General features: G+C 43.3%; 3 protein-coding genes across 4 annotated transcripts in view; 2 read left to right on the top strand and 1 right to left on the bottom strand.

Moving 5' to 3' along the window:
- The first annotated feature begins 31,455 nt into the window (after nt 1-31,455).
- Nucleotides 31,456-101,893, top strand: LOC309957465 (uncharacterized protein). The gene is made up of 3 exons (XM_082832724.1): nt 31,456-31,726; nt 97,163-97,254; nt 101,635-101,893. The coding sequence occupies exon 3, from the start codon at nt 101,647-101,649 to the stop codon at nt 101,851-101,853; it is 207 nt and encodes a 68-aa protein (XP_082688850.1). The 5' UTR covers nt 31,456-31,726; nt 97,163-97,254; nt 101,635-101,646; the 3' UTR covers nt 101,854-101,893.
- Nucleotides 101,888-115,629, top strand: BCL9 (BCL9 transcription coactivator). The gene is made up of 7 exons (XM_082832725.1): nt 101,888-101,947; nt 102,914-103,230; nt 104,420-104,609; nt 105,539-105,638; nt 109,381-111,622; nt 112,805-113,065; nt 114,397-115,629. The coding sequence occupies exons 1-7, from the start codon at nt 101,895-101,897 to the stop codon at nt 115,506-115,508; spliced, it is 4,275 nt and encodes a 1,424-aa protein (XP_082688851.1). The 5' UTR covers nt 101,888-101,894; the 3' UTR covers nt 115,509-115,629.
- A 22,676-nt stretch (nt 115,630-138,305) lies between these two features.
- The window catches only part of ACP6 (acid phosphatase 6, lysophosphatidic), an 18,747-nt gene continuing 12,873 nt past the window's right edge, over nt 138,306-144,179 (bottom strand). Inside the window, exons 7-10 of one of the 2 annotated variants that reach the window (XM_082861666.1) lie at nt 143,016-143,116; nt 140,807-140,902; nt 139,138-139,303; nt 138,306-138,498 (exon numbers count right to left, since the gene is read on the bottom strand). In XM_082861666.1, coding sequence (XP_082717792.1) covers nt 138,355-138,498; nt 139,138-139,303; nt 140,807-140,902; nt 143,016-143,116 — 507 coding nt within the window. In that variant the 3' untranslated portion in view covers nt 138,306-138,354. The remainder of the gene's footprint in view (nt 138,499-139,137; nt 139,304-140,806; nt 140,903-143,015; nt 143,117-144,179) is intronic. The other variant, XM_082861667.1, reaches the window with a different exon arrangement.

The raw sequence follows: 144,179 nt of genomic DNA, 5'->3' as shown, positions 1-144,179 counted from the left end.
GTTTTCCATTGTACTTCTAACTGCAATATTTTCCATCCCTTGCCCCTCATCTAGCTCAACCTTACTTACCTACCATTCAGTTCTCATCTTCAATGTCACTTCTTTTGAGAATACTTCCCTAGACCAGATTAAATCTTCCTGCTGGCACTCTTATTCTCCCCAAACATAATCTATCACACTTCACTCACTGCAATTACTTTTCAACTGTACATGTAGTCTTGTCTGTTGTAGTATCTTGAATATCTAGTACAGCGCCTTGTGGATAAAAGTCTCTCCAAGTATACTGAATGAATGAATGAACCGCAAAATAGAGTTAATTATAACTACTTCTCAGTTATATTGGGTAATTGTGGAAATTGCATGAGACAGTATTTGTGATTATACTTTGTAAGCTGTGAAATTGTAGAACAAACCCCCACAAGAATAAAAAAATTATGCATGGTTGATCTCCCCTACTTTTCCAGATTCCTTGTCCTCTTTCTGGACCCACCATCTCCTCAACAGTTGAGAGGTCATGATGTATCAGAGTCCCATCAGCTGAGACTTGTCCTGTGCTTTCTCACTGGGGGGTTCCTTTCTGATCCAGGAGCTGCTCAGGTTGTCTTCCATATCATCTCTGTCAGTTCCATCCCCAGCTTGGTTCAATCAGCAGCTGCGTCAAAACCTTACACTCACCCCTGCATACCTACAGCTCCATGCTAGTCTAATCCAATTCAGTTCTTTAGGCTGATCCTCCCTACCCTTGGGAGTCTTAGTGATTGCCTTTGCACTAAGGATAAGTATCTCTGTTCCTAACCACTCTAAATCCCTCTTGCTTTCACTCACTCCAGAAACTGTTAGAAAGGGGATATTAAAACCTGAGGTCATCCTGGCCATTGGAGAAGTTGATGTGGAGAGGAACAGAATGCTTGAAAGAGTTTTAAAGCACACTCTCAATCCATGGATTACAGGGGAGAGAGATTGGAAATGATATGAGAAAAGGGAGAAAGAGAAACAAGGAGTATATGTGAGGGTAGAAGAGTTGTTGGGTGAACAGCATAGTAAATCCATCCTCCCTGGTCATACACTGTTTCCTTGACAACAGCCCATCTCACCAAAGCAGGATAATGTCTCTGGCTAGCTCCAAACAGAGGCGGGTGTCCCATTCTCATCTAGTGCTACCCAACACAGGACGTACATTTGATCTCTTATGATTTAGTCTGGAAGCAGAGTTGCTTATTCAGAACCATTCCTGAGCTTAGAGGCCAAAAATCAGAGATAATGTCAAGTGATTTTTTTTTTAATCACCACCAGGTGTATGTTGTGGGAAAGTCAATCACTGTATCAGTTGGCAGTTTCAAATAAAAACAATCACAATAGCCAAAACCCTATTGTTTCATTCACATAAGAAGAGGTTATAGAAGCAAGTGCCTTCTTCTCCACGTCAACACCCCCTCCTTAGATTAACACCCTTTGTGACATCTTGAAAACTACCCTGGATATTGATTAACCTGACTTTGCCTGTAGAAATGTGTGAGGAGAAAGCAGTTCACATGATCTCCCTGGACCATCCATATCAGGAATGGACAAGCTTTTGCTACCACAGATGATTGTTTCTCTGGCAGTCTAAACACTGGAAGCATCCAAACACTGTACATATGCTAAACGTCTTTTTTTAAAATGTTATATTCATTTGAAATTAACAAACCTAAACTCTACACACAGTACCAGTTGGATGCTCCAGGTGAACAATCCTCTCCTATATTCACAGGAATGCAGGCACCTTCCCTCAGTCCCTTTACGTCTCTCTTCCTCCACTTCCCTCTGGCTTCCCTGCGCAGAGCCTCTGTCCACCCCCGAACCCCATCCTGGGCCCAGAAGCAGCATGGCTTGTATAACACTCAGAGTGCTAAGCTTACCTGCACCTTTTTCTGTTTTTTACCCTGTAATTTGGGGAAGTGACAGAACTGTCATAATGTGTATGTTTAAGTCTCTGAGTTTTAAATTCAACAGAGAAGAAAAGGAGGGGGCTCGTGAAGATGAGAAGGGGAGCAGATGCATTTTACAATTTTTCAAGATATTCGTCCCAGAGCCTCATTTTTTCACCCCCGCCCCCCAAAATCCCTGCATAACAACTAGATAGAATGATAAGCAGTGACAACTTGGAAGGCAGCCAGTCTAACAGTATTAAAGAGATAATATAATTTTAGAACTGAAGCGGGCCTCAGACCTGATTTAGTCCGATGCTCTCATGTTAAGATGAGGACAGTGAGACCCAGGGAGGTGTTGTGACTTGCTCAAGGTCACATAGGGAGTTTGGTCTATTACCAGCTCTCTGGACAGCCAAGGCCGCACTATCCACACTCAGGAGGGACTTGAGTAGCAACAGCAGCGTCTGTGCAGAGGGCTGGAAGGAGGCAATGGTAAAAGAAGTGAGGGTGCAGGGTGCTGGAAGAAAAGAAGCCAGGAAATGTTGCAGGGGAAGACGCCAGAGCAGCACAATTTCAAACCGAATGGTCAAGCTTGAGACATCTGGGCATGAGAGGTACCGGATGGGCCTGGAATGGGCAGCAATCAGGCACTGGGAGATTCACTGGGAGTCAAGGCAACCGGAAGAAGCTGAGTCAAAGGGGCTGATTTGCAAACAGCATAGGGCTCTGCATACAGAAGCTGCAGCTGCAACTCAAGGACAGCATTTAGATTTATGGAGTGTGGATAGGACTTTTGGTCAGCATCAGTCACCTCAGCCAGTCCTGTGAATCACAGCCAAATCTAGATGAGTTGTATAATTGACCATGATAATGGGAGGATGAATGGTGGCTGTGATTGCCTGTTCAGCAATCAACCCTTAAGATGGCTAGAAATTTTGTTCTGGCAGCCCTTGGCCCAGATAATGATGTCCTAGAGACACAATGATCACTGTGAATGGAAGCAGCTTCGAAGACAAAGGCCACGATGCACAGCCCTGTGATGGAGGATCCCACTTTGTCATGGGTCAGAGACCAGATTAACACAGACCTTAGTTGGGGAGGGGTAGGCAGAATGAGGAGAGCAAAGACCTGGAGAATGAAGAGAACTGAAGTGACTGTTTTCATCTCACGGATGCAGAAGCTATCAGTAGGGCAGTAGCAAAACATTGGTGCTACAGATACTAAAACGGCAAACCTCTAAACAATTTTACTGCCAGTATATGCAGAAGATTTCGTCACAGGTCTTGAGAAAGTCACTTAACTTTGCTATGTGTCAGGCTAAATCAACACAATGCAAAAACATCTGGATGAAAATGAAATGCCTCTGTCAGTTGTCTGGGTGTTTTGTCTACCTGACGTCAAAAACAGCTGGATTATTGTAAACGTTTGGATGACGCACTGAATTTTTCATTTTTCATTCAGATCACAAAATCATAGACTCTCTAGCTTGGCAGGAACTTAAAGGTCATCTAATCCCTGATATTTGGCATAGCCTCAAATGACCTGTTTTGTATTACTGTGCACATCAAACACTAAGATATGGGGACTTGTTATGTCTAATTATACATATTGTATTTTATTTAAACACATGTTTATTTTAACATTTTGTTCTCCTTGGCTGTTCAATTGAATTGCAGATGAATCATTTACAGAGTAAACTAGATTATTATATGTATGAAAATACAATGAAATTCTGTAATTAGCCCAGACTTGATTTAAAAAAAAAAAAGCTGCAGGTGTGCGTAAATGTGCGTGAACCTTGGCTCCACGCTCAGCACAGAGCCAGGAGGCTGCCTGAGTTACCTTCACTCCTAGAGCTCCCTGCTTAGTTTCAGAAGGAGAGTGGTTTGCAGAGAAGTTTGCCTCAACTCTGTGTCACTTCCTTACTTATTCCTGCCACTTAACGAGCTCAAACCAGGTGTCTGTTCCTAGACTGAGACTGAAAGCAAAGTAAGGGCAAAGGACTGTGAAATTCATTAACTCCAGAGATCTGTTTCAGCATCTGAATCTTTCTCATCCAGATGGCCAAGGCTTCATCCCACCCCACCCCCCTCCATATTCAGAACATTCCTTTGAAAACATTCACCCAAATACAGCTTCACAGAAGAGCTAAGGAAGCTTTCCCTCTCATAGATTCAGCTTATGGTCTAAAGTATGTGTTTAATTTCCCTGACAGTCTGCATGGAGCTTTTCATTTTTTACAAGTGGCTCTTGGAGCCATTGTCTCATTTACACAGCTAGGCTCCATAGAAATGGGTACAGCCAAATTAAGACACAGGAGCAAATGGGAAACATTTTCCACAATAATGTGTTCGTTGACTTAAAATGATAGTCTGGGGAGAAAAACGAAGTTAGAAGGTCCAGGAAAAGGAAGAAAGGGTGAAATGAGATGGTGAGTCAATGAGGCAGGGAAATCTAGGAAGACTGTTTTGGATGGCAGGAGATGTAGATAAGGAGGTTCTTATATTTGCAGTGATGAAAGCTTATAATGGGCTGGAGGGGAGGTGACAGCAAATCATTCAGTCAGCCCGCCAGCAGCCTTTGCTGGGTACCCACTGTGCACAGAGCATTCTTGGTACTAATAAGTGCAGGGAGTTAACCAGACTGTAAAAGACCTTCTAAGATGAGCTTGAAAACTGGTGGAAGAGACCACCACAGAAAAACAACAGCTCTGTGAATGTGAGAGCAGAATCATATTGAATAGTGAAGATAGCTGTAACCTAAGCAGGCAGCAATACAACCACATGCACAAGAAATAACTCAAGCAATCTAGATAGTATAGGTTTAATATATATGTATGCCAGAGTTAACGTATATTGAGTGTTTGCTATGTGGCAGATATAGCATTAAGCACTTTATACACGTTACGTCTTATATATGAGAAATACCGACAAGCCAAAGAAATCTAAACATCAAGTAATACGCCTGTTCATTTGGTATGAAATGAAGTAAATGCAAGGATATGGATTTGAGGTATAAGAACTTCAGCATTCAAGGATTTGACATAACCAGTTGTGACTATTCATGAGCAGCCCTTAAAGTGGAGGACATGGATTAATGTGTAATTTACTCAGATACCAGAATGACTTATGCTGGGCAATGATTCTCAGCTTTTGAGAGAAAATTGTTCACTGCCTACTGTCTACATCTCAGTACAACTTGGTTGTTCTATATGTTTCATTGAGTTTGTCATCATTCTTCTGAAATGATGCTTTACTGCATTTTATGGGGGATAGTATAAACTATTGTTTTAACTGAGAGCTTGAAGACTTGCAAAGATCTTAAGAAGTACACTTCACAAAGGCAAAGGGTTTCCTGATTTTAGAGAGATGTGGAAATACCCCACAAGTATAGGTAAATTCTCCAAAGCCTTTTTATTATCTAGTGCTAGGGTAGGATAGTGGTGGAGTCAGAAGGGCCTGTATCTGCAGTTATTTTAGAGCTGCTGCTGTGACAGCTTTGCCCTTCTTAAGTCTCTGGTGGGAGTAATATCTCAGTATTATTCAGAGTTTGGAATGGAGAATGACAGAATGTATTTTGGATGGGTCAATTTTTTCTTCAAAGGACAACTGGCTTCATCCTTCCATTCCTGGCTGTGCTGAAGGAAGAGGCCCTGGCTGTGCCTTGAATGAGGATGGCCGTGTTCTCTACCACGAGAGCCTTCTCTCTGCCCTCTGATCGAATGCATAGTTGACTCCTGATATAAAGTCAGGCAATCTGAATTTTGTCAAGTAACCCCAGTAGTACACGAAGTTCTGCAGCAACAGGAGTGATGATTAAATAGGGCAGTAAAGTTCTTTCAGGAATTTGAACTGGGAAACTCCCCCCAAAATCAATCAGTACCATGAGATGCATCAGATGAACACAGAATGAACACAGAAGAGCAGCTGGAGAGAACAGCCTGGTCATGCTTGTGGTGAACAGTACAGAGATGAAGGACCACCTCTGGGGTTAGTCCGCCCAGTGCTCATATGGCATTTCACTCACTGTTGCCAGATGCTCCTATGATGTGTCTCTCTTCTTATTGCCACAGGTATGCCTCAATAATCTCCCACTGACTGAGGTATGCTAAGGAGTGCTGGTTCCTGGAAAACAAAAAATCCCAAGACTGTCAGAGCTGGTTAGGAATCACCTCGTCAGTGCTACTCAAAGTGTGGTCCAAGGACCCGTGGAATCCACCACCATTCCAGTGTGTGGGAAATAGGAATAGAAACTGAGTAAGCATTTGAAAACTTTAATAGCAATTTGACCTTGCCCCAACATCCAATTTTATGTCTGTTGAATCTCATAAAAATTTGAGCTTGCGTTTTGTAAATCTGTGGGGAGTTTCCAGTTCATTTTTCTAGTAATTTATTTTTATTGTGTTTTACGAAATTATCAGTACAATTGACCTTTGAGCAACAGGAGTTTGAACTGCATGGATCCACTTATATGCTGATTTTTTTCAGTAAATACGATGACAGTACTACACGATTTGGTTGGTTGAATCCTCAGATGCAGAACCACAGGTAGGGTGGGCCGGCTATAAATTTATACCTGGATTTCAACTGCGCTGAGTTGGCACCTTTAACCTGGACATTGTTCAAGGGTCAACTGTATATGAAGGACTGGAAATTGTAAAAAGAAAAAAATTCAAAAGGGGTTCTTCATAACAGATAGTTTGAGGAGCACTGATCTAGTCCCCTGTTTTCAAACCGTGAATCTTTGATTCATGACTGGGTAGCAACGCACTGATGAGTCATGAAATTAATTTGTGTAGGTACCAGCATTAACATGAGAATAGAAAATATCAGGATGCATTGCATGTAGTAAGGCTAAGTACTTAAACGTTCTGTGAAACTTTTATTTATATGTAAACACACGTGCACGTGTGTGTATATATATGTATGTGTATATATATATATATATATATATATGTATACATATATGTGCAACAGGGAAAGGAACCTGGGATTCCCCATGTTTGTTTGTGAAATGTGTCTCTGCTTTCCTCATAGGTGTAGGAGAAAATTTTCGCATCACTGGAAAACTATGTGTTGTCTATAGCACACCATTTTTTTTTTTTTTTTTTTTTTTTTTTGCGGTACACGGGCCTCTCACTGTCGTGGCCTCTCCCGTTGCGGAGCACAGGCTCCGGACGCGCAGGCTCAGCGGCCTTGGCTCACGGGCCTAGCCGCTCCGCGGCATGTGGGATCCTCCCGGACCGGGGCACGAACCTGTGTCCCCTGCATCGGCAGGCGGACTCTCAACAACTGCGCCACCAGGGAAGCCCTATAGCACACCATTTTGTATTATCTGATTTTGATTCAATGGGAGCTGTACGTTATACAACTCTGTACATTATAGATAACTGATAGCATTGCAAATATAATTCTTGTCTATAGACGTGCAAATTTCCATCGCTTCTGGTAGAGGTTCAAATGACTCCCAGACCCCCCTGAGGAAGAAGCTAGTTTTGCTTCTTTTTACACATTCATGTCAATATGCCTGATCTAGAGATGGGTCTGTTCCCTTTCAGATTCCTTTTTGAACCAGTTGTAACATCTACCTAGTTCCCTCACTGATTGAATTAAATAAAATTTCTAATGAGTGTTCATTCTAAATCTGTTAAGTCATGATTCTACCTTTCCTTGAGAATGATGTTTTAAACAGAGGTCATAGTAGACCTTTCATACCACCATCAGGCTGTGGTATTTGTTCAAATTTAGGTCATTTCTAATGAAATGGAATCCCTTGACAGGAAGGAATGTCTGGGTCCTAAGCAAGGCTGAGGGCCTTCCACCTGGGTTAAGTTTCTGCTGCTGCCCTGATAGGAATCGAAAGGGGTTTCAGCTGTGAAATGTCTTTCACTGTGAACGACCATGTGCCATAAATGATTTTGATTGCTACTCCACAAGAATATTCCTCCCATGCGTTATTCCTGTGATTTAAAGTACACACCTCTTTTACTACAGTTCAGAAAAATCTGAAGGTGCAGTTTGATGTGGACGGGGCACATTAGAAGTACAAGATTTCAGATACAGCAAGAAAGAACACTAGCTTGAGAATCGCAAACTAGATTCTAAGCCCAGCTTGACCCCTAATTAGCTGTATGATCTTAAGCAAATTCATCTCTCTGGCCTCGGATTCCTTATCTGTACATTGACTTATTAAGTCAATAGCTTTTTGCTTTGTTTGTTTGATACAACAGCTTTTTCCAAAGAAAGTTTGCACACGATGTCCCAATTTCCAAAACAATGACAGACACTCTGTTCAATAGGGGGTGTCTGCTTGGTTTCAGCTCCCCACACTGTGGTGGCCTCTATTTACGGGGGCCCCTCAGAACCCTGAGGAGGCCTGGAACTTTGAGAGGCATGGAACTCAAGGGCACTAAAACTCTTTCTGATGTTGTGACGATGTTACAGTCAATGATTTCGTCTCTGAGTTAAGTGTATTAAAAAATACTTTCCAAGCTGTCCCACCATTTCCTTCCTTGCCTCACCTCCAACCCCTTGACTGTCTCCAGTTTTAGTTCTGACCTTTGGAGTCATCTCTCATCCTCAGTTCCTTCATCCCCTGGGATCCACCCCATAGCTTCAGTTCAAAAATATATCCATTGTATTGTAATAACGTTTAATTATCTGCTTCCCCCACCAGACTGTGAGTTCCCTGAGCTGCAAGTCATGTCTCCTCACCTTTGTTCTTGGGTCCAGCACAGTGCCTGACCCTCTCTTCTGTCCTCAGTACACACTCCACCCACCACTGCATCTCCTGTTCAGAGTTCTCTCCTGAACTAGACAACTACTCGCCAGACATTTCCACTTTGGGTATCTCACAGACTCTTCAAAATCAACACGCCCAGAACTAGCCATGGCTTCCATTCAGAATCCTCACCTGCTCCTGAAAAGTCTCATCTCTATGAGGGGTGCTGCAGTCTGCTGCCCAAACCAGAAATCCTCAACACCTTTCTTTACTTGATTTCCACATTCAAACAGTCACATGTCCCTTCAATTCCTCCTCCTCCCACAATTTTTAACTCCATCTACTTCTCTCCATTCCCACTTCTTCTGCCCTAGGTCAGACCACACGGATAATAAGAGATAGTTTTGATGGTGTTTTCATGGTGCCAAGCGTTATAAAATAAAATAAAATCCTCTTCATACATTAGATTCCTCAATGTTCATGCCCATTCTGAAAGTTTAGTACTGTTAATAGTCCCATTTTACAGTTAAGGAGATTGAAGCTCAGGGAGAATAAGTAACTTGCCCAAGCTGGGAAGTTTTGGTACTGGAATTTAAACCCCTACCTCTCTAATGCTAATGCTCTAGCCCTTAACCATTACGTTAAAACTGCAATATTGACTGGTGTTGTGTCCCTACAATTAGCCCGGCCCTTTTAAGTTCTTTCTCCATTCTACAGCCCAGGATTTTTTTTTACAAATGGAAGTCTTATCATGGTGTATCCTCTGCTTAAAACACCTCATTGTTTTTCCTTTGCCTGGGTACAGTACTACAGACTTGTTAGTAGCTCACTAGGCGCTTCATAATCTGGACCCCCTTAACCTCTTGGGTCTCTTTTCTTGCCTCGGCTTCAGTCATGCTGAATCCTTTGCAATCGTGAGGCTGAACCTTGCAGTGTCTCCCATTTGTACCTCCATGCCGCCTTTTTCTTTTCCCTGGCAAATTCTTTTTCCCACCTCTGTACCCAGCCAGCTCGGAGTCGCACTCCAGTTCTCAGCTTAGAAATGTTCAACTCTAAGAAGCCCTCTGTGGGCACCCGTATTCCCAGAGCACCGTGTGTTTTCTGACAATATCACCGTTACTCTACACTGGAAGTACCTTTGTCGGTATCCTCTAGCGAAACAAGCTCCCAGAGCGTGGAGACTGCTGCCGATCTGTTCAGTGTTGCTCTTCGCCTTCAGTTGGGTTCCTTAGAAGCACAGCCTGGGATGAAGATTCTTATGCCAGTGATTTATTGAGGGAGTACTTTCAGGTGAGACCGTGGAATGAGGGAAACAGAATAGGGCAAGGGGAGATCAGCTGTGGGCTCAGCTGAAGTCTAGCTTAAGTCTAATGGAGGGAGGGGGGAGGGGGCTCTGGGTCTTGAATAACAACACAGAGTTGTCCCACCTTGAGGCAAGGGGGTGAGTTTTCACTACTCCCCCCCCAAACATCAGTCATCTCATCATCTGCAGGCTGCCCCCTGAGTATGTGTAGGTGGGGGTGGGAATGAGGGGGCATAAGCTCCCAGGTATCACTGCTGGGAGTTCTTTCCACCTACAGTCTCCAGTAAAGGGTGCAGCTGTGGGTCCTCAGTGGCTGGCAGATGGGTACACCCTCCAGGTGACGAGGATCTGCTACCCACCCCAGCAGCTAGAACATATCCTGCCCCATCACACTCAATAAATGTCAAAGCAGTAAATGATGTGACTTTTTCATTCATCTCTCCATTTTTTCATTTATTCCTGGCTTCATGATTTTTCTAATGAATTAAATCCCCTAATCTTCCCAGTCTTGATTTTTTTAAAGGTCTCCATTTTTTTGGTCAAACTTCTCTGAACTCTAATTATTTTACAGGGTTCCCAAATTTGGATAACTCTAGTTTCTCACTTAATAAGTTTTGTTACAATATTAGCCAAACATGTTCATGACTGCATATTTCTACAACTTAATTAGTTGTAAAAGGTCTGACTGGTCCCCAGTCAGAATGTACATATCTTCTCAAATCAAGTAGAATTTGTGGGGAGAAGGTTTCAGTCATATCAGCAAATTTGATTTCTAAACCATTTGTCTAGAACAGTTTGCTCCAAAATATCTACATATATCCTACTTGGGGGTCTACCCAAATATATCTGTCAGTTCTGCATAAGTTGTATACACATTATCGAGGTTTGGGGCCCCTCACCTAGTGGTTAGCTGCTGCCCATTCAGATGGGCTAACATGGGCAGCCCCCTCCCTGCCTAGGAAGCTAGAGAGACCTCCCCATGGAGGGAAGAAGAATTATTCCCACAAGAAGGTTTGTCTTCTGCTCAAGTGGGCTGGGGCCCTGACTTTATTCCTCAAGGACATTTTTCTCTCTGGGAGAAATTTAGCCCCATCGGGCTCAGCCAAAAATTTAAGAGCCTTAAAGTTAGAGACTGGGTCTTCCCAGGTGGCGCAGTGGTTGAGAATCTGCCTGCCATGCAGGGGACACGGGTTCGAGCCCTGGTCTGGGAAGATCCCACATGCCACGGAGCAACTGGGTCCGTGCGCCACAACTACTGAGCCTTCGCTCTAGAGCCTGTGAGCCACAGCTACTGAGACCATGAGCCACAACTACTGAGACCATGAGCCACAACTACTGAGCCCGTGAGCCACAACTACTGAAGCCCGCACACCACAACTACTGAAGCCTGCACACCTAGAGCCCGTGCTCCGCAGGAAGAGTAGTCCCTGCTCGCCACAACTAGAGAAAGCCCGTGCACAGCAACAAAGACCCAACACAGCCAAAAATAATAAATAAATTAAATAATTTAAAAAAAAAAGATAGAGACTGGGTCTTGTTCATCTTTACATAAAAACGAATAATACTTCAGACTGAACTGTTTAAAAACACTTTCACATATAATACCTCACAAAAATCCCAGTGAACAAAAAATTATTGTCCCCATTTTACCCACGAGAAAACTAAGACATTTGGAGATCAAATGAGTCCCCTAAGGGCATGTAGATATTAAGTGGCAGAGCCACCATTCAAACCCAGGAATTCTGATACCAAATATGATGGTCTTTTCACAGCACCTTCCTGTATAACACAAGGCCTGGCATGCCATACGGCCTCATTAGCTGCTTGTTGAGTTGAATTACCTATGACTTCTATTATTCATGTCCAGGGCTCCCCTTCTTTAGTGTAGATAACAAGGAGTGCGTGATGGGCTAGCCTGTGTCAACTAAAGCATTGTGCCAATGAGGTCAAGGTCATTGGTTCAATTCTCAGCAAGACCAGTTACCTTTGTCTTAAGACAGTAGCAATCTTAGTTCCAGTGATACAGGCCACTCCCCTAATCTGCTATTTTGCCCACTACTGCCTTGGCCAACAGCAAGGAATGGGCAAAAGAATTTGAGTAGAGCAGAGCAAATCCTTCACTATTCTAGGAAGCATGGGGAAGAAAATCTTGTTATTTTTATTTTTTTTCCCAGGAGAGGGGACAGAGAATCCATGGAGTTACCTATAGAAGGCTCTGGGTCAATATTCAGTGACTTGAGTAGATCTAGCCCCAAAAGGCTTTACGAAGGAGAGAGGGAGGCAGCCATGCTGAAGTGATAGCAAGGGCACAGGAAGAAATGACCGGCTGGGACATTCAGTCCAGCACATGTCATGTCTTCAAAGAGGAGGTCACAGGGTACATTTTCTGCTAGAGATAACTTAAAGACTTTGAGGAGTAGGAAAGTGTCCTGGTTCCAGTGGCTAAGTTTATAATCTAGAGCCCTAAACAAAACCTTCACCCACATTCACCTCCTCCATCCCTACAGCTTAGTCTATGATGCCAACAAAAAGCAAACGCTTCCAAACAGATGCTTGAAAACTGCAGAGCTCTTATTGCTAATAATGTTTATACCATTCAATTCAATGAACACTGATTGACAGGCCTGTTTTACATCTACTACTCTAAAGGCCCTAGGAGTGGGATGAATTGTCTCTGCCTTCAAGTTATAATCCAAGGAGTGAAAACTTTATAGTATATAACATAAATCAAGCAAAAAATATATATATACTAATTAAGTGACTGTGCTCTGGGAGATTAAGGAGAAAAGTTGGCTATGATGAGATTCCTTTGGAAAATCTTCATGGGAGAGGACTGAACTGAACTTTGAAGGATTTGGGGGATCTGAATCTGAAGGCAGAGGGAGTGGAAAGAGAATTCCTCCTCTGAATTCAGTGCCGCACCTACATTTCTGGGCCCACCTTACTATTTCAGCCATTGCTGTGGCAACCAGCTGCAGGCCAGAGAAACCTGGCAGCAGTGTAGCTTCAGGTGCCCTGACCAGCACTGGCTTTCTCTTCCCAGCTTCTCTGCTCTCGCTGCCCGCAGGAACCTGCTCAGCCATTCTGATACACAGGCAAACCTGGAAGTGTGTGGATGTTAACACCAAAAGAACAACACTTGATCAACAGGGAGCAGAAGCTTGTGGACTAATACTTCCTTCTTCCACCCTGCAGGTTGCCAACTCTTAGAGGCTCTGTACAAGGGCTCTTCAGAGGGTCCTATGTAGGACTGAGCTCTGGTTGCCCACAGTGATGATCAGATAACAAAAGTCATCATGGATTGGCTTCTCTTTCTTCCCTGTTTCGATCTTCACAGACCTCCCTATCCTATTCCTTAGCATAACTTCCCCTAATTAATCTTCAGTACACAAGCCCCAGCCTTGGAGGGAATCTGGATTAAGACTAAGAGTGAACTTGGTGCATTTTCTGTATATCCCTGAAAAGTAGCTGTTTCAGAGACAGGAGTAAGTCACACAATATGACACAGGGAGGGGGTGTGGATTCTCTCTACGACACCTATCAGGCCTCTGACCAACTCCCTCTTTTGCATTAGTCCTACGGGAACTTGACTTAGAGTCACCAGGGACCTTCAGAGAGCTCCCTGAGTAATGGGGAATACCACATCTGTGGCATACAGGACGCTTTACTGAGGGCAAAGCAGCCAAGCCCTGTTCCCTCCCCTCTCCCCAGATGTCTGTGAAAGCTGAAAGGGGTTCTTGTATTCCCAGGCCCAGGATTGCAGGGAGGAGTAAAGCTGAACTTCAGCCTGCCTGCAATACACTTTGTGGGACTCCTGTACATCCCTCCTTCCCTCTCCAAGTCTCCAGATCTCAGCGCTCAGGAAGGAAGGCTGAGATCACTCCAGGACCTTCAGCCCATCCTCAGATAAGCACTTGCTCGGGCTACAGACAGCCAGGCTCCCCAGACCACTCAGCCCTATAGCATCCTCACCAGAAAGTGTGCTCAGAAGGGCCATCAGACTGGCTTCCTCTGCTCTTGGCAATAGGCCTGCTTCTTCCTGAATGCAGACCATGTTGAGTTTTGTGCCTCACAAGTGAAGCATGATAATAGGAACTTAGAGCAGATGTCACAGGGATGTGAGTTTGAGAAACAGATCTAGGCTGAATGCCTAGAGGAGCAGGAGTGATTCAACGTAGTGAAAAGGAAAGATGCGCAGGGACACCAACTGTCCCGGTGACTCAGGCAGGCTGACTTAGACCAGAGGAATGGGACAGTGTATGAGAGATTGAGGTCGGATGGAACTTCTGCCTTGTAAGGAACATGAAGGTCTTGAATTTGCTGGGGAGGTGGGAGTGGGAAGATTATCAGGAAGACTGAAGAGAGGAAGATTACTAAATAGTGTTTCTGGTCATATTAAAAGAGAAAAGATAGTTTAAAGGTGAGAAAAGCAATGCCCAGAGTCAGCAGTGGTGCTGAGCTTCTCTTCCTCAGCAATCTGGCCCTGAATGCCTCCGTCAGAGGTAAATTCTACCTTTGTGCACTTGAAGGTGCAGGAAAGTGATAAGGAGAGGCGGAAGGAGAGAGGACAGTGGGAAAGGAAAGGTGAAAGAGATCGCTGTCGGTACAGCTCAGAGTCACCACCCATTGCCACCTCCAGTAATCCTTACAAGGTCCTCCGGGCCCTTTGATATGGACTCTGTTCAGAAAAGCAGTGTTGTCTAAGGTTAAGATCATTGGCCTTAGAGTCAGACCTGAGGGTCCCAGCACTGTTGTATTCAGCCTGAACAGCAGTACTCGCTCGGCAAGTACTTCCCAGCCTCAGTTTCCTCATCTAGAATGGAAGCCCCACGAAGACAGGGACTTGACTTCATTCACTGTAATATTCCTAGAGCCTGTTAGGACACCTAGGAATATTATTTGCTGAATGAATAAATAAACCTATAAAATGAGAATAATATTAGCACTACTCCATAGGCAATAAACATAGTAATGAAGAACATGGACAGTAGAGCCAGACTCCCTTAACCTGAATTCAAACTCAGCCACTTCCACCACTGTAACTTCAGCAGGCTAGTAAATCTCTCTATGCCTCTCTGTACCAGTTTCCTCACCTGTAAAGTGAGGATAATAATAGGACATCTACCTCAACAGATTATGGTGTGGCTTAAAATAAGTTAATATATGTGAAATGTACAAAATAGTGCCTGGCTATTTATCAGTTAGCTATTATGATTGTTAGGAGAATTACTTGATAAAACCCAGAAAAAATGCTCAGCATTTGATCTTTTATTTAATTAAAAAAATTTTTTTTAATTGAAGTATAGTTGATTTACAATGTTGTATTAGTTTCTGGTGTACAGCAAAGTGATTCAGTTATACATATAAATGTATATATTCTTTTTTAGATTCTTTTCCATTATAGTTTATTACAAGATATCGAATATAGTTCCCTGTGCTATACAGAAAGACCTTGTTGTTTAGCATTTGATGTTTTATTCTCTATACTCCTAAACGATGCAACTCTGTTATGATGAAATAGAATCAGATATTGTTATTAAATATTTTTAAATATAAAAATATTTTCAGCAGTTAGCTCATCACCTGTCATATCGCAAGCTCTCACTAAATGGTAGCTATTATTATTGTTGTTGCTGCTGTTTTTGTTATAAGAAAATCATTCTGATCTCACCAGGCCTGCAGGCTGATGATAAGCCCACAGGTTCATCTTCAGGGTTGACTTTGAATAGGAGCAGGCAATGGCAAGCATTAACTGAGGAAGGATCTCCAGGAAAACTGCTGTCGGTATTGAATAGGGTGAGAGTAGTAGGAACCAAGCTGGTTGTAATGTTTAGCCGCAGGCTAGAGAAACAGACTTGAACAAGAGTGGAACAGGAGAAAAACAGTGACGTGAAGAAGCAGGACACTGGGTAGAACGTGTTGTAATACACCAGACCAATTTCTCCTTCTGTACATTCTGTTACTTCCATTACTAGTCAGAGGGGCTGATTCATTTCCTCCAGAAGTATTTATGAAATTTGTACCATTTTTTTTTTCAGCACAGTGATCAGGGTTACGGGAAACAGAAAAGCAGTGTAAAGCAGTATGAGTCCTGGGCTTACAATCTCTTGCAGAGAGAATACATGAGATCATGTATGAATATATCCCCAGATGTGTCAAAACAGGCAACTGCTACAATAAGTTAAGACAGGGGAGACATTAATTCATTTGTTCCTCCTTGCATACATTCATTTACTGACTCATTATTTCATGGACACTGAACACCCCTTGTGCTGAAGGCCATAAAGGATAAGGAGTTCAGGAAGCTAAATGCTGCCCTCAAAGAACCGATACTTTAATAAAGAATTGGTGGTGATCTGTATGAGAATGGCTCCAATACAGGGCAGAACAGGGTCATGCCCAAGAGGCCTGCTTGGTGTTAACCAAGGGGTCTAGTTGAATAGTCTCATGTGGCTTTCTGAGGATGGTGAGACTTGATTTGATTTGAAGGCTTGGTATCATCTAAACAGATGGGGGTACGGGGTGGCGTGCCAAGCAGGAAGTCGCTAGGAGGAAACTCACGTTAGCAGGGATGAACACGGCTTTTATTTTGTTGATTCATCAATGCACGGAACAAAATTTTTTGGAAATATCCGTTATGGGTCTGAAAGATGAATAGGACATTATTCCTTCCCTCAAGCAGTTTCTGGTGTAATGGGGGAGGCACACACATGAAGAACAAAAGTATATCAGAGTGTGATGAGTATAACAATAGAGGCCTGTGTAAAGTAGGTGCAGAAGGGTGTCATCCTCCTGGGCAATGAGGTGGGGCCTCAGTGGCTCACAGGGGAGCCAAGGCCCTGCAGCCACGGGGGACAGCACGTAAAGGCTCTTTAGGAAGGACATTGGAGGCCAGGGTGGAGGGTGGATAATGACTGATGGGAAACGAGGTATTTAGATGGGTAGAGATCAGATCTTGAGGCATTTAGAGGACATTCTATGGAATTTGGGCTTTATTCAGGGGATGAGGCAATCAGTGAAAGATTTCAGAGGAGATGACATACCACATTTGCATTTTGGAAAGATAATGAGAACAATGTCTCACATTATTTAGGGCCAACTGCGGTTTATAAACCTCAACCTCACGATGACCTTTATCAACTCCAGAGAGAGGTACAAACTTGCTCAAGGTCACTCAAGCAGTAGGAGCAGTAAGAAGATTTTTGGTTTCCAAGACCAAACTCTTAACCCCTACGCTCTGCTACCTCTCTGTCTGCTCCGCTATCTCTCTGTCTGTGGTGTGGGAGGGCTGGGGAGGGGAGGGGGGAGGGGGGAGGGGGGAGGAGCCAGAGCCATAGTCAGAATAAAAGAGAATGAGGCCAGAGCTAAAGCGGTGGGAGTGGGAATGAAGAGAAAGAAACAGAGTCCAAAACCATTTAGGAAATAGGTTTTACTGGGTGTTGTGATTAATTTGATGCATACATAGATTAAAGACGAGAGAGAACTAGCGTGACTCCCAGAGCTCGGCTCCTATAGCTGTATTCCTTGTGGGGCCATCAGCAGTGACAGGAACCAGAAGAAGTAAAGGAAGAGTGTGTGAGATGATGCATTGAGGACATTGGGGTGGAGACCCTAGTGGGTAGTGGGCTAGACTCAGCAGGAGCTCAGGAGCCAGGTCTGAGCTGGAGGAAGTCTGATGGACTGGCTAGGATGTGTAAAGGGCTGATTAGACAGTAGAGAGCCTAGATGACAGGATGACATATGGACCTGAGTGTGAAGACAGTAAGAAGTCACTGAGGCCCTTTGATGAGGGAAACAACATGGTCAGCAACAGCTTTTTAAATGTCAAGCATCAAACTAAAATATCCAAGAACCAAAACAGAACTTTATTTCCAGCCCCCGTTCCACCCTGTGGTGAAAATAACACCTCAGCAAGGATGGGCCAGCACGGCCATGCGCAGGGTGGAGACCAAGTTCTGTGAGGCTTAGCAAGCCCTGGGGACAGCAGCTGATCCTTGGCTGTTGTTACTTTCCATGCTGGGGCCCCTGAGACATCTCCATTCCTGAGGCTTGCAGGCCAGCTCCATGATGCGCCCAGCCACATGCTCCTTGTCAAGGCTGTGATGTGTCTCCGGGTTTGGAGGTGGTGAACGGCTGGAGGAGTCCCAGCTTGTCTCTGTTTTTCTTGTTCCTTATACCACTTAGTGACTGAAAGGTAAAGGATGAAAAGAAATATTGGTAGATGAAATGGAGTAGGAGAGATAATATCTTGGAATATTATCCTGCCACATAATAAAAATCACATTTTGGGAAAACCAGTTCACTACAGTGGACAAGCTCTAAAGGAGTGCGGAGAAGATGGAAGAACAGGGGACCGATTCAGAGGCCACCACAGCACTGGGGTGTCATACGGGCTGGTGTCATTTACAATGCACTCTTACCTCTCATTTGATCTGCACAGTGACTCTGTCAGGTGGTATTCATTCTCCCCATTTTACAGATAAGGCAACCAAGAGAAGATAATTGCATTAGACCAAATCACCTGGCTAGCAGACAGAAGAGCTCAAACTTAAAACCTCAGTCTTCTGGGAATTCCCTGTCGGTCCAGTGGTCAGGACTCTGCGCTTTCACTGCCGAGGGCCCAGGTTCAATCCCTGGTGGGGGAACTAAGATCCCACAAGGCTGGAAGCCAAAAACAAACAAGCAAACAAAACCTTGGCCTTCTGATGAAAGCTTCTAAGACAGAAGGAATCCCTTGCGCATTCATCACCCACTGCCCATCGCATAACGTCAAGTTGCCTCTCCGGGAATAAGGTGCTCTAAACATCAGAGCCTAAAGGTGCGTTTGGAGGGTCTGCCTTGAGAGAAGGTCCCGCTGGGAAACAAGGACACACGGCCTTACAGCATTCCTCGGGGCTTCGGGAGGGACTTCCCACAGAGAGCTGCTTCCAACCGCACCGTCAGCCTTCCGCGGGGCCCTGTGGAACTTAACCGTGAGGCTCAGTGAAAAGCCGGCTCCGACGACCATCCTCTGATTCATGCTGAATGAATCCCTGGTACGCACTGTCAAAATCTAAGAGGCAGGTGTAGCTCCCCTGACGCTTTCAATAGGAACTTGTTCAAATCATGGAGCCTCTTTAGGAACATTTTTTCAAAGGAGTGGTTTATAATTTCTCATCTGTAGCAGGAGTGAGGGGGCGGATTCGGAGGAGGAAGGAGGAAGTACTGATGGGGAGGCAGGGAAAGAGACCATTCTGGATCAGAGCAGCGAAGATCAAAGGAGGGGGGCGAGCCTCGCTTCTGGAGATGAGAGGCTGGGAGAGAATGCCTGTGAAGGTACAGGGGAGAAAGAAATGGGATGTGGGAGGTGGCGCCCTGTCTATAGAGAGAGCCAGAAGAGGTTTCTATTTCCCCACCGGAGAGCTGCGTTTAAGGCTCCCTGGCCCCGCCCTCATCCTCTGCAGGGACCTCCCCTTCGGCCCGGCTGCAGCTCCTGGTTCCCCACCTTCCTCATCCACCATACCGTCTCCCGCCAGCCTTTATGTAGTTTATGTATTCCAACCCCTATACTTTCACTGACCCGGTTCATCCTTCCTGGGTCACCCTCTACCCTTCGCTCTATCTCATTGAATCAGATTTAAGTACCCAATGTCCCATGAGTCTGACCTGATCGTCCAGCCCCAGGGGTCCCTGTTGCCTACACCACTGGGTCTCTAGACTCTGCATCAGGATCTCCTGGAGGGCATTTTATTAATTAGTAATTAATTAATTAATTAATCTCTAACCTGTTGGTTCCATTTGGCTTAAACTCAGGTCCAACTTATTACTGGACAAAATTCGGGCTATTGCAGAGTGGCAGCTCCTGTTCCCACACCAGTCATCGTGTACCCGTGTCACACACTAGTTTATGAGTATTGTTAACAATCAAGTTCCCAATTCAATTCAGATCCTTCCTGCTCTTCCACCAGCAGAGAAGTACAACTAAGTTTGGAAATGATCTGAAATTGTCTACTGGTTTACCGGAGAACATTTTTTTTTTTTGCGGTACTCTGGCCTCTCACCGTTGTGGCCTCTCCCGTTGCGGAGCACAGGCTCCGGACGCGCAGGCTCAGCGGCCATGGCTCACGGGCCCAGCCACTCCGCGGCATGTGGGATCCTCCCGGACTGGGGCACGAACCCGTGTCCCCTGCAGCGGCAGGCGGACTCTCAACCACTGCGCCACCAGGGAAGCCCTGGAGAGCATTTTAAAACACAGATTGCTGGGATCCCCAGTCTCTGACTCAGTAGGCCTGGAGTGGAGCCTGAGAATTTACCTTGCTAACAAATTCCAAAGTGATGCTGATGCTGTGGTCTGAGGACCACGAATTTATACCATTCATTTAACCTTAATCACGCACTTCTGGTATTGATATCTTCATTGAGTGTGTATGTCCTGCCTCCCAGATGAAACTGTGAACAATTCAAAGGCAGTGATGTGGTAAGTATTACTAGACGGCATCCCCCATTGAACCTAGGTGGCATAGTCAGAAAAGTCACCCAAACCAGGATAACTTGTTTGTTGCTCTGAAGGGTTAGTATTGATTTTAGGTAAAAGTATGGAATAGGCAGTTTGTCCACAGGGACCTCCCACTTTCCTCTCCTCCTTTCCTCAGCCTCTTTCTGTGCCACTTACTCTTCCTCCTCCAGGATGAACCAGGTCCCCCAAAACATATGCCTGCCCTAAAAACCTGGAGTTCTGTGGTCTGCCCCTTAGAGTTTCTAGGCAATTCTCGTAAGAAGTTTGGCTGAGAAGGAAAGAAGTGAGGTAGGGCAGTAGTAGTTAAGAGGGGTATAAGCCCCAGGAGGCTTTTTATTTTATTTTATTTTTTAAAATGAGGGAGACCTGAGCTTATTTAAATACTGATGGAAAGAAGCCAGCGGAGGGGGAGGGGTGGTGGTGCGGAAAGGGAAGGTATAATGGATAAAGGGAGGTCTTTGAGAAGGAGGGGGTGTGGGATTCAGAGTACAAGGAGAAGGATTAGCTCAGACAGGAGCAGGGACACCTCTCCCATTGTAGAGGGAGAAAGAAAAGAATGGGTTTAGAGGTAGGAACAATGAGGCTTTAGACTCTACGAGGCTCCTAGCTCTAACATCTTATGATTCCATGAAATTAAATCGCTACGGTGTCAGTGGCTTAATGTGTCACCTCTCCTTGGCAAAGCTTTAACCCAAAGGAATGAATCTTTCATGAGAGATTCTCAGGCTATGGGAGGCCTGCCAGTAGGGCAGCAGGGCCTTCCCCAGCGGCCTCGAACACCTACCGCCCTGCTACACAAGGGGGAATTGGAGAAACAGGACAAATATGCCCAACTGTGACAATGTAAGGCCTGGAACAAGATCACAGAGCTGAAAAGTAGAGGCTGGAATCAGACTAGAACCCTTCTTCACTGGACCCCAGCAGCCATTTGGTCCACCTGTATATACCTGTTCATTCCCAGGCCACTTAAAATGGCAAGGAAGTGGGAGAAGTATTAAGAACAGCTTCTCCCTAGCCCTTGGAATGGAGACTTGTGACGTCACGCTCCATCCCAGACCCACACAGCCCCAGCCCATCTCTGGAGCTCTGAGAAACACCTGACGGTGACAGGAATAACAAGTTATCCAATACCTCCTCAATTAAACTAGCATACAAAGTGCCTGGTACATTGTACCAGAACCTGGATCATAGGAAGAGGTCAATACATGTAAGTTGTCATCATCATCTTCCTCTTTATCATCATCATCGTCGTCAACAATCACCATGTGCCTAGGCACCATGCTATGTATTTACATATTTATTTATAAAGTATGTGTTTTTCCTAATTACAAAAGTAATAGATGGTCAGTGTTAAAAATATCTAACAAGAGATACATAGCAAAAGAAGTGCGAGTGTGGTGTGCTGGAAAGAGGGAAAGCACTGGATTCAGACTGCCTGTGTTTACGTTATGGCTCTACTAATACTAACTGGGTGATCTTGGACATGTTACTTAACTCTTCTGTGCCTCAGTTTCCTCATTTGTTAAATGAGGGCAATAATACTTCTCATAACCTAGGGCTCCTGGGAAATTTAAATAAGATATTATATACATAAAGCACTGAGCACGGTGCTAGGCACACAGTAAGCAGTCACTAAAGGTGATTATTATTGATATTATGAACATTGCTGTGTTATAAATAAAGTTCTCCATAATTCACATCTCAGAAGTAATCAATATCGATAGCTCTTTGCATATTTTTTTCAGTTTTTTTCCTATCTGTACCGATATCTCTATATCTGTGTCTGTATATAATATGGGATCCAAAATATGTAAACTATTTCACATCTCTTTATTCACTTCACAGGTATTATGGACGATTCTCAAAACAACCCTACAAAGTACATACTGATACACCGTTTTGTCTATAAATGGATATTTGATGTACCCTCTCTGGAGGCTACAACTTCACATCCCAGATGTTCAAAGGAAACCTCTGGAGGCTGAAGTATAGGACATGGATCCACAGCCTTTTTCTGCAAAGGGCCAGATAGAAATAGTTTAGGCTTTGCAGACCATATGATTTCTCTCGCAACTACTTAACTCCATGATTTCAGTGTGAAAGCAACTGTACACCACATGTGGAGGAATAAGGGTGGCTGTGTTCCAATAAAACTTTATTAACGGAGAACAAAATTTGAATTTCATATGATTTTCACATGTCATGACCATTATTCTTCATTTGATTTTTTCCCAACCATTAGTTTAAAAATGTAAAAATCATCCTTAGATTGCAGGCTGTACTGTACAACAATGCAACAGGCTGGATTTGGTCCACAGGTCATAGGGAGCAAACTAGCTTGCCATTCTGGAGCCTGGTTGAAAATTAGAGAGGCAGTGAAGCGTAGAAGTAATATCTTAATATAACCTTCCTGCTTTCTCAGTAGGAAGCACCCTTTCCTCTGCTTGAAATGCATTATTCCACCAAATCCACTAAAATCCTACTCAAGGTTCAGATCACATGCGCATCCTCTGTGAAGGCTTCCCAAAATTCCCTTGAAGAAATGAATGCTGTTCCCCTCTCAGATTCTTTTAGCCCTTCTTTTATAGCACTACATAGTGTACTTTTCCCCACTACCAGAATCCCTACTAGGCCTCAAAGTCTTGTGAGTTCAATTTATTTGGTGTGCATCTGGAACTCGTACAGTGCTTGCCAACTGAGAAGGATTGAACCGAATTACTGAGCTTCACTCTCACTCTATTGGGTACAAGAAAAAGGAACTCATTAGCTCTAGTCTAGGAGGAGGGAGGGAGGGGGGTGATTTAGAATCAGGAACATCTTAAGGAACCTAAATTCAGGAAGCCACCACCAGAGCTAAAGCCATGGTTTCCAAAGCTGACAACCAGGGATCTTCTTTCTCTCTCAGGCCACATGGACTCCCATCTCTACCGTTCTGACTAGGCTGATTTCATTACTTTTCTTTTCTCAGCAGTCCTCTCAGTTCAAGAGCTCACAGATCAACTCACTTCTGAGAGTCCTAATTTTAAATTTCTGGGAGAGAGGATCTTTTGGCTGGGGGCACTGGTTGCATAGTATAAAGATAAGTGCTGAAGCTTATCTGAGTGGGTAGTCCAGGAGCTACTTGCCAAGAACGGAGGGAATGTGTTGGGCAGACGCCTCAAAATGCCTGTGATACTTGCTGGCTTCATTTATCACATGATGGCTTGTGGTTACTTGTGTGTGTCTCTCTTTTCCATTGTCTAGACAGCATGCTCCTTTAGAACAGGGACAGAGCCTCACTCATTTTGGTGTCCCCAGTTCCAGTACAGTGTTTTGCACACAACAGGTCATAGCAACTGCTATTGAATTGAATTGAAAACATCACCTTCTATTCAGTCTTTAAGCATCTTTCATCTTTATGAAAGGTACACATTCCATTGCTAGGCAAAAGACTTGTGGCGTAAAAGATAAATTTTCTTTTCCTGGCTTCTGTGTTTTTTTTAATTAAATTGTCTTTAGCTCAGGTAATTGCATTATTTCCATTCCAGGTTTTCAGAGGTCAAACAACCTCAGGTCCAGATGTACTATGAATGCAACTATAATAGTTTCAGAGCAATTATCTCCTTCCAGCTCTGCAGGGCAGAACAACTTGAGCTCTGGAGCCAGGCTAGTAAGAAATCCTTTTATATGTATCCCTCTCAGAGTCAGCCCAAAGTGAACTCAAGGCCAGTTTGAGCAGAGAATTACTTAGCTGTGGCTAGTGGCCTAGGTAGCTGCTGCCTATGCTGGCTTCTAAGCAGGCCTGGGAGCAGCTGAGTGCCCCAGATCATACCTGAATCCCTCTGCCCTTTTACCGAGGCCAGGGAATCTCAGCTGCTGCAGCCACCAAGGTCAATCAGGAGAGGTGGCCCTTTCCTGGCTGACTTGTAACTGCTGGAGAGCTTCTCTCCACCGTTTATTATTTCTCCTCTGATCTGCTCCCTTGGGGGAGAAGTTGGCTCATTGTTTACCAAAACCAGTTGCTTCTACCCGTAGCTCTGCTGCCTCTTTCTGCTCTGATGAGCTGCAAGCTTCACGCAGAAGCTGATCTCAGGGAAGAGGCGTTACAGACACAGCCCAAGGCAAATGCACCATGTTCTAGTTTGTGCCTTCCTTGCCTTGGCTGACATTGATTCTTGAGGCCCTTCTCAGGCTCTTCTAAGCTCCCTTCTACATCCTGATCAGACGGGAGAGGAGACAAGACAAAATGGATTTTCCATCCCACTAAAATGCCAGTTGTATTATTACATATATACTTTGTTCATAATAGACAATTTAAGACTTTCTATGTTGGGGTACTTAATGTAGTTCAAGGCTGAACTTTCTCCCAAGAGGACTGTGTGTGGGTGTGCACATACATATGTGCCACATCTCATGAACTGCATAGAACTCAATTTATCATTAGTTACCCCACCTAAATAACAATTATAAATAAAATGAAATACATATGAACTCAAGCAGATCTCTGACTATCCTTGATCACCTAATCAGACTCCTTTAAAAGCACCCATAGGTCTTTGGCAACAATTAAAGCTTTTTCAGAAAGTTGCCTGGAGAAAAATAAAATAAAATAAAATAACTGTACTTTAAAAAAATGGTGTTAACATCCTGATCTGATTCACAGGCCAGTTCTCATGTCTGCCCTACCACAGCCAGAGTCCTCTGAGAATGGCATAGATAATTTCTTCTGTGATTCATAGTTATTCTGAAAGGTAGTGTTTTCACAAATGCTTATATACAACCTTTGGTAACTATAGCAAATAGCATGTAAATTACATTGTACTTTTCGGCGTGCAACATCCTTTTTATAGTCTCAAGTATAAAATCTGGTTGTATTACTCTCTTGATGCTGACAATTAAAGTTTCTAATTCATTTAGAAGGACAAAAAAAAAATGTTGTTAAGACCTTGGGGCATTTCATCTGTTGGTCACTTTCAGAATGGTTATCCTCTCAGTGTACCCACATGTGAGTCCATTCTTCTGATTTATTGTTGTTTAAAAAGAATGAAGAAGCTATATTCATTTATTCTGAAGGAGGGGGGAATTTCTATTTCCCACTACAATGATGGTCTATTTTTACCTGCTATCTCTCTTCAGAGTTCAATAATGTGTATCTCTTGTTAATATGTGATTTCAACTTAGTTGTGTTCCTTTAAACTTTTTTTTTTTTTGGCCTGTAAAAATTGTAGTTCTCAATTTTCTACCCATCTCTTAAAGTTTGGGGTGAGGCATATTACAGTTTGTGGATTACCCGGATACCTTATTCTTCTTTCTTCTATACTGTAGCTTTTGGTCACTAAATGCTCTTTATTGACCTGAAGCTTAGCTAAGAAAAGAAGATGAGGGAATTCCCTGGCAGTCCAGTGGTTAGGACTGCGCACATTCACTGCCAAGGGCCCAGGTTAAATCTCTGGTCAGGGAACTAAGATCCAGCAGGCTGGGCGGCACAGCAAAAAAAAAAAAAAAAAAAGAAAGAAAATTTTAAACTAATAATTTTTAATTTCTAAAACATGAGTTTGTCACAGTACTTTTCTGAGATGCTTGAACTCCACTCCGGATTACTTTGAGGGATCTTTTCAAGTAGTATTTTTAAATGATAACATTATTTCTCTAAGATGCTCTGTATGGAAAATATATTCCCTGACTGCTTATGTTTGCAGACAAATAGTTCAAGCGGGAAGCTCATAAAGGTAAAACAAATGATGATGCAATTAGTATGTCCTTTCAATTATCTGTGGTTCAAAAACGTCGATGGTGAGATAGACAATATAAAAATCAGTAAAGAGCAGGAGCTTTGGATCAAACAGAACCACGTTTTGGGACCCTTATATTTATGAGCTGTGTGACCTTGGGCAAAGCACTTAATCTCAGCAAGTCTGTAAAATGAGAACTAATATAACATCTCACATTTGTTGATTACTTGTTATGTGCTGGGCACTGTGCTAATTATGTCACATGCACTCATTATCTCATTTCATCCTCAAAATAATCCTATGAGGAAGGTACTATTAATATCCTCATTTACAAATGAAGAAATTGAAACTGAAAAAGGTTGAGTAATTTGTCCGAAATCACAGAGTAGCAGAGTCTGTAACTCAATGCCATGTCTGGCTCTAGAGACCAAGTATGTAAACACCACACTATATTGTGTCCCTGTGGTAGTACTCTACTCATAAAGTGAGTTCTGAGGATTAAATGCGATAACGCAGGAAAAGAGCATGCTAGGCACGTAGTTAGCGCTCTTATTCTTATTACATGTCATTACATATTACCAGCTAAAATTTGTGTAGCACTTTACTCTTTATAAAGCTCATTGACATAGTAGATCATTACTTCATGATATCATGTGAAGTATCATAAAACTGCGGCTCAGAAAGGTTAAAAGACTTGGCCAACGTCATTTAGCTTATAAGCACACTGATATGGGAACTCGGCTCTTTTAATTCCAGAGCACAGAAACGTCACTGCTTTCTAATGGGGGGGGGGGTATATTTTTATATAATTTATTAAAATTATGATTAGAAGAGGTGGCTCTTTCTAGATTGAGTTCTAAACCTTCCTGCCTCTAAACTGCTGCCTTATCTTAGGAAATCTTGAAACTTGTTTCTTGATTTTCTGCTTGATTCCCTCCTTTATGTCACACAATTCACCTTTGAGAAATGTGGAGAGAAAAGCCTCTTTTTCCTGACTCCCACATTTTTCTCCCCACAGTTAAATGTATTGATAGATATCCTGTAGATATCTATTATGAATCATATACATGTAGATAGATATCAAATTATGAATGGGCTGGGTTTTTTAGGGTGAATTTGTAAGTTGGATGTTTGGAAAGCTGAGCATTTTTCCTTCATAAAAACCGTCTTTTAGATGGAACTTAAGCCCCACAATGACCCCAGAGGAACCTATCATACGTATGTGCCAGCTGCAGGGAAAGGGGGGGAAAGAGGGGGAAAGGGGTGTGGAGGGAGATAAAGCAAAGGCCTTCTCCCTGCTTTAACTCCAGGCTTGCCCCAGAAGTAATTTTGAAACAGACTATTTGCTTTTAGTGTTTCCTCTCTTTCTCATAGTTTATGCCTTCTTTTAGTGCCCCTTTATCTTCTCTTGCTCTGAGCAACCTCCAGATCAGGCCTTCCTTACACCAAGGAGTCCTCTAAATTCTAAAACTACCTACCTGCTCCTCCCCTGGTCTTTCCACTTCACCCTCCAATCTAAATGACTGTTGGATACGAACTAGGTGTTTGGAGGAAAGCAGACTAATGAAATAATTCACACTGAAGTATAAGAGGATGATTTTCCTTATTCCCTCTAGAGTTTTGCTTTTTAAAAAGATTATTAATTTTAGACTCACAGACATAGAGATCAGACTTGCCGTTGCCAAGGGGGAGGGGTGGAGGGAGAGGAATGAACTGGGAATTTGGGGTTGGTAGATGCAAACTATTACATTTAGAATGGATAAACAACAAGGTCTTACAGTATAGCACAGGGAACTATATCCAATCTCCTGGGATAAACCATAATGGAAAAGAATATTAAAAGAAGAACGTATATCTGGATAAAATCGAGTCACTCTGCTGTACAGCAGAGATCGGAACAACACTGTAAATCAACTATACTTCAATTAAAAAGATTATTAGTTTTGCATGTACATTTGTAGTTGGTGGAAATTCTAGCAATGAAACAAAACAAAGTGAAAATAGCTACTATGTAGAAGGTATTTTGGAAGGGATGCGCCATTATGTGGGGAGACCAGCCCAACAGGGGTCTTTCTTGCCCTATCCTTTTATGCCACCAACATCTCCAGTACACATATGCACACATGCACACAAACACACATCTCATCAGCTACCTTGGCTGCTAATCCTTTCCTCATCAACTGGACAGTTATTAGAATGATGGCATTTCAGCGCTGGAGAGAGTTCTAGAGCTAATGTCATTAGCTCATTTTATAATTGAGGAAACAAAGCTCAGGGACAAGGGCTTGGTGAGTGGTAGAATTGGCACGAGGTCTTCTGCCCAAGAATCTAGGGTAATTTCTTCTACACTCCATGCTTAACATTCAGAAGTCTTGCAGAGTAAACTTAGAAACACTCATGATTGACCTTGTTCACGTATCCACTTGGATTCTCTTTTCTCTCTTTAGAGGTGGCAGGTAGAAGCCATCACTGCTGGGGGCAAGACAGTCTGACCTGCTCTTCCTACCAACATGTCTGACCCAGAGGCTGGAGATTCTCTGTCCTCTGCCACGTGGGACTGTGGAGGAATTAGAAAACTGGGGCTGTCTGGGGGCCCTGGTACATGCTTTCTTCTTCATTAGCTACTCATGGAGAACATGTGAAAATATGAAGATTATTATTGCCTCTCTCCTCTTTCTCTCACTGAGCACTTAGATTTTCACTCTAATAATTGGAACTACTCTTTTCACTCCCTCAGCAGTACAGCAGAGTGGGGGAGAGCACAGTCTCTGGGGAGGCAGGCTGCCTGGGACCATAGCTCAGCTAGCACTTCCTGACTGAGTGAACGTAGCATGTTACGGAACCTCTGTGCCTCAGCTTCTTCTTCTGGAAAATGGGAGCAATAATAGTTTATACTTTACAGGGTTGTTTAATATAGATACGTGCTTAATACATGTTAGCTCTTGTCATCATCATCATTACCATCAACACCTTGTGGGTGTTCTTAGTTTGCTTTGTAAATTTTTTTAAGGAAGGAAAGCCTTTCTGGTCTTAGCTGCCTTTCTCCATTGCCTGGCAATCTGTAAATCATACAGTCATTAAAGGTCAAGTTGACCCTTTATGCAATTCTTGACTAGGAGGCCTCATTGTATATAGTGAGTCACCACCATGAATCAGTAGCCCATTAAGGAGAGGTCAGAAGGTCCCCTGGCTCAAAGTGAGAGGATCCAAACCTAGCCATGGGGTGCAGAAAGAAACCGTGCACTTATATGGCTGAGTGGACTTGGGGTGCCCTGGAGAACCTGTGCTACTCAGGTCAGAGGACATAAAATGGTGGGTAAATGCTGGAGCGTTAGAATCACACAGACCTGAGTCTGATTTCAGCTCCATCTTTACCTTGCTGTGGGACCTCAGACAAGTTATTTAACCTCTCTGTGCCTCACTTTTTATCATCTGTAGATAGAGGTGGTCTTAATAGAAACGACTTCATGGTAAAAAATGCTTGGAAAATGCTGAGAATCAAGTAAATACTCAATCAAAAGGAACTATTTTCATTATCATCACCATTATTATCATGAATATGGGTCGGAACAGACAGTTCTAGGGATCAGCCATAATGGAGAAGCAAACTAAGGGGAAAAGGTAGCAGGAACAAGGATGTGTCTGATGCGGTGAGTTTTAGGAAGTGACGAGCCATTTAGCTAGCATTAAATGTAAAAAGTCATAATTTATTCTTTATTGTACCCCAACGAAGGAATGAGTGTTGTGTGTTCACATAATTTGCATTTTGTAGAGGAAGAGTCAGAGGACTAGAATATAAATAACCTTCCTGCAAAACACAGATCTGGTGGCTCCAGTTAGGAGCTGAGCTTCCATTCAGGTCTTGCTTGTAGAAGGGTAACCATCCCGGCCCAGGCAAAGAAGACGTTGTCAGGTTTATAACTCCACAACTGGCTAAAAATATGAACGTCACGTAATCATCCCGTCCTTCTTCTTGATCTCGACTGGCCCTCCTGACTTCATGCCATCTGCAAATTTGCGCATCCTTTGTGCTCCTTGTTGCTCACGTTTTATGCCTTCTTTTGCCATCTCATTTACTCCGCATGTTTCAATCTCTGGGCTTCCATTTTTCTTCTTCGTTTTTAATGCGGTGGTTTTTCTCCTCCTCTCTTTCTCTTCCCTCCTTTACACCCCCACCTTCCTCCTCCCTCCACACCAATCAAATTCCTGCTTGCTTCTTGCCATGTTCATTATCCTACCTCATTCCCCCCTCATTCCTCGAAAACAGCTCACAGAGACTCACCCTTCCCCCCTCCAACTCTCAGTGCCCACCCTCCATAAATTCCAGCAGCTTGGCAATCAGTAACTTTAGCATCACACTTCACAGCTCCCAGAGTTTATACTACTTGTTACTACTCTCCTTGCTACCACTCTCTAGGGTTTCTGCTAAAAAAAAAAAATTATTTTTAATTCCACTTAAAAATATCTTGGGTACAAGTTGAACCCACAGTTAAGTTTACTCACACATTTACCACATTTCCTGGTTTTATTTTAATTAGTAGCTCAGTTCTAGACTCCATTATGCAGTGAAGAAAGACTAGATCCTTAGGGAACACATTTTTTTTTCTACTGTGAAGAAGAAAACCACCTAAACATTCAACAGAAACCCCAGCCCTGGGTCCACCCACTCTCTTATCTCCCCACTCCCCCAAGCTGCAGCTGACGGGACAAGGCTTTTTCCTTTGTGGAGTCATTGATTTCACTCTTCCTGGAGCTCAGACTGCCTCCCAGTGTGTGTCTGTGTGCACACGTGAGTGGCCGCTGCTGTTTTTGCAGAGGGCTCACCTCTCTTCTGCCATTTTACCAGGACACAGGAGGCTGCTCTCCCGCTCTCCCTCTCCCTCTCGTTTTCTCTCCCTGCCCCCAACTCAGCCTAGGCTTTTTCCTGTCTCTTAACTCCACCAGTGCAGCAGCAACTAGCTGAGCTGCTTGCGAGAGAGAGAGAGAGAGAGAGAGAGAGAGAGAGAGAGAGAGAGAGAGAGAGAGAGAGAGAGAGAGAGAGAGAGAGAGAGAGAGAGAGAGAGAGAGAGAGAGAGAGAGTGTGTATGTGTGTGTGTGTGTGTGTGTGTGTGTGTGTGTGTGTGTGTGTGTGTCTGCGTGCGCAGCTAGGCCAAGCCTGCGAGCCTGCCTGTCACTGGAGAGTTTTAGTTTGCATTCAGAAGAAAGGAGGAGGGGAGACGGTGGGGGGGGGGGGGGGAGGAAAAGGTGGAGGGGGGAGGAGGGGGGCGCGGAGAAGGGAGGGAGAATGTCTTGTTTGTGGCTTGTCAGCAATTGCTTGAGACAAGCTTCCATGTGTGAAAGCTACTTGGCATGAATGCCTGGGCCGTACCAAGTGTCACCGCAGCAAGAGGGGGAGTCAGAAGAAAAACAGATCAGACCAGAGCAGACAATAGGCCCCTAAAGTGTTCCCCCTAAGTTGCTTTGATGTTGTCCTAGTGTCTTGATACCAGGAGGCCAGGGATTGCAGGAAAAGGGTCTTTTTTGTCTTCATTCACTTTCCCCCCTCAGTTTCTGAAATGATTCTCCAGAATTTCTCCTCATAAAAAAGGTAAGAGCCCTAACAATTCCTTCTTCTGTGGCAGGCTGGTTCGCCCGTGCCTGGAAGTCGGGGTCTCATTCCTGCGCTGCTCAGGACGAGCGCTGGGGTCCTGCAATTGGAGCTCTAGCCTTGCCCCTGGAAGTCTTTGCAGGCGCTCAGAGCTGGGGATGGCCCCTCTTTCTAGGGAACCCCAGTAACACGATCTGTGCCTCTGGGTTGCTGGGGGAGAAGGGGTGGATGGAGAGGGATGGGAGGAGGGTGTGAGGGTGGAGGGTGTGAGGGGGGAAAAAAGAGAGAGAGAGAGCAGCCTGAAAGAGAGCGAGAGAAGGGCAGAGCCCTCGTTCGGAGCAGCCCCAGCCCGGAGCCCAAGGAGGCCTCCTTGCAAGCTTGAGGGGTGCCTTCTCAGGCTGAGTAAGGGCCGTCTGACGCTCTGCCGAGTGCCTGCAGAGATTGCACAGAGCTTTGTGTGTGCGAGTGTGCCTGTGTGCGTGTGCGTGTGTGGACTTCCCACACCCTGCCCTGGCGTGGCTCGTCGTGAAGGGGAGGTACCCCAATCCTTACCACCCGAGCCCAGACGCTCCGAGGAAGAGCGGCATGGCAGGCTAGGAGGGAGGGCGAGAGAACTCTGCCGCCAGACGATCCAGAAACTTTTCCCGTCTCAGGGATTTCTCTGGTGGTAGGGACCGTGAAGCAGTTGTGGGCTGCCCCGTGCCTCAGTTTCCCCGGCTGTAAAATCCAGAGAGCCGACCGGGGATGCTGCATGCCTCCCTGGGATTTGGTAAAACGGAACACATACCATTCTGTCTCAAACGCGTGGAGAAAGCTTCGAGCTAGAAATGCTGTGGAATCACAAAGTAGAAGTGTTATCATTGTTCTTGATCATCATCATCACGATAATAAAACCATCATTAAGACACCCTGAGACAAATAGACCGGGGAACACAGATCAAGTGTCTGAGCATTTCTAAGGAAACAAAAAGCCTTTTTCCACCTGTTGGCTTCTGTCCTTTTCTCTTGTGTCTTTTCGTTAGATTTATTGGCCGATTTGTACAGAGAATGGGGTGGGAGGGGTTGGGTTTTCCCCTTTCCTCCTCCTCGGTACATATTTTTTTAAAAAAGAAGGTCAATGTAAGATGCTTGAGACAGAAAATACGCCTCCCGTTATAGGAGTTTATTCAAGACCTTGTGTTTTCTGGCGCTGGCAGGGCGTGCAGGCACATCTATAAACTCTACCTTGGAGGTTAAAGATTTTTATTTTGGCTTTTAGAGATTAAACAAGGTTTATTTACAATTGCTGTTTATCAGAGAGTAAATATCTTACTGTGTGTGTGAGGGCAAGAATGAGAAGGCTGTTTACTCGCTGGTGGTTTTGTGGATAAAACCTTAGCTTTTTAAAGTGACATCTTGAGAGATGCGAGTAAAGGACTAAAATCGGTGCCTAATAGTCAGATAAAAAAATTTTTTTGAGAAAAAAAAAGGTCTGCTTATTTTCTTGAATTGTGTGTTTCCCTTCCTCTGTTCTTATAACAGTGATTGTTTCAAGGCCCTCAGTTGTAGCTGTCTTTGAATTCTCTGAAGGAATTTTGCTTTCTTACCTAATTCTAGGTTTTCTGTGACTCTGCCACTTGTCCAAAAAAAAAAAAAAAAAAAAAAAAAAAATCGGTAAAAGTCTGGGAGTCTGTGCTTCCTTCCATTCGAACTGCAAATGTTTATCAGACTGACTCCCTGTGATGGCTAGAGATTGAAGCAAAGCACCAGCCCTGGGTGAGAATATTTATGCTCTTCCCATTGAGGCCTAGAGAACCTGACTTCTGGGTGTGGGAAAGGATGAAGGGAAGGTATTAACTGGCTGGGATCTGGCAAGAAGCCACCCCTACCCCCCAATATGTTTCACTGAACTAGAACGGAACTTCATAGTTTAGAAATTAATTGTTTTCTACTTTGTAAGCAGAAGGTCTTACCATGGTTTGTCTCTGGCAAGATTTCAGGGTCCAGATATCTTCCTAAATGGTTAGAATTTCAGAACTGCAAGGGAAAAGAAAGGTTATTGCTCAAGTTTTAAATGAGGACACTAAAGCCCAGCAACGATCTGAGGGGGCTCAATGCAGCTGTGGTTGCATCTGGATCACACCCTGGGGTTCAGAGTGCCCTGCGTGTCAGTCGTTATGCCAGCCACCCTTACCTGGCCTCCGCAGTTGACTTTGCCCACCCCAGCATTGGGCCAGCCAAAGAGAGGCGCCTTTTGGAGTTCTTTTTGCTGTGCTCTGTTATAACGGCACGCTCAGCCCTGCTCAAGGCACAAACGTGGCAAACATGTGTCACAACATGAATTTGCATGAATTCATTCGTGCATTCACTTGTTTATTCAACTAGTATTTTAGGAGCACTTGCTACGTATCAGGCACCTTGCTGAGCACTGAGGATGTAGGAAAGAACAAGGCAGATGCACCCTTGCTCTCAGGGAGCTTGCAGTCTTGGTGGTAGAATCAACGTTAACTGCATAAACAAATTAGTAATTAAAAGATTGATAATATACATTGAACAGCATGCAGATACGATAATGCAGGGCATAAAGTTGTATAAGTCATTGACCTGAAGTTTGTAACTAAGCATAAGCTCACTGTCTTTTTGCCTTTGTGGTTGAGCACTTCTTGCCCTGGCCAACTTGCATTCCGCTGGTGGCATTCCTACTCACATGGAGTCCAGTGTTTCCAAAGACAGCAGAAAATTCCCTCTCTCTCTTTCCCCCCACCCTCCTCTGCACAATACAACAGAGACACAAATAATGTCTGCTAACCCTTTTACACTTGTACTATTAAACAAATTCACGCTCATTGTGAGCCAGCCTATATAACTGTCATTATCTGGGTGATTCACGTTAGCTATAGCCTCTGTGCACTGTTAAACCAGATGCGCATGGGCGGGGGACATGTGGTTAGTGAGGCTCTTGTCTCACTGTACTTGTTCCATAGTTCTTCCAGTTGATACTAAACACTTAGCTGCAGGCCACTCCTCCGTTATCACTGTCATCTTGGAATTGCAAAGATAGTAGTGTAATGAAATGGCTTTGCCCATCCCTACCAACAAGGACACGTATCTATAAAGGGAGAACATTTTTAAAATCTCTTCCATGGGTCGCCTTTTGGTTGGGTTATTAAAATCCTACTGGTTTTATGAGGTCAAAGGTAGGAGCACCCCGACACCCCACTTACATTCTTGTTTGGAGAGAATATTTGATTGAAATGCCAGTTATTTCCTTGCAGGCAGATTTGTGTTAACGCTTGTATCACTATTTTCTACATCGCGTCTTTCTCAGTACTCAGAGGTGTTGTCTTCAATGTTGTCAATCCATTGTTTTTTAGATTAATTTCGTAGTTTAAAAGGAGGACAGATATGCCCCCCACCCCCACATAAATCATAGGTCTGGCGCCTATACTTTGAGACTCCACACAGGTTGTATGGTCAAGTCGTGTGAAAAAGAGTCATTTCTACGCACCCAACATTGTTACTCAGTGAGGTTGCTGACCCACATTGTCGCAACCGCCCTATGCGGCGCTTGGGTAGTCGCCTGCATTTGGCACCTGTGGCCACTGCCTTCTCCCGTGAGCTGTATGACTTCATCTGCATGTATTTGATCACTTCCGAGACACTCCCCCCAACCCCCCTTGTTACTCACTGGGGAGCTGCCTTTGGGGAAGGAGCTCCAGTTGCCTTGGAAGAGTAATCCAAAGAGAGGGGTAATCTGAGTGGGGAGTTAAGAAGTGAAGAAAACAAGAATCTGGTTGGGGAAAAGATTGAACAGAACTGGGGAGCCAGGCAGCAGTGATCCCAGTCATCCTTAACTCTGGGGGAATAAGAATGAAGACTGTGATGATATTTTAAAAGGTACAGTGTGTGGATACTTGTATAAATAAAAGTGCTAGAGCCTCTAGTCCTACTGAAGTTAAAACCAGTACAACATGGAAGACAGTACCGAAACTCCTTGGTTACAAGCATTGCTTTTGCATGTAGTTTTACCGAAGGAAATTTTGTGGCCCCACCCACTCCCAAAGAGACATACATATAAGATGTAAAATGGAAATTTTCTACATTTCCTTTAAGTCTTGACATGGTAATCCACTTTAAAATGATATCTGCTTAGTCCTTTCTTGTAATTAAATAATATTGTTTAGTTAGTTATATTGTTATCCTTCTGTTATATTTGAGTAAGGTTATGTGTCTCATCCAAGGACTCACAAGAACATGGGGCAAGATGGCCAACTGCTTAAATCTCCCCATTTAGGTTAAATCTCTTCAAAAGTTGAGAAGCAAAGGGGTGAGGCAGTCAGCAAATCACCAGGATATTCAGGTCAAAAGTACTGTGTTGACATGGCATTAAAATAATTGCTTTAGTTTTGGCCCCCTTTTTAAAGACTAAGATTTAGAATGTTGATCAGAAGAGAGGGATCCCCAATTCTTATTGAATAATTACATGTTTTTTTACAAAGTACATTGGACCAGTTTCCGGTTTGGGATTTGCCAATCTATGACCTAGGACTGACTCCCCGTTCTTCTTCTCCGGACCTCTTTTAGAATGAACGAGTTGGACTAAATCCTCTCTGTTTCCTTCCAGCTGCATTATTGAGTATTTCTCTGACTCTATGCATAGGATCTTCCATGAATCTGGTCTTTTGGTCACCTTATACAAGGCCCAGTTCAAGAACTACGGTTACCAAAGGGGAAATGTGACTTTTGTGGATATATGGGATTAATTCCTCTACACCCAAACTATGTTGACATTTTGAAGTGAAAAGCACAATAGGAAAAAGTGGGATTTTAACTTATGGATTTGAAGAGAATTTGCCAGTCAGCATGTAGGCACATGTGCAAGGAGACTTAAGAACCATTTTCAAAAGAATCGACGATTTTGAATGCATGTCTTCCTGTATAATAAGTATGAATTTAAAATGGACGGGCACTGGGTACATCTCTTAGCTTCACCATTCTCACAGCTTTTTCACAGAAATTGTGCTGTTCCTTTTTGCATTATGCTTACATGCTGTTTTGAGGATGCAAGGGACCAGTTTAAGCAATTATAGTGTTTATGATACATGCTGTATGTTTAATGTTATGCTTTTGGGGATGACAGGACTGTTGATGATCTTTATGATATGCAACTCCTGAAGGATATTGCTGAAGACTTGCTGATATGATAAATAAATAAATAAATAAATGTATGTGTGCATATATATATATATATGATGCCTTTAGGATGTGAGTAATAAATTGCTTCTGAAATGTGGCCAAGAGTGGGACAAAGAGGGTTGAGAGTGAATGACATTTTTATTAAGCATGTTTTCTGTGCGTAATTCCAAGCACTATTCATTTGAAATTGGCTAAAGCTTTGAAAAGATATAATTTAAAAATTTTACATGGTAGCTTTTAATGCAATTTTTAAAACCCCAGAGTAAGTTCTTCTGCCATGTTTTAGAAATATCATCTTCCTTATAGCAAGGGGGACCAGTTCAAGGCTGCTTTGACGATTAGTAAATCACTGACTCTCTTTGAATTGGTCTTATTTCTGTCTGGAAAATAATAGTATATAATATATAATTACTTTCTAACTAGGGAAGGGAATTTTGAAATCCACATATAATAATTTTTTCACTTATATTGTTCTTTTATTCTTCATTGCTTAAAATTTCTGACATTGGATATCTTGCTTAACCTTACATAACAATCCTTGGAAGGAGATACATAAGAGAAAGACATTATTGACTTTACAGATGGGAAACAGGAATAGGTTTGTGAAATAGTATACCGGCACGCTTTTTAGAATGTAAGAATATACTCTCTAGAAATATGTGTAATGTTTGGTTATTGATAAATGATAAACTATGATGGAAAATAATACTGTACATATTATTGCTGTCAATCTAATTTTTAATGATATAAATAATTATCAAAAGCATTTTTATGCTATTCACTTAAAGATTCAGCATGCCTCTAATCTAAAGCTCTGGAGAACTGAAATGATTTCCATGAAAACCAGAATCACTCTTTTTCTTGAAAAATAAATTCACACACTCAAAATTAACAGTAATGGTGGTTGAAAGAAGCCAAGCTATCATTTGTTCAGAAGAGAAACTTGTGAATCTTGAGGTAGCTTTATCTTGCCTAATATTAGATATATTGGACTCTCTATAACCCTTGGGGCTTGTGTAGTTAGTATATGTTTGAGGAGGAAAATTTCACTGAGGGTCTGTGGACAAGGGACTTTTTGAATGCAGGTCAAGGGCACACTTGCTCTGAGGAGTGGTGATTTATTGTACAGAAATCCATGATATACTGGGCTGTTTAAGGCAACCATACTCTAAAGAATGCAGGATTTTAGCTCTTGTGCCGGTGCCCAGGCACCTCTGTCTGCAACATTCTTCTGCCTTGTCTTTTCCAAGCCAACTCCCGCTACTGCTTTAAAACTGATCCTGGGCATTTCTTCTGGAAAGCTCCTTAGACCCAAACCACCCTACCTCTGCTCCACTGTTCCTGGGCTGGGCATTCACTTATGTGGCCCTTATCACGCTGCACTGGAATCGTCTGGCTCCCACTCTGGTCTGTAGCCCCACCGAGGACTGGGGCTGTCTTTGGCTTTTGTACCCCTAATGCCTAGCATCGGGTGAAACAGAGCAGGTGATCAATAAATGTTGTTGAATGAATAAACAGTTTATATTGAAATATAGCTTCTTAATAAATTTAACTAAATACAGAAAGAATGACAGGTAAAAATCTTAAATTATACAATCTTATGTCCCACATTTTAAAAAACGGAAACTTCTTATATTAAGGTATTCATTCTTCTCCCCCCTTGCAAAGAATAAGTTACACATTCATAATGAAGTATTTTTATACCCTTGAATCCCCTTTTTCTTATGTCCAGTTTTTCTCCCCTACAGCTTATTTGTCATGTTTCCCATTCTTGGATTTGTGCTTCCCTTACCTAAGAGTTTATTATTTATTTCAAAGAATCAGGTGATAAATGAGTTGGTGAAATTTGTTTTGATATTTAGGTAGTAGCTGAAGAGAACTTTCTTCTATCTCAGAACGGGGAAAATATAGAGATATTTGGGGAAGTCGGGACAATCAGGATAGTAAGGTGAGTGACTGACTTCCAGGAATCCGCAATTGTGACCCATCTGAAACAAAGAAGGGGAACAGTACAACTTAACTTTCATCTTCTAAAAAAGGTTTTAAGTGCTGAACCCTCTAGAAAAGGCATTCTGGTTGCAAAGAACTGACTCACTGAAATTTCCTCAAGAAAAGGGGCGTTCATTGTGAGCATGCTCACAGATGGAACCTGGAATCAGAATTAGAAACCTTTCAGCTACTGAAGCAGCTCTAGGGACAACTTTCTGTCTTCTATCCATCCCGTCCTCTCACTGTGTGTCTGCTTTACTTGGGCTCCTTTTGCTACCTGCTGGTTTGGTCTTCTAGCTTTATTCTGAGTAACTGCTCTCAATCTCATAGCTTTTGCTGACACGGAATTGTTGCTTCTTTGACTTGCCAAGATCCCCCCCATGTCCAAAACCCTACCATCTCTACCCTACTTCCTTCCTGGCTTCTTCCTCATAGCTTCTGTCCTTATATTCTTCCATTTGTAGTATTCCCTGTTAATTGCTTCATTCTCTCAGAATTCCCTAATTCAGATTCCCAAGAAAGAATCCAACTCATCTTTCCATTGCCCTTCCTTACAGGACTTTAACCAGCCTGTGATTGGAGTTGCCCAAGGGTCAGAACTACACCTCTAGTCTAGGGTGTTATAGCAAAGGGAGGTGGGTGGGAACGGGGGATTGTCGTTCGGTACAAAACTGGATTGCCTTTTAGTAGGAGCTATGGAAGGGCCATCTTCCCTTCCATGTAGCTGGCAACAAATGTACTTGACATGTCTATTATGAGCTCATTATGGAAGTCTAAGAAATTAAGGATAACCAGACTGTTAAAAATTAAAATGTTTCATGGATGATGATTATTATAACTGAGATGAGACTGTGGGAACAAATAACAAATTTATAACCAGGAAAGAAATTGAGAGAGGGAAGTGTATTAGAGTTACTTCTTAATGAGTGACATCATTTCATATATTTATTGAAAACGAAAGTAGGTGAATAGTGAAAGGGAGACTATATTGGTATGGATCCCAGAGGCTAGTTTAAAAAGTAAGCATCAGGACTTCCCTGGCAGTCCAGTGGTTAGGACTCCGTGCTTCCACTGCAGGGGGCACAGTTTCCATCCCTGGTCCAGGAACCAAGATCCCGCATCCCACATGCTGCAAGCCATGGAAAAAAAAAAAAAGCAAGCATCATCCTGGAATTGGGGGCTAGAGGACAAATAAGAATACTAAGGTTAAGGAATTTCTGCCTATATTCTCTTCCTGTATTTTCTTCCTCTACTTCTCTGTTCTGTACTTGATTCCTCTTATCTTTAGCTTCTTCTGGAATAATCTGTCATCAACTAGTGATGGGACCTTGGGCTGGTTATTTATTCTCTCTGAAACTCAATTTACTCATCTGTAAAATAGGGCTAATGATTATTATTTCAATAGCTTATTATATGAATTGAATTAGATGGCATAATATATTTAAAGTGACTGGTACACATTACCTAGAATGTAATAGGTGCTCAGTCGATTGTAGCAATTATTCTAGCATGTAGGAAGGAAGGAAACATTGACTAAACAATGTGCTGGGCAAAATTTTGCTTGTCATATCATTTATTCCTTATAGCAGTCCTGCAGGTCTTGTATTATTGTTTCTATTTTTTATTGAGGTACATGTACAGTATTATATAAGTTTCAGGTGTTATTTCTACTTTATGAATGAGGATACAATAATAATACTTAATGGAGTACTTGCTATGTGTAAAGCACTGAGCTTTACACGTGTTGTCATATTTAAACCAAGATAGGTGCTATTCATGTCTTCATCTCATAGTAGAGGAAACTAAGGTCTAGAGAGTTTAACTTGCCCAAAGTCGTACAACTAGTAAGTGACAACCAGAGCTTGTGTGTAAGTCTATCTGAACTTAGGTCAGTCTGACTCTAAAGTTTTCCAAAATCACAGAGTTGATGAATGTGAGTGTGACTAAGTCAAGATTCAGGTCTGATTTAGGGCAATAATTCTGCAGTTCACTACCAGACAAACATGCTGATTGCTGAATAATAGCGGTAGCCATACACACACTTATGCTGCATCTGAATCTGAGTGCCGTGATTAGACAGCAAGGGCAAATTTTGGAAAGGGTTCAAAGGGAAAATTTTTTAAATTAAAATATGTCAAAATAAGGTCTCTCAGACCTGGTGAAATGATTTAACAAACATGTGTTGAATGTCTATTGTGGGTCAGGCAGTGAAAAATAGGCTTGACACTGTGGAAATGCAAAATGCGTAAGGCTGAATCTCTCTCTCTAAGGTGCTTTCATTCTGGTGGAGGGAGATAGATGCTCACACAACAAATGATAAAGCATATAGCAATGGATCGAAGGACTGTGGAATCAAGAGAGAGAACATTAATTTGGTGGTGAAGGGAATGGTGGTGGAAGGAACTTGGGAAGGCTTCATGATGGAGTTGGTATTTGCAATGGTTTTGAGGGGATGAATATCAAAGTACTAGAAGGCTTCTATAGCTTCCTTTTTCTTCACGTCAAGGGTTTTATAAAGGGTGGTATAAAGTAGCTAACTACTGTGGTAATATATTGCCAGATGATAGAGTTTTCAAAGATTAGGCTCTTTGACTAAAAGTGGAGAAATATTTACTCTGATTAATCATAGAGAATAAACAACAAGGTCCTACTGTATAGCACAGGGAACTATATTCAGTATTTGTGATAAACCATAATAGAAAAGAATATGAAAAAGAATGTATCAATATATATATGTATAACTGAATCACTTTGCTGTACAGCAGAAACACAACATTGTAAATCAACTAAACTTCAATTTAAAAATGTTTTAAAATTTTTAAAAATTAAAGGAAAAAATCATAGAGGCACATTGGCATTTTTCTCGTCTATACTTATCTATATTTTTATTGAAGGAATCATAAAATGGAATCCTCTATTCTGTGCATCCTCAGTTGGGGATCTATAGTTGTCCAGCAAACCAGCAAGGGCCTGCAAATCCCTCCAATGGCCAAATGGTACACAAGTATCAGTTCTCAGCTGTATTGAGTGGTATTAAGTAGTACTAAGGTACCGGCAGATAGGTCATTTATCCATCTACACTTTGATTGGAGATTTTTCTCTGCAATTGGGACTTCCCAATTTTCCTTACATACAATACCAGGATTTCTGAAATTTTTTTGAGACATCCTAATTTAAAACATTCTGTCTTGTCTCCATAAGTATATTCATGACTGGTAGTCTGTGTGTTCTGATTGTTATTTCAGGTTGTTAATTAAATGGAGTTTCCACATATTAATCCTGTTTATAGAGGCCAAGTAGACATCTTCTGCATACGTACCTTATCCACTTGCACTGAGAATGTCCATACTTGTCTTTACGCTGTGAGGTAGAAACCCAGCTAAGATCTATTGTTTTGATTTATTTTGGTTCTTTGCTCAAGTCCCTTTTTCCCAAGCTCTGTCAATGGACTATATGCTCATCTTTTTTTCAAGGCCTGGCTCAAATGTCACCTTCCTCACAAAGTCTTTCTCAATTCCTGGAGCCTGAGAAATCTCTCCAGCTCCATGGTGTCCATGTTACTTGTATTTTTCTTGGAATGATCATAATAGCTATACATACGTGTTCACTATCACAAATCCCTTAACAGATAATAAACAAGAGGACAGGGCCTTAGGTTCTATTCACCGATGTGTCCCTCAAAATACCCAATAGGGTCCCTGCCTTACAAGTGGTTGGTGCTCAGAGGTGTTTATTGAACTGAACTGAGTCGAATTCTTGGCGTCGTTGGATTGGCGTAGGGTATGGTTAACATTGATGTCCGAGCCCCAGTTCCCTTTTAGAAAAGAAACGTTGCTTTAAAAAAAAGTATCATCTTACTGATTTTAGAATGAAAGAAACCATGTAATATAAACAGTTATTGTAATTATTATTAATAAGCATCATTAAAATATCATGAACTGATAGGATTATTTCCTTCAGGCTTGGTAAACAAACTGGTGTTTTCCATCTCCAATATCTGTGATTCCTTGAAATTTTATGTAGACAAGTACACACTAATGTACACTGGAAGGAACAATTGAAACAGCTCACACTCACTGATGGGCTCTGAATTACTCTACTTGTAAGTGCTCAGGAAAAAGATCTCGGATTCATTGTGGATTGCTCAATGGAGACATCTGCTTGCTGTGCAGCCGTAGTCAGAAGAATGAATGAGATATAATAGGCTGTATTAACTTTGAGAATGGGATAAAGAATAATGCAGAAAATAATATAGTGCACATAATTTGGCATTGACTATTTCTGTAATTACAATAAAACACTTTAATGATATACATTGATGTTATGATTTCACCTTAAAATCAGAATTCGGCATTGGGTCCTTTCATTTCAAAGAAAACAAAGCAGAAATACAAAGGATCCAGAGAAAAACAACAGACTGTCTGCAAGACATACAAGGGATTTGCCTGTAATGAGAAACTGAAAAGACAAGGACATTTTAATTTGGATAAAGGGGGGAAAATGACATTGTATAAATTTATTTAAAATTAATGAAAGTTTCAGAAAATTGCTAGAGCTAGCTTCTGATTATCCCTGGTAATGGAGGTCAGAGATAGGCAGGACAATTGAAATCCTTGATAATCTCCAACCCTCATTTTAGCTATTAGTTGCAGCATCCTGTCCTATGAAAAGTTTTAACAGATGAATAAATACAAGACATAGCAGCCCATGGTTTGTCAACTAAATGGCTCATGAGAAAGACAGTCTGGGGTGTTGGGAAGCACACAGAATTTGGAATAAGGTGAGCAGGGTTCTATTTTATCATTTCTGTTTATCATCTGTACAACTTTGAGTGATATGCTTAACTTCTATGAGACCCAGTTAGTTCTCTCATCTGTAAAATGAAGGATCTGTAAAATTACGGGTTTGTTGAAAGAACTAAATAAGCTAGTGGAAGTGGTTGGTGAGAGGTAATGTATGAATTTGAGAGCTGGTTGTCAAGTGCACCTGCCTTCCTACTTGTCTTGCCCATCTCAAGAGCAGACATGCCTCCCAGCACCTGGGGGCTTACACCACACCTTCCCTTCTCTTGAATCTTCTACTGCTTGTGCTAGTGGCAGGAGATTTTAGAAGAGGTATGCAACATTTCCATCATCTCCAGAAGCATCTGAGGCATGCCTATTCCCTTGCTCCCAGAAAGCCTTAAGATAATTTTGCATCTGTTTTTATTAATGCATGATTATTTAAAGGTCATCTCCGGTAATTTTCTCAATAGCCCTTTGAGGTGCATACTGCAATTATCCTCACCTTCCAGATGCAGACGCTGAAGCACAGACAGCTTGCTTAGAGACAGATAGTGATGGCAGAATAAAGAATCAAACCTATGCTAACTTGCCTCTGGGTTGATTTTAAAAGTCTAAAAACAGACTCATGTGACAGTACCTTCCCTGGAAAGTGACTGGCTTTTCCTTATTCCCCTAGGAACTCCTACTCTATCCTCGGGCACACAGTTCAGTACTCACCTCCGTCATAGAGCCCATCCTAAGCCCTCTCCTCCCTTGGAAGAAGTCATCTTGTCTACCTGCACACCCTGTATTAGAGCTCTTAACAGGCTATTATGTTAACAACAGTAGAAACCCTTATACCCTATTCAGTTAATAGTTGGTGACTTAGCTGAACAAGTTAGTTAAAGCAAGAATCATACAAAATGATGGAATCATTCCTTAAGCCTTTATTTCAACTTAAAACATCCCTCAAGTTTTTGATGTAGGCCAAGGCCTGTCTTTTGAGTTTAGGGCCTCCTATTAGTGCTTTGCATCCTGCTTCTCGTATAAGCCACACCTCGGAGGCTTTCACAATCATTTTGTCTCCGTTTCTTTAAAGTGGAGTGAGATCTTAAAGACATTTTGTGAGGCAATCCGATTTTTCCAGATTTAATGATTTTTTAAAAAAAAATAAATTTATTTATTTATTTTTGGCTGCGTTGGGTCTTCGTTGCTGTGCGCAGACTTCCTCTTGTTGCAGAGATCGGGGGCCACTCTTTGTTGCGGTGCACGGGCTTCTCGTTGCGGTGACTTCTCTTATTGCGGTGGCTTCTCTTGTTGTGGAGCATGGGCTTTAGGCTCGCGGGCTTCAGTAGCTGTGGCTCGAAGGCTCTAGAACGCAAGCTCAGTAGTTGTGGCGCACGGGCTTCGTTGCTCCGCGGCATATGGGATCTTCCCAGACCAGGGCTCGAACCCGTGTCTCCTGCATTGGCAGGCAGATTCTTAACCACTGCGCCACCAGGGAAGCCCTAGATTTAATGATGTTTTACAATTGGCTCTCCCACGCCTAAGTTGCCAGTACATTTTCAGTAATTCACCTTTATGTGCCTTTCCCAAACATTCAACTTGGATCTTATAGAAACAACTTATCTCTTTTGCACTCATATTTCATTACTTTAAGTAACTTTAATTAAATTGTGTTATTACGATAATAGGAAGAACTAACATAAACAACTTTGGGAACAAACAGATTGGCTTCTGGTGAGCAGACAACTCCACAGGTGGGAGTAGCAGGGTGCAGGCCTGCTAGAGTAGCCACTACTGGCTGTGATCACTCAGCATGTCGCAGGCCTTGTCTTTACATTTGCAGAGGGAATGGAGACCACAGATTAGTCAGTTAAGTGTCAGCCACTTAAGAGAGCCCTGGCTCAGTATGGCTTCTGTTCCATGTCTGGCCTAGAAGATGAATACCTTGAAGGTCTAGCTTTTATCTTTCTGGTTAGTTCCAGAACCTAGCACAGTGGTGGGTGTATGGTGGGCCCTCAATAAACGTTGATAAACTAGCTAACTGACTATACCAACAAAAACAAAACTCAGCTTTGCCGCTGCACATCTTCTGGTGAGGGTCCTGAGCACCAATCCACTGTGCAGAAGTTGGATTAGAGAGAAAGAGCTAGCAAATGAATTCCTAATATTGCTGTAAGATGAGATGATATATCACCATGAAGTAGTAAAATGGAAGGCAGCTATAAAGAAGTGAATTTTGTGTAATATGTAATTAACCCAGGTAACTCACTAACACAAAATAATAGTGAGACAATACACTTGATAACATCTTTTTTTTTTTTTTTTTTCGGTACGCGGGCCTCTCACTGTTGTGGCCTCTCCCGTTGCGGAGCACAGGCTCCGGACGCGCAGGCTCAGCGGCCATGGCTCACGGGCCCAGCCGCTCCGCGGCATGTGGGATCTTCCCAGACCGGGGCACAAACCCGTGTCCCCTGCATCGGCAGGCGGACTCTCAACCACTGTGCCACCAGGGAAGCCCAGATAATATTTTTGTAGGAGGAAAAATCCACATTTATAACCACAGTATTTGACTACAAAAACATCTCTGATGATTATGTTCTGGACCAGCGGGGTCAAGAAAAAATTTCCCTCACTGATGTATCCTTGCAGCATTGAGTTTATTATATGCTTCTTGTGACAAAGTAAAGCATCTTGAATTGAGCACCAGAAGAGGAAAGAAGTCAGAGCTGAAAGATATTAAACTTGATGGTAGGTTTTGGAGAAGCGGGTAGAGTGTTGGTGATGGCAGGGATATCCTCTTTCCTAAGATAAAGTGGGCAAAAACATTTAGCCTTACGCTCAAAGAATGTGTGAAACAAAATAAACTGAACAAGCACAGTTGGAAAAGTACAGAAAGTTTATATGACAAGGAAATGGGATGAGAAAGAGTGTATATGTACATATATAGTATATGTGTATGTGTGTAGAAATAACCCTCCATAGGATCTGGTGTAAACCTTCTCATTAATTTTTTTAAATTAATTTTTAATTAATTAATTTATTTTTGGCTGTGTTGGGTCTTTGTTGCTGCGCGTGGGCTTTCTTTAGTTGAGGCGAGCAGGGGCTACTCTTCATTTCGGTGCATGGGCTTCTCATTTCAGTGGCTTCTCTTGTTGCGGAGCATGGGCTCTAGGCGCCCGGGCTTCAGTAGTTGTGGCACATGGGCTCAGCAGTCGTGGCTTGCGGGCTGTAGAGCACAGGCTCAGTAGTTGTGGCGCACGGGCTTAGTTGCTCTGTGGCATGTGGGATCTTCCCGGACCAGGGCTCAAACCCGTGTTCCCTGCATTGGCAGGCGGATTCTTAACCCCACTGTGCCACCAGGGAAGTCCCAATGTATATTGTGTGTGTGTGTGTGTGTGTGTGTGTGTGTGTGTGTGTGTGTGTGTGTGTGTAGAGTAGAAATAACCCTCCGTAGGATCTGGTGCGAACCTTCTCATTAATTTTCTGTATTGAGAATCTGTGGGCCAATTCCAATAATTAATTCTTGAGGCCCTCCCTGCTCCTCAAGAGGTTTTGAAGCAGTTGTCTAGAAAAGGAAGAATGGAATTAACACTGTATTGGGCACTCGTATGCCAGTTATTATGCTAAGTGTTTAATATATGTGAGCATATTCCTTTGAATATAAGTTGCAATTGATTTTTGTAAGATCCACATTACTTTATGTGACACTATGAAAGAAAAAAAAAAACTTCTCCCAATTAAACCATGGCATACCATCAATGTTAAAATACATCTTGATTTCAGAACTATTGAACGTTAAAATATGCATCTTAGAATCAGTGAGATGTGGTATCTCATTCAATCCTCCCAACAACCCTTAAATTAAGTATTAATATTGCCGGATGAAGAAAGTGAGGCTAAGAGAGGTCAAGTAATTTGCCTGAAATAAAGTAGCAGATAAGTGTTAGAGCTGGAGTTTAACCCAAATTAGTCTGTCTCCAAATCCAGTGCCCTTTCCATAGTACTATGCCGCTGATGGAAATCAGTGCTTGCCCAGGACTCAGAGATTTTAGAAAATAAATAATAAAAACAATGTATTCTAGTAAAAACAGTTACTTTTGGACTTGTCTCCCCAAAACCTTTTCTCAGGGGAAAACTGAGAGACCCTGGAGTCAAAGAGAGCCATGGATTTCTCAGAGGAGAAGGACAATCTGAGTTCCTCTGGTTCAGTCTCTGTCTGGTGCTTGAACCCCGAAGATGACATTCCCCCAAGGAGGCCTGTGGCCTCTGAGAAGCACCAGCAGGGCAGGGCCGCTTGGGCAGCTCAGTGCACCTTTTGTGAGCTTTGCTTTCATCTACTCACTGGTCCTGGTTCTATGTGTGGAGACATCTAAAGTTAGCCTCACACTGTCTTAGCACCACGTGGCCCTTCCCGTATTTGAAAACCAGTATGAGGGCCCTTCCAAGACTTGTTTTCTCTAAGTTGAACAATCTGAGTTCCTTGTAGGACATGATACAGACATCTCTCTGGCCGCTATTCTGATGCCTGTATCCCTTTTAAAGAGAGGCATTCAGAATTGATCATTTTGTTTCGTATGGAATAGAGAACTATCACCTGCCTTGCTTTAGGTACAATACTTCTCTTGGTACCACCTCTGAGTACATTTGATGTTTCCAGCACCTCATCACGGAAGTATAAACTTCTCCTTCCACAGACCCTTCTTCTTTACTCTCCTTCTCTATTTTTTTTTTTTTAACACCTACTGCTATGTAGGCAACCTGGACTTTAAGCTTTATTTTGTTAGAATTGACTTTCTAAGGATTTTTTACTTTGGGCTTTTGTTTTGTTGGGGTTTGTTTTTTGTTTTTGCATTTGACACTCATCTCTCCCAATTCTGTAACATCCACAAATGAGATTTTTTTAAAAAAGGTTTCTCCGAGCATTAACAAAAGTATTGCTGTACAAATCGAGCCAGACAGAGCCAAAGACAGAGCTGGTTGGGAGGTCGTAGGAAATCTTTTAGTTGTTCGGTACCAATCCACCAAACTCTTCTGTCATACCCTATATTTCTCTATCTTGTTTATAAGACTATCAGGGGCCTTACACATGCCATCCCATTTAACCTGGGCAAAACGTCCATGAACCAGATATTACTGTTCCTGTTTTACAGTTAGGCAAACTGAGCCTGAGACAGGGGAAAGAGCTTGCCCAGGATTGTTCGTTAGCAGAACCAGGATTTGCACCCATGTTTTCACGTCCCTTCTCCTTCACCCATGGATGTACCCCTTGCAAATGACTTTGCTGAAATCCAGAAATGGCATTTTTACTTCATTTTCCTGAACTACAGGAGAGTACTTCCGACCTCAAGGAGCCAAACGTCATAAAAGAAGTGCGCTCTCTTCCTCCTTCCCCCGGCGAACCGCAGCCAGCCAAGCGAGTGCATATCTCATTCCTCTCTAAGGATAGGTGGGACTCACACCGTTTCCTTCCTGTTGATCTCTCTTAGACACAAAAACAGCGTCTGAAAGAAAAGATTCTTGCCTGGACCCTCTGGGCAATTGAACAGTAGTTGGTCCTGAAGGCCAGGAGCTAGGCCCAGAGAACACCGAGATTTTAAGAAGCTGGTAAAAGCTAGCTACCTAAATTCTTGGTAATAAAGTCAATTTCAAGTCCTCAGCACATGATATGAGGACTTCGTATTTCAAAATAAATTACAGTTGTAAAGTTAAAAAAGAAAGGAAAAGAAAACAACAGAAGTGATGCACAGAAGATCCAGGCAACCAACCCTACTGCTCAAATCATGACTGGTATCCAGCTTGTTGGTAGGGAAGAAGGTGTGTGGGCACGGATGGGATTCATAAGGGGGCGCCACTCCAGCGTGAGGTGAGCCATACGCTGAGGAAGTGTTGACTGCCACGTTGCTCTCTCGCTGAGGGAAGATCTTTGGTGGATTCCTTAACCTTCCAGGAGGAGTCTTTTTAACCATTAAATAGTGATAAAAACAAGGCACCATGAGTTCATGGGAGCATCATGATTCTCAGACGTAATTAATAACAGGTGGTTTGCAACTAAACCATGCACTAGCAATATGTATAATTTAAATAACAATGGGGACATCTGATTATCCTCCTTCATAAAGAGAGTCAAGGTCTGTGCATGAAGCAAAAGATAGTGAATGAGGAAACGTTGCCTTGTTGCTTCCCAAGCAAGCCTTGTGCCCACTTTCTACGTAAAGAGAAACCTTTGCTCGGTGAGGAAGTTCATTCAGTACTTTTCTTCCAGAGCAACGTCGCTGAAGATAAATGAACTCACCGACACAGCTGATTGAGGTAAACCCCAACACGCTAATTCAGTCTTTCTGGAATGCTAATATAGTAGAGTGAAGAATTAGGTAATTAGCTGAAACTTTTATCTTTTTTTCTAAAAAGGAACTACTCAACTCAAAATTAATTGCTAAGGGCAATGGTTCTACATTATTTCCCATAAACCGACCTTGGGGATTGAAGGGCTGTGGGTAGTGGGAGCCACAGACACAGAATCTGTGTCCTAGGGCACTGTTAACCCAGTACATGATTTTCAGGCAACTCCCAAGTGACTTTTTCTCACATCCATTCCATGTAGAACAATGGAAACCTATTTCCATGCTTATTTGTGTTTCCCGGGAGCCCTTAAATGCCATGGCAAAGATTAAAGGGCTAGGCCCTTCTTATTCCCTCTAATGATTATTCATAATTTTCTAAAATCATCTTACTGAACGATGCCACCTAAAGATGAATTTTAGGTTTAATTGTCTATTTGTTCATTCATTCATTCAATAAATATTTATCAAGTACCTCCTGTACACTATGTTCTCTGCTAGGGACTAACAAGCATAAAAAATGAATAGGATTCAGTCAACATCCTCCAGGAGCTAATAATTTAGTACAGAGTAAGACATGGACACAGATAACTATAATACAAAGAACAATTTAATAAATGCTTTAAAAAGAGTCAGGCAAAACCCCGTGGGAGGTTCACATCTAGTCAGAAAGCAGAGGAAGCATCGCGAAGATGGTATCATTTGACTCCAGGGATTGAACAGTCTAAGGCATCTCACAGATGTAATTGGAGGAAGCATCCGTTCAGACCCAGGAAACAGCATAAATAAAAGCAAGCCATGTGCTGAGAAAAGTAAATAGACCAGTTTAGCCAAAGCATAGGATGAATGTAGGCACGTATGGAGAGAACAGTAGCTTAGGATACATGGCGAAGGATCTTAGACACTGGGCTAGAGAATTATAATCGAGTTTCTAGGGCAGTGGAGAGCCATTGAAAGTTCTTGAGCAAGAAAAGTGACATAAGCAGACCTTTACTTTTGGAAGATTTATCTGGCAGTAGTATGTGGGGTGGAAGCGTCAGTCAAGAGTCTGGAAGACCAGTTAGAGAGCTACTAGAGTAATGGTGAGAAGTGGTGAGGACTTGAATTAGGATGACGGCCCTGGGAATGCGCCGGTGGGGTTGAACTTCAGAAACACAAGAGGCCGACTTGATAGGATTTGGCAACAGATTAAATAGGGGTGGGGAGAGACTCACGCATGACAGATAACTGGCAAAATGATGATGCTCTTAAGAGAAACTGGATGCATGCACTTATGTACTTACATTTATGTGTTTGGGAGAGGGGATGGCAGGATTAGGAATAATCTTTTTAAAAGGCAAATCAGATCCCATTGCTTCCCTGCTTAATCATATCCAAATGGCCTTCCACTGCATTTAGAATGAAATGCTAACTCCTTACCATGGCCTAGTGTAAGCTCTACATGATCTGGCTCCGGTTCGCTCTAACCTCATCTCTTGGCACCCTCTCCAGTACTACAGCTTTAGCCACACTGGCCTTCTTTCAGTCCCTGAAATGCGCCAACTATATTCCTGCCTCAGGGCCTTTGCATTTGCTGTACCCTATGCCCAGAACACTCTGCCCTCACATAACTGGCCCTTCTTGTCAGTCAGGTCTCAGCTTAGATGTTATCTCCTCAGAGAGGCCTTTCCTAACCAATCAATTACCATACCCTTTGCCCACAGCCACTCTTTATCACGTCATCCTGCTTTTATTCTTCACAGCACTTGCCATAATCTGAAATGATCTTGTTTGTGTACATTGTATCTGTTCCCCTCTAACAAAAATAAGCTCCAAGACTGTGTCCATATCATAACTATATCTCAATTATTAGAATCAAGCCTAGCATATATGAGGTGCTTCATAAATGTTGCCGAGTGAACGAATGAATGAATGGATTCTCTTTGGAGAATGTTGGCTGTTTATTCAGGTGTCACATTCAGGGAGAGATGGGCAACAAAGAATTGGATATGTGGGACTAGAGCTCAAGACAGGCCCAGGTTTGACATCTGTCTTCCAGGAGATGAAAAGTCAGGAAACATATTACAGCTCCAGGGCCTTTTTGAGCAAAGGCATCACTTTAATGTTTCAGCCTCAATCACTGATCCTAAAGCTACAATCTCCGACTCAACCTACATTGTCCAAGTGAGTGTATTCTGTCCTCCAGAGATTGTCTACTTGGTAGACTTTAGCAAAAATGCTACTTTGTCTGAAATAGTTTTGGAATACCTTTTTAGAGTAGACCACAGAGTCTGTAGCACCTTAATAATAATGCAAAATATTAATAATTTCCATTCACTAAGCACTTGTGCCAGGTACTGTACTAAGTATTTTCACATATTATCTCATTTAATCCACCTTAAAACCTTGTAAAGTAGGTAAAAAGGTTCCCCAATTTTGCAGTTGAGGAAACCAAGACTCGGAAGCATTAAAATCCTTGAAAAATGTCAAAATTAAAGTTCAAATTTAGTTTCAGTGACTCCAAAGCCTGCATGCTTAACCGCTTTGCAGCATGCTCTGTGGTGAGGTGTGTGTATGGGGAGAGTTTGTGGGAGGGTGGGAAGGGGGTAGGAATCTTTCTTTTCCTTTGAATGTGAATGTGACTTCTGAAAACAGCCAGGAGCTGTAGAACAGAATCCCGGTTGTACCACTCAATAGGCGTGTGATCTCAGACTAATAACTTTATCAACGATAAAACGCTGCTGAGAATGCTGTCTCATAGAACTTGTTCTGTCACGTACAATCTACAAAACACTTGGCACACAGTGGGACTTAATTTTTCACTCCTTTTTCTCACAAGAGACACAACTAACTTTTGATTCTTTTAGGGTTTGATGGTCTAGTTGGTAGATTATTGAGTCCCTTGCTTTTCCTCATCTTTCCTATTATCATATTTAAGAGTATTGTATAATTTGTTACCACTTCCACAATGAAGTTAGCCAAGAGGTAGGATTGGAGGTTGTACTGTCTGTGAAAGGAACCAGAGAAATGAAGTCTGTATTGATTGATTTAAAGTATTGCTTCATTACTGTTTGAAATCTGTGACCTTAGGCAAGCATCTGGGTCTCAATTTGCTCCTCTGTAAAATGAGATCATATTATTTGTCTTCTACATCACAGGGTTGTTGTGAGGACCAAATTATTGTCACGAAAGAACTTTGGAGAGCATAAAATCATATATAGTTGTAAGATACTATTATTGCCTTCATTACAAAAAATCCTTCTTTTTAGAAGGTCTAAAACAATAATTAGTGCTCTGATTGTAAACTGCCTGAATTAAACTCATGCCTTCTTTTATTCTTCCATTGAAATAATTCTCAAACCACTCTCTTATTCTTTTGTCTTTATAAAGTTCTGGCTTAAATGAAGTTTACATCTGCCCCATCCAGTATGGTAGCCAATATTCACCTGTGGCCATCTACATTTAATTTAATAAAATTAAATTCAGTTCTTCAGTCACACTAGCCTCATTTCAAGCACTCAATAGCCACGTGTAGCTAATGGCTACCAAATTTGACAGTGCAGATGGAGAATATTTCCATCTTTGCAAGAAGTTCCATTGGGTAGCACTGTTGTTGATTTTCTTGAGTTCCATTTTCCATTCTTTCTCATAGCCCTATAGCCATGATAAAACCAAGATAGATGTTCTTCAGATGAGGAAATTGAGACCCAATGTACTTGCAAACAACTATATGATAGAATATCAAGGATGAAAAGAATGTTGGCCGTCATCTATTCCAACTTCCTAATTTTATACAATAGAAAATTTAAGCCCAAGGAAGTGAGATCACTTGCTTGAGCTCATACAACTCTTCAGTGCATTTCCACTGTTCTTTTCACAGTTGAACTGTGGACACATAAGTAATACAGTAGGCTTCTTTTCCTCTTGCAAGGCTGCTAATACCATCCATCTCAGAAGAAAATATGCCTAGACAGAATTTACAAGTTGCTTGCTATTGTCATTCAGCATCCTTCTCCTGCCTGGCCAAATGCTGCTGGTGAGCCCTTCCTATTTCACAGTGAAGATGTGCTGAAAGCTGGGGAGCACACCCTTCCAAGACTGCCTCTGTTAAGTTACAAGGACCCTAGAAAGCTGGCTGCCTTGAGAACCAGAGTATTCTGTGATTGAGAATTTGAATAAATTCCCCAGATCAGCTCAAATTCCATGAGATTGGCCTCACTTCCTCTACAATCATTTAAATCATGATAATATTGGATCTTTAAGCAAAGTGCTAGGGAATTTAAAATGGGGATTGTTGTTCCCAGGGTTATATGCAATATGGTTGTAAAATGGTAAACAGCTCTTGGTATATGGTAGGTGCCCAGTAGACGTTTAATTCCCTTCCCTCCAGCTTCACCCAGCTGCTGGCCCTTTCCTAGATAACCAACGTAACACTTGCAATTTCCAAGCTGCTAGAACCCCAAACTCCTGTTTTGTTTTTTAAATTCTTTTTTTTTTTTTTTCTTTTGCGGTATGCGGGCCTCTCACTGTTGTGGCCTCTCCCGTTGTGGAGCACAGGCTCCGGATGCGCAGGCTCAGCGGCCATGGCTCATGGGCCCAGCCGCTCCGTGGCACGTGGGATGTTCCCGGACCGGGAAACAAATCTGTGTCCCCTGCATCAGCAGGCGGACTCTCAACCACTGCGCCACCAGGGAAGCCCTGTTTTTTAAATTCTTATCCCTTTGATCAACCTTCTTTGAGAGCCTACAATCAAGGGCCCTGTATATGAACAGTTCTAAAGATATGGCGGGGGGGGGGGGAGAGATTTTAAGAATTTATCAAGACAAAGGATGTGGTTGGTATGAAAGCATTTCTAGAGACAAGAGGGTACATTTGAAATAGGAAGCATACCAGAAAATCTGCACTGTGTGGTTGCCCTGCCCCTTCATACATCTGTGTGGATTAAACAACTGTGGGTTCCATTCTTCAGGTGAAATGGCCATTGGGGCCTTATTGGGAAAGGGGTTAGCTGGGTACTTGAGACCCAAATATATGTATAGGCAGAGGTGGGTCCAGGTTTGGGGGAACCTGAAGTTTATTCAATTTGGAGGACCCTCCTGAAGAAAAGAATATTCAAAATTAATTAGGCGCAGGACCCTGGAGGGGAGCTGTGAAGGTGAGGCTAAAGCTTCATTGCCTTTTGTCTTTTGTTTATAGGTTTAAGACCTAGCTATGAGGGTTTCTTTATGTTTATGATATCCCATGGGGGAGGAGGAGGTGTAGTGGGGATGCTGGGAGAAAGCTAATCAGAGAAGGATTCTGGATATGGGAGGTTATTGCATCAGGCGTCTTTTATTAACTAATCTTGTACGGAAGCTAGAAAAAATGGCTGAATTGGACCCTGTGGGAAATAGAGTATGGGTGGTTAGGAAGCTGAAGGGGGGAAAAGAACATCTTCCAATGTGGGAAAGGGACAAATACTAACATTGCCTGTTTGCAGCTGTGTTTGACTCAATGAAGTGATATTGTATTCTTTTTTTCCTCTCTTGTCTTCTAAAAAAAGCAACCCCTTCCTAACCCTCCCTCACCTCACACACACACACACACACACACACAACTCCTCCAACAAGTGGATTTTACAAACCCATTGGCTTAGATAATGAATTCTTGTAAAAGTGAATTCATTGACTGTACAGAAGCTAGGAAATCAGGGTAAGATTTTAAAAATCTCCTTAAAAAAAAAAAAAATCTCCTTAACATGTTACTATTACAATAGCAATTCTACTCTGGCCTGCTTTTCACCATCATAGATAATTTATTTCCAAAATATTCTAATTGAGTTGACATTTCACACATACTTGATATATGTCTAAGGGAAATTTAGGAGGCAAGACCAAAATGGAACCCATTCATTTCTTTTCATTTATTTTTGAGTCCAGTAAGAGCAAGGAGAAAATATATTATTTTAAAAAAACAGATATGTTCAACAATTAGTGGTACAAAAATCAATATTTTTTTAAAGCATCAAACTTGGCTTGTAACTGACACTCAGTAGGGAGTAATGCCTAACTCTGTTGAAGGAAAATATGTGAGGAAATTATGAGAATATAAGAAGTGAAAGCGGGCTTCCCTGGTAGCACAGTGGTTAAGAATCCGCCTGCCAATGCAAGGGACATGGGTTCGGTCCCTGGACCGGGAAGATCCCACATGCCGCAGAGCACCTAAGCCTGTGCACCACAACTACTGTGCCTGTGCTCTAGAGCCCACGAGCCACAACTGCTGAGCCCACGTGCCGCAACTACTGAAGCCCGCTTGCCTAGAGTCCTTGCTCCACAACAAGAGTAGCCCCCACTTGTGGCAACTAGAGAGAGCCCGTGTGCAGCAACGAAGACGCAGTGCAGCCAAAAATAAATAAAATAAATTTATAAAAAAAAAAAAAAGAAGTGAAAGCAAGTAGTGTTCCTGCATAATGAAACCTAAATCCGTTCTTGTCCTACGACCTCCACCCCCACCCCAATCTCAAGAATCAATCTCTTCCTCCTCCTAATGCAGAGATCCCCTTATTTACTTTGAGGGTGGCATTGCTAGTGACCCAGCAGGTCTGACTGCCTTTCTGCTCATGCTGGCTATCTATTTCAAATTTTATGTTTCATTTCAGCTCTAATAATCTCGCACTTTCAAATTGCACGCATACTGCTCTGTAACTCACTTGCGCACACGAACACTGGTAAACCCCATTCACTCTCCTTGATAAAGCACTGTCTCCTTTCTTTTGGAAGGCCTTGTGTATCAAGCTTTTGATATGCTAATGATCCCACTGACCTCTGTAGCCAATGCCTTATCTTTTCAGACTTCCAAGGGACCCACTCATCCCAAGAAAGTTCGAGTCACGTTACTTCTCCCAATAGGGCTCTGTTTTAAGTGCTTTAGGGCAAAAATGTGGCCAAATTATCTCATAAAAGGTGAGTTCCACAGCCTTTAGAGGCTTTATAACCTAACAGAACAAATTCTTCCTAACAAATACCCTGTTGACCATTCAACCTAGAACGCTGGACTTCATGAAATCACAAAATTTCAGAGTTGCAAGGAATCACATTTGGTCCAGCATCTCACTGAATGCTTAAAACCCCTCTCTTATTAAATTTCATACCTGGGCAATGTTGAACCAGAAAGCTTGTTGGGGAAAAAAGGCAAAAACAAGCCAGTCGCTTTGTCATTTTACTTGGTTCCAAACATAACAAAAATTAATAGTTTGTGATTTCTATACACCTATCTGAGTGGGAATCTTTTACTTTTTTTTTTTTTTTTTTTTTTTTGCGGTACGCGGGCTTCTCACTGTTGTGGCCTCTCCTGTTGCGGAGCACAGGCTCCGGACGTGCAGGTTCAGCGGCCATGGCTCACGGGCCCAGCCGCTCCACGGCATGTGGGATCTTCCCGGACCGGGGCACGAACCCGTGTCCCCTGCATTGGCAGGCGGACTCTCAACCACTGCGCCACCAGGGAAGCCCTTTTTTTTCTTTTTTTCAAATATAGAAAGGGATCAGATGAAATGGGAGGGCAAATTCAAGAGGACTTTTAGCAGACTTCTTTTACTTGCTTCCCTCTTTCCCCCTCTTTCTAAAAGACATAGTAAGTGAAATAATTAGACTTGAGGACATCTTTGAAGAAAGGCTACCTTCTATATAGGCCCAGAGCAGAAGGTGTCCAAGAGAAGGTGCATTTCTTTATGTGTATCGTTGTATACATGCTTACATATTTCCCACGGCTTTTTTATACGTGTGTCCCGTTTCCCATCATTCTCGTTCATTCATTCATTTATTCAGTCATTCCCTGAGTACCTACCACTGTTCCAGGTGCTAGGGATCCCTAGGAATCATAGATAAGTTGTCTTCCCTTAAGGGAGCGTACTGTGTAGTGGTGAATAAACAGTCCAATATAAAGTGGCAAAAAATGATAAACAGAATCCTGGAGAAGGGAAGGTGACCACCAGGCAGCCGGGGGAAGCAGGGGAAGAAGAAAACTCTTACAGTGAGCTTTACAGGTCTAGAGGAGCCTTCTGGGTAAACAAATGGGGAAGGGAGGCAAGTGGAGGAAGGGCATCCACTAAGGGGGAACAGAATGTGTGAGGTCATAAAGCCACTCGAGAACCAAGCCTTCTTAGTACATATTTTCTTAAAAAGGATTCTTTTTGGAGAGAGTAGATGGAAATGAGCAAGGGGCCAGGAGAGAAAAGATCTGTCCCACCACAAGGACTTTGAAATTTATCCTGTAAGATCATTCTGACAGCACTTTGGACCAGGGCAAGACTAGAGCCAGAGATATTAAATAGCCGACTCTCACAGTGAAACTGGGGGGGAAGGGGTGAAGGTCATTGGCAGTGAGAATGAGGAGGAAGGGGTGTATTTAAAACATTTTGGAGGTAGAATCTGAAAGACAACATGGTAGTGAGACAGTAGATCCTGGGATGACTCTGGACTCCGGTTTAGGTACCTGGGTATTAAAGGTGCCATTTTCTGAATTTAAAGAAAAGAATAGGGGTTAAAAAAGGAAGATCAGCCACAGGAGAAGATTACTTCTGCTTATGCTGAATCTGAAGACTATGGGACATCCTGATGTCCTAATGCAGCCTGTGGTTGGGAAAAGTCCGGCTAAAGCTCAGTTAGTTTCAACAGACAAATGTTGATTGTATACTTTCTGTATGTCACCTATTGTGTTCAGAGGATGTCTGGGATAGAGATATTGGTTTGAGAACCATCTGTTTGTAAGTGGCAATTGAAGCTGTGGGATATCACCCAGGAGTAGCATGTTGAATGAAAAGAGAAGTCTTGAGATGGAAGTCTGGGGATCCCTGATACTTCATGAAAAGTAGAAGAGGGCCTCCCTGGTGGCGCAGTGGTTGAGAGTCCGCCTGCCGATGCAGGGGACACGGGTTCGTGCCCCGGTCCCGGAGGATCCCACATGCCGCGGAGCGGCTGGGCCCGTGCGCCATGGCCACTGAGCCTGCGCGTCCGGAGCCTGTGCTCCGCAACAGGAGAGGCCACAACAGTGAGAGGCCCGCGTACCGCAAAGAAAAAAAGAAAAAAAAAAAAAAAAGTAGAAGAAAGCTGGGAAAAAATGGGAAGTGAGAGAATTAGAAAGGTGGCATCACAGAAGCTACAGGGAGACAACTGCAAGAGGCCTTGAGGAGTCAATAGTGTGAATCTTGCAAAGTCAGGCAGGAGATAGGGTGGAAAGTGCCTTCTGCAGTTGACAGTTTGAAGTCATTTGTGACCTACATGAAAGCAATGGGGTAGATGGGAACTTTGCATTATCTTCTTAAGGGCAGGGATCATGTTTTCAAATTCTTATATATTTATGCTCTACGTTTGCCTCTCTTCCTCATCTTATCCCTTTGCACCCCCCTCCCCAAATACAACATTATTTTCTGATTTCTCTCCTGAATTCCAGACACATTTACAACCACCCATGGACACCACGAGCCAAACAAAATGCATGCACTTTCATCTAAAAAGCCAGAATCTCTTCCTGTATTCCCTTTCCTACTTAAATAATCCCGCCTTTCATCTGGTCCCCTAAGCTAGAACTCTTGGGCTCATTGAATTCTTTGTCTCCCTCACCTTTTACTTCCAGTCATGAGAATCTACTGACTGTACCTCAAAAATATATCCAAATTCAGCATTTTCTTTCTCCATCTAGCACTGTGTACATATTTCTTCTAGAACTTATTTCATTTCATCATAATGTTGTGTATGTTCGTGTGTCTTCCTCTAAATCCTGGGATCCTTGAGAATAAGGTTGTCCACTTATTTAACCTTATAACTCTGCCCCTAGTGAGGTATCAGGCCCCCGGTAGATGCTCAACACGTGTTTGTTGAATGAATGAATGGCAAGACCTTTTCATATTTGACATTTGCTTTACTGTCCAGAAGCTTATGGAACCCTTCCTCTGCCTGTGGTCTGCCCTTTCTGGTCTCTGATCTGCCTGCCAACCTCCCTCTTCACTTTAGCTCCAATTGCGTGACACGTGACCTTTGCCTGAAGATGATCGGATGCATTAAAGCAACCAGTTAAAATTTGCCCCTCTTCACCCCTCCAACAGAGGAAAACATTTCTCAGATAAGAAGAAGGATAGATAATCTAGTCTTCAGGGGTATAGAGGTATGGGTAATTACCGGAGAGTAATGATCCCTTCATTTCAGGGATTCTGTCTTCCCAAAGTTACCCTATTTTGTGGCTCAGAATAGAAACCCAATAAGTGCCAGATGGATAAATGAATAAAGAACAAAAGCTTGAATGCAGAGAAATGTCAATCAGACCCCCAGCCTCAAAGAAGGACCACTTTCTTTCTACCAGGGAAGACTAACTTCAAGGACTTTTTAGGAAGACCCATTTTAAAGTTAGGCCTCATGGTGAGGTTCTTACTAGGGAGATTCTAGCCCTTCAGCCCTCCAGATGTGTGATCATATTCTTTCAACAGATACTTGAAGCAAGAGTGGATCATATTTTCAGGGACAGTCATAGTCGTTAAAGGGGAATGGATGGACGTACATAGTCCTAAAGATACCAGCCTCATTTGGGGCTTTTCCTGGCTAAATGGGGTGAAAGAATAGACAAGACACGGTCTCACTGACACCTCTGCCTCAGGCGACTTCCCGGTACCTCTGTCATTTGTAGGAACCAGTCTTGGGTTGCTCGGAGGCCCATATTCACTGGGCCATTTCTCTGACGCCTTTAAATGGGAGGCCTTGTTTTTTGGCAACTTCATTGATTTTTTTTTTCCCTTCTGTAGCAACAAATGTAAAACACTTTTGTTTTTCTTTTGCCTCAGATGAGGAAAGCTGGTATGTTTTCTCAGGCAAATATCCCAACATGCTGTCTTCAGAGGGGCATAGTTCTATGGACCTGGGCACATCATGTAACCTTTCTGATCCACAGTTTTCTTTCTTTTTTTTTTTTTTTTATAAATTTATTTTATTTATTTATTTTTGGCTGCATTGGGGCTTTGTTGCTGTGCACGGACTTTCTCTAGTTGCGGCAAGCAGGGGCTACTCTTCGTTGCAGTGCCCGGGCTTCTCATTGCGGTGGCTTCTCTTGTTGCAAAGTACGGGCTCCAGGCACGCGGGCTTCAGTAGTTGTGGCATGTGGGCTCAGTAGTTGTGGCTCACGAGCTCTAGAGCGCGGGCTCAGTAGTTGTGGCTCACGGGCTTAGTTGCACCGCGGCATGTGGGATCTTCCCAGACCAGGGCTCGAACCCGTGTCCCCTGCATTGGCAGGCAGATTCTTAACCACTGCACCACCAGGGAAGCCCCACAGTTTTCTTATCTGTCACATGAAGGGGTTGGCTGACTTACCCAAATTCTCCCTTAGACCTGCTATGCTGTGATTTGGGGATTCAGAATATTTCCCTCACCACCCTAGCCACAGAGGCCCTGGCTCTCTGTCTGGCATGCCCTAGATAGCACTGGAAGCTGAGTTATCTCAGCTGTATTAAGAAAACAAAAATGATACATTGAAACTATATTCACACAAAAGACCAAATGAGAATCAGGAGAATGGCATGATGATTCCTCTTATAAAAGGTTTCTTCGCTTTACCCAAATATTTATTTATTCATTAATATATTCATTTTTCATCCTCAAATTAATCACCTATTATGTCTTAAAGCCTGTGCTAATTTTTGCTCCCTTTCAGGATTCCTTAAAATTGTGCTCTTCTAATATATCACACTGGGGTTCCCTGTGACCAAGGGCCTTTCTCTAAGTCCTTCACTTGCTAGGGTTGCCCATGCTCTTAGGAATGGTAAGGAACCAATCCTTGTGACTGGTAGAAAATAAGGAAGGACTCCTTAGCTCCCATAGGTCTTCAGCCATAGAGATCCATCTCCAGCAAAGTAAGAGATGGAGGCCAAGAAGGCCTTGTGTGTGTCATCTGCTGCTTGAGTGTAAATCTCTGGAAACATCCTGCCAGATGAGCAGCCAAACCAATCTCTGGCAAAGACAGACTCACACTTGGTCTCAGGGAACCTGCCTGCGTATCTCCCATCCACCAGCCATACACCATGGGGGCCCACCCAGGCGTCCCTGAGGACACAGTGGGTCACAGACATTCCCAAGCAGGTACCATTACAATTAGAGACAATTAATTAGTGGGCAAGAGGTAATAACTCACTGTTATGTGACATTTGCAGTGTGTGGTCAGTGGTAGCATTCATTACCCCTTTTGGTCCTTATAACTCTGAGGTGGGGAGGATTGCTTTTATTACCCCCATTTTACACAGGAAGAAAGTTAAGCTACCCAGTCTGAGACTTGAGTTTTCTGCTCCCAACTCCATTGTTTCTTCCTTCTCTTTGTGCTTTCTGACCAACCATAACTAAGGCTCTCACCTTGCAAGTGAGGAACCAACTTGACATTGCCCCTGGGTAGTCTATTTCAGACAGAGGCAAGGGTAGTTAAGTGTTTTTCTATCTCCAAAGAGTTAGCTGCAGACAGAGACCCACTTTTCCGTCAAAGCCAAGCTCCTGGGTTGGGAAATGCTCAGTGTTCTGGGCATTCAGGCAGGGTCTACCCACCAGCCCCTCCGCAGGGTGATGTTGAGGTCCTTGGATTCTTCCTCAACAGGTGAGAAAGCATCCTCTTCCCTCATCCCATGTCATTTTCCTCCACAGAGAGACCCTGGAGTGAGGGAATCAGACCCAGGGACTGCCTTCACCACAGGATGTGGCCGTGGGCAGCCCTGCAGACATAGGAGTCAAAGAACAGCCCAGACTATTTAAGGTTACCTCCTGAGGAGATGCCAGAATCGTGCACCAAAGGGGAGAAAAGATGCACCTTCCCAGAGCTCCACATGTCTGAAAAGGTGTAGAAGCTTCTTTGGTTTTGCCCCAAAGTCCTGCACTGGAACCCAGTGCTCCACATACATTTATTGAACATCTACTATATGCTAGGCTCTGTTCTGGGTACTGGAGATGAAACACGATACAAAACAATTCTGTCCTCCTGGAGTTTACGTTCTAGTGGGGTAAAGACTGGAGGCAGGCTTTTGCTGCAAAGGCCCCTAAGAGTCAGGTGGCTGATGTATTTCCATTCTAGGCTCTTCTGGCAACAACAGAAATCACTTCCAAGATAGGCTGCAGGAAATTCTTGATCTGAACTGACCATAGGTGACCAGCCAGCCTTTGCATTTTGATTGCCTTAACACTTCTCTAGAAGAAAAGGTACATGGTTTGAAGGTTTCAATTCTCTCTATTATTTAAGAACAGAGGTTTGGGCTTTATTTATGGGTTTTGTTTTCCCCAGTAGAACAATCCAGCAAAGAATTTCTGTCTGTGTATAAGTACTCAATATTTATGCAGTCTCTAATTAGACTCTGAGGATAAAAGAGAACCAGAGTCCATGGTTTTACATGAATTTTTTTCTGAGGGAAAAAAACAAAAGCCCCAGTGGTAGAGCCCAAAGAAGATAGCATAAGTGAGGATTTTCCACAAGATGGAAGTTAGTTTCATAGTTGTAAAGAGAGTTAAGATATGTAATTCTGATAGGGACAAACATTTGTCAAAGCACAGGAACTCTAAGGCAGGTAGTCTAATAATGAAGTTCGTCAGGTGTTTGTGTTGGGGAGGGAGCATCTTATTTTCCCTAGAATGCCGCATATATTAGACACACAATAAAGACTTCATAATTGATTAGTATTGCTGGCTAAGAATACGGTTGAGAGGTTCACCCCATAGGACAGAACCACAGATTCTCAGAGAAGCCTTCTCTAGTTGCTTCAGTTACAAATGGGAAAGAAAAAAAAGGCAATTCAGTATAACAGTGATTAAGAGGGGCAGGCTCTGGAGTGAGACACGGGTTCAATTCCTGACCTTGTCATATAACAACAGTGACAGAGTGTTTTTGTTTTTGAAAATTACTTATTTAGGTCTCAGATTCCTAATCTCTAAAATGAGGAGTGTTGCTCTAAAGGTTAAGTCAAAAAATTCACGTGAAACAGTCAATCCTGGCCCTGGCTCAGTACATGCAGCAAAGTGTCGTTATTTTCCAGGAAGGAGAAGTGACTTGCTCAAGTCACACAGCTAGTTAGAGATAAACCTGAAAATAACTAGGTTTCCTAACTCCCTGTCATGTGCTTTTTCCATCACCACTGCACCATGCCAGAAAAGAGCAGCAAGACAGGTAACATGAGGACTTAGACCAGAAGTGAGTATTATGGTGCCTTAAAGAAAAAGAAAGTCCTGTTGCTTATTGAGGGCTACCATGTGCCAAGTACCATCCTGCATTCCGTATGTGTTACCCTATTAATCCTCACAGAAATGCTGCATGGCATTATCATTAGCCCTACACTAGAGCTGTCAAACTGAGACTTAGGTAGAATAAATAATTTACCCAAACCCATGTCATACTGTATGCTCTGAAGACTGCGGTAAGACTGTTGATTGTACATGAAATGTACGTGGAAAGCAAAAGGGACTCTGAACAAGGCTGTGAGTAGTCCCCCTTTCCTACTGTCACTGATCTCAGTGGCTGCCCCTTCATGGGGAGAAGACTGTCATCTGTGGAAGGACACAGCATGCTCTGAGAGGACGGCATTTTTACAGTACTTGTTTCACTGTGTAGGAGAATCTGCATAGACAAATGAAGAACCTGCTGCCATCTGGGACCAGAATTCCAGAGGAGTAAACTGCACACCTTGGTGGCAGGGGATGGTGTTTCATTTCCAGTGTGAAATGCCAAATAGTCCAGGAATGATAAAATCACCCTAGTTTTTCTTATGAACTCCTAGAAGTCATCTTTGTTGGTATAAATGAGATCATTTAGCCTAATTAGTTCCAAGCTTAATTAGCAGTAATTATCCCAACATGGGAGTAATATCCGAGCAGGAAGTGCCGAGTCCTCGATTAGACAGATCTCTAATTGGTGTTACAATATTGTAATTAAAGCGTGTTTGTACGCCTCTGCCGCGGCACGCCATTTGTTTCATGTCTGATTAAACAGGGAGACCCAGCAGCCTTTTAGGGGGCCAGGACTTCAGATCTGACTCATATAACACGTTAGCCCTGTGACAAAGAAGATTTGGGGCCCTGCCTCCATGGTCACGGTGAGTGTGCTGCCCTGAGCCTGAGGGCGTTCCTGCCGAGAGGATGTGTACTTGGCCTGCTTATCCCTTCCCCTCCTGTGTAGCACGTGCAGGAGAACGTAAGTATTCGGCTGAAGGTTCATTTTGTAAGTTTTACACTTTTGAGCACAGCCTCATATATAAACTGGAGAAGGCTGTACAAAATGAACAAATAATAATAGCTGTCGTTTATTGAGCATTTACTATGTGCCAGTTGCTGCACCAAACGCTTTAGATATCAAAACGCATTAAATCTTCAGAGAAAACCTCTGAGATAGCAGTCATAATCCCTGTTTTACAGACAAGGACCTGAAAATGAGGGAGTTGCTTCACCTGATAACTCCAGGTCATCCTTCAGGTCTTACCTTGAACATCACTCCTCCAAAAGGCCAACTCTGACCCCTAGACTAGGTTAGCTCCTTGTCACGTTCCCTCACAAACTTTATTATAATTTAATTGTCCATCTTCCCCACCAAATGATAAACTCATTTCTCCTTTGTTCTCTGCTCTATGCCCAGTGCCCAGCACCCAGCGAAGTGCCTTCACTGTAGCAGGTATTTAACAAATAAGAGCTAAATGAATTGTCAAAGACACCCAACTAATAACTTGGGTGACTCAGACGTAGCTCTGTGTGGTCCTGTAGTCTGTGTGTTTTCCATTGCATCATGCTTCCTTTTTTTATTTTTTAAAATTCCAAGGTTAAGTCTCTAGGTGGTACAAGTACAACACTGGAGGGGAGGGATAGGGGATTTTCTTTCCTCTCATTTTAAAGTGCTGTATTACAATTTTGCAATAAGTCCCTTAACCATTCACCATATTTATCTATTCAATGCTTCAACCTTATCTTACAATTTAGAGATTTTTGCCCATAGTCAAATAATTGGTAATTGAATCTAATAAGCCCAAGAGAATTGGAGTAAACCAGATAAAATTTATGTGCGTTTATATACCACTGGATTCTGCAAAGTTTTAAAAATGTAACTAGCACTCTCAGAATCTGTATTTCATTGATTCCTGACTAGAGTTTTGGCACACTCCAAGAATGTCCAGTTGTTTTGAATAGTGACACACAATTCTTGGGATGTTTTTCTTCAAGTTAACTTTGCTGGATGTTTAAAAGGAAATGTGGCACAAGAAACATTGTGGAGGAATAAGAGGCAAGCTAGATCAGAATGGAGCCAATGCCTTTAAAACTTTGGAAATCAACTGCTAGTTAATCTTGGTCACAGCTGCAACATATTTTGGGATTAAGAAGCTCGACAAAAATATTTGTTTATTCATTAAAAAATTTTAAACATATTTTTTAAATGAATAGATGATACTTATCCAAAGTATAAAATTCACAAAAAGATAAAAATGAAAAGGCCCCCTTCCACCTTGTCCCATCCCCCAGCCACTTCAGAGATAACCAGTTTTCCATGTTTTTCTGGAGATAGTTGATGAATATGCAAATATATACATTTAAAAAGGTATAATTTCTTTTTTTTTAAATTTATTTATTCACTTATTTTTTTTTGGCTGCGTTGGGCCTTTGTGGCTGAGTGCAGGCTTTTCTCTAGTTGCGGCGAGTGGGGGCTACTCTTCGTTGCGGTGCGCGGGCTTCTCATTGCAGTGGTTTCTCTTGTTGCAGAGCACGGGCTCTAGGCACGCGGGCTTCAGTAGTTGTGGCACATGGGTTCAGTAGTTGTCACTCACGGGCTCTAGAGCGTCGGCTCAGTAGTTGTAGCGCACGGGCTTAGTCGCTCCGCGGCATGTGGGATCTTCCCGGACCAGGGCTCGAACCCATGTCACCTGCATTGGCAGGCAGATTCTTAACTACTGCACCACCAGGGAAGTCCTTAAAAGGTATTATTTCTTGATAAAACACCATAGTACACACTGAATCATAAAAGTGAATTAGCTCACTTCCTAGTCAAGGCAAAAACAGGAAGTGAGAGGGAGGAATTCAATATATAGAAACCAAAAGCACAAAGCTCTGTAAGTCTATATTCTTAGAAACTATTACTAAACATCACGGTTATTGAAATTTGAAATATGGTCCTAATGAATGAGAAATGCTGCGTGACTTAGGACAATAATGACATCGTCAAGTGTGAGTCCTGCATTGGCCTGGGTGTTCTGTTCTAACTCTTAGGATGATGTTTCTATACGGCTGTTTATTCCATATCAGCATAATGAGGCAGATGCCATGGGTTCCAGTCACTTAACGTTAGCAACTTAACTTACTGCTGGTCTCTGTCTCTAGAGGAGTTAGGTGAGAAAATGAGTATGAATTCATGCAAATCTATTACCATCGAAAGAGAAATGTCTATATATAGGACATCATCATTATATATTATTTTGCGTGGACAGGGCTTGATGCATATCTTGGATGACTTATTTTAGTGCAAGAATAACCCACAAATCTTCTGGCAGTTATTACACTAATACTGGGGAATTTTTTTTTGTTTTGGCTTTTGAATAATGAGAAATATCTAACCATGATATTCAAATAATTGGATTTGCATTTATACAAGTAACAGATAAACAGGGTTAAAATTGCTGCTGTATGAGTATCTTATGATGCCCAAGGAGTGCCCTGGCCAAGGTCATCATCAGTTTACTTTAGTTTATATTTAGAATTTATTGAGCCCTGCGCATGTTAGGCTTTGCAGAAAATCTGATGCCCTGGGAACTGATACTCTTATGTTATTTATCATCTCATTCTGTTTATGAAGGACTTGCCTGTAGTCCCTCTAGCATTTCTTTTCATCCAGGGCTCACCTTGGGTGGAGACAGACTCTGACGCTTCTCTTATGACTGTGGAAGTCTCTCATGACTCTGAGTAGAGTGTGATTCCCTTCTGAAACATGCCTCTGGCAAACAAGAGGACCAATGCAGTGGAATGTTCTGGAAGCATCATCAAGGACCACAGTAACCTTTTGTTTTTATCTTAAATAGTCTGTTCCATTAGGCCTATAAATGCTCTTCTATTTTGTGTCCCAATTTTTGGCTTAGAAAATATTAGCACTAGAGTTAGAAGAAAGTGGCTCTAGTTTTGGGCCCAACCCTTTCTCGCTTTCCTTAGAGAAAAGGTAAGTTTTTGCTTTGTTTCTCTGGACCTTAATCTTTCCATCTGTAATGAGACATTGGACCAAATGATCTCTAAGTCCTCTTGTCTTTAGCATTTTACTAGTATGAGCTTCGGAGCGGTGCTTCCAAAGTTTTCTACCTATTGTCTCATTGTGGGTTTTTAAAAAAAATGTCTCCATGATATCAATCTCTGAATGAATCTGGCTACGATCATGTGATGAATCAAGACATTATGTCTATAAGGACGAACTCCAAAATTTTTGAAATCTAAGTTAATTGATTGTTTCCGTTTTACCCAGCTTAAATTTAGAAAAATTTGCCTCTCTGTAAAACCTTAATACAATCTGAATTCTCCCTCTCACTGTATATTTCCTCATGGTTCCTGGCCAGCTTTTCTTTGCCATCACAATATTTCCAAGAATCTGCTTTTTCCTCCTGCTGTCTTATAACTGTCTGTGTAACTTACCTCAGTCATTCCCCTTTTGCCATTAATAAATTTAGTTAGTACTGCTGTCTTTTAGGGCACACACTGTGTGATATTCATCTTTTTGGGCTTCTTCCTCTATATGCCAAGTGCTTGGTACACATTAGGCACTCAGAAAATTGTTGTTGAATTAAACTGAATTTCTGGCAATTCCCACCAAACACATCCTTCAGAACTTCCTCCAAAGAAACCTTTCTGGACTAACTCAACTCAGACTTTGCATTCCTTTAATTTGTCTTCCACAGTACTTCTGTACACATGGTTTGTATCATATTAACTTGTGTAGTTATTTGTTCTAGCTGTTCCTTTTGAAGTATCAAAAGTGAACCATAAGGGAATGGTACCCAGACTTGGAGTTAGGAAACATTGGTTCTATCTCTGCTAATTTACTGGTTGAGTGACCAAGGACAGTTAATCAGCCTCCCTAGGTTTCAATGTTATTGTTGTTTAATCTAAAAGATGGAGGGAGGGAAAAGTTGAGAATGGATCAAATGATTCTAGGCTTAGAACTCTGATATTTGGCATACTGGTTCCCTAACAAAATTACAGACTTCTCAAAGGCAAAGAATTTCCTTTTCCTACACTATGGAATAGATATACTGCCTGACATTGATGGTGCTTAATAAATTCTTCCTTAGAAAATGACCGTTATTCTACGCCTTCTGGCAAGAAAGTTAAACCCGAGTGTGCCCCTCTCATATCACAGCCCATGACCTGAAAGGGCTCTCAGATCTGCTCTGGGAATTGCTATTCTGGACTCAGGACATCGGCAGCTAAGACCAGCACACGGTATTAGTCATGAAGTTAAGGGGTACACCTAACAGCTTTGCCTTTTTAAGTAAATGTGTTTATGGTTTGTGCTGCTTTCCTCAGTAAGATCATTTCCTTACAAGTAATGAGAGCTGTGTGTGATATGGTTGAAATCCCGTCCCTCGGCTGAGATGGAGAACTCACGTGATGCTGAGCGGGGCCCATTATCCCACCGGCACTCACAGGAATGCTCAGTCTGGCAAATATTAACTCAGGAGCTACAGCAGCAGTTGGGAGACAGCCGTCCGCCCACCTTCCTGAACCTACCACTTCTGGGGTATTTTTTGATTTTCCTTTACTTGGCTTGAACATTGTGCTTATTTCCCCTTTCATTCATTCTTTCCTCCTTAAAAAAAAAAAAAGCAAAAACAAAACAAGACGTTCGATTTGTCCCCACCTGAAAGCCCTGATGTCCTCATTCATTTCAGAGCAAGGCTTTTCCTCTTTTGCCTGAGTGATGTACAGTACATGTATTCACCCTCTCTGCCTCCAAGCCACAGGCCCGGGCTTTGGAAGAACTCTGGAGTCTTCCAGAGGTCTCTGGGAACAGACCGGCTCTGGATAGAATAGATGGGTTGTGAGAGCAGCTCAAAACCATTTCTGTGTGCTAGAGAAGCTTTCTTTGGAGGGAGAGAAGCATATGCTGTTTTTCCATATGGCAGGGAAGGGAATGACATATTAGGTGGCAGAAAGCTAACACACATCTGAATGTATGTAAAGAAAAGACATAACTAACAGGGAGGAGTTGTGGTTTAGGTTAAAACCACAAAGGAAGTGAAGGACGTTACCACCTTCCTCTTTGTGGGTAGAAGATTCTCCTTTGGCTCATCTCATGGGCTCTGTGAGACTGAGTCTTCCTACAGGAATATGTTTATTGCTTCTACCCTTCTAGAAAAGCACCATGCACCGTAGTTTGTGGTCTTAGAGAGTTTAGACTTGCTTTTGAAGGCATGAACCTGCCATAACGTTCTCCCATTTCCAAACTTCTCCCAAACATGCTTCCCTTATCTTAAATAGAAAAGAATTAAAGCTCTCTGGGAAATGAGGGGAAGGAAAAGCCTTTTCCCAGGTTACCTTAGCAATTTCCCTACTTTGCTTTAACTCTCCTTTGTTTTCCTAGAAGAAACCTTCTGATTAAGCTTTGACTTAGCAAAGGAAATTGGTAGTAGTTGTGTTCTCCTAATAGCAACCATTCATTGAGCACTTACAATGTGCTGGGTATTTTCCTTATATTGTTTCTGAACTTCCAAAAGTTTTGAGAAGTAGGTTTTATTATCCCCCTTTTTATAGGTGAGAAAACTGAGGCTAAGAAAAATCAACTCATACTATGATCTTGAACCTTGAACTCAGGTGTGTTTGATGGTAACACTTGAGCTTTACCCTGCCTTTCCTTAAAATCTGGCTTTAGAAACATTTCAGCCACCAATGTCACAAACTTAGAAGATTTGAAACCAGGTTCTGCCCCTTATTACCTAGATGACCCTGGACAAATTATTTGATTCCTCTAGGCCTTATCTGGTAGGTCTTGACTGGTATGACAATTGCTTAGATAATGTTGGGTAAAGTCCTCCTTACTGGCTTCTTATTAGAACTAAATGAAGCAACCAACATAAAGGGGTAGAATATCAAGTAGCAAACAGTAACCTCCCCCAAAGATAGCCATACACTAATTGTGTGTAGGTCAGGTTCTGGACCAAACTGAAAGAGATGAAGTTTGCTCGGGAACCCTCCATTTCCTGCCCTAACTCCCCACTCTCTTTCCAGCAAAAGATGCATCCAAGTGTAAATGGCTAGTTAACACTTGGAAGAGCAAAAGCCATACCTCTTTAAAAACAAAACGAAAGAGGCAAGCTTTCCTTATAGAATTCTGTCTTTCTAAAGCTTGAGACAGGGGTTGTTTTTTGGTTTATTGTTGGCAATGCGGGGGGGGGGGGCGGCGGGGGGCAGGGCGGTTGTTGGAAGAGGAGGAAAAAGAAGCATCTGAGTGCCCCCATCCACACTGTGCACAAGGACAGGTCCTTTAATCTGTGCTTCTTTTGGGGGATATGTTCAGTGTAGGGTCAGTCATAGATTCCAGGTCTCAGCTGCTTTCGATCAGAACTTTTTTTTTCCTCCTGTGGTGATTTTGCTTGAGTTTTAGACCCAGGCGAATTTCAGTTGCCTGGGTCTGTTTTTCATTGCAGATTTTGTCAAGATTTTACATCTAGGTTGCATTGGAAAGGCTTTTCTCTTTTTTTTTTTTCTTCTCTGACTATTCTGTGTAAACTTCAGATTCTGGATTTTTTTCCCAGTTTATTTTATTTTAAATACAATATTAGTGTCTTCCTAAGTACAAGGGTAATAACTATTTATTGTAGAGAATTACTAGAACAAAAGAATAAAGAAAAATTTAATCTCTCATGAACCCAGCATCCAGGGCACCATTCACATTTTATTGCATTTCCTTCAGTCTTTTCTCTATGTACATATATGTGTATATTTCTATCTATATAAATTGTACGTACGTATGTTTTGCAAAATTAGGATAGGACAATGTATACATTTTATATCCAGCCTTTTTCACATAACTTTATCACGAGCATTTTTCAAATGTCATAAAATACTTTTTGCAAAAGATTTATGGCTGCATATTTCATTGTGAACGTACCAAGGTTTATTTAACCATTTCCAGTCTGCTGGATGTTTAGATACTTCTTTGCATAAATTTCTGTCTGAGTTTCCTCATTTCCTTTTTCCTTATAAATAATTCCTAGAAAGGGAATTACGGGGCAATTAGGGAAAAGAGTACAAACTTTCCACTTTTCATTTTAAAAATTATTTGTACCAGATTATTTTAATACTGGCAAGCCTGTGTATGGCCTCTTTAAAGGCTCTTGATAGATAGTGCCAAACTGATTTCCAGAAGTGTTGCTCTAGGACAGGGCAAACTATGACACATAAGCCAAATCTGGCCCATGGTCTGCTTTTGTACAGTCCATGAGATAAGAATGGTTTTTACATGTTTAAATGATTGGGGGAAAATCCAAAGAAGCATAATATTTCATGACATTAAAATTATTTGGAATTCTCATTTCAGTTTCCATAAATAGCATATTTTTGGAACACAGTCGTGTTCATTCATTTACATACTGTCTCTGGCTGTTTTCATCCTACGATGGCAGAGCCCAATAGTTGCAACAGAGATTGTACGGCTTGCAAACCCCTAAATATTTACTGTCTGCTCTTTACAGAAACAGTCTGCTGACCCCTGCTTTCATATGTAATCCTACAGGTTGCATGTGAGAGCACTCATTTGACCACACACTGAACATTGGGATTTTCTTATTTTTTGTTAATTTGAACGAGTCAACAAATATTTACCACATGTTTATCCTGTGCCAGGCCTGCATAGAAAATATGATTTATTTATTATATTACTTTTTTTTTTTTAAGAAGATGTTGGGGGTAGGAGTTTCTTAATTAATTAATTTATTTTTGCTGTGTTGGGTCTTCGTTTCTGTGCGAGGGCTTTCTCTAGTTGTAGCAAGCGGGGGCCACTCTTCATCACGGTGCGCGGGCCTCTCACTATCGCGGCCTCTCTTGTTGCGGAGCACAGGCTCCAGACGCGCAGGCTCAGTAGTTGTGGCTCACGGGCATAGTTGCTCTGCGGCATGTGGGATCCTCCCAGACCAGGGCTCGAACCCGTGTCCCCTGCATTAGCAGGCAGATTCTCAACCGCTGCGCCACCAGGGAAGCCCTATATTACTTTTTTGAGTACTAGCTAGAATGAATTTTTCGTAAGTTCAAGTGATTTTTTTTCTGTTAATTTTCTGTGTATGTGAAGTGTTAAATTTCAACTCAGGTATTTACATTTTTCATATTGTTTTGTGTGAGTTCTTTATATACTAAGAATATTAACTTCTTTTCAGTCATATCTGTTGAAATCTTACTTGTTGGAAATATTTTGTTTTCATTAGGTTGTTTGACTTTTAGTTTTGTGATTTTTTTTAAATACAGAATTTTACATTTTTATGTAGTCAAATCTACTGAATTATTTATTTTTTTCCCTTGATTTTATTCTAAGAATATCTTTCCCTGTCCCCAAGGTCAGATAAATATTCATCTATGTTTCTTCTAGTTTTTTTTTAAAAAACTAATTCATTTTTATATTTATCTCTTTAATCCCTCTGGAATTTTGTATTATATGATGTGAGATAAGGATCTGAATTTTTTTCCCCAAACAGTAGGACAATTATTTCAACATTATTTCTTGAGCAAGCCTTCCTTTTTCTACTTATCTGTGATATCGCCTCTACTAAATTCTTATGTATCCTGAGATGTGTTTCTGGCCCACATTCTAGTTATCTTTAAGTGTGTGTGTGAGTGTGTGTGTGTGTGTGTGTGTGTGTGTGTGTGTATTCCTTGTGGATGTCCACTTTTGTTGTTCCTGATTAAGTCTGTACAGTACACACATCCTGGCTGGATTTTTGGCTTTATATTTTTTTTTGTTCCTCCAGTGTTTTACTCCTTTACCATTGTAAATTTCAGTAGCATCTCCCCTTCTCGTGGTCAATTTGTCAGGAATGTGGTATAAGCTTATCTCCTAAAAGTACACAAATGGTAAGGAACCTTCCTACCAAACAAGAGATAAAGGCCAAAGCCAGGCCTTGCACCTATGTGACCCCAGAACCGTAGTACTCATTTATAACCACTCCAGGTGACAAATAGCATTTGTAACCTAGGAGGTTGGAGGTTTTCTGGCCGAGTAGTATCAACTGGCATAAAAGGAGCAAATCTCTGGAAGGGGCTCCCAGAAGAGCTGTTACATGACGCACAGCCCCTAACCTTCTGTTAACGGCTCACCCCAACCCGACCTTGGTTCACAGTGGAGTTATTTCATTTACCAGGTGTGAAAATTGGATTTTACGACAGAGGAGGGGAGTTATTACCTATCAGGTCTGCTCTTCAGGGGAGCAGAGATTGTGGTGGGATTTATTAAGAGATTTGCTATGCATGGAACATACAATTAGAGATGTGTTCCTTTAAAATGGATGTCCTATCTTTGTCATTTTAGGAGTACTGTTCTTTTCTGTCTGACAGCCTTCTTTCCTGTGTAGGTTGCGCATATCCTACCTAGGATCTGAATATTTTATACAGCACCCTTCTGCCAAGAGAGGGACCTCAGGGGTGTGACAAAGAGTACAGTGTAGGGGGCTGGTGGGGACTGTCTGTAGTTTGGATGCTAATATTAGTCACATATTGATACTAAGAATGGGAGAGGGGGATGATAAAGTAATTTTCATGTTTATTAATTGCTGTCTGGTCCAGGCCTCAGTTTGATAGAGATATTAGGGTCACTCTGAGACTCTCTGATGAAGGAATTCTTGAAAATCAAGAGTTTAGATTTAATTACCTGTTGTTAGAGACAGCCTCAAATTTAGTATCTGGTTAACCATATCTGCTTTTTAGAAAGACACCTTGTTTACTATCATGACGAGGAAGTGGCTGAATTTATTATTGTTTAGCGTTTCCAGCACACTTTGTTCTTGCCAAGTGCCTTGGACTTATTTATGTATGTATATTGGTTGCTCTCACAGCACTCCCATGAGATGAGTGGGTGATAAGTTTTATTATTATCTGCTTTTCCAACGAGGAGGAAACGGGAGCTCCTGAGAAGAGAAGGGGCTTGCCTGGGTTTACAGCTCAGATTGCCCTTCACCTTGTTAGGGGACCCTCAACAAAATGGTGATAAAGGCAGCCCTTGCAGCCTTCCTCTGCCCCATCCCAGTCTTGGTGTGCGACCTGTGCCTCATTTTGTACACCACTAACCAGCGGCTGCTCCCTTAAAAGAAGTATCACTATTCTTGGCCTGTGACTCTGTGCCGCCACTTTACACCTCAACACCTTGCTTCCTCACCTGCTTTATAGTAAAGGCGTCTTCCTCCCCTCCTTTGCTTTTAAAGGCCTTACTGTTTTCCTCACTGCCCAACTCAAATCCCTGGAATCCTCTGTGACTCAGCCCCTCCATCCACTTCAGTTGCCCAGTGAGCTATGTAGAGTCTGTCATCTGAACGTCTTTCCGTTTGTCCCTTCCCTCCTCTTCCCCCTGCCACTGCCATACTTCATTATACTCCCTACCTGGACGTCTGTAACAGCCCTTACCTCGGTCCCCCGCACTCTCCAACCTCATCTCTCCTGTCTCTAAATCTTCGTAAGTACGGCTTTGATAAATACCACTCTCCCTCTGGGTCCATTCTCCGGACCTCCCCACTGCCTTCCGATTTAAATGCAGATTCTTACCGTGCATTCAAAGCCTACCATCCTTTTAGCCTTCTCTCCTATTAAGTCACGAAACAACTGCGCGTCAAGATATGGGTAACCACGCGCTTGCCGGCAGAGGTCCCGACTAGGCGGGTCTGCGTGGCGGCCGGGAACCTGAATTGTTAACACTCATCCCCCCATCCCCCAACCCCCGTCAGGTGCGCCGAGTGCCGCGCGCTCTGCATCACGCGCGGCTCCATCACCGTTCTTACCAAGCCATATGCTATCGGCCCTGTGCCTGGCTGTGCTGTTCGTTTCTCCTGAAACACTCCCCTCCCTGCCCCATCTCCACCTGTTGAAATTTTTCTCAGGCTTTCAGGCCCAGCTCAAATGTCTCCTCCTTCAAGAAGCCTTTCTGATTGTTCCAGAGGGAGAGGATGCAAACTCCTCCGCATTAAATGTAAGGTCCGTTCACACAGTACAGCCCGGCTATACAATTCCACGTCCCCCACCCCCACCCCCCGTCTCCTGCCGGGTTCCTCCACTATCCCTAAACTCCTACTGAAAATGCATTCTCAGAACAGGCCCTTTTACACATACCTCTGCCAGGAATGCGGTGCCCCTCCCCCTCCTCCTCCCTTCCCCCATCTCTCTCTCTCTCTCTCTCCTCTCCCTTTTTTTAAAACTTATCCTACTAGACTCAGCTCATGTGTCACTTCCTCCGTGCCACATTCATCGCAACCAACAGTCTTTCTAGGCTCTCCCCGCCCCCACCGGCACTGAGTTACTCCCTCCTCTGTGCTTCCCCGGCCTTTTATACCCCATAGAGAACTCAATGCCAGTAGCTTACTTCGTGTTTTACCTGTTTAACTTAACCCTAGGCAGTGACCTTGACTAAGGTTGTATTCTGTGGACCGGGCACCGAGTGAACACTCAGTCACTCCTTCTGGAATGCAAGCATGAGGGAGTCTCTTTCCTCCTGAACCATCCCTCCCCCAGAACGATCTTTGCTCTTTGCACTTTCCCCTTAGCATTTCTCTTTCCCCTGTCTTTTCTGTACTTGTTTTATGCCTCCTACTAGATTGCTGGCACCCTTGAGGGGAGAAACCTTGCAGAGTTTCGCTTGCCATCCCCAAGCCTGGTTCCTTACCGCTTGCAGGAGCTCAATAAATGTTTGCTTAATTGAATTGTAGGGTGTTGTGCTCAGCTAGCTGCTAAACAGCCCCATTTAAGGGGTTAACTAATAACACTTGGAGAAGTTCTTCTCATCTGGGGGCATTTGCGATTTAATGGGAATCTTAAAAACCCAAAGGAAATGTTCACTAATGGTGGGACCGCAGGCGCAGCAGGGAGGCTCATTTTTGGTGGTGCTGGATGAGGACTGGGGAGTTTTTCCAGCCAGGGAGTCCTTCACCTTTTTTGTGACATGGAACCCCTTGGGCAGTCTGGTGAAGCCTATGGACAGAATAATGATTTTAAACACATAAAACAAAAGAAATTGTGAACAAAAATAGTTATAATGAAATATCAAAATATTAAAGGAATCAAATTTGTGATATAGTATTACATGTGTTTCTTTATTAGAGCATCAATAAAAAAGATCTACTGGCAGATCTAATAACTACTGTAATTTTGTCGTAGTGATGAGTGTAAGTGATATTTAGGATATCTGCCACAGCTGTAAGATGATGTGAAAATATCTGTGATTCTATTGGTAAAAAGTCATGAATTGCTCTGCCTTGATCTCTTGCCTACATTCAGAATTGAAGGAAATTATAAATTTCAGTTAGAAGCTAGTGAAAATAAAGGTTTATTTTCCTTTCATCTAAATTCTACCTTGGTGTCCACCTTGCACCCGGGATTGAGAACCCCTGCTGAGCTGACCCCCCCAGCCCTATATGATGTGGGTGGTAGGTGGTCCTGAAGCCAGTGTTGTTCCAACTTTGGGCTTCCATTCCTATCTTGAGCTCCCTGATTTATTTATTTATTTTTTTGCGGTACGCGGGCCTCTCACTGTTGTGGTCCCTCCCGCTTCGGAGCACAGGCTCCGGACGCACAGGCTCAGCGGCCATGGCTCACGGGCCCAGCCGCACCGCGGCACGCGGGATCTCCCCGGACCGGGGCACGAACCCGCGTCCCCTGCATCGGCAGGTGGACTCTCAACCACTGCGCCACCAGGGAAGCCCGAGCTCCCTGATTTTTTGAATCTTTTTTTTTTTAATCCTTTATTTTCACAGCCAAGGTCTGTAGTCTAATTTTGCTTCATTTATACCAGAAATGTGACAGAAGGAGAAACAAAAAGGATTGTCAGGCCTTGGGGGAGGGAAGACATCTTTAGTCCCTAGCCTGGGAGGGTCTCCTCCCCAAAGTTCTAAGCTTTGGGTAGGGATGGGGTGGGGGCAGGAGGAGGAAGGGTCCACTAATTCTGAGGTGAGAAAGCAGTTGTAGAGGTTACCTGAGTCTCTGCTGGTTCCTAAATTCAGAAGTCAATATTGGGGCCAAAGAGTCTGATTCCAGGGGTGGTCCAGCATAATATCGATCCTTCTTGGTTGTTAGTAACTTAGTGAAATATCATTGCTCTTGAAAACTGCACTCCCTAATGCTGATGTTACTTCTAATTTGGGTAAAAGTGTTTGTGCAGTTCTCTCTCTCTCTTTTTTTTTTTTTTTGTGCAGTTCTCTTTTTAACATCAAAATACAGGGAACATATTCAGTCCATTCCCAGTTATCCTTGTGTATCTTAGTCACTTAGAGGCAATTTTCCCCCAAGTAGATTTACCCTACTGTTTGCCATGCTGTGGGGCACATACCTTTGCTCTCAGTGGGTGTATGCTTAGAGAATACAAGTAAATCTGAATATTAGCTATAGATGCGTCGCTACCAGGGTAAATACCACATTAGCCCAGGTAAACCGTCATCCTTGCCCCTAAATGGTAGTGACACCAAACGTTTGCCATTGGCATCTTCCTTTCTTCCTTTTGTCTTGTGTGCTTTTTTTTTTCTTTCGTGATCTTATCCATTTTTATTGCTTTGGCTTTCACCTCTGCACCTCTAGCCTACCCTCTTACCTGGTGGGACATCTCCACTTTAGTGTTTAATGGTCACTTGTGATTCTAAAACTCTCTTTCTGCCTTCACAAATCAGCTTCATGTTTCTAAAGAACATCTTTATTGAGATACAATTTGCATACCGTAATTTCACCCATTTTAAGTGTATGGCTCAATGATTTTTTGGTAAATTTACAGTGTTGTGCAGTCATCACCAAAATCCAGTTTTATAACATATACTTCACCCAAAAAAGATTCCTCATGCTCATTGGCAGTTGATCCTTATTCCCAGTCCCACTAAATGTGCTTTCTGTCTTCATAGATTTGCTTTTTCTGGACATTTCATGTCAATAAACTTATACAATATATAGTCTTTTGTATCCGGCTTCTTTCACTTAGCATAGTGATTTTGAGGGGCATCCATGTTACGGTACGTATCAGTACTTGATTATTTTTTATTGTTGCACGTATTCCATTGTAAGGATATAACAACATTTTATTTATCCATTCATCAGTTGATGGATATTTGGATTGTTTCCATAGTTTGGCTATTGAGAATAATGCCGCTGTAGAGCATTCGCATACAATTCTTTGTGGACATATAGGAGTGGAATTGCTGGGTCATATGGTAAATTATGTTTAACTTTTTAAGAAACTACTGAACTGTTTACAAAGGCGGCTGCACCATTTTCCCTTCCCACAGCAATGTATGAGAGTTACAGCATCTCTCCATTGTCACAACACTTGATATTGTCTGTCTTTTTTAAAATCCATCCTATGTTGGTGTGTAGTGTTATCTTACTGTGGACCAGTACCATTTTTGAACCACTCTCATTTCTGGCCACAATGCCCCTCTTTTCACCAATTTTATGGCTAGAAGCCAAACTTAAGCTATTTTTTCTTCCTCTTATATTTACATGCTGCAGAAGTGAGCTGCTATAACCTTCCTCAGATAGCCCCTGGCCCTGCCACCTCTTCATTCCCCCTCACACTATGCTACCTGGCTCTGCATCATCTCTACACACTAGTCTTCCAGCTGCTCTTCTTGCTGGTTGAAGCTCTCTCTTCAAATTGTCCTTCCTGTAGTTGCAGATTCATTATTAGAATAGTAACATGAAAAGGGCATGTGTGGATGTGGAATCTGGGGATCTGTGCTCTAGTCCAGGAATCACCCTCGTTATCACATGACCTTGAATTAGTTCTGTAACTTATCTGAGCCCAGCCTCCTTCATTAAGTTACGTAACCTCTCTTAACACCAGTTAGGAGAGCCCCAGTTTCCTCATGTGCAAGTAAGGATAATAATAGAGCCTATCTTATAGAGTTGTTATGAACCAACCATACAATCCATGTAAAGGTCTTAGCATAGTGCCAGGTGTATGGGGAACACTCAATCAGTGCTGGCTAATATTATTATTCTAATGATTATTATGACTACTATTATTATTCACTATGCTGGAGGTATCTTCCAAACCTGTCACATGGTTATCATAAGGACCAGCTGTTGCTATGAATATGAAAATGCTTTGAAAAATACCATGTATGTTGCAGTGGTATTATTATTACACAGTTTTTCCCTTGGTCAAAGAGAGAGGCTGTGTAGGATAGCAGCAAGGGCACAGGCGTTGCCGCCAGCCTAGCATTCAAGTCTGGACTGAGCTGTTTAACTATTGTGAGGCTTGGGCAAGCCATTTAACCTCTTCATTTTGGTTTTCTCACCTGTAAAATGGGTGTAATTATAAATCACATGCAGGATGATACTGAAAGGAAGGTCCTGGTTCCACGAGCAGTGTTCAGTAAACTATGACTTTTTCTTATTAGTGGAGATTTAGAATGTTGTTTTAGCTATATAAATGCATATATACACATGCTTTTGGTTCTGTTTTGATAAATATAGGCATCTATTGCAATATTTGCTAGTATTTTCAAATACACGTATCTTTGTTAAATGTCTACCAGTAAATGACATTATAAAAATTATTCATAGAAAAGCTGTAAATTTGTTTTTGTTTTTGTTTTTGAGGCTGTAAATTTTTAAGCACGGTACTTTTCTTTTTACAATATTATTTTATTTAGAATGAACAATCTTTTGGTTGAAAGTTACCAACAGAATAAATCATGAAGAAAAAGTAAGCATGTTACTTATATAATACTAGGGTTTTTGTTACTCTTTTTTTAATTGAAGTATAGTTACTGTATAATATTATATACGTTACAGGTGTACAATATAGTGATTCACAATTATTAAAGGTTATATATACTCCATTTATAATTATTATAAAGTATTGGCTACATTCCACATGTTGTAGAATCTATCCTTATAGCTTATTTTATGTGGCTTTTTTTTAAACTCGCAGTGTATCCTTCTTGCATGCTTTCTCTAAATTATATTTTGTGTCATGAATTCCCAACTTATTTAACCAATTGTATGCCCATTGCATCCTAATACCCGCACTGAAGAGAGGCTGTAGTGTGGGGTGATTGAGAGCTTTCACCTCAGGTTGACTTGGGTTATAATCTCAGCCCCCACTTAGCTGCACGATTTAGGACAGTTACATACTCCTTGAACCATCTGAGCCCTGAACTGTAAAATGAGAAGAACAGATCATACCTCATGACGTTATTATGGGTATTAAGTGAGACAATATAAACATAGTGCTCAGAATAGTGCTTGTTACAGGCACATACTAAATACTCAATAATGGACAGCTGTCATTATGGTTATTGGAAATGACCTTTACTGTTGTAATTTTTGGTCCACACATATGCTATTCTCTTTTCAGTCCCTGGCTTGCTCCTTGTCTCTCTTCCTCTGGGGTCATTGTCCCCTCCTGGAACTGCCTAAATCCTATTCTTCAAGGCCCAGTTCAACTTTTGACCCTTCAAATTATTGCTTGCTACTCCAGACTTTCCTCACTGCTTTTTTTTTTTTTCCTTCAAGTGTAGAGTTTGTGTCATGTCTGTAATACAATTTAGGAATTAATTGCTATTGAAATCTTTTTTTTTTTTTTTTTTTTTGCGGTACGTGGGCCTCTCACTGTTGCGGCCTCTCCCGTTGCGGAGCACAGGCTCCGGATGCGCAGGCTCAGTGGCCATGGCTCACGGGCCCAGCCACTCCGCGGCATGTGGGATCTTCCCGGACCGGGGCACGAACCCGTGTCCCCTGCATCGGCAGGCGGACTCTCAACCACTGCGCCACCAGGGAAGCCCTGAAATCTTTTTGCTTCCTCAATTGGACTGTAAGGTCCCTGAGAGGGACTATTTCTTCAGCCTCTAATGAAATTCTCACTCTACTTAATTTGGCACTAAGACAGATAGTAGGTATTTATTAATTTTTGATCATGAAGAAAGCCAACATGTAAAAGTCATTATGAAATTTTAAAACCAGGGATACTTGGTCACCTGTATAGTCTTCTTCATTAATAAGAATCAAGATGTATCCTGAAAAGAATGATTTATTCCAAAACACAGCACAGAGTGGAGAAAGGAGTGGTGGATGAAGAGTTCCAAAGTCAAGGTCAGCACTGTTTGTTAAGTTAGTAAAGCCTGTCTTTACTGACACAAATGACCTTGTTTTTGTTGTCCTCATTACTTCTTGTCATCTCTCTCCTATCTCACCTCTTTCTCCAATCCCAGAGGACCTACTGCCCTCAGAAAGCCCTCTGAGTATCTCCTTCTAGCTTAAGTTTCTGGGGAAGGTTCTCCAAGCTTCAGAATTAGCCTTTTCTTTCTTCTCCATATTTCCTCAGTACACGTGGCAGTTAAGAAAGATAGAGGTCTGGCCAGATAAATTATTAAAATAAAACAGGGCGAACGCCCTATTATGTTCCTTCCCAAGGGATTGGGGAAGTGACATCTTAAATCCAAAGGTATGAATTTCTTCCTTTCTTTCTTTCTTTCTTTCTTTCTTTCTTTCTTTCTTTCTTTCTTTCTTTGCAGAGCATGGGCTCTAGGCATGCGAGCTTCAGTAGTTTTGGCACGTGGGCTCAGTAGTTGTGGCTCACGGGCTCAGTAGCTGTGGTGCACAGGCTTAGTTGCTCCGCAGCATGTGGGATCTTCCTGGACTAGGGATCAAACCCGTGTCCCCTGCATTGGCAGGCAGATTCTTAACCACTGTGCCATCAGGGAAGTCCCCCAAAGGTATGAATTTCTAATGATAGAATTTAAAGGAGTGTATTCGGAGAGTTGAAGAGATACCAGTGAGTGAGATTTGATGTCAGAATAAGTGAAGTATTGAGGAGATGGCCTTTTTAGTGCTCCAAAAATCTCTCCGAAGGCCAATCCCATTGTGGATAATCCAGAGATGAACAAATGTAATAATAATAACCAACATTTATTGGGCACTTACTGTATGCCAGGCACTATTCCTAGACATCTACATTAGTCATTCATTTGTTCCACATACTACCCTGTGAGGAAATACTATCATTACTCCATTTTATGGAAGAAAAAACTCGACCCTAGAGAAGTTAAGTAATTTTTCTAGAGTCGCACAGCCCTCTAATGGCAGAGCTGGGATTCAAAGCTAGGCAGTCTGATTGAGAGCCCCTCCACCCAGAAATGGCTTTTTTGAATCATGAGTCTCCCCTTGTAAACATTCTGGGAAGAGGGAAGAGGCAACTTCATGAGAAAAACCTAGGTATCACCATCATCATCATAATCATAACCATCATCACAGCAAACAAGGCACTGTGCCATTGTGTACAGGGCACTGCATAGAATGCTGAGAAGGCAAAGAGGCATCTGGCCCCACGGCATGTCTGAACCTGACCCCTGAACCCTTCAGGTTGCTTCAAATGCCTCCACTTCCACAAAGCAGTTTCTGCTCACCTCATAGAACTCCCAATAATGTATCTCCTCTGACAGCCACTTTTTGCCTCTGCTCTGCCACTTATTTATTATATTACTTTCTATCTTGTATTGTGGTTATTTATATACATTGTCACACAGCTGAGCCTTTGCACATTGCTGAGTCCTTTGCCTGGCTGACTCCTACGCATTCTTTAAGATTCCACTCAGGTCTTATTGCATTTCCTGACTCTGCTGTCTGGATTAGATACGCCTCCTCTGTGTGCCCCAAATGCCTGGTATTTATCCATATCACAGCATTTACTATACTTGATTATAAATGTTTACTTGTTAGTATTCCTAACTAGATAGATCCCAGATCCTAACATCAGGGAACATGTCCTCTTATTTGAATCTTCAGTACTTTGCACAATGCCTGGCACAAATTAAGCATTTACTAAACTTTTTTTTTTTCCCAATGAATGAATCTTCCATATAAGTCTAATTATACTTTGAGGACAAAATTGGATATCTGATTCATTTTTTGACCCCCTCAAGATGCCCTGCACCTAGTAGATGCTCAATAAATATAGCAATGACTAAATGACTGCAAAACACAAAGAGGTGTCAGATTCTGCTCTCAGGATATAGGGGAGGATTGGCAACTACAATTGAAGGTAGATGACATTAAAAGTTTGCGTGTCTAGGCTATGTTCTAAAATTGGTGATATAGACATCTACGACTGAAATTAATGATAAAGAAAATAACGTTTTTTCCTATTGAAGTTTGAAGTTATTTGGCCAGTAAAATGCAGTCCAATATTCAAACCCACGTCCAGGTGACTCTAAAGCCAATATTGTTCCTGCTATACGACATTGTTGAGATGTTAGGGTAGAGGGGCCCTAGTTGGGCCCAGAAGAACCAGTAGGGCTAGGGTAATTAGAGACGAATAGGTACTACACAAATGATAATATACATATTATATATATTATGATAATTATATCACATATATAATATCATATATCATTATATATGATGATTATACACACACACACACAGGTCTTTTAGGGAGCTCTATCTGGAAAGAGCATGGAGAATTGACTGATGGGGGAAAAGCTGGAGGCAGGAATGTCTACTTGGAAATTATTACAACAGTCAGTCTCAACTTGGGAACAGAAAACAAGAAATTGATTTAAGTGGAATTTGTGGACATTGGTGATTGAGAAAAATACATAGACAGCTGGAAACTTTGAGTCAGGATTACTCCAAAGTTTTGAGCCTAAGTGAGAGGCAGTGAATTCAGAAGTGAGACAATTTTGAAAGACGGTGAGTTTGTTTTTTGATGTGTTAAACTGACTTCTAGGTGGGCAAGCTGAGTGGATAGAAACGCAGGATTTAAGCTCAAGGGAGCGCTGAGCTGGACTTGAAGTTGTGTTGATCACCTGCAAAGAGGTGATGGCTGAAGTTAGGAGAGTGAGAGAGAGAGAGATCTTGGGGAGAAGTGGAGACAGAAAAGATCAAAGAACCAAGGAGTTTAAGGAACATTCAGGGAATGTTCAGGTCAAGGAAGTATTAAAAGCAAGAAAGAAGACAGGCCTCTGGCTTCCCTGGTGGCGCAGTGGTTAAGAATCCGCCTGCAAATGCAGGGGACACGGGTTCGAGCCCTGGTCCGGGAGGATCCCACATGCCACAGAGCAGCTAAGCCTGTGCGCCACAACTATTGATCCTGCACTCTAGAGCCCGTGGGCCACAACTACTGAGTCCACATGCCACAACTACTGAAGCCCACGCACCTAGAGCCCAGGCTCTGCAATTAGAGAAGCCACCACAATGAGAAGCCCGCGCACCGTAACGAAGAGTAGCCCCCGCTCGCTGCAACTAGAGAAAGACTGTGCGCAGCAACGAAGACCCAGCGCAGCCAAAAATAAATTAAATAAATAAATTTAAAAATTAAAAAAAGAAGACAGACCTCTAATTATCTATTCGAAGGAAGTGAAATTACGATCTTGAAGAGATATCTGCACCCCCATGTTCACTGCAGCATTATTTACAACAGCCAAGACATAGAAACAACCTAAGTGCCCATCAAGAGATGAATGAATAAAGAAAATGTGGCGCATATATATATATACTATATATATATACTATATATACACACTATATATATATATATACACACACAATGAAATATTGTTCAACCATAGAAAAGAAGGAAATGTTGCCATTTGCCGTAACTTGGATGAAACTTGAGGGCATTATCCTAAGTGAAATAAGTCAGAGAAAGGCAAATACTGTGTGATCTCACTTATATGTGAAATCTAAAAAACCCAGACTCACAAAAACAGAGAACAGATTGGTGATTACCAGAGGCAGAGGGTAGAGGGTTGGGGGAAATGTGTGAAGGTATTCAAAAGGTAGAAACTTCCAGTTATAAGATAAATAGGTTCTGGGGATGTAATGTACAGCATGGTGACTATAGCCAACAATACTGTATTGCATATTTGAAAGTTGCTAGGAGAGTAGATCTTAAAAGTGCTCATCACACACACAAAAATTGTAACTATGTGAGATAATGGATGTTAACTAAACTTAGTGTGGTAATCATTTCACGACGTATACATATATCAAATCATTATATGTACATCTTAAACTTATACAATGTTATATGTCAATTATATCTCAATGAAGTTGGGGGGTGGGGAGGGAGAAAAAACCAGAATATCATCGTATCTTGGAATTCAAACTGTAAGAGAGTAAGGAAAGGATATTCATTGGATGGATTTGGTGATTAGGTTTGGCCATACTGGAGAAAGAATTTTGGTAAGTGGTTGGGTTAATTACAGAGGAAGAAAAGGAATTGTGGTAGCAAAGAACGTAGGTTACCCTTTGGATAAGTTGGGAATGAAAAGAAAGGGGAAAAAAAGAGTATTTGTGTACGAAAGATTTTACTGAAGATACTAAAGTAAAGAGAAAGTAAATGGAAGAGAGAGAACTGAGCAAAACCCTTCTGAGGTGAGATGAGATGACAAGGTTGGTCCTGCAATGTAGGAGAAGTAGTGGATAAAATTTGGAATAATTGCTGTGGGAAATGACATAGGAGGCAATGAGGATGCATAAAAGGATTGCCAAGTAAAAACTAATAAAGTTCAATTGAAGTTTCATCACTTGAAATTTGATTGAGATCCATTTTCTTGTTTTCATGGTTTTTTTCTAGTAATGTCTGCCAGCCCAGGAGTGGAAACAAATGTAGGTACATCTCAGCCTTAGGAATTTCCATTGCTGGGATGATGGGTGGTCAAGGATTCCAAAAGGCAACGTGGCTAATAAGAGCAACCTGGATGCAAACCATGGAGGTGAGGTCAAAGCTGCAGTAGTTGGGTACCAATCACAGAGAGGCTGGGAAGAGATTGTGGGAAGTGGGAAGAGTTCAGCAGTGAAGGCAGAACCCAGGAAAAATAACATAAGTGTATCTGAGGGGCAAAATTCCTAGAGAAATGTCTAGCAGAGTAAAATGAAATGAAGTAGTAGAAATACTCTCCCAGAATTATTCTTGGGAAAGAGGTTAATAATAAGAAATGAAATAGTTAATTAGTGGAAACTGAAGAGGAAAGGGGACATGAGACTGTAAGGACAGATGTGAAGAACTGGCCTGAAGACCAAGAAATCGGGGGAGAAATGGTTAGAGCAGATGGAACACATAGGTTGTTAAGCCATGATGGACTATGGCTAAATTGGAAAGCTGGGGAAGGGGGTCAGCATTTAATATATCAATCAATTAGGGCTCAGGAATTTGCGGGCTGAATGTCACAAAGCTTGACTTTTAGAAGGCAGGCAATGAGGGTAGGAGGCACAACCATGAAGGTTTGAGTGTGAATGTGAAGGAGAAACATTGGTGGTACTGTCTAAAGGGATCTGAGTGTCACATCACAGATCTGTCAGAGCTTTTACAGATAGGGTGCCTCTGATTCCCAGGTTGTGGAAAGCAGATATGTGGGGACACAGAACAAGACCCAAGCTCACATCAGAGTGCCAATGGCCCCAGGTGGAGCTGCAGGAAGGCAGGAGGTGGGAATTTTGATTTTTTCCTTACAAAAGAGACACTTAGCCCTCAATTTTCCTGGCAGGGATGAAGCTCTGGGACTCCCCATTGGCTTAAATGGACTGGTGAAAGCTAGGATAGGGAGATTTTTTTGTCCTCCATGGGCAACCTAAAGAAGAAATCCCTTCCTGACTATTTTATTACAGCACTGTGAAAGTCAAGATGCCATTCCATTCTAACCCCTCATTTTCAGTCATAAATGACTATCTTGGTAGTATTCCTTTGGGGTTGAAATTTGCCACTTTTGCTTTAGACGATGAGATAGATGAATTGGTAAGAAACAGTATAAGCAGCAGGAAATCGTGGACAAACTAAGGGCTTTGACCAAGGCAAGGATTTATTAGGGCCTCTTATAAACCTAGCAGCAGCTGCCTGAGTGGGTTCAACCCTTCTGAGTCTTGATCTCATCATTCCTAAGGTAGAATTTCATGTTCTCTCCTACAATAGTAAATATTGTTAGGAATGAATAATCCTTGGAGGTTAGAACAGTGCTGTAGAGTGTTGGACTTAAATTCTAGTCCCCAAAAATGGGCATAATTTTGGCAAGTCATTAAACTTCTATGTCTTAGAATTCTCATCTGTAAAGTAGGAGGTGTTTCTTTCCAACCCTAAAATTTAGGTATACGTTTATCAAGAGCTGAGAGAACAAAAGTGTTTCGAAGGTGGAGTTCACAGGTAGAAAAGACTGGCGGCACACTTAAATAACAGATGCTGTGATTACTTGAAGAACTAAGAAGCCAGACATACAACCCATGTTTGTATCACAGTGAGTGCATATCATCATTATGAGAAGCAAATTTCAGAAAGTAAAAACTCAAACCCAGATCTCTTTAGTGTTGAAAGCTTTTATTTTTAACAATACTACCATTTGGATTTTAAAAAATGATTTACCTTAGAATTTCTAGAGTGACAGAAATAGTTTGAAGCTTTTATTTAGAGGATGCTTTTAACAATGATTTCATCATTATCCATTAGTATTTATGTATATACAGTGTACTAGATCCCTGTACAGCAAAACAGAATTCTTTCTCAAGTGAGATGGAAATGCATGGAAGTTAGAAAATTCAGAGGAAAGAATTCTAGTAAAAATAGATAAACTATTTCATTACAATAAATAATATTTTAAAGTACATTTCTATCCCTTGTGCAAGGTAGCTAAATTAACATGACTTTCAGCTTGCTTAAATTCTCAGTATTATTGCTCTTTTAGCCTAGTGTTGCACATTTAATATTCATTTGCTTTTTTCTTCTGGTTCAATAAATAATTCCCAACTTTGACACATATAAAGTGTCAAAGTTAAGTGAGGGTGTAAGGCCTAGTAAAATGGTTAAGACTTTTTTGCATGTGTGTCATTATTATAATGAGCTTGTTTTTTGAGCTCTCTGAGCAGAGGTGATCTGGTTTATTTTAGTAGTGGTTTTCTCTTACAGATAAGTCTGTGAATCCCTTCTTTCCATCTACCTTAGCAATCCCAAATGCTTCTTGTGTATTTCTGGATTAGTTGTCTTTTCATATGTCCATACCTGACTTTTTCCTCCTGCCTTCTTTTACAGAGGTGCCTACTACGTTTCATCAAATATTCTATCACCAAAATTTGACAAGAAAGCATTTTAATTATTTCGCATTTGGAATTCTTCAATCGATCCTAAATTTATATTGTTTATACCTGCTTTTGTCTTTTTTCTTTATTTATATGCTCAGTTATAACAGAAGACAAAGAGAAAACATCTTGCTATGAAAAAAACAGTTTTTCATAGAATCTAAGCTGGGGAGCCATGGTATAGAAACTTACATGACCAGCTTACAGTTTTAAATGGTTTCTAAAGCTTTATCATTTTGGGCTCTCCTGTACCATCCTTTACAACCAGCACCATTCGTTAAAAGATTGCCCTAAGGAAGGTTTCCTATTTTCTAGACAGGGAAAGTGACATAGAGATAAGTACCTGGTTAAAACCATGGTGATAGAAGCAAAAGCAGAAGAAAATTTATCTACTTCTCTTGGCCATGTTGCCTCCATCTATCTTCGGGGAGAATACGCAGTACATTATAGCATAAGCAGTCTTCGCTTAACTGATTCAGAAAAGCTGCCGGGCCAGTGCATATAGTTGCAGAAACATCTTAGATCAAGACTCTACAAACACAGAGATGTAACACTGTGTTCTGGGGAGGGCTGTGGAGCAGACAGGTCTGTAATAACAGTTGGGCAGGGCAGCAACAAGGGCCACAAAGATAAAACAGGAGTAGTGGGAATCTGAGCTTTATTCAGCAACATGCGCTCACCATGATGCCATCATTTTTCCTTCTAAGAAAAAGTGCAGTCTAATGGGTTACCTTCTCACTTCACAGGGGACAGTGCCGGGATGCCCGGGCTTTGAGCTCTCCAAAGCACAGGCCTCCCAAAAATCAGGGAAGTGATGCTGCGATTAAAAAAGCGGTTGTGAAGCGATTCGAGGATCTAGGTAGAGGTCCTCAATGGGCACTAGGTAGCGATGCGTGAGCGGGGCTGGGCCGGGCCCCATAAGGAAGGGGAAACCCTGCACCAGCCAACGCATCTGCAGGACCTGGCGAGAATGTGCTTTGGAGAAGCTGGAGGAGAGTTCAACCCCAAGAGGGGCCTGCACCCTTGGGAGGGGAGAAAGCCGACAACAGCAAAGGCAGTGCAGAGATTGAGGGGTGAAGACAAGGGACGGGAGAGGGGATGGGGCAGGGTGGAACCGCATCCGGGAGGTGCGCGGGGGGCGCCTTGAAGATTGAGGACTAGGCCGGGACCAGGACGGCAGGGAAGTGTGAGGGAAAGACCCCTTCCTTTGGCAGCTCCCAATGTATTTCTGTCAAAGATGGCCAAATTCCACGCTGCCCTTCCCCCCTCCGCGCCTTTTCCACTGGGTTGCTTCTCAATGCTGCGAGAGGCAGTGGGGAGGTCCGGGTGAGTGTGTGCGCGGGGAGGAAGGTGCGGGAAAGAAGCGACCCTCCCTGGCCGCCCCTCCCACCCCCACCGGCCTTTTGGGAGGTTCTTTTAGTTGAGAAAGGGGGCTCTGCCGCTTTAAGGTGGGGAATAGGCGTCACCTCTGGCCGGGTGACGAACTGGGGCGGGGACCTGGTGGGCGTGTCCATGCAAAGCAGGAGGTGGTGCCGGCGGTGGGCGGCTCCATAGTAAAATATTGGAGGGAGGGGCGGGGTCGAGGAGGCGAGGCTACTTGGTGGGCGGGGCGAAGGGGGCGGTGCCTCTTCGGGAAGGCAGGGGAGGGGGAGGAGGAAGCGGCCGGTTGGTACCATTACGCGCGTTCCGGAAGGGGGACAAGTGACATTCCCTTGGAGGGGGGCGGGCCCTTCCCGGCGGCGGGGCCCTTACTGAGGCGGGGAGGGGCGTTCCCCCTTCCCCCGCCGGGCGGAACGTCGGGGCCGGGGGGAGGGGGCACTCCTTCGCTCGCGTCAGAGGCGGGGCCGGCGGTACCTTTCGTGGCGCGGTGCGGCTGGGGGAGGGCCGAGGGGAGGGGGAAGGGGCGGTACCAGGAGGGGGGTGCCGGAAAGGGGGAGGCGCCGGCGGACAATGGAGCCTATGTGTGCTTGCGGGAGTGGGACGGCGCCGCCGCCGCCGCTGCCGCCGCCGGGGGGAGACGCTGCGCCGCCGCTGCTGCTGGCCCGGGCCCCGGCCCCCCGGGGCTGAGAGCCGCCCCGGACCGAAGCCCCCTCCCCTATTCTGTTCCTCCTCTCCCCTCCCCCACTCCTGCCTCGGGGGTAAGTGGCACCTCAGGGGGAGGGGGAGGGGAAGGACCGAAGCCGGGGGTGGGGGGGCCGGGTCCGCGTCCGCGTGTTTTGAGCGGGTTTGAGGGCAGGGGTAGCGAAAGCCGCGAAGGGCTGGGGGGGTGGGGTGAGGGGAGAGAAGCGGTGGGGGTCGAGGTCGTAGATTTAGAGTTGAGTCTAGAGAAACCTGTAGGGGGAGATGGGGGGGCGTCCTCTGCCCACCGCTCACTGAGTGGTGGGGAGAGACGGAGGCATCTCTCGGTTTATTTTTTAGAGGATGTGTCCCAGGCGGTGCTTGGAGAGACTAAACGATGAGATGGGACGGTCCCAGGGTCCTGGGATGAAGGGGCATTCGAGGGGCGAGATGGAGAGCTAAATGAGGGAATTCGAGCTGAGTCTGGTGGGGTCTGTTAGACCCCGGAGATGGATAGTGAAGTACAGGGGACTTTGCAGGCCAGTGACTTGTTGGAGGGTTGGGGAGAAGTGAAAGCGAAGAAGAATGTTCATGTAGTAAAGGGCTCCAGCAGGTGAGGTGGGGATGTCTAGGTCACTGAGTCATTGTGGGGGTCGTGGACACACCAGTGGTTTCCAAAGTGGAGCTGTAGCCATTAACCTTTGAAAGTTGCAAAGACTATTAAGATGTCACTGGTTAGTGTTGGGCGAGCCTGGTGAAATGGAGATATCCCAAGGAAAAAACAGCAGGGTTGGTTATTATGTTCAGAGGGAAGGGCCAGAGGCCTATAACAGTGTTGCTGGGGGCCTTAGGTGAAGGCTCCCAAGCCTTGAAGGAGGAGGCCTGAAATCTGTCCTCCAGAGCTCTGCCCTGTGATAGAGAGGAGTGACTTAGAGCCTAGATTGCAGACAGTTGGGGACTATTAAAGTTACTAAACAAAGTAGAGAAATGGACATAACTATGTGTTGGTAGCGAGAGACTAAGATGGGGTAGAATTGGTGCAGAGTTAGACTGTGGTTAGGGCAGACATGGACAGATCCCTGGCAATGACTTTAGTGGGAAAATGATTGAGTGGCTGTGTAAAGAGTTACATTTTGATCAATGGTGTGTGATGGAGTATTTGTTAGCATTTGATATATTCAAGAATTAAGTGTTTATTCTTAGGTCAGAGATCTGAACTCTTGTACACTGAGCACAAAGTGATGAATCAGAATTAGCAGGTAGGAAGGATAAGTAGTTGAGAGTAAGGGGTAGGGGGTGCAAATGAATATTGGTAGATAAGACTCCTGTGTGGACAAGAACTTTTCACTCTTCATGGAGATTGTACAACATGGTTGTTCTGTTGATTTTGGTTTTTGACTGGATACTAATGATATGGGAAGGTTTAACAAGGATTTAGTGTGAACAATGTTATGGTCCTAAGTACAAATTTAAGAAAGACCTCCTTACTAACTATTGAAAAAGACCCAATCTGTAAAACACAGAAATGGGTTAATAAAAGCAGTTAGATGGCATAAGGATGCTTTGGGGAATGAGGATTCCATTAATTAGTGGTTTCGATAAGAGAAAATTTAATGCAGAGTTGAGATAGGGATGACCTTTCATAGTTTTAGAATCTAGGATCTAATGGTATTGAACCATTAGAATATTATTTTGTAATAACAGTGTTGAATGTAAGATGATAATAGTTCCTAAACATAACGGTAGATCGATAAGAAGGTCATTGACTAAAAGATGAAGGAACAATTTCCATACTGTTCTCTTTTTATAAGGCAGGTTTTATGTAGTAACTTGGCTCCTGAGCTAAGGATTCCTGACCTGGATTCTTAGATGACTAGTGTAAGTGAAAAAGCACTTACGTACTTTGGAATTTATTCTATGGGATATTTTTCCCATAGCCTTCAAAAGTGTGTCTGTTCCCATGGATCAAAAGAAAATGCTCTCTGGGCTTCCCTGGTGGCGCAGTGATTGAGAGTCCGCCTGCCGATGCAGGGGACACGGGTTCATGCCCCGGTCCGGGAAGATCCCACATGCGGCGGAGCAGCTGGGCCTGTGAGCCACGGCCGCTGAACCTGCGTGTCCCTAGCCTGTGCTCCACAACGGGAGAGGCCACAACAGTGAGAGGCCCGCGTACCGAAGAGAAAAAAAAAAAAAAGAAAATGCTCTCTGGCTTGTAGGGGAAAAAAGTACAGAGGTTTCACAAGCATTATAATCAACTTAATATTTGATCATGGTGAGCTGGTATAGTGGTTAGAGCCTTGAACTTGGAATCAGGAAGCTGGCTTTACCATTGACTTATGTGTGACTTTAAACAAATCTCTCATATTTATTCTCCAGTTTTCCCATTTATGAAGTGGGGATACCACTGCCCTAACCACTCACAATGCATTGCAGCACTTAACAAGTTAATGCTTATCTGCACGGTGCCTTGGACACTTCTGGGAATGAAAGTTTACGTAGCCCAACTTTTTTCTCACTTGTAAAAAACTGCTATCTCTGGAACAGACCAAATTCAGCTTCTGTAACAATTACAGCAGCATGCTTGATCAGGGAAGAAAAAGGAGTACCTTATACATCTACCTTGTTCTGTTGTCCAGGTTTTGGTTTTATATTAGTTTTGAAAGGTGATACCTCTTCCCCATTTAGTGGTAAAACAGGATAGTGATGACAATTGTAGAAATGTAAGCAAAGGTCCCCATGAGAGAGTGGGACTGTACATGCTGTGAGTGTTAACCTAGGCTGATGCTGACTCTAAATTTGTGTGACCTTGGACATGTTACTTGGCTTCCTGGTGGCTTAATTTTCTTCAACTATGAAGTACTGCTAATGGAATGACTTACTTGTCTGTCTGCCTTGGTGACTATGTTAGGGTCTATAGAAACTTTATGTGCTCTAGATCAGAAGTTCTTAATCTTCTACGTCCCATGTTTTCCTTTGGCAATTTAATGAAGCATAGGACCTCTTCTGAGAATCATGTTTTTTAAATATATGACTTAAAATATATAGAATTACAAATGACACGGAAACAGTTATCAAACTGTTAAACAATTGTAATACAGTAGTTTGTATGTTTACAACACATTAAATAACAAAATGTAGCTTCAGACCTAATGATACTATAATTTTGAAGTAGTGATGAGTGTAAATATTATGTTGAGAGATCTGCAACAACTGTAATGTGATGTGAAGTGTTTTGTGGTTCCTCTTGGTGACATAGTCAGGGGATTGCTAATACTACTGTGGGTTGTTACCTACATTCACAGTTAAAGGTGGTGCTAACTTTTACTTGGAGGTTAGTGAGTGTGAAGATCAAAATTTTCGCCAGCCAGGTTCACAGGTGCCACCCCTCCCAAGTCTCTCCAGAGACTCCTTAAGAGGTCGTGGATCCCAGGTTAAGAGGTCCTGCTGTAGACCAGCTGATTTTTGAAAGTTGAATTATCTAATGGCCACTTGCCTTTTAAGCTTTGTAGGTTTTTTTCAGCATCTTCACCATGCTAAGAACAAGGGCATAGAGAAGATATGAAATAAAAGTCTATTTTACAACCTGTGATAACTGTTCTTGGTTGGGGAGAAAGTTAAAAACAGTGATTAGAATGAGGCTTTTGTGCCTGATGGATTTTGCTTTTCTAAACTTCCCAGTCTTCAATAGGATAGAAGTAGGCTATAGTGCTCCAGCTTCTTGCATTTTGAGTTTTAGTGGTTTTGCCTTCCTTCCCCATTTTTGACCTAATTATTTTCTTACTATTCCTTCTTCCAAATATTGTTTTGGTCACAGAGCATTGGGGAATGGGTGGTTTTCTTTGCCGATGGTGTGATGGGCTATGAACTTTTCCATTCTTCTCATTCCTGTAGGACTGAATGTGGGACTAGCTGGTGTTACTCCACTTTGACCTAAAAATTCCTTTCTGTTTGGGAGGCAGAGATCACTCTTGGAAAGTTCCTCTGTGTCCCAATGTTAGAAGAGAGAGCAAATTGGACATCTTGAAAGGTAAAGAGCCCGATGATGAGCACGTAACTTCTGTGATTCAGTCTGTGCATTTTGGATTTTGTTTCTGCTTCTGTAGGGTCTCTTGTAAGTTAAAACTATATTTGTTCATTACTGTAGCAGTTCCCAAGGCAGAGGTCATCAAGTTAAATGCAAGTCATAACTGTAAGTGCAATTACCTTGTACTTTCCTATGAACAGGGACTTCTGCAATAAATTATTTCCTAGGAAAGGCAGATGGTAAGAAGTTAAACAAGTATTTATTGTGTCATCATTGATTTGTATGAATGTGAGGCAAGAGTAGCAATACACAAGCCTCAAGCTCATTATAATACACAAATGAACCAGCATTTATTGAGTTTCTTTTGGGCCCTGAGATGATGACCCTTTCCTCAGGGGGTTCCCTGACTATATATAACAGGGAAACAATTTTTAAAGTGTTCTAACAGTGTCATGAATGTAATGCTGTGGGGCCATGGAGGACATTCCTGGGGATAGTTTGGAATCAAGGAAAATTTCACAAAGAAGGGATATTTGTGCTGACATTTTACTTTGGGTAGCCATTACTCTAAATGATGACAGATGACGTTCGTTTTTGAATGGTTAAATTCTGTCGAAACTCTTGAGCTTGATATAACTTTATTTGCTTGCTTAAAGTTTGTTAGCTTGAAGGACAGTAGGTGAGTTTTTACTCTTTGAATATGAAAACATATATTAGCTTTTTGTTTGCACCAAAGTTTTCTTTTCTCCACATGTTTGGGAAAGATTGGTTCTTCCTATTGTGTGCTTTTTCTGAGAGGAAGCCTTTGAGTAGTTGGCATGCCAGAAGTTAAGAATGAGCTAGGAATGGAATCCTGAGGCCTTTTAGTTCCACATTCTAAGTTTGATACTATGCCTTTTATGGTGTAGTGGTCATAGCATAGAAACGAAATTTGTTAAACATGACATAGTTGTAATAAACTTGACTTCTTAGAGCAGGAGAGTGGAAAAGGATCATTGGAAGAGTTGAAATCGGAATTATAGAGGTGATTCTGACCTAAGTTAGACTAATTTGTGAATTTATTTACAACTTTGTGGTAACCTTATAGAGTTTCCTTTTAAAGATTCCTAAATAATTTGGCCTTAGGACAATCTGGAACTTGGTTCTTCCTTGCCATTTCAAAACTATAAATTCTGGGCAAAGGGGGAGGCTTGGTGTTATAATTCTAGTTTACAAGGACTAATGTTGGAAATTGTTCTGCCTGGTGAGTTACTTAGGGTTTTATTGAATTGTCTAACTCAAGTCAGTATAGCATTTCACGCACAGTAGGCTCTCAAGCAAAGGAAATCATATGGTCCTGTTGTTCAGTCATATGTTCCCACAAAAGTATGTGAAAATAAATTTCCTTGCTGCATGCTTGCCATGTAGAGTTACAGTTGAGAGTAGGGAGGAACTGTGAATGGTGTGCACTTTGTGAATTCAAAAGTGTATCTGGAATTTTGAATCTTTTACCTTTACAGTCACCTCCCAATTCTCTGTACTAATTAGGAATGGGAAGAAGCAAAAATGTGAGGGGTTTTTTTCCTACTAAATGTTCAGAAAAGTAGAAAAATTGATTTTATTTGCTATTAATATTTTTCCAGTTTCTGAAAAGAAAATATGCACTTGGGAAGGAGGGAAAGTCACAAGGCCCTTGAGATATCTACAGATTGGATAATATACCCTGTAATAATTGGAAGGTGGTTCTGTTTACATGGGAGGCGATAACTTCCTCTTAAACTAATACTCTAGAATAAATAGGAAACCTGTTCTTCTCTTAAGATAGTAACAATGATACTATTGATTTTTTTTTTAATCACTTAGAAACTCTTCTTCTTTATTTTATCCTCATGCAGGTGAGGGTCACCTTTGAGACAGGGGTTCCTGGACTCCGCAAGCTCCTCCCCTCCAGGATGAGCACTGCTGTATCGTGACCCTTGGGGTTTTGGTGAGTAGCCTGATGGATGATAGCACTAGAGAGCATGCGTGGCTTAGAAAGATGATCTTGGGGGAAAGCTTCAACTTTTATTCAACAGATATTTTTTGAGCAAATAGCACGTGTCAGACACTATAGTAAGTGCTAGGAATACAAGGATGAACAAATCAGTCTTGATCCCTGCCTTCATGGAGTCTAGCATGAGAGATGAATGTTACGCAAATGATCACATAATCATACAACATGGGAAATGTTGTGAAGGAAAAACACAGGATGCTATGAAAAGAGTGTAATGGAGAATTTCGTCTAGATTAGTGGCTATACAGTATCCTTTCTCTCTGAAGAAGAAACACTGAAGCTGAGATTTTCTTCACTCAGCGAAAATATTCAACTTGATATGGAAGGTTAGGGGTGAGGGAGAGAGGTGTCAAGAATGACTCCAAATTTCTGTCATGAGCAGCTGGGTGGATGAAGGTGCCATTTACTAAAACATAGAAAACTGAAGGGAAAATACTTTTGGGATGGAGGCTATATACAGAAGAAGAATTCATCTTTGTCTTTGTTAGGTTTCAGACATCTAGTGAGATGTCAAGTTGGCAGTTGTGTATACAGGTCAGCAGAGCAGAAGCTGAGCTGGAGATGGAAATTTGGGAGTGGTTGGCATGTAAAGAGCTTATAGAATACGAAGAGAAGACGCCCCAGGGTAGAGTCGTGAGGAACTCAAAATTGTAGAGATTGGATAGAGAAGGGGCCAGCAAAGGAAGCAGGTGAAGAGTGACTTGAGAGGAAGGAGGAAGACTGGGGAGGTGTGGTATTATGGGAACCAAGAGAGGGGAGTTTCAAGAAGGAAGTGATCAACTGGCGGAGTCTACGAGATGGAGTAAGATGAGGTTAGAAAAGTGGTCAGTGGTGACCTTAACAAAAGTCATGGTTTTTGTGATCTGTGGGTAGAAGTTGGTTTAAAATGGTTAAAGGGTGAATGGCAAGTAAGGAACTGAAGACTGTGTCTCATCAACTCTGGTAGAGAATCTTGGCTCCAAAGGGGAATAGAATGCCAGAGCTGGTTTTGTTTTGCTTTAATTTTTTTGTTTTTTTTAATCTGGAAGATACTACAACATGTCTGAAAGCTGATTGGAAATATCCAGGAGATGCAGGACGTAGAGAGGTGGCCACCGGAGAGAGTGAGGGTGCTCAGTAAGCTGGAAGGGATGGGACCTAGACCACCTGTGGTAGGACTGACCTTTGGGGAGAAGTGGGCTTTTTTTTCGGTTTCATTAATAGGGAAGAAAGATGGGATAGGTACTGATAAAAAGAGATTTGCAGATTTGGTGGTGAGGAATCCTGCCTGGTGACTTCTCTTATCCCTGTTAAGTCCTGGGCAAGACCATGCACTAGGAGAGGAGGATGATGGTTGGAGATGGCGAAGGTAAGAAATGCTATTAGGCAGGATAGGTGAGCTTGCTAGAGAATGGCAGTAGTCATGGTTAACCTGAATGTTTATGTTGTGCTGCTAAGCATTTTCTGTGTACTGGCTCACCTTGTCCACCAAGTCCATGCTTAGCCAGGCACTGCAGTGATGAAGAGCATGGCCAGTGTCTGGCTGAATGCCACCTCCACCACTTACTGGGGTGCGACCCAACTTACTTGGGCAAATTACTTACTGTTTCAGAGCCTCAGTTTCCTCATCTCTAAAACAGGGATAGTAGTAGGACCTGCCTTCTGTGGTTGTTGTGAATGAGTTAGTATGTACACATAGTAAAAATTTTAAGTATTATTTAAGAAGAAAAGAGAGAAAAATTATATAAGCAGATCTTAGAGTTAGGAGATTTAGTTATACTGGGGAAATATCTCACTCTGGCTACAATTAACCATTCTGTGGAAGATCTTTTCTAGTCCCTAAAGGTAAACATTTGAGCACTAACCTGAAAATGTAGGAGCTGAAAGAGTCTCATTTTATTCTTTGGTGTTGTATGATAAGATACTTGGCAGATTTCTTGCTTGGTTGTTTTTGGTGTCAGGCTAAAGCTAGGGTGACTTATTTCAACAACTCCCTTGGATTAGGGGTTAAAGCACCTGGATTTTATTCCCATCACTAGGTGAGCCCACAAGCTTGTTTCAGCCTTCTGTGCTGTCTCTCCACCCGTAAAGTAATGGTAAGGAGATGGCTTAGAGGAAAGAGCAGGTCAGAGAGCACTGATGCGAAACCTGGGAGAAGCCCATTCACACCTCCGTCCATTCATCTGTAAAATGCCGTTGATGATTATTATTAGAAATAATCTTTGCTACCAGCTCATCAGAAATGCCTGGCAGATTGAGGTGATTTGATATTTGTAATATGTTTAGAGTTTCTTTGGAAGGAGAGTGCAACACAAGTGCCAGGTGTTTTTGCTCTGAGAGGAACTGGGTACATCACCAAGAGTCCAACCACATTCTTAGTACGTCATGCTGAGTATTATAGAAAAACCAAAGAACTTTAAAACAAGGTTCTTGTCTTCAAAGAGCATAGTCTACATAGGGAGATAAAAAATACACATGGGGGCTTCCCTGGTGGCACAGTGGTTGGGAGTCCACCTGCTGATGCGGGGGACGCGGGTTCGTGTCCCGGTCCAGGAGGGTCCCGCGTGCCGCGGAGCGGCTGGGCCCGTGGGCCATGGCCGCTGGGCCTGCGCGTCCGGAGCCTGTGCTCCGCGGCGGGAGGGGCCGCAGCAGTGAGAGGCCCGCGTACCGCAAAAAAAACACAAAAAACAAAAAACAACACATGGGACTATTCAATTCGACGTATGATTGAGTGCTAGAATGTGTGATGCAGACAGAAAGTACCAGAAGAAGTTACAGAAGGGGACTGTATAGGTGATAACTTCTTTTTTTTCCTGAGGTGAATGTTTTCTGATGGCTTTGTCCATGCAAGATTCATTTACCACTTCTGTTTTACCAGTGATTCCCGATGTTTAGTGGGAGGTTACAATATGGTGTATGATCATATATTATGTTGAACTTGACAGCCACAATCAGTTTTATAGTCTAAACTGGAAAAACAAAAAAAGCTAAAGGTGGTGGGGGATAAACATACAACCTTAAATATAATCAAGACCAAAATATTTTTAGGATGCTTTCTCCCAAGGTCAGCATAGAAACATTCCGTAACATTGTATTCTATTTCTTTTTCCTGACTTCTTCATTTAAAAGAAAAAAACGTGATTGTATGCACTCAGAACTTCCATAAATTCCTTTCATGGTCTCAGGTAAAATCGCTGGGACTGTTGCAAATTTCTAAATGAAGAAATAGACATCTAACACTTGACAATGATCATATTCAGTGCCAAGTCCTAGAATATAATGGATCCGCCCAATTTTAGTCCAGTTTTTGAGCCTCTCAAAGTGTATGTAACACCTAAGCTACTTCTAACTCCCTTTGATTCTTTAGCCACTAATCCTGCATCTAATATCCTCATTCAATCCTATACCCCATGGATAAGATACCAGAAGGTAGAACGGGAGGTGCGGGGGGACAGCGGTTACCAAAAAACCACATTGGAACTGCCCTGGAAGGACCAGTGACTGAAAGTGTATCTTGGTTTTCCCTGTTTAGGCTTCCCTAAATAAAGGGCTTTCTCATTTGTTCTCTGGCTAGGTTTGGGAATATTTTCTTGACCTTTATGCTTCAAATTAGCCTTGCAAATTGGCTCAAAAAATATCTTAGCCTTCAAAGATGTTCTTTTACCTTCCGCATTATGGATCATTCCCATGCTTACCCATGCCTACAGCTCCTGTCATTAAGCAGTGAGAACACAGGACACGTACTCAGCATAATTTAGTAGAAAGATGATAGAAATCAGGGGACAGAACTGATTGTATTGGCTCAATAGTTGATTTCAGAAGTACCTCCTTTAATGTCTCCCCACCCTGAGGCCCTGAGAATATAAACAGAGAGTAATTTGTTTCATGGTTTGAAATTGGGTTGGGTTAGTTACATTTCAGAGCCATCAGAGGTGAAACACCAGATAGTTGCTATGGATTTGGAGTACTCAGTGGTTTCAAAGCATTGTTTTGAAGAAAGAAAAACCCAGGTTTTTGAGGGTTTTGTATTTGGACATTGAGAAATGTAAGGGAGGATATACGGCTAAAGATAAAAATGTCTTTCTCATCTGCTTACAAACGCCTGGTACACGAAGCTTGGGTGGGAGGCTTGTATGCTTGGCAGAAAGTCTTAGTCACCCTTCAGCTGCATTAGCACCAGGGCCTTTTGGCTGGAATATGAACATCTCCCTTTCCTTTAACCCTGATGGAAGCTGAGGAACCATCTAGCTCTGCGCCATCAAGTTGGCGGTGCTTTAGCCTTGGTCCTGCTGTAAGGGTGTTTGATGTCTCTGTTTTTGCTCTTTTTGCTCCCAGTGTGCCCTGGAGATGCGAGATTTTCCTTTGGCAGCAGGAGGCACACACCCAGAGAATGCTGGAGCCGCAAGGGGACAGGACCCACTTCCACAGCGGAGAAAAACAAAGAGGAAAAAGGCGTGCAGGTGGCCAGCGCTAAGGGACTCACCCAACAAGCAGTGGGCCACTGCCGCTGTCCTCAGCAGCTGTTTCTGCTGCAGCCCGAGAGGAACTCGGTGAGCCCGTCCCTGTTTGTGGCTGCAAGCTCAGGATTTCAATCAATGCATTCCAGTAACCCTAAAGTGAGGAACTCTCCGTCAGGAAACACACAGAGGTGAGGGCTAGGGCCTGGCCCAGCTGCCCCTTCGGGATGTCATAGTGAACCATGAATGCTCACTGGTGGAACAACATGTTGAATTAGAAGCGAATGGGGAAAGAAAAAAAGATAAGTAAATAGTGATAGAATAGTGAATCAGAGTTTAGGTTAGAGTTTTCCTCTGTTATTATTTGTCCATTATTACCTGGCCGCTCCTATTTACCACCCCTCTCCTCACCAAAACATAAAGAAAAACACCTTAAAGACCAGCCAGTACAGTGAGCTAAACTTGGCAAATGAGGAAACCGAGACCTGGAATGGTGAGGAGGCTAAGGTCCTAGAACTGAAACACCAGCCCCTGGACTCCCACCGTGAGGCTTTTTCCTCTGTTCCATGGAAGTTAAGCTGACACCCTAAAAGAATCGTTTCCTTCTCCCCTGGTGGCAGTGGTTAGTGTGTCTGCTCTGGTGTGATCCTGCTTGTTCAGGGAGTATGTCCTGGAGGGTTTCCCTAACCTGCCAGTCATGGGCAGGTTTCCTTGCGCTCTCCTGGACCTGCTCGTATTTTCCAGCAGGGAGGCTAGTCTCCTGTTACAGCTGTTCCTTGTCATCAGCCGAGGGGCGGGTGGTATTTTGATCTTAACGATGTCTGTTTGTTTACTCTGAGCTAGTCTTAGTGTGAGAGTCATTTCTCTATGTACATAGAAACCGTTGTCCTTTATTGACAGAAGCCCTAGAGATGGGTCCCCATGTGACTCTAGGGTTCCCAAGGCCTGGCAGGCCGCTCTGCTTGATCGTCCTCTCTGTTGAGAGCTCTGAGATGAGAGCAGGGGAGGAGGGAGCAAGCAAGTGGCTGCGGTGAAAGGTGGGGTGGTTACTTAGTGGTCCAGGTCTCCTTGACCTATGATAAAAATCAGTCCTCCCTAATTTGTGCTGCCCGGTTGCATCCGGTGTCTGATCTCCCTTTGTTATTTGTCTCTTTTAGTAGCCCTAAGTCAAAGCAGGAGGTGATGGTCCGTCCCCCTACAGTGATGTCCCCATCTGGAAACCCCCAGCTGGATTCCAAATTCTCCAATCAGGGTAAACAGGGGGGCTCAGCCAGCCAATCCCAGCCATCCCCCTGTGACTCCAAGAGTGGGGGCCATACCCCTAAAGCACTCCCTGGCCCAGGTGGGAGCATGGGGCTGAAGAATGGGGCTGGAAATGGTGCCAAGGGCAAGGGGAAAAGGGAGCGAAGTATTTCCGCCGACTCCTTTGATCAGAGAGATCCTGGGACTCCAAACGATGACTCTGACATGAAAGGTATGTCTATAAGATATTTGAGACTCAGAGGGAAGTAGGTGTTCCTGAGGAAAGGCCTCTGACATTGGTGGATGCCAGAGAGCCTAATAGCAGCCAAGTGGGGAGAGTAGGCGCGTCAGATTCAGGAGTTCTCGCAGTTTAAGATGGAACTATTTCTGGTCGTTTTCCTGCTAACTAAGAATAGTTTGGAACCACCTTGTTGACTTCTTGCTCTTGAGGATGCAAGCGTTTTAGGATGTTCCACGGCCCTAGCCACGTTCTTGTGGATGTTTCTGGCCTCCATACTCTTGGTACTTAAGTGTCAAGCCGGTAGCTCCAGTTTGTCTATGGCAGGGTCCACCCTGGAGCGGTCTTTCTGACACTCCTCTTCTCCATCAAATCCATCCTTCAAGACTTGGGTTTTGTGCACTCTGGCTGCCATTTGGCCAGAGTTGTAGGCACAAGAGGCAGCCCTGGCACTAGTCCACACTAGTTTCAGTGTGGCAGGAACGAGTGGCTACATGTAGTAGAGATACAGTAGGCACCAAAATGGAGTGAGCCAGAAAGAGTATAGGACCAATGGCTGTGGTTTTAGGCTTTTTCCTCCTAGTATAAAGTAAAAAATCTTAACTATAGGCCAGAACATGAAACTAGTATTCAAGCAGTGGAAGCGTCACTTCCCGACCCAAATTTGAAATGAGAACCTGGGTGATCGTTCCCCTGTCTTTCCTTTCTTCTTTAGGTGTTTGTAGGAGGCCTGTTACGAGTGCCAGCACTATGCTGGGGGCTGGGGGTGCCATGGTCAGCAAAACAGAAACAGTTGCTATCCTCAAGGGTTTGAATGCACCTAGACAGCAGATCATTAAACAATTACAGTAAATTTGATAAATGCTGAAATAAGGGGAGTTCGGGGGCTATGGGTTCAACTAGCAGGGGCAGCCAGTCCAGGAGGATCCAAAAGGGGTTTCCAGGAAGGAGGGACATTTATGCTAATATCTGAAGAATGCATAGTAGAGAAGTAAGGAGGTGGGGGAAGAGTGCTTTGTAATTAGTCATTTAGGGAGAAGTGTTTTTATGAATAGAAGAGGTTTCCTCTTAGCAAGGTACTTCCTCCTTGAAATTCTCAAGGTGTTTGCATTATGATGCTGTAAATGCTGGCAGAAAAAAGAGTTTTATTCTTTCTATGACATGACTCTTTTCATTCTTTTAGAATGTAATTCTGCTGACCACATAAAGTCCCAGGATTCCCAGCACACGCCACACTCGATGACCCCGTCAAATGCTACAGTCCCCAGGTCTTCCACCCCCTCCCATGGCCAGACTACTGCCCCAGAGCCCACACCTGCTCAGAAGACTCCCGCCAAAGTGGTGTATGTGTTTTCTACTGAGATGGCCAATAAGTAAGTTGATGGCTATGTCTTGCTGTTGGCGTGGCTTGCGTGTTTGGGCATCTAAGTTCTTACTCCCTTTGAAGATTGATCCTTTTTTTGCCCACTTGTATTATTTCTTAAAGTTAACGCTACAGAAAGAGGTAAAATAAAATATAAAACCTCCCCACCCCTACTCCCCAGAGGCAACCATTGATGATACTTCCTTGGCTTTCCTTCCAGACATTTTTTGTGCTTGTACAAATATACATATATATACTTTTTTAAGCACAAAAGGGATTGATTGCACAATATACACTCTTCTGCAACTTAGTATTCTGCACAATATAACTTTTCTGCAACTTAGTATTCTTTTTAAAATGACACAAGTAATGTCCATTTTGGAATAATTAGAAAATGTAAACAACTAAAAAAAAATCTCAGGAATTTACAGAGATAACTACTGTGAACATTTTGGTACATACGTCTCTAGTGGATGGATGGGTCAATGGATATTTATTTATTTATTTAAAATGTGAATATACCCTAGTTTTTTTCATTTAAGATTTTAAAAATTAAGATATAGAATGAATCTTGGCAGCCTTTAATTATTATTAGGTGTGAGAATTCATTTTACCCTTCTTGGGTTGGGATTTTGAGCTAGGATGCTCTATAAAACACCTACTAGAGTGGATGGCTTTGCAGGAGAAAATCCTGGGGGTTTTTAGTACCTCTTTTGAGATTTGCTAATGGCTATCTTTTAATTTCAGAAGTTTGATGATAAATGATAGACAAATAATGAAAACCTTTTTCTCTTGATTTCTTCTCATTCAACATTGCTGGTGGTTCTTTATACTTCTCCTTCCTCTCTTATACCAGTTTAATCAGGTTAAAGTGCTTTAAATTTACAGTTAGTGAAATAGGAACAAGTCCTAGTGTGTGCATCTCTTCTGTCTTTGCAGAGCTGCAGAAGCTGTATTGAAGGGCCAGGTTGAAACTATTGTCTCTTTCCACATCCAGAACATCTCTAACAGCAAGACAGAGAGAAGCACAGCCCCTCTGGTATGTCATTTTGGAAACGGAATAATGGTTTAAAGGTTCTGCAGTGACTGTAAAGGTGGGAGATGGTGAATTTCACTGATAGGGAGATAGTCTTTTTTTCTTCTCCCAGTTTTATTGAGATACAACTGACCGACAGCACCGTATAAGTTAAAAGTGTACAGCCTACTGTGCTGTATACTGTATACTTTAACTTACATACGTGACGAAATGATTACCATCATATCATATAGATACAAAATTAAAGACATAGAAAAAATATATATATTTTCCTTGTGGTGAGAACTTTTAGGATGTACTTTCTTAACAGCTTTTATATAGAACATATGGCAGCATTCATTATATTTATCATGTTGTACATTACATTCTTAGTACTTATTTATTCTATAACTGGAAGTTTGTGCCTTTTGACTACCCTCCTCCAATTCTCCCTCCCTGGTAACCACAAATCGGATTTCTTTTTCTATGAGTTTTTTGTTTTTTTGTGGTCATTGACCTACAACACTATGTTAGTTTGTGGTATACACGTAGTGATTTGATACTTCTGTACATTTCAAAATGATCACCATGATAAGTCTAGTTACTGTCTATCACCATACAAAGATATTACATAGTCATTGACTGTATTCCCCACACTGTGCATTTCATACCCGTGACTTATTTATTTTGTAACTGAAAGATTGTACCTTTTAATTTTCCTCACCTATTTCTCTCCTCTTTCAGCTACCTGTTTGTTCTCTGTATCTATGACTCTGTTTCTGTTTAGTTAGGTTTGTTCATTTGCTTTGTTTTTTAGGTTCCACATGTAGGTGAAATGATACAGTATTTGTCTTCCTCTGTCTGACTTATTTCACTTAGCCTAAACCTTCTAGGTCCATCCATGTTTTTGAAAATGGCAAGATTTCATTCTTTTTTATGGCCAAGTAATATTCCATTGTATATATGTACTACATCTTCTTTATCTGTTCATCTATTGATGGGCACTTAGGTTGTGTCCATATCTTGGCTATTGTAAATAATGCTGCAGTGAACATAAGGGTACATGTCTTTTCTAATTGGTGTTTTTGTTTTCTTTGGATAAATACCCAGGACTGAAATTGCTGGATGTATGTTAGTTATATTTTTAATTTTTTGTGGAATCTCCACACTGTTTTCCATATTGGCTACACCAATTTACATTCCCACCAACAGTGTATGAAGGTTCAATGGGAGATAATCTTGATGGTATAAACTACATTCTGAGCATTTAACCTAATTGTGTGGTTTTAGGCATATCACACTGCATTGGCCTTTTCTACTAACACGCTGATATATTGATGAATTACTAGGAGAGAAGAGGTACAACATAAAAAAGGAGATATTTAGATATCTTAGGATTTCCATCATGTAGCCATCTCTGGGAAATTCTGAATTCAGACCCTCTGTAAAGAGCAGGATTTTAAAAAATAGCAAACACTCTTGAGTTACTTGAAGAACAGAGAAAAAGCAGCAACAAAAACTGCAGTACTGGAGTACATGCTGATGATACCATAATTAAGGTCTCAGTGACTTTCAAAATGATGCTTATTTATTTCAAAGTGAGAGAACCATTGAATGCTTTTAATTGCTTGATATTTCCAAAATTATAGTAAGTGTTAGTCTGTTTCCTCTCTGGAACTTAAGCACCTACTATAAATTACATTAGAAAATGCATATAATGGTTGTTTTAATACATGTAGTGTTCCAAATTGAACCAAAAGATATTTCTTGTGTCTTACATTGTCAAGGCATTGCACCAAATGCTGTGGGGACACTAGAGGTTCAAGGTACAGTCCCTGAGTTCAGGAAGCATAAAATCTAAAACTTGGATGAGTCTTAAACATGGGAAAAGTTAAATGACAATAAACGACTGAAGTGACAATTCAATACAGAATGGATGACATTTCGTCCTTGTTGTATATGAACATAGAAGTCCCCCCTGTGACATAGCAGGCTTAGGCTTTCCTAGGCCTAGGAAAAGAATTTCATGTCACTCTGCATCTCTGCTACTCAAGGGTAGACGATGGATATGTATAATATTTTAAATGTATATATTTTTAAATTTATACTTTAAAAATATTTGTTTATTTATAATTTATATCATTTCGGAATGCACGGGGTACATTGCAACTCAAACCGACATTTTATTGACTTAATGACAGATCTTCAGTCATTAAGACAGTTTTCACTTCCACCTTCTCTGGTACTAAAATGAAATCAGAAAAGGAGTTTATAAGGAGTGAATTGGGAATAGTCCAATCACCATTGCTCCAAATCTAAAATATAAAGGGTGGTACTAAACTGTTTCTTCTGTCACGGTCACCTTGTAGGAAATCAGTGACCACCCTTAACAACAGAACCAAATTTAAACTAGCACTGGAGAGAAAATTAAGGTGACCTCCACACTCCAGTTAAGGAGTCAGAGAGACAGAGGACACTGCAACATCCAGAGTCATCCAAGTTCAGCCAGTCTTACCCCCACCAGTCTCGGTCTGCAGACACAGATGCATGGAGAATACCAGCATGTGGAACATTTGCATACATACCCACGGAACGTGAACTGTTCGTGTTCAGGGATATGTATGATGATTCCTGTACAAATCTGCGCCTTGATAAACGTTCCAGAGAGTAGGTGGGGATGTAAGTAAGAGTGTTAGGGGTTTGGAAATACAGGCTGGATTAAGCGAACAGGTAGGAGCAAGTGAACATCAAAAAGGGATCACGCGGCTCACTGGAGGCTGGTGAGAGATCCCTTGATGGAGTTGCTAGACTGGGCCTGTCTGTTCTTCATTACCGCCCTTCTCTAGTACCAGTACCTCCAGCAGTGCCGAGGTGTAGACCCAGAACATTACGAGTCCCTCTTCCAGACACTGACAGTGTCCGTGTCACCTATTGTAGGTGAGCGTGCCTTTACCCAGGACTTAGTATAGCGTCGGTACTTAATAAATAATAATAAGGCGATCATCCAGCCTGCAGAAAGGGCCGCGTGCTGTCTATTGGAAAGAACAGATCAAGGGACACCACAAGCTAGATAGCCTCAGATTTCTCTGCAGACCCTTCCTGCCTACAGATGGTCTTACTACAGTTAATGTACAAATTCTCGTATGGAATCAGTGATCACAAACTGAAAACAGAAATCGGAGATGTCAGGCCCCTGGAAACTCAAGGATAGGAGTACCTCACTAGTCACCGTGCCAGGGGAAACACTGAAGTGGAGCGGCCATACCTCCCGCCTCTGACGGGCAGAGTACAGAGCTGGAGGTGACAACGACTTTCTCTTTCAGTTGAAAACATTAGACTTTTTGATTGACAATGAGAAGTCTACATACCCAGTTATACTTTCGGGGAAAGAAAAAGGTGTTAGGTACAGCCTCCCACATACCAAGAAACTAATCTCTCCCTGAATCAGAAACACATAGTAGACATGTGATATCAAACCTGTTCCTCGAAATAGATACTCAAATGTATTCACTTTGGCAGCGTGGCTTTCCCTTGGCATGCTTTAAAGTTATTCAGCAAGGGAAAGAGGATGCCGTTTGACAGCAAAGTGTGAGAAAGAAATCAAAATGTCTGCATGTCCAGAGTGGGGTTGTACATGAGCAGTTTCTACAGCAAGTGTCAGTGTAGATTTATGTGGCTGGGACAAGTCCTTTATAACATATCTTGCTCTTTTCATTGCCCTTCTGTTCAGTTCACCAATGATTTTTAAAATCTCGTTTATCTTCAGAACACACAGATATCTGCCCTTCGGAATGATCCGAAACCTCTCCCACAACAGCCCCCCACTCCAGCCAACCAGGACCAGACTTCCTCCCAGAACACCAGACTGCAGCCAACTCCACCCATTCCGGCACCAGCACCCAAGCCTGCCGCCCCACCGCGTCCCCTGGACCGGGATAGTCCTGGGGTAGAAAACAAACTGATTCCTTCTGTAGGCAGCCCTGCCAGCTCCACTCCACTGCCGCCAGACGGTACCGGGCCAAACTCGACGCCCAACAACCGAGCAGTGACTCCCGTTTCCCAGGGGAGCAGTAGCTCTTCAGCAGATCCCAAAGGCCCCCCACCTCCACCGGTGTCCAGTGGAGAGCCCCCCCCGCTGGGAGAGAACCCCGACGGACTGTCTCAGGAGCAGCTGGAGCACCGGGAGCGCTCCTTACAAACGCTCAGAGATATCCAGCGCATGCTTTTCCCTGATGAGAAAGAATTCCCGGGAGGACAGAGTGGGGGACCCCAGCAGAATACTGGGGTGTTAGATGGACCTCAGAAAAAACCAGAAGGGCCAATACAGGCCATGATGGCTCAATCCCAAAGCCTAGGTAAGGGACCTGGGCCCCGGACAGACGTGGGGGCTCCATTTGGCCCTCAGGGACACAGAGATGTGCCCTTTTCTCCGGATGAAATGGTTCCACCTTCCATGAACTCCCAGTCTGGGCCCATTGGACCCGACCACCTGGATCACATGACCCCTGAGCAGATAGCGTGGCTGAAACTGCAGCAGGAGTTCTATGAGGAGAAGAGGAGAAAGCAGGAGCAAGTGGTCGTGCAGCAGTGCTCCCTCCAGGACATGATGGTCCATCAGCACGGGCCGCGGGGAGTGGTCCGAGGGCCTCCCCCTCCGTACCAGATGACCCCCAGTGAGGCCTGGGGGCCTGGGGGTGCAGAGCCCTTTGCTGACGGGATCAACATGCCCCATTCTCTGCCCCCGAGGGCCATGGCTCCCCACCCCAACATGCCAGGCAGCCAGATGCGCCTCCCTGGATTTGCAGGAATGATGAACTCTGAAATGGAGGGGCCTAATGTCCCCAACCCAGCATCTAGACCAGGTCTTTCTGGAGTCAGCTGGCCAGACGATGTGCCAAAAATCCCAGATGGTCGAAACTTCCCGCCTGGCCAGGGCGTCTTCAGTGGTCCTGGCCGAGGGGAACGTTTCCCAAACCCCCAAGGATTGTCTGAAGAGATGTTTCAACAGCAGCTGGCAGAGAAACAGCTGGGTCTGCCCCCGGGGATGAGCATGGAAGGCATCAGGCCCGGCATGGAGATGAACAGGCTGATCCCTGGCTCCCAGCGACACATGGAGCCAGGGAGTAATCCCATCTTCCCTCGAATACCAGTAGAGGGCCCGCTGAGCCCTTCTAGGGGTGACTTTCCAAAAGGAATGCCCCCACAGATGGGCCCCGGTCGGGAACTCGAGTTTGGGATGGTTCCTAGTGGGATGAAGGGAGATGTCAGTCTAAATGTCAACATGGGATCCAACTCTCAGATGATACCTCAGAAGATGAGAGAGGCTGGGGTGGGGCCCGAGGAGATGATGAAACTCCGCGCCAGCGGTGCAGACATGCTGCCTGCTCAGCAGAAGATGGTGCCCCTGCCCTTTGGCGAGCACCCTCAGCAAGAGTATGGCATGGGCCCCAGGCCGTTCCTCCCCATGTCTCAGGGTCCAGGCAGCAACAGTGGCTTGCGGAATCTCAGAGAACCAATTGGGCCCGACCAAAGGACTAACAGCCGGCTCAGTCATATGCCACCACTACCTCTCAACCCTTCTAGTAACCCCACTAGCCTCAACACCGCTCCTTCCGTTCAGCGCGGCCTGGGGCGGAAGCCCGTGGATCTCTCTGTGGCAGGCAGCCAGGTGCATTCCCCAGGCATTAACCCTCTGAAATCTCCCACGATGCGCCAAGTCCAGTCGCCAATGCTGGGCTCGCCCTCGGGGAACCTCAAGTCCCCCCAGACTCCATCGCAGCTGGCAGGCATGCTGGCGGGCCCAGCTGCTGCTGCTTCCATTAAGTCCCCCCCTGTCTTGGGGTCTGCTGCTGCTTCGCCTGTTCACCTCAAGTCTCCATCACTTCCCGCCCCGTCACCGGGATGGACCTCCTCTCCAAAACCTCCCCTTCAGAGCCCCGGGATCCCTCCAAACCATAAAGCACCCCTCACCATGGCCTCCCCAGCCATGCTGGGAAGTGTAGAGTCAGGTCAGTATGCTTTCATCCTCACAGTTGCACCTTAAAGCCAGAGATTGCAAAAGCCTGATTTACATCCTTTAAGAAAACTGGTGTCTTAACCTGATTATGCAACCAAAGGAGGTGGCTTTTGCCAAGATGGACGTATTTGTGGCAGAGTGCGTAATCAGTACTTCCATGGGGTTATGCTCTTAGTGAGAATATGTTTCTCAGATAGGACTGGGAGGAAAATGGGAAATGTGTGTCATTTCACTGAATGATTTACATTTGTACAGTGAACTCATGGTGGTGGAATAGAATGTCTCAACAGTGGGTAAATGTGCCTTTAAATACTAGATCCACCCACTTCAAAGGGCTGCCCTTCATCATGTCAAGAGAGTCTGAGTATCATCCCAAGCAAAGAGGAGAGGCTGCTGAGAGACTTGAGTGGTTCTCGTAACTATGTGTTGACCATAGAAACTGTTACCGAAACATTCTCCTTGGTAAACTGCTGTTCTCAGAGATCAGCTACAATTTATTAGTATTTTCTTCCTAGGAGAAGCTCTCACTGATGATGGTGGTTTTGTGAACGGGACCAGAGGTGGTCAGTGGAAGATGAGCACTGAGGTATAAATACTAGGTCTGTGCTGTCTCCACTTGAGGAAGACTAGAATCAGAATAAGATAGATTTATCCTCCCAAGCTCAAGTGTGTCTCTCCGTTAGGTAGCAGTTCACAAAAGCAGTACAGTGGAGTTGCCCCCTCAGACCTTTTCAGTTCAGACACCTTGGTGGCAGAAAATCAATCAAGAGCGTGTGTAGGGCGATTCGGTTAGTACCTGGGGTGGGATTGCTAATCTGGCTTCCTAGCATACTAATGCCTGAGTCGAATTCTAAATTGTGATTGGCAAGGGAAAGAGATCCATAAGAGTTGCCTGTAACCCATGGTTTTCCCAAGTTTGAACTAATATTTCTTATGCATTCTTGGTGCGTTTGTCTTCCCATCTGCTGAGCTGTCCCCTCCATCTCACACTGCAGTCTCCCTCTGCACACACACGGAGCTTGACTAGAGACTGATGATTCATGTCCTGGGTCTAATAACACTGTCCTGTTCATCTGTCTCATTCTTGGCCCTGCTCGTTCATAACGATAGGCCCAGTAGCTTTCAAGAGAAATCTAATTCCCTGCCCTTTTTTTATTTTGCTTTCTTCTCCTAGGTGGCCCCCCACCTCCTACAGCCAGCCAGTCTGCCTCTGTGAGTATCCCGGGAAGTCTTCCCTCTAGTACACCTTACACCATGCCTCCAGAGCCGACCCTTTCCCAGAACCCACTGTCTATTATGATGTCTCGAATGTCCAAGTTTGCGATGCCCAGTTCTACCCCGTTATACCACGATGCCATCAAGACCGTGGCCAGCTCAGATGACGACTCCCCTCCAGCTCGTTCTCCCAACTTGCCATCAATGAATAATATGCCAGGTAAGAAATCAGGAAGATAGGATATGGAGCTAGCTCTGGACAAAAGAAAAACTTCTTGAAGTCTTTTCTTGATGGCTGGACGTTCACCAAGTTGGAAAAGTATACTATCTGAGTTAGTTTCAGTAAAACTAAAGTGTCTTGCCTAGAGGAAGAGAATGATCACAGCATTTTTTATTAGCTTAATTCAGTGTTTGTTGATAAGAAAGCAGGCTTCTTTATAGTTCTTGTCACTTTCTTATGGAAATTTTGATGCTTCTGTGTACCTAGATGCTTTTTTTTTTGGTAGAGGTTGGGGAGGTCCTCCTGGCACAAAACTGAGAGCGGTATCTTTTCAACATGCTGATCAGAATGTCTTTAGTCCTCAGATATTTTCCTGGAAGGGCGGCCTCAAACCACAAGCAGCCACAGGATTTCAGACAATGGAAAGCCCCTATTTCCTAGAGAATCACTTTCTTTAGGACTAGAGAGAGAATAAAATTCCTCCCTTCCCTACTCATTCTGTTCTCCTTCACCCCTACACCTCCCGTCTCCCCAAATCTCACTAATAGGACATGATCTGGGATGGTGAAGGTGGTCAGTAAAGAGACCATGACTTTTGAGCCGTGGGTGTCTGGTTCCAGTTCCATTCTGATTGTTAGGGATGCTCTTTATCATCAGGCAGGTTAGGGCATGCTCTGTGGGTGGCACAAGCACCATCCTTACCATTCTCAGTGGTTAACTCCATGGAGAGACCAGATATTTAAATGTCCCAGAGACCATAGTAGAACCTGTGTGTTTTCCTTTTCCATTAAAAGTTAGCTTTTCTTTACCATTTCATGTAACGTAGAGTTCGAAATGCTCTCTCTGTAAGGTAATATAAAATAGTGATGTCCAGTATCAGTTGAAAAAGGCCTGTTTGGTTTCCTTGTTGTTATTGCTGATTCTTAAACTCATAGGACTGATTAGTCCTCTTTCTCCAAAAAGGACCATACTAAGTCATCCAGGCAAATTGTTTTCTTCTATATTAAATGTCTCCAATGAAGAAGACTGTACTCATTTGCATATTCACTTGTAACTTTTCACACAGGAGACTTTCTTCCTAGCTGTCTTCTATATACCTTTATGTCCTACAGTTTAAGACTCAATAATATATTGTCTTGTAGAGCTGTTGGTTTGTGTGCCCCAAAATGTATTATAATCTTACTGAGGGCAGAGATTGTGCATTGTGTGTTTCCCCAGCACAGTACCATGCACACTTGATGCACAATAGTTTTTTTGTTAATTAGATTTATGATAGTTTTCCTGAGTTGCTTTCGGTTAAGTTGATTCCTTTGATATCTTTGTTTTTCTAGGACTGGGCATTAATACACAGAATCCTCGAATTTCAGGTCCAAACCCCGTGGTTCCAATGCCAATCCTCAGCCCAATGGGAATGACCCAGCCACTTTCTCACTCCAATCAGATGCCCTCTCCGAATGCCATGGGACCCACCATACCTCCTCATGGGGTCCCGATGGGGCCTGGCTTGATGTCACACAATCCTATCATGGGGCATGGGTCCCAGGAGCCTCCGATGGTACCTCAAGGAAGGATGGGTTTCCCCCAGGGCTTCCCTCCAGTTCAATCTCCTCCACAGCAGGTTCCATTTCCTCACAATGGCCCCAGTGGGGGGCAGGGCAACTTCCCAGGAGGGATGGGTTTCCCAGGAGAAGGGCCCCTTGGCCGCCCCAGCAACCTGCCCCAAAGTTCAGCAGATGCAGCACTTTGCAAGCCTGGAGGCCCAGGGGGTCCTGACTCCTTCGCTGTCCTGGGGAACAGCATGCCTTCAGTGTTTACAGACCCAGATTTACAGGAGGTCATCCGACCTGGAGCCACCGGAATACCTGAGTTTGATCTGTCTCGCATTATTCCATCTGAGAAGCCTAGCCAGACACTGCAATATTTCCCTCGAGGGGAAGTCCCAGGCCGTAAACAGCCCCAGGGTCCTGGACCTGGGTTTTCGCACATGCAGGGGATGATGGGCGAACAAGCCCCCAGAATGGGACTAGCATTACCTGGCATGGGAGGTCCAGGGCCGGTGGGAACTCCGGACATCCCTCTTGGTACAGCTCCATCCATGCCAGGCCACAACCCAATGAGACCACCAGCCTTTCTCCAGCAAGGCATGATGGGACCTCACCATCGGATGATGTCACCAGCACAATCTACAATGCCCGGCCAGCCCACCCTGATGAGCAATCCAGCTGCTGCCGTGGGCATGATTCCTGGCAAGGATCGAGGGCCTGCCGGGCTCTACCCTGGGCCTGTAGGCTCTCCAGGCATGATGATGTCCATGCAGGGCATGATGGGACCCCAACAGAACATCATGATCCCCCCACAGATAAGGCCCCGGAGCATGGCCGCTGACGTGGGCATGGGTGGATTTAGCCAAGGACCTGGCAACCCAGGAAACATGATGTTTTAAGCTGCTAAGATTGGATGTGCCGATCCTTGTCAAGATGAGATTCCAGGTCCTGAGAGCTGCTTTGAGGGAGTTCCAGGAGTACTGTTGGTCATGCAATAGGAGAACAGAGACCCAAGGGCTGCTTTGGGGGAGGGGGGAACTCGAGAATGTATGGATTTATCTGAAAACAAATTATTCATTTAATCAACAGGTGTGTTTTTTTAAGATTTATTTTTTAAGAATTATTTTTGTGGACTTGGGTATCCCATGATAGCACCTACTTGGGGATCTGTAGCCGTGCTTTGAGAATTGCCATGGGCCATGTGTTGCACCATTCTCTGTATGTTTACGTCCTTTGGACTGGCTTCTCCCAGGATTCTTTTCTGGTTTTGTTTTTGCTTTGGGCTTTATTTTTTTTGTGTGTACTGTACTATATTGTAAAAGGGATTTTAGCAGAGACTTTAGTCTTTGGGACAAGAGAACAGGAATGCTGGGCTGTTTACTTTAGGTGGAGAATCCATCTTCAGACCTTTGGACTATTTTCTTTCAACTCCAGTGTATAGAAAAACCAAACTACGACCTCAGAGCAGAGTATTAATGAAAAGCACAAAAAGAGGAACTAAGTTCAGCGAGGGGTGGGGGGAGGGGGGAGATTTTTCTTTTTAAAAATAATGATGCTTAGGACATTTGTTTTTCAGTTCAAGTGCTCTTCAGCACCGTCTGTCTCTCCCAATCTGAAGACCCACCTTCACATTTTTCTCTTGTTTTCCCTCCTCTCTCCTTCCCTATCTTCTTGGTTAAGTGAGTTTCCTCCTGTTGTGTCCCCCACTGGTGACCCCCTGCTTCCCTCCTCTCTTTTTCCCTTTGGCAGCTGCAATACACGGTGTTATTTTGGGGAAATAAATCTAACGAAGCCTCGCCTTCCATACCGAGCGTTGTCCCGGCTCTGGGAGGGAAAGGTCTGTCTTTGGGATGCTCAATGGTCTTCTTTGCCCTTCATCTTTTCTTCCCCAGCCTACCCTTCCCTGCCCACCTTGTTTTCTGTTCTCCTTTTATTAGGAATTCCCAAGTGAATTTTATTAATGTGGGAGTGGAACAGATGCTAAAAGCTATCCAAGATTTTGTTTTTGTTTTTAATTTTGTGTTTCCTTCCCTTTCCTCCCCGTCCCATGCGTCAAACGTTCTGTGTAACCTCCATTAAATTTGGTACAAAACCACTCACCAGAGCTGTGGTGTCAGAAAAATAAAATATATTGTTTCTTACAAAATTGAATTGCCTTTTTTGTCCATTTGGATTCCTGTTTGTTCAGTATTGGGCTTATTAGTTGCCATGTGACCCAGAAGCATAGTAGCTTTGTATCGGAGTTGATCTGGGTGAAGGTTAGGGGAAGTACATAAAAGTGCTTTTGCAGATGAAGCGTATTGCTTGCTGTTGAGGAGTAACTACTCGTGTAGACTGATCCTGTGCTGTTTCTGTCCCAATCAGGAAATCCTAGCTATAGGCAGAAGAGCAGCCCTGGTCCCCATGCCCCACCTCTAGAGGCAATTCATGGTCTTTACTGGGAATTTTTGTGAGAGCCAATGTAATGGTGTGAAGTAATTAAGAGGCCAAAGGTATATTTTTAGTTATTTGAAAAGCCATGAAATGTCCCTGGAGCTTGTCAAGGTGAAGTATTCTTACTGCACCCGCAATCGTGGGTCTCTGTCGTCCGTTCTGCTTCCCCACCTCGCTGCCTGTCCGCGTCCCCTCTGCAGGCCCTGCTCAGTCTACACAGTTCACTTCCACGCACACACCTTCGGCACGTCAGCGTGTGTCCCGCAAGGTGCGCCTCTAAGGGACCAGCTGTTTGTGTTTCTGTACAGTTAGGTTTGTTCTGGTGTGTGTATTTGAGTTGTAGGCGTCTTTAGCTAAGCAAGTGGGCGTCTGTGTGCGTGTTTGTTCTCAGGTGAGAGAATCTAAGCGAGGAGCAGCAGGTGCAGAGTCATCTGCAGACAGGCTTGTACAGATGGGGCTCTGCTGGTGTTCCACAGTCTGAGTTTTACCTGTGAATGTTTCTGTCTCTCCCCGAGAGTGTTCTGAGAGTCATTTTCTCTTCCACCTTCAGCAGCACTATCTTCTCAGTAACACAAGAGCCCCAGACCACAAAAGTGAGATTTAATTTGAGCACCTCCTCTACCAGTCACCTCCCCTCTACTTGGGTTCCCTTGCAAATTCTTGAGGGGCCCTAGGAAGTAGGTCGTAATCATCTGATTTGCAGTTGAGAAAACTGGGCTCACTGGTTGAAGAATTCTGACACAATCAGATCTTTACAGAGGGTCCTGGGCAGTGAAAATTTTACCTTGTGGAGAAATTAGGAGAGTACAACGAGCATTTTGTTTCATGAATTTAGCCCTGTTCCTAGGTTCTCTGGCTTTGAAGTAGTAGAAGAGAACAGGGAAACAGGCATGGGGAGAGTGAGATGAGAGCCCTGAAAGGAAGGCTGGGACCTGGCGTTTGTCCACTGGTCCGGCTTCGTGGGCAGCCCCACTTCCTGCTGCATCTCATAGTGCTGTGGTCACTAATGCTGTGTGGTCCCTTTGCGTCTGTCCCAAGGAGGGAGCCAAAGGCAGGCAGGAGTCTTGTGGACCCTTGCTGGGAGAGGCTGGGGATGTGGCACTTCGTGCTGCCCCCTGCTGGAGAACTTGCAGCAGTGCAGACCAACTTACCCGTTTCAAAGGAGCTGGGTTTTGAAAAGACCCCTTCAATAAATCTTCATTCATTTACATTATCAGCTTATACATTTCATCATGATGACATCTGATAAACCAAGTTCATTTGGGGTTTAAATGTAACAATTTCTAATTTGCCACTCTTGCTATGAAATAAAATCACATTTGAGAGGTTGGATGCTTTTGCATGGAGAACTAATGATGCAAGATTTTTTAAAACAGCGAAGGGGTGATAAAGATGTTTCACGTTAACATAACCCCGTGAAAGCCAAGGCAGTCTCTCCCACTCCTGCCCCTGCCAAAATTTTGGGATTAAATGAAGGAGATACAGTAATGATGTGTAACTTCATTTCTGGGGTAAGTCGTGAGGTGTGGATCATAGCATTATTTCTTAAGGACTAATGAAGCGTATGTGGTATTTTCCCTAAAACAATGTGAAATAAAACTACTTTTTTAAAGGATCTGCACTTACAAATGAAAACAAGCAAACATAACTGAAGGGGCCTTATGAGGGGTTGGGGCAAGAGAAAATAAGTTTTAAAACAATTTTACATATTTTAAAGCTATGATCCAAAAAATTGATCCAAAATTTCTCCCAGCCTCCCTGCTCTCCTGTACTTCTTGATATTGTGATCGTGATGCAACTTCTGTCATCAGGGCAGCTTCCTGGCCATGCGACCTGTGCAAGCTGCACAAGGCCCGGCTTGGTTTAATGCTCTGCTGCCACATGTTGAAATTCTTAACAATCTTTGACCAGGGGCTCCACATGTCCATTTTGTACTGAGCCCCACAGATGAAGTAGCCGGTCCTGGCTGTTGTGAGAAATTCCAGCAGCTCCACAGCAGAGCTGGGATCCTGGTCTCTATCTTTATTCTTGCTTTCTCCTTCCCAGTGGCTGGAGTACCCTAGACAGGGTGGGTACTGTGTTCCGTTTAAACTGTCTACACTTTAGTCACTTCCTTTTCCTTTTCTGACTACTATTAAAGTGCTGAGAGGAGAGGAAAGCTGTATTTAACCCAAAGACTCATTTATTCAGCAACCAGCAACCATTTAGAGAGTGCCTAGTGTGTGTCAAGAACTGTGCTAAGGCTGGGACCGGGAAGTGCGTGTGTGAATTGACCATTCCGTGCATTGCCACAGTGAAGGTGCGGACAGAGTGCCACGGGCCAGAGAAGAAGGTACGGTGAAGACTCCACGAAAGGTGGTTTTGAGTTTACTCTTGAAGGAGGGAGTACTTCCTGGTGGAGGGTGGTGGTAGGCTTTTAAACAGGAAGTGGGGGCAGCAAAGGCCTGCTTGTTGCAGCCAGCTGGGCTCTTCAAAGGGGGTGGAGAGAAGAAATTAGCTCAGAAAGAGAACAGGCCACAGGAGAAGCTGGGGTGGCCCGCTGAGGAGTTTGAACTTCCAAGTTTTAAGCATGGGAATCTGGTGATGAGATTGGCTCTGCAGAAAGATTACTGCCCTGGGGTGTGGAGGATAGGCTGGGGGAGGGGTGAGAGAACCACAGGAAGATCACATGCAAAAACTTGCTTATTCTACGAAATCTTTAAACTCACAGACTCATCTCTTTTGCTTTAAAAAACATCAAATTGCATCATATTTCTTCTGCTGCTTAAATAAGTTGAGCCTACTGTCACTTTCTTTTCTCTAAGCCAGACCAGTCATGTTTTTCAAAATCACAAACACTTATATTTAAGAAAAGTCAAGGAATCTTAATTTGGTGGTAAAATTTTAATGACACATTTAAAGCAAACAGTTTATAGAGCCCAGAAGCCGGTTTGTGGCCCAATATTTGATATTGGAGGGAGTTAAATCATAAACTAGATTAAAAAGAAGGTATGCTATGAGGATTGTGTAAATTAAAAAAGCCTCTCTCTCTCTCTCTCTCTCTCTCTCTCTCTCTCTCATGGCTCCTTATCTGGGTTACTGTAACAGACCCGATCTGTTTTCTGCCTATAGGTAACCACACTTCAACTGTTAACTTTCTGGCTCAGTGCTTAGTTGTACTTGGCAACCAATACTGCCAGAGGAAGAAGGTGAGTATATGATCACAGAAAGAAGATAAAGAGAAGGTTCAGAAATGAGTTCCTCACACGTATTTAAAGCATGGAAAAATTCAGTTATTTCACCAAACATACAAGAACTCAGGCTTCCCTTGCAAAATCCCCCCTCAGAGCCTGAAGCAATTGAGGGACCTCAGGGTTCCAAAGAACAGGTTAAAAAAAAAAACAAAAAAACCCAGCCTTAGGAAAGTGCAGGTCTTCCCCATGGCGGGGAGAGGGGGACAGGACTGGACTGGTTTGATGTGTGACTCCAGGAAGTTTGGTTCTTCATACTGTACAACCTGCCCACAGCTCTGTGCTAGACTCCCTCTTTCTTTCTCCTGTGGCTGGAGCTAGGGTCAAAGGCAAAAAGGACTTAGAAATCTCAGTGGTATTCAGTGTCCAGTTAATTAGTGTTGAGGGTGGATTTAACTTTTCAAAAAAATTTTTTTTTTTTTTTTTTTTGGTCACAGCCTAAATTTCTTCCGTTGAAGACTCCTGGGAGCCTGTATTTATTTCTCAGTCTTTGCCAAGCTTTCAGGAGCTTTCATTTTCCCCGCTTCCCACATAGAAACCCCACAGCTCCGCCGAGAGTTTCTTTTCCTGGAAACTCTCGCCCTTCCCCATGAATCAGTCTGATCTAAGCATGTGCTTTCGGCTGGGCTTTAAGATCTCTGGAGCTCTGGCCTCTGGCGGCTCAGTTCCCAGCATCAAATGCAGTCCAGCCGGGCCCAGCACCTTGCTAGACACTGAGTCATCACCATTGCCTTCATTCAAAGTGTATTTGGTTACAGGGAATCATGGATTACTGTGATTTATTTTGTTCTCCAAACTGCAAAAGTTCTTCCAAGGCTTTGGTGAAGTTCTCTGTTACAGCTGTCAGTAGTTGAGCTATTAAAAAATTTTATACACACACACAGATTTATTTATACAAATGTATATGTACTTTTAATATACTACAGTATGTAAATAATTAAATGCTAGTTTTGAAATGTCAATACACTGTCATAAAGATTAGTTTGTCTTTTCCTTGTCAATGAAGCCGGAGAATTCCTACAATCCTCTTCATTCCTATTATACTTAGTGTCTGCAAGGCCTTTAAAATATAATCATTATTATTTAAAAGTGTAATAATACCAATAAGGAAATACAAGGATCACATCCATACAAAGTATGAACTAGGCGTCACTTGGCCCAGGAAAGAAATGGTCTTTAGCATTATATAACAGAATCCATGGTTTCAGCAAGGGCCTTATAAGAAACATTGGGCATTTATCTTAGATCCTGCACTGTGCTGGGCACAGTGGAGTAAAAGGAAAGTATAACAGCTGCCTACAAGGAGCCTACATCTAATTGAAGAGGTATATACTAGCAATGGCTGTAAAATAGAACTGACACCTTCACATCCTTCGGGTCTCAGCTTAATTGTTACCTCCTCAGAAAGGCCTTTTCTGATTACCCCATCAAAACATCCACCCATCCTCAGCGCGCGCACGCACACACACACATCATCATTTTGTAGCACAACATCCTATTTGTGTCCTCTACAGCAATTGTTTATTCTATCTCACCCACTCCATGAAGTCAGGAACCGAATTTTTCTTGCCCATCACTTGTTCACGAGCATCTAGCATAGTACCTGCATTCTAAGAGCAATCAGTAAATATTTATTCGGTGAATGAAAGAAAGGAAGGATCAGCGTGAGTTTGGGTGGCCAGGAAAGATTTTGTATGGTTGTGGTACATGAGGTGGTCTCTATAATAAAGCGGGGGGGGGGGATACACAGAAGGACAGCACACATGAGGGAATGGAGTGGGAATGAACCGGTGAAGACAATCGGGCTAGTTGACATTGAAGCGAACAGCTTAACCAAAATAGATCATTTGAGTAATAGAATGTGAGATGGAAAAGACAGGGAAAGAAGAATGGCCCCAAAAGGCAAGAAAAGAAATTTCATTTTGACGTGGGAGGCACTGGGAAACGACTCTTTGGTCTTGAGCAGGGGAATTACATGGTAAATATTTTATAAAATGAGTCTGGCAGGGGCATGCAGAATGGATTGAAGCAAGCAGCCCAAAGCTGGAAGAGCTGACTGGCAGCACGCACAAGTCATCCAGGGATGAGGAAGTAAGGCTGCTGGCAATGGCGGTGAAGAGTAAAGGGTAAAGCCAAGAGGGCTGTGAAGGAAGAGCCCTGAAAACGTCATTAGATATTGGGGGAAAGAAGGAGGAGTCAAACAATGCCAAGACTGAGAAAATGAAAGGAAGCTAGAATCATGGTGTCGGAAAGGACCCACCTACTGCCCTACAGCGTTCCTGACAGGTGGCCACCCAGTACCGGGGAGGCCATTCTACTGAATGTCATCACTTCTAATATTTAGAAAATTCTGCCACACGAAGAATCAGCCTTCTTTTAGCTTTCTGTCTATCCCAATTCTGCTCTTAAGAGTAAATACAGAATAAAGACAGTCCTTATTTCACAGGCCAGCCTTTCAGATAGTTGAAAACAATTATTCTGTCCCTCTTAATTTTCTTTTTCCCAGGCTAAATCCCCTTATTCATCAACCAAAAACCGTGAGATCTGGTTTTGAGTTCCCTAACAGTTCTCACAGTTTTATCCTGCTTTATTACAGCTTATAAACTCCTTGAAAGTACAGTACCGAGAACTGAAGAGAGTGGTGCCCCAGTCTTGTCTGATCAGCACTGAGCACAGTGAGACTGTTACTTCCTTTTACCTGAACACGGTTCTACGAATAGGGGAAAGTTATCTTTAAAAAAAATACATTTCTGCTGTGGGGTTACTTTGGAATTTTAGGAAATGAAAACGCCAAGATCTTTTTCATGTAAAATAAGTCATTGCCCTAATCCTATATAAATTTTGCTTATTTATATTCTGCATTCAGAATTTTACAGTTATTCCTCCTTAATTTCAATATTAATTTTAATCCATTATTCCAGAATCTTAAAGTCCTTAGAAAACTGTTCTAACATTGTTTGTTTTGGTTCTCTCCAAGTGATGAAAGGGCCCAGAATAAAGTCCTGAAGTTCACAATTAGAGTTCCTCTTTTTTTTCCACCTATTTCTTTTTATTGTGCTAAAAAAGAACTAACATAAAATTTACCATTTTAACCTTTTTTTTTTTTAAAGAAGATGTTGTGGGTAGGAGTTTATTAATTAATTAATTTATTTTTGCTGTGTTGCGTCTTCGTTTCTGTGCGAGGGCTTTCTCTAGTTGTGGCAAGCGGGGGCCACTCTTCATCGCGGTGCGCGGGCCTCTCACTGTCGCGGCCTCTCTTGCTGCGGTGCACAGGCTCCAGACGCGCAGGCTCAGTAGTTGTGGCTCACGGGCCTAGTTGCTCCGCGGCATGTGGGATCCTCCCAGACCAGGGCTCGAACCCGTGTCCCCTGCATTAGCAGGCAGATTCCCAACCACTGCCACCAGGGAAGCCCCCATTTTAACCATTTTTAAGTGTACAATTCCATGGTAGTAAGTATATCATCGTACTTCAACCATCACCACCATCCCTCTCCAGGACTCTTCATCTTGCAAAACTGAAACTCTGTGCCCATTAACAATAACTCCCTGTTTCCTCCTCCCTCCAGCCCCTGGCACCCACCATTCTACTCTCTGTCTCTATGAATCTGACTGCTCGAGGTGCCTTGAATAAATGGAATTATCATATCGTATTTGTCCTTTTGTGACTGGCTTATTTCACTTAGCATAATTTCTTCAAGGTTCATCCGTGTTATAGCATGCATGAGAATTTCCCTCCTTTTTAGCACTGAGTAAATCCATTGTGTGTATATATCCCATTTTTTTAAATCCATTCCTCTGGAAATGGACACTTGGGTTACTTCCATCTTTTGGCTATTGTGAATAATGCTGCTATAAACGTGGGTATACAAATATCTGTTTGAGTCCCTGCTTTAACTTTTTTTTAAGTAATCTTTTTTTTTTTTTTTTTTTTTTTTTTTTTGCGGTACGCGGGCCTCTCACTGTTGTGGCTTCTCCCGTTGCAGAGCACAGGCTCTGGACACGCAGGCTCAGCGGCCATGGCTCACGGGCCCAGCCGCTCCGCAGCATGTGGGATCTTCCCGGACCGGGGCACGAACCCGTGTTTCCTGCATCGGCAGGCAGACTCTCAACCACTGTGCCACCAGGTAAGCCCTTTAATTAATCTTTAATGTAAGTCAACTTCATTAACTTACAGAAGTAGAATTGTTGGATCATATGGTAATTCTAAGCTTGATTTTTTTGAGAAATTGCCAGTTTTCCACAGTGGCTATACCATTTTGCATTCCCACCAGGAATGTACAAGGCTTCCAATTTCTCTGCATCCTTGTCAACACTTGTTATTTTCTGTTTGTTTGTTTAATAATAGCCATCCTAATGGGTGTGAAGTGGTTTGGGTTTACATTGTCCTGATGACTAGTAATGCTGAACATTGTTTCACGTGCTTATGGGCCATCTGTATATCTTCTTTAGAGAAATGTCTATTCAAGTCCTTTGCCCTTTTTTTTTCTTTTAACATCTTTATTGGAGTATAATTGCTTTACAATGGTGTGTTAGATTCTGCTTTATAACAAAGTAAATCAGCTATATATATACATATATCCCCATATCTCCTCCTTCTTGCGTCTCCCTACCACCCTTCCTATCCCACCCCTCTAGGTGGTCACAAAGCTCCAAGCTGATCTCCCTGTGCTAAGCGGCTGCTTCCCACTAGCTAGCTATTCTACATTTGGTAGTATATATAAGTCCATGCCACTCTCTCACTTCGTCCCAGCTTACCCTTCCCCCTCCCTGTGTCCTCAAGTCCATTCTCTATGTCTGCGTCTTTATTCCTGTCCTGCCCCTAGGTTCTTCAGACCCAATATTTTTTTTTTAGATTCCATATATATGTGTTAGCATACGGTATTTATTTTTCTCTTTCTGACTTATTTCACTCTGTATGACAGTCTCTAGGTCCATCCACCTCACTACAAATAACTCAATTGCATTTCTTTTTATGGCTGAGTAATATTCCATTGTATATATGTGCCACATCTTCTTTATCCATTCATCTGTCGATGGGCACTTAGAATGCTTCCATATCCTGGCTATTGTAAACAGAGCTGCAATGGACATTGTGGTACATGACTCTAGAGCTAATCAATGAATTTGGTAAAGTAGCAGGATACAAAATTAATGCACAGAAATCTCTTGCATTCCTATACATTAATGATGAAAAATCTGAAAGAGAAATTAAGGAAACACTCCGATTTACCATTGCAACAAAAAGAATAAAATACCTAGGAATAACCTACCTAAGGAGGCAAAAGACCTGTATACAGAAAACTGTAAGACACTGATGAAAGAAATTAAAGATGATACAAACAGATGGAGAGATATACCACGTTCTTGGATTGGAAGAATCAACATTGTGAAAATGACTATACTATCCAAAACAATCTACAGATTCAATGCAATCCCTATCAAATTACCAATGGCATTTTTCACAGAACTAGAACAAAAAATTTCACAATTTGTATGGAAACACAAAAGACCCCGAATAGCCAAAGCAATCTTGAGAAAGAAAAATGGAGCTGGAGGAATCAGGCTCCCTGACTTCAGATTATACTACAAAGCTACAGTAATCAAGACAGTATGGTACTGACACAAAAACAAAAATATAGATCAATGGAACAGGATAGAAAGCTAAGAGATAAGCACACACACATATGGTCACCTTTGCCCTTTCTTGACTTGGGTTGTTTGTGTCTGTTGAGTTGTAGGAGTTCTTTATATATTCTGGGTATCAATTCCTTATCAGATACATGATTTGTATCTCCCATTCCATGGGCTACCTTTTCACTGTTGATAGTGTCCTTTGAAGCACAAACTTTTAAAATTTTGATGATGTCCAACTTATCCACTTTTTTTCTTTCATGTGCTTTTGGTGTCATATCCAAGAAATCATTGCCAAATCCAATGTCATGAAGCTTTCCTCCTGTTTTCTTCCAAGAGTTTTATAGTTAGAGCTAACCTTTAGATTGGCATCAATTCAGTAATTCATTAATATTTTAAGTATACTTTTGCAATCACTTATAAATCTATTATCATCCAGTTCACACTTTCCACCTACCCATTAAGCAATTAATCCTTTTATCTATTCTTTTAATCAGTACCTACAAAGCTAAGAATTATGGATACAGCAGTGAAGTGGTCAGGAATGGTCCCACCCTGCCCTCACCAAGCTCATAGCCTATTGATTGAAGAAGCCAGACACTGAACAGGTGATTACAAGCACAGGTATGACATGAAAGAAAAGGAAACTGCCAACATGTAAGACTGAGAAACATAAACTAACCAAAAAGATTTTATCAATTTCTTGGGAATCTTTGACTTATTGGTCTATTAACCCAAACAAAAGAAATACTTTAGCTAACTACTGACTCCGAATGGTAATTATTGCTTTCTTCTCTAAGTGCTCACAGACTTTTATTAGTTTCAGAGTCCACTCTAGGCTCTACCGGGGGCCAAGGAGCTCTTGGTCTTCAGATTCTGGAATCTAACATTTCACGGGTTTTAAAAAACTAGGACCACATTTGCCTTTGTATTTTTGGCTCTCTGAGACTCAAAATCTGAAAATATCTTAATTTCTCATAGATAATTCTCTGAAGTAACATTTATAACTTCTTTATCTACCTCAGGGTATTATTCACTGGATATGAAGATCTGAAGTCATTAAAAGCAACCCGGTGTTATGTGCTCACCTCTTTAAGGTTTTGATCCCTCCTAACCATGTTTGTTTGGCCATTTTTGGCTTGAAGATTGGTTCTCTTTATAGCAAAGAGATTTGGAGTTAAGTGATTTCATTTTGTCTCTCTCCTTTATTAAATCTTTTCCCCCAGATACTTGGGCCTATATTTTACTTTTTCATTTTATTCTCAGAATATAGTTTAAAAGCAGTTAGCTTCCCCTCCTCACCCCACCTTACCCAAGCCTCGGGTGTCACGGATAAAAATTGGGGGAGTTGGGGAGAAGTGCTTGTTGGGGGTTGAGGAAGTGCTGAGTATGAAGTGAGTGATGACGTGGCATCTATGTGTGCACAGCTGGAAGTAAAGGCAGGGGGATGAGAGGTTTGGATTGGTTATGGAGATGTGAATTTTTCCACATGGAGATGAGTATAGATTATCTGTCCATGGAAGTGGGAGAAAAGAGAGTCACATGGAAGGCCAAGAACTAAGTCATGAAGGATTGGCACAGTCAGAAGCGGGGAGACGTTTCAACCAAAGAAACTGAAATTCATAGAATAGGAAGAAAGCTTAGAAATGATCTAGCCCACCTCTCTCGTGTAACTGATGAGGAAATGGTTGTCCAGATAAAAAAGAATCAGTCAGTGGAATAGCTACAAATGTACAGAGTTGTATACATCCTGAGAGGGTGGAAAAGTGGTTTTCAAGAAATAGGAGATGGTCCACAGGGCCAAATGGTACAGAGGAATTGAAGAATGAGAGGGCACTAAGGATGGGCCTCAAAATTGATTAAATGATGCTTTGGTCTTCCAGAGTACAGTTTTGATAAAGCAAAAAAAAAAAAAAAAAAGGAAGCCAGATTGCAAGGGTAAGTATCAGGGAAAAGGGTTTGAGTGTGAAAGAGACAAGGAGACATATAATGAGTTATAATACACTCAGTAGGTTTGGCAGTACTAGGCAAGAGAAATAAGATGATAGCTAGAAGGAAAGGAGAAATAAAGTTTAAGATAATGGAAATATTACTATTTTAAGACAGAAAGGAAGGAACCAATTGAGTGGGAGGGATTGAGGATGCAAGAGTACTCCTACCATCCTTGGCAGGAAGATCACAAGAAGCAGAAAAGGAACCAGAGCACAGGTGGATGTAAGCTTTGGAGAAAGGAAGATACTGGAAAGTGAAAAGAAGAAGGTACCACATGTGATGAAGGAGGCAAAGCAAAAGGAAAGCCACATCCCAGAGGACAGGTATGGGGATATGGGGAGAAAACCAAGCTGACCTCAAGGTCCAAGGTGGGACTCTGAGTCCTGCCTCTGCCTCTCCCTGGAACACTGACTTTGATCCCTCAGAGCTTTGTTCCCTCGGAGCCAGCAGCTTTACATTTGGATGTCACAGAGTTTTTATGAGACTGATATCAGGTAACATACATGCATATGCCTTGTACAAGCTGAGTTATCAAAGCATTTTTGAGATTCATCCCGGGGCTCACAATGCAAAATGAGAAGATCTGAAATGGCTGCGCTAGTGAGTAAATTCAAAAGTTCACAAGATGTGTGCTGGCTGGGCAGTAGGAAGGTTCTAGCTGGAGCTGGAGAAGAGAGACCCAGGGAGCCCTCTTGCTGCTCTCCTGCGCACTGAAAGGCAGCACAGAAAAGCCTTAGAGAAAGAAGCACCAGAGTGTAAATTCTGAGACGGGATGGTGGGAGCAGTAGCAAGAAGGTACTATTTCAAGGGCCACTATTCCCTGGAGTCTCAAAGCCCAACCGGCCCAAGGTGACGGTAGCAACACTTTTAACAGGGTTATACTGAGGTCACCAGATTCTTAAGCACTCCCCTCTGCTTTAAAGTTCAGAATCATCAAATTAGAGGACCAAACCCCATCCTTGACCACATGAAAAACAAAACGAGGCCCGCCTCTGACTCAGACTGTTCACAGGGAATGAAGGATGCTGTGGAATCATAGGAGCACAGATTCTCAGGGTGGGTGGAGCCTTGAAGGCCATTTATTCCACCACCTGGCTGGTGTGTGACCCTTTTCCATAGTCTGGCAAAATGCCAGTATAAGCTCAAAATCCTCCAGTGACAGCCCAGTTCATGCATGGCAGCTCTGATTATTTCATCGACTATCCTTACATGGATCTAAAGTCTACATGTCCCTATAGCTTACATACTGGTCTGAGTGTGGTCCCTGGGATCCACATACAAAAATCTTCGATGTTCCCTCAGCGCCTCCATTCCTCCCCCTTGATGGTCCTTTTCCAGTTGACATGTTTGTCTGTCTCTGCTACCAAGTCTGGCTCTCAGATCTGAGCACAGCCCTCTGGGTGTGCTCCGGGCTGCGCAGGACAAAACAGGGCCATCACCTCCTTCATTTCAGGGACCAGTGCAGACACAGCACACTTAGAATTTTGAGGAACACGTCATATTATTGATTCACACTGAACAAATTGCTCACTACAACCCCTATACTGTTGTGGGTAACTGATTGTGAGATCAAGAACTCTGTATTTATCCCCAGTAAGTTACATCTTGTAATATTTGGCCCAGGAACAAAAGAAAGATATCAACATGGACATATCTGGACATATCTAACATACTTATCATTTATTCACTCTCATTCATTCATTCAATAACCTGTTCCTCCCAGTTTTATGCACTTAGTAAATGTGACTAGCCTGCGCTCTATGTTTATTCAGTTATATTTTGACGCAAACCATTGAAAAACATGTCCAAAAGGGCAGAGGCCTACTGTACAACATGAAACATCTCCCTGAAGAATGATTGACCACTGATTTAGTTACTTTATTAATTCAGAAAATTCACTCAATTAATATGTGTTGAGGCTGCACGCGCCAGGTCATGATCTATGTGCTGGAGAAACACACAGCAGTGAACAAACCAGACAAGGTTCCTGCTGATTATAGAGGGAGAGACAGGATAATGCTAATACTACTACTACTAATAGCTAACATTTATCGAGCATTTCCTACGGGCCAGGTCTTTTTCTAAACACTTTACATGTTTATTCTTCACAAAATCTTATGAAGTAAATACAGTACTATCCAGTATATAGTACTATATATAGTAATATAGTACTATACAGTATTATTCCCATTTTATAGAAGTAAATACAGTACTATCCAGTATATAGTACTATAGTAATATAGTACTATACAGTATTATTCCCATTTTATAGATTAAGTGTTCTGAGGCACAGAGGAGTTAAGACGCGTGCTCGAGATCACACAGATCCTAACGGATGGAGCATCAGCCTAGGCTGTCTGGCTCCAGAGCCTGTCTGTTTAACCACTGAGTTTCTATTGTGTCTCTGCAAAAATAAACACTAAATTAAACATACACATAAACACATAAGGAAATATTCTCATACGAAAAAGTCGCATTTAAGCTGAGGTCTGAATGACGAGAGGGAGCCAACGTCTCAAGAACTGAGGGAAGAGCAAGAGGTAGGAGAGGTGGGCAGAGGGCCTATCGTGAGGGGCCTCTTGTACTAGGGGAATGCTAGGGATACAGCTATAGGAATTCAAGCGTTCATAAATATGCCTAATTGCTTCAGTGTTCAGCCGCCACATGATCATTTTTTCCACAAATATAACGTGAATGATTTCCATTCCTAATCCCTACACATGATCAAAGATGCCCCCTTTACATTCTGACAGTTCCCTCCTAGCTGTCACCATCACTGGTGTATACCAAGACACACTCTGGACCCACAGTCAAGATTCAGCATCCATTGCATCTGCATCGTGCTATGTGATCTTGGCCAAGTCACAGCCTCTCTGATCTTCAGTTTCTGGGGATTTTGCCCATTGCTCCAGAATGCCACCTTACACCTAGAACTGAACCACTAGGGTGTTAAGCATCTGCGGACACTTTGATCTAGGGAGCAATCACTCTTTCAACCTTTCTCCTTCCTGATCTCTTCCATCCTTCTCCCCACAGGCCCAGGTAAGCTGTGTCTAACATGATGCATCTGGCTTCCATTACTAGCAGCTCCAGGGACTGCTCTCTCATCTCCCAGAAGCCCTGCTGGTTTGACCCCATCAAGTTCTACTTACCCAAGTGTTATACAACCCTCCCCTTAATTACACACTCAATCAGTTCCTCCCGAGCTCAGCAATTTGTGGTCTCTGGGCATCCCCCGGCTGCTTTTCTGGAGGTAGCTCCCAGGCTGGGCCTTGGCGAGCCTCTGAAGCACTGACTGGGTTTCTAAGGCCAGAGTTGAAAGCCTTGCTGCTATTTCACACTCTATTTCCTTCCAAATTAATTCTCTGATGAATACTGTCCTTTGCAGTGATTGAGTACAGGCCATTTTCTTACATCTTTCCTTTACCTTTGAGACTTTTAATCTCTCTTGAATCCAGACTTTCCTCCATGGAAAACCTGCCTCAGGGAAAAGTGCCCTGCTTTCCAACCAATATAAACAGACCTACCCCGCAGCACACTTCCTTTACTGGTTTACCTAGGCCCTACTTTTGATTTTAAAGCACATGCTTGCACTCTCTAAACATCCCTACACCACAAGGAGCAACTCAAAACTTCAGGGCATGTAACAAGCTGCTGAATTGTAGTTTCTTTAAGCCCCAAGTACATGAAGATGCAGATTCAAAGTTTGTACTTAAGAAGCTACCATGTTCCAGACCCTTTTATATAGTGGTTTTGCTTTACATTCTCCACCACTTTCCCTCTCCAACGTGCAGAGAGTATCATCATCCTCAATATACAGATGAAGAGAGACTTGGCCATGTTAAGTGAGTGGCACGTGGTCACAGAGCCCAGGAAAGTGGTAAAGCTGGAATTCAAGTCCCTGGTTCTTTACTCCAAGGTGGGTGCTCTCTTACCATCCCACAAGTGGCTTAAGTGCCTCTAAAACAGTCACCACAATCTTAACCACCACAATCTTAACCACCAATGGCAGGCCATCTAGGATGGCCATCTAGGGCCATCTAGCCCACTGCCACGGCTGCCTGAGGAACACTCAGAAGGAGCCACAAAGAGGCTTTTCTGGCAATAATTTGAGCAATGCCTCACGTTTTTATAACACTTTTTATATTATGAAGTGCTTTACATATGTGACCCCTGGGATAGTTCTGTGAGGGGGGCGCTATATTTGAGTCCCACCATACAAATGAGGATATGCAGGCTTGTTAATGGAAAGTTAACAGAATGTCCAAAGTCACACAGAAAGTACATACAGAGGTAGGACTTGAACTCACAGCTCGTGATTCCAAGACCAGTTCTCTCTCAAGTCCTTACACATTAGTTTGGATTTTTGCTTCAGAAATGGAGATTCCATGCCACCAGCCCTCTTCCACCACCTCCCACCTTCAGGGAAGTGTACATTTCAAAAGCCAGGTAGAGAGAAAGGAGATCAGGGAAGACCAGCTTTTTATTGGGGAAAGTGTTTCTCCCCTCTCTCCACTCACCCTTGGACAGGGACCAGGTTCCTAGAGGCTGGCGGGGTGGACTGAGAGGGTCAGGACTGCATGGCTGGTCCCCTTGGCCACTAGAAGGCAGGGTCTGAACAGAGCACACAGCCTCTCCCCAGACAATTCTCCAGCCAGCCAAAGGGACTCACACTTGCCCTAGCAGACCCAGGGTACACAGCGAACCACAGCTCTTGGCCCCAAAGCTGAAGAATGATACGTCCCTGGCATACAGTAAACAAAGTAGTTGCTCTGAGCCCCTCCCAGTCTCCTTCGCAGGTACACGGGCAGTGCCTTAGAGGAGTCCAGCTAAGGAAAAGGGGTGCCAGGTATCACTTACAAAGACCCAAGTTTCTTATAATAAATACAAACAGGTCACCATGCCAAGATCCAGTGCTCTGAGGTCTGGGGGTGGGGTGGGGTGGGAACTCTTTCTTCCTCCCTTTCTCCAGGTGGAACTTTCAGAGTTTTGATGTCCTTGCTGTTCTTTTAAACTGTCTACATGCAACTATTAAAGGGGTGCGGGCACATAGCAATGCCTGGCCCTGTCTACTAACAGCTATTTCATCCCACTGCGTACCAGACCAAGAGCTCTTGAGTAAGATAAGCCATGAGGCCCTCAGGAGGGTTTGGCAGGTGAGTTCCCCATGAAATCAGCCTACCCGAGCAAGTCCGGTTATGTGGGGGAAGAGGAGTGACCGCTCTCCTCTATCCTGGGAGGCCCTTTACTTTGCCATCCAAGGATGAGATCCCCTCTGGAAATTATTTTAACCTTAACAACACTCATTTTCAAAAGCATTAAGAGAAAGGAGTCAAGAGCAAGGGCTGGTTAGGAGTTTATGAAGTGCTTTGCACATCCATCCTCAGAACAAATCGTCAGGGAGGCAAATAGCAACATCACTGTTTTATAGTTGGGAAAGCATAAGCTCAGAGAAGTTAAATGACTTGCCCACAGCTGCACAAGTGGTGGGCGAGGGGCCAAAGTTCTCCCGCACACACAGGCTCACTCTTCTCCGTAAGGGCAGGCACTGCCTACGGAGAGGGTGGCTGGAAAGAACAATCCCAGTTTCCTACTAGTTGAGGAAACCTGTTACAGCTAAGAATCTAGTGGGGAAGAAATAGCCAAAGGGCAAAAAGGAAAGTTTGAACGCCCTTATATTTACTCAATTCTCACAACAACCCTAATTAGTAGGTATAATTATCTCTGTTTTACATGAGAGGAAAAACAGGCTCAGAGACACCTGTCCAAGGGTCACAAATACTAGCTTCAGAATTTGAACCCAGTAGAAGCCGTGTGTTTTCTTTACTCCATGCTTCCCCCTGGTGGCGAGTGGGGAAGAGTACATAGAAGCCCCTTTGTGCAAAGCGGAAACAAGGAGACGGAGAGGTCAGAATCCATTCAGTAAATCTTGGCTGAAGTCCACTTTGTGCCACGTCTTGTACTTGGCTCTAGGAACACAATAATGGACAAGACAGGCAGCCCCCTACTGAGGGACAAACAGAAACACGGGAGGCATCAAGATGAGAGGGATAGGGACTTCCCTGGTGGTCCTGTGGTTAAGACTCCACACTTCCAATGCAGGGCTACGGGTTTGATCCCTGATCAGGGAACTAAGATCCCACATGCCACAAGGCACGGCCAAAAAAAGAAGAAGAAGAAGAAGGAATTCTCAAGATAGCAATGTAGAAACCCTGCCTGAGTTTCCAACCATCAGACTCAAGATGGCAACACCATCTCTTACCTGAGCCTACTTCCTAAAGACTTGCTGGTCCCCAGGATTGTGTGAGCCAACTTCTTAAAATAAATGTCTCTCTCTCTCCTTAAAAAAAAAATTGCTTAATTTAAAAAAAAAAAAAAAAAGATGAGAGGGATACATGGGCAAAGGGAGGGTGTGTTGGGGGCCAGGGTAGGAAACTGTGTCATAAGAGCCAGAGAAGCGGGACTAACTTTTCTTGAAAGAGTTCAGTCTGGCCGGGGGGCGATGCATGAGGGGGCGTGAGGGACGAGGCTGGAGATATAAGCAGGCGCCACGTCTCAAAGGGTAACGGAGCACAAGAAAGGGAGTGACCCGTTAGGAAGGCACTGAGTAACCTGGGAGGGTGATTATGGGCCCAGGAGAGCAGTGTCAGAGGTGCTCGCTCACTCAACAAATGTGTGAGCACTAGTGCATGCCAGGCATTATTCTCAGTGCTGGGGACACATCGGTGAACAAGGTAAAGTCTGCCTTCGTGGAGTTTACATTCTCATCAGGGAGATAAATAAATACACAGATGTGTAATATCAAGCACTGAGAAATACCACAGGGGAAAACAGACAGGACAAGGTGGATCCTGGATTTGCTTGGGCTACTGTAACAGAATATTACAGATCAGGTAGCTTAAACAACAGAAATGTATTTCCTCACAGTTCTGGAGGCTGGAAGTCCAAGATCATGGTGTCAGCAGGGTTGGTTTCTGTAAGGCCTCTCTCCTCAGCTTACAGATGCCCATCTTCTCCCTGTGTCTTCACATGGTCTTCCTTCTGTGTCAGAGTCCTAATGTTCTCTTCTTTACCCAGTCATATTGGATTAGGGCCCACCCATATGACCTCTTTTTTTCTTTTTAAGTTGAGAAATATGGTTTTTAAAAGTTAATTAATTACTTTATTTATTTATTTTTGGCTGCACTGGGTCTTTGCTGCTGTGCGCGGGCTTTCACTAGTTGCAGTGAGTGGGGGCTACTCTTCGTTGCGGTACGCGGGCTTCTCATTGCGGTGGCTTCTCTTGTTGTGGAGCACGGGCTCTAGGTGCGCGGGCTTCAGTAGTTGTGATGCGTGGGCTCAGTAGTTGTGCTGCACAGGCTCTAGAGTGCAGGCTCAGTTGTTGTGGTGCATGGGCTAAGCTGCTTCACGGCATGTGGGATCTTCCTGGACCAGGGCTCGAACCCATGTCCCCTGCATTGGCAGGCAGATTCTTAACCACTGCGCCACCAGGGAAGCCCATATGACCTCTTTTTACCTTAACTACCTCTTTAAAGGCTCTATTCCAAATATAGTCACATTTGAGGTACTGCGGGTTAGGACTCCAAAATGTGAATTTTGAAGGGACGTAATTCCACCCATAACACAAGGTGATAGAGTGTAACTAGGCTGGAGGTAGAGTGAGGGGGTGGATCTGAAATATCTTATGTAGGACAACAGCGAAGGGCCTCCCTGAGATGACAGTGAGCTGAGATCTGAATGAAGAAAGGGCGCTAGCCATGCCCATGTCTAGGAGAGCACTGCAGAGAGGGGAAGAACTTGTGCAAAGAGCTTGAGGTGAGGACACGACTTGGGGGTCCTTGGCAGACGAGAACGGTAAGGCGGCTAGTGCAGCCGGCGTAAAGTAAGAAGAGACAGGTAGGAGAGAAGTCACATAAAAGCCTTGACGACCATTATGACTGGCTCTCGCTTTGAGATGGGAAGCCCGGGGAGAATTTTGAGCAGAAGAGTGACATGATCTGACTCATATTTTAAAAGCAACACCTGTGTTGAGGATAAATTAGCAGAGAGGGAAAGGGCAGAAACAGGAGACTTTGCAATAATCCAGGTGAGAGGTGATGCTGGGATGAAAATAGTAGCAATGGAAGTCTCGAGAAGTGGTCAATTCTGGATAAAGTTTGAAGAGAGGTGCAGTAGGATTTACTGACGGATTAGATGTAGTACAGGAGAAAAAGAGAGGAGTTAAGGGTAACTCCAAAGTTCTTGGCCCAACCGGCTGGGTTAATGGTGATGCCACTTACCTCAATGGGGAAGCGTGTGGGAGAAGTCGAAGAGGCATGAGAACTGAGAGTTTAGCATGGACAATGGGAAGTTCAATACATATTAATTAGCTTAAATATCCACGCAGAGATGTTGAGTAGACAGCTGGAAATGGAACCAGAATTCAGGGGAAAGGTCCAGGTTGAAGGTATGAATTTAGGAGACATTATGTAAATAATATTTTAAATTGTGGAACTGCTTGAGATCACCTAGGGGGGTAAGTGTAGGAGAAAAGGTCCAAGGACTAAGCCTCGAGATACTCCAACGCTTAGAGATTTTTAAAAGGTAGATTCAGCAAAAACTGAGAATTTGAGAAATGAGGAAAACCAAGAGGGTATTTGTCAAGGAAGCCAAATGAAGAAAATATTCCAAGAGTGCCGATGAGAAGCTGAGTACGAAGACTGAAAACTGGCCACGGATTTAGCACCCAGAGGTCACTGATGATGTTGCCAAAGCTGTTTCCGTGGAGTGGGAGGGGTGAATGCCAAATCACAGTTGGTTCAAGAGAGAAGGGGAAGGGAAGCATCAGAGACGGCAAGTATGAACAACTCTTTTGAGCAGTTTTGCTACAAAGGGAAGAAGAAAAGAGCATAGTAGTTCAAAGATGTGGGAAAACTTTTTAAGACAGATTTTAGAGCATATGTGTAAGCTAATGGGAATAACTGGTAGGAAGAGAAAATTAACAATAGGGAAAGAAATAATTGTAGGAATTACTGCAAAGCTGGAGGGTTGGCCTTGGATAGGAGTAGGGATGGTTCGTTCTTAGTAACAGGAAGGAGGGCCTTATAGGCACCAATGCAGCTGGGTTGGCAGGTTGGGGGTGGCGTGATGGATATGGAAGTTCTCTTCCGATTGCTTTTACTTTCTTAGTGAAATAAGAAATAGAGCAATTAGTAGGGTGAGGGGATATTGAAGATTGAGGAAAAAAGATAGGCGTATATTCAAGAAATAAACAGGTAGGACTGATAGAACTTAACTGATTAGACATAGAAAAGTGTGAGAGGAAGGAGACAAGGAGAGATTTCTGGTTTAGTAACTGAGTGGATGGTGGAGGCGTCTTCCATTCAAATAGGGAAGGCTGTAGGAAGAGCAGATCTAGGAGGAGAGAGGGAAAATTTTGTGTCTGTGGGACATCCAAGTGGACATAAGTGTCTGAAGCTCGGGAGAGAAAACTTGAGCTAGAGCAGTAGATCTGGGAGTCAACAACATAAAGATAGGAAGCAGAGGGGGTTTTGTGCTTGCTATTTTCTCTGAGAAGTAAAGGTGTTGGTGGCTTGAGATCACAGAAAGTTTGAAATAGATTCTGGGGAAGAACGAGAAAATTGATAAGGAAAGAGGGGGATCACCAGGTAACCTTGGGGACCCAGGTCAAGGTGGAGGACTTATGCTGAGAGTGGTCCCGACCCGCCAAGCGAGCCCTCATCCACTCTCCTGGAGCTCCAGCCACCAGAAGCCAGTGCCCTTCCTGCCAGGTCCCCACAGCAGGGCTGCACCTCATTGCCCAGCAACGTGCCCTGACCTTCAAGCCTGCCTTTTACATAACACCACTTCCTTCTTGCTTACCTGGTTAACTCCTACTCCCTCATTTTCTCTATTCAGATCAGGACAGAACTTCCCAAGAAGCGTTTAACTGCTCCCCCCAGCCCCTGCCAACTGGGGCTGGGGGTGTCTTCTCTGTACCCAAGTAGACCCTGATGTACCTTATCACAGAATGAAATATACTGTATTGTCATCACTGATTTACTTATCTGCCTCTCCTACTGGACTGAAACAACTTGAGGGCAGTAACCTTTCACCTTTATAATGATCACTGCTTAGTAGGTGCTCAATATATGTTTGTGAAATGAAGATAAGAAAAAAGAACTGAAGTCCAAACCCACACTCAATTCTACAGGGTCATGATGTCCCCAGCCTATGTCACAGGCAGCTGCTTCTGGCCATGGAAATCAAGCCACAAAAGAGGATACATCATTCTGGTCTCAACATTACATGCCTTTTCCTTTCAAGAAGAGACCCTAATATACCTACAGGAGGGAAATACCCTTCCCTCATGTTAAAGTACCTTAACCCTTGTTCCTGCCTTTCCCAAACACAACAGCTGGAGGCATTGTATAAAGGCATTTTATTCAAAAAATCAACACATCCTACTTGTACAAATCACTCACTCTCTATTTCCAAGTCCCATCACTTGGGCTTCAGAGCAGAGTGTGTGGTATTTTTCTGGGCTCAAGGTATAAATTGACATGGTGTTCAAGAACTTGTCCAGCGGACACAGCCGGTCAGGGCAACCTTTCGGCACCTGCTCCTGTGGGAGAGACAGAACTCAGCAGGGGCACTGAGGACCCTGTCTGGCTGTTTTCAGCTGTGCCCAGAGTTCTGAAAGGCTTTGACCCAATGGTGTGTGTATACACACATATAACAGCCAGGAAGGTCCCATTAACTGGTCAACTTCCAGATGAAGAGCACTATGCCCTGCTTGTGAAAGTCCCTCAAGAACGGTTGGTTGAATTGACTGGGAAAACACACTCATGTTTACTCGTGAGCTGGGAAGGCTAAAGGCTAAAGGCTAAGCCGTGGGGAGTGCTCTCGCCCCTGCCCTGGACAGCAACCTGCTGAAGCAGCCGAGGCACCAAGCGTACTGACCGTAAACATCGCCTCCCAGAGACACCATCATTAATGTTCAAAGCAGGCCTCGCAGTCAGGGTGTTACATCCTGGCAGAGACACTCAGGAGAAGAGAAGGGTGGCCCTATTCTTAGAAGATAAGGGATAAGGCCCAAGTCCCAGCCTGCCACTATATGCCCAGTTCTGCCTTAACCCGGGGCCACAGCCTTGAGAGCTCAGGTGCCAGTGGAGACTCCCTGGGCCCGAGGAGGGAGACCTGGTGCTAAACCGGGCGGGTGGGGTCGCCCAGCCACCTCCCAACCCCACCCCAGAGCTCTTACCTCCCCGCGGTAATAGAGCTGCACAAACCACTCCTTAGACTCCCGGTGCTGGTAGAGTTCCATGGTCAGGTCCACAGCAAACGGGGGCCACTTGTGGTCAAAAATCCCCAGGGCCATTAAGAGAGGCATGAGGGTCACGTCGTGAGCTGCATAGAGGTACAGCTTTCTGCAAGAAGAAAACAGTTCTTCACAATTAATTCTTTACCTTAGGACTCTGGAGGCCAGGACACTGCTGCCTTCGCGAGTGAGGACACCGGTGACATCTACTAATCAGCTGAGCCTACTAAAAAACTCCTTTGAAGTAGATCGTGGGGAGGACCCTCATCCGCATGCCCCTTGTCTTCATGAGGAGGGATCCCCACTGGAGTAGCTCTCCTGGCCTCCTCGGGCCCGACCAACCACCTACTCCTCCCCCGGTGAGTTTTGAAGAAGAAACTGGGCATGTGTGGCACAGCTCTACCTCTCTCTTCTCTTCGGGACCCGCCTGCCTACAGCAAATGTTCTTCCTACTCTCAGCTGTGTGATGAGTTTAGCAGAGCAAGCTCTCCTTGTCGGGGAAGCCTGCAGTTTGGGGGAATTAAGTCCATTTCATTAATATGCCTGTTTGGCCCTCAATACATTCTCTAAATGGGCTTTAATCAGTAATAAAGTTGCCTTTTAATCTATATCTCCCTGAACCCTGTATCTGTCTCTTGGGAAACACTGAGGATTTTATTTGTTGACCCTCAACCTAGAAGGCTAGCATTGGACCCTACAGTACTCTACAGACACAAGGCTAAGGCGGGGCAAGGTGGCAAAGGTCAGGAAGAAATATATTGTCATTGCAGGTCTGTGAAGGACAGGGAAGGTCATTCACATGATTTGCTATTATAAATCTAGGCCCAAAGTTCCTGAATGTTCCTATTTCAACTCACTGTCCCCTACCTTTCCCACACTCATCGCGCATTTCTAACTACGTACAATTCTTTCTCTCAAGAAGGCAGTCTACAACAGTCCTTCTCCAATATTAGGGCGCTTACAAACCACCTGGGTGTCTTGTTAAAATGCAGATTCTGATTCAGGGGGTCAGGCTGGGGCCAGAAACTCTAACAACCCCAGGGGACAGTGAAGCTGTTTATCTGCAGACCACACTTTGCTTAGCAAGTGCCCAGGACACACAGCATTCCAAATCCATGGTCCCTAACCTGGGGTTCCAGGCACTCAAAAGTGGCAGTGGATGTTCACAAGCCACTTCCAACATTTTTAAATGCCCAGTAGAAATCCTACCTTCCTGCATACTCAATGAAGTTGTTCAAACAATCTATTAAGCAATTATCAGTGTTTGGAGCTATTATAATACCAAATCAGTGTGATGTCCTAATTAGCTACTCCATTGGACACATGTTCAATTAGTTAAAAAAAAAAAAAAAAGGAAAAATAAATTTAGGGTTCTTTTTTACTAAAATAAAATTTCCGAACATGGTAGGACAGGTGTGGCAGGAAGAAAGGTAGAAATGTTGTGAATGTCTCTGGGACACGTGGCCTCTTAAACATCTACTTTCAGTCACTGACAGCCTCGTTCTTGCCCTCCCAGAACCTGGGTTCTCTCCCTGCAGCCAGACACCACCCCGCCCCCACCCCCACCCCCACTGCCCCCAGCCACACCAAGCTGAGCTGCTGGGCCAGGTACCTGGTCTTGCCAGGCGGGGTGGCAGGGTCCACGACTTTCAGCAGGTTGCTTTCCAGAATGTGGAGGAATTGGCCCACTGCCATCTGAAGGCTTTCCCTATGGCGAGTAAACAATATTTAAGTACCCAGCGGGCACCTGGCACACAAGGGATGCAGGCTAGTTCTGCCCCCTTGAACCTCATGAGCCCAATGAGACAGAGCTGAGAAAAGACAAGGGATGCATGAGGGACAGTGACAGGCGGTAAGGAGAAAAACAGCGCTGCCACAAGTCTGAGGGCTCTCTGTGCGCAAAGATTGCCAACAATAACAGCAGCAGGATATAGACCTGGTAAGAACACAGCTGAGACAGGATAAGTCATGGAGAACCAGGTCTTCACGGTGTGAAGAACAAAACTGGGAAGGACACGGTGTAATGAATTCCAGAAGGCCCTTAGAAAAGTCATCCAAAGGAACTGCCTAAACTACACTTCCTACACTTCTTTGGAATTTAGACCATAAGGACTTTTCTTGTTTATTTAACAAGAAGTTCAACACTAGTGCTCCCAGGCTTGGCGCTGTGGGTCCACCACTTTCATTCTCAGGACTGTCAACCTCATGATCACAAGGTGGTACCTCTACTCAAAGCATGTCTTCTCACAGTAGCAAATAAAGCTGAAAGATGGGGGCTAGTAAGTAGCAAAAAGGCTTGGTTTGGGTGCCTCACACTTTTTATCAAAGAGGAAAAAAAAACCTCTCCCAGAATTCCCAGAACCCAATCACTGACAAAAGGAAACGGGGTTGCCATGATTGGCTTAGACCAATCTTTACTCATGGTGACTGGGTAAATGGCCACCTTTATAAATCAAGGAAAGTTGAAGCAATAGCTGAGGAGTATGCAAATACGCTTTCCAGAGGAATGTGTGCAGGCCAAGCCAAGTTGGATGGCACTGTGAAGTTGTAACCATTTGCCCTTGAAGAAACATCAGTTTTATGAAACCAGGGCTAACGGAAAGGAGAATGGATCAGGTCTTGTGTGAAACGCTTTACCAGGAGAAAGCAAACTATGGCCATGGGCCAAATCCAACCCACCTGCCTGTTTTTGTAAAGAGAGTTTTATTGGAACACAGTTGTGCCCATTTGTTTGCGTATGATCTATGGCTGCTTTCACGCTACACGGGCTGAGATGAGCGGATGCAACGGACAATACACGGGCCGCAAAGCTATATTTACTAAATATGTATGTATGTGTTGGTGGAGGGGAAGGCAGTGAGTGACAATTTAGGTCCAGTGGGGCCACTTCAGGAAAAGATGAGGGAAGGAGACAAGTCACAGGGAGTGGCAGCAAGCTGAGTGGCGTGACTGGAGCCTTCCAGATGCCCGAGGCAAGTGCAAAGTGGACACACTGACTCTGCGTGGGAGAAAAGCAGGCAGAGGCTCCTATGCTTATGCAAAACCAAGCAAATTCTTGAAATGTTAGCTGCTTTTTCCTCCCACTCATCTTCCCCAGGACTGTTCCTCTACTTCCCATCTCCCCTCTCTACCAAGTCACCTATTCTGAGGACAAGCTGAATGCTTTGAACCAATCACAGAAAGGTGTTTTTTGAAATTTGGTAAGAGAGGCATTCCCCATTCTGGCAGTCAGGAAATATGTCTTCTAAAAACAGAGCCCTAAGTACCAGTAAAACAGAGAAAACACAGGACTGGCGGTCAGAAGATCTGGGTTCAAGTCCCGCCTCTGCCACTTGCTAGCTGAGCCTGGGCAAGGTAGCCCACATCTCTCAGGTCCAGTTTCTCCATCTCTAAAGCGAGGACTTGGACTTGTCAGGGATAATGACACCCACCTCACAGCGAGAACAGGAAGGTGCTTTGTAAATTGTAATGTGATGAATAAAGTAGCAGTAATGATTCTTCCTTCAGCATCCCCGCCACCCCAATCTTTTGAAACTTAAAGCAAAGGAAAAAGGTCAGTGATTAAGAGAAATCCAGTCGAGTGGTGGCTCCCGGGTCTGTGTAACAGTGAATGGAAGCACTAGGTCACTAGTCCCAGCTCTGGAAATGTAAGGACCTAGGGCCGAGTCCATTCAGAAGGCCAGGAGAATGGGGTGATCTCGGCCTCTGCACACAGAGACGCCAGCTAACAAGTGTGAGCAGGCCTGATGAGTCCCCTTCCCCACACACTGGGAGGTATGACCAAGCGTGACTTTATGCCAGCAGCTGAAGAGGCTCCTTACCTGTCTTCCCTTTGCAGGATGTACAAGGCTGTGTCCACTGCTCTCTGCTCAATCATCCATGCAAACCTCTTCAGCGTGGGGCAGCTCGGGAGGCTGTGCACCTGAAAGGTCCAAGGTACAGTTTTTGAAAGAAATGCTTCTCATCCACTGAGCCTGGCAGCCAATCAGCTTCCATGGAGCCCTAGGGGCCTGTTTTCTCCTAGGGAGAGCCTTAACAGCTCAAAAATCTATGTCCCCAAGGCCTGTCGGAAGCTATTCCTCGAGATCTAAAGGCCCAGGAAAAAAAATTGTTTTTCCTTTTTCTGATACTCCTCATCTACCCCAAAGTAAAAAAAATTTGTATTTTCTTAAGCTAAAAAAAAAAAAAACAAAACATTGAATAGAATACAAGGCAAGGAATTCATAAATTTCTACTTGGCCTTCATTTTCCCCAAGATGATTTCTAAAAGGTATGCCATATAAATATGTTATATATGCAAACTCTTGCTTATTAAACTTAAACCTATTTTACACATAAGCACAAGGTGCATTTCTGCCTTCAGGGCACACCATCAACTTCACAAGAGAAGGAAGGAAGATCCAGGCTATACTGCTTTTGGGTGTCCGACTTTTTTTTTTTTTTTTTTTGTGGTACACGGGCCTCTCACTGCTGCGGCCTCTCCCGTTGCAGAGCACAGGCTCCGGACGCACAGGCTCAGAGGCCATGGCTCACGGGCCCAGGCGCTCCGCGGCATGTGGGATCTTCCCGGACCGGGGCACGAACCCGTGTCCCCTGCATCAGCAGGCGGCCTCTCAACCACTGCGCCACCAGGAAAGCCCGGGTTTCCGACTTTTGAATCTAGGACAGCATTTCCTATTGTGTGGTCTTCAGTATTTATTAGATAAAAAAGATTCTATGGCTAAACAAGTTTGAGAAAAACAGACTTAAGGATGAACCAACTTTCTTTACTACAGGCTTCTCAGATTCTTTAATATGCTGACGTGTGTACAGACTCTCCAAAAAGTGATACATTAAAGAGGGATTCCAAAATTTTTAGACAATAATCTCTCCCTACCATCACCCACCCCACCCCTGCCTGCCCACGTAATACACACTCACATCATGAGCATTCTGGTGAATGTGCTTTAAGAAACTCTGGTTGAGAGTTAAATGTCTGGGCTCCC

The sequence above is a fragment of the Leucopleurus acutus genome, assembly GCF_964270905.1.
Source record: "Leucopleurus acutus genome assembly, chromosome: 2".
Lineage (NCBI taxonomy): Eukaryota > Metazoa > Chordata > Mammalia > Artiodactyla > Delphinidae > Leucopleurus > Leucopleurus acutus.
Note: the sequence above shows the minus strand (reverse complement) of the source record. Positions and strands in the feature narration are given on the sequence as shown.

Bases quoted from the DNA above. Each gene is read 5' to 3' on its own strand.
- LOC309957465 (XM_082832724.1), top strand. From the start codon at position 101,647: ATGCGAGATTTTCCTTTGGCAGCAGGAGGCACACACCCAGAGAATGCT.
- BCL9 (XM_082832725.1), top strand. From the start codon at position 101,895: ATGCATTCCAGTAACCCTAAAGTGAGGAACTCTCCGTCAGGAAACACA. The intron at 104,610-105,538 runs GTAAGTTGATGG...CTGTCTTTGCAG, and splicing joins TCTACTGAGATGGCCAATAA to AGCTGCAGAAGCTGTATTGA. The intron at 105,639-109,380 runs GTATGTCATTTT...GTTTATCTTCAG, and splicing joins AGAGAAGCACAGCCCCTCTG to AACACACAGATATCTGCCCT.